This window comes from Nesoenas mayeri (genome assembly GCF_963082525.1).
Source record: "Nesoenas mayeri genome assembly, chromosome: 1".
In the NCBI taxonomy this organism is placed as follows: Eukaryota; Metazoa; Chordata; class Aves; order Columbiformes; family Columbidae; genus Nesoenas; species Nesoenas mayeri.
The window spans coordinates 176879792-177023970 of record NC_137541.1 but is presented as its reverse complement, the minus strand read 5'-3'; the positions used below and the strand labels follow the sequence as shown (position 1 = coordinate 177023970).

The following is a 144179-nucleotide window of genomic DNA, read 5'->3' as shown; positions in this document are numbered from 1 at the left end:
CAATTAAAATAACCTTCACATTGAGGACATTTCTGGTATTAGCTCTGTCCCTTATTATCCTACTTCTGTTTAAGCCTCTTAGATGTGAAATTGAAATGGTGAGTTGTACATGGTAAAACAAGGAAAATCTATTTCCATTTCCAAAAGATGAAACTTTCTGGTGCATTGGCTGGGACTAAACTCAAGGGCGGTAAATTTTCAATATGGTATGTAGGGAGTTAGCTACACGACTCATTAACATTAATTCCCATCTGTAAATAATTTTGAAATACTTTAACTAGCAGGGGAGCTATTTTATCTTTTATAGCTAGCTGATTGTAAAAATGTATGCTGAAACCATCTGGCCTTAGTGTTTTGTTGGACTTCAGACTTTTAATAGCCAGTCTGATTTCCTGCACTGAATTGGGGTTTTCTAATCCCTGGCTCAATTCTCCTTCCAAACTAGGTAATATTGTGTTGCTATTTGCTTGTCAATCAATCCCTATCTCACCAATTGAGATGAATAACAGAGTTGCTATAAAAACTTAGGAAGGCTTTGGGCCTAATTCTCATTCATGCTAAAGTTACTTTACACTACTCCGGTTGCTCATTTACTGGGTGTAAATGCAATTTACTGCCTGAGCAATATAAAGCGACTCTAACATAAATGAGAATCAGATCCCCTATGTTCAGAGCAGCTAACAACTTCAAATTGCTGAGCACTATTTTCCCACAGGAGCTACTGCGCTAGGATTTCAATGCATATAAAGAATGCAACAAGCCAATTAAAACTGAAGATATTAAACGAGAAATTGAATGGTTATTTCTAAGGTCTTTTTAGAGCTGATTTTTCTAAACAATGGGACTGATTAAGCCTGGCTGTTGCTAACATGCCGACTTCATCTAAAGATCAGCCCTGCATGAAGCTTGGATATTTGCCACAGTATATGCAGTGAACTCTCCATATTACTTGGAGAAGAAGGCCTATGCTTCAGAGGTTCACGCAGGACTCCCTGACTCACCTGATGGTGATTCCCACCCAGGGACTGTCACTGAGATTCAACAGTTATTAAGCAGCGATGCACAATGGTGTATTTTGATAATGGGTGAGTTGGCGGGATGATGGCAAATGTAACTTGAAAATGTAGTTACCACAAATGCCAAAGTATTCTTCATTGTCTTAAAGACTTAAAGCCATTTTTCATTTTAATGCCCTGTAATAACTGTGAAGCTCTAAGCTGGTGTTGTTCAATACTAAGGAAGACATTTGATGGCAAGAAGGTTGTGGAGTCAGCTATTCTAGTTCAGACAGAGGTCAGTCATGCCCATGTTCTTCTTACATCTCTGTTACATCAGCATGAATATGGACTTCAATGTGAAGTCCACATTTCTGCCACCCTCCTGCTTTTCTTTCAGTCTGCTGAAGACACTTCAACAACCCACATGCTAATATAGAATTGTTCTATTGTGGAAACCACAGATACATGAAGACTGATTTGCTAATACATGAATCCTTATATGGCACAAGTAAATTGTCCTCTGTACTCTGCTCACTACTTCAGACCTATAGATCTTGTGCCTAGTCTTCTCTCATCAGCTGCTGGTCAGTTGATTTCAATCCTACCTTCACCTTGCTGAAGAACATAGGGAACGCAGTGCACATATCATCTTATACAAAGATAATAGCCTTCCACAGTTGCTAAATATCAGCCTGGTTATCTAACCCAGAGCTCTGTTAAGGTGTGCATGTCGTAGTCTAGATCCCTCATCTGCTATAGCAGCATTCTTAGACAGCGTGGTGGTTTTGTGGTGCTCCTCATGCTAACTTAGCTCTTGAAGCTGGATTCTCTAAAGGAAAACCCACACAGTTCCTCTCCTGAAGGAGAAGGCATGTTCCTGCTGCACGAAAGAAACCTCATCATCAAGCTTTGTGTCCATCTAAAAGTGACTTTTGCACTGTTGTAAGGGAGACCTGTGTCTAAAGTTACTTTGCCGATTTTTAGATGAAAGGTAAAAATACCTCTTCTGCTCCTATGTAAGTAGAAAACAGGCTTTATGGATGCTAATAAACAGAATTCTCTTCTTATTCTTTGGCATTGAACACTGTGATTTACACCAATGTAATTGAGAGTGGAATATTCTCCTACTTCTTACTTCAAATAAATCACTGTAAGTAGTATAATATTTTTGAGATGTTGCTGCTGCTATCGTAACTGTCTGTTTTGCTATGGGAAAAAAACCTATACAAATGTTTTAGAGCAGAGTTGATCATCATATATTAGTCAGGCAGTTATGATTAGTTTTGCATATGTTAAAACACTACAACATTATTTAATGTTGTGGTGAATGCAGGAATTACTAGTGCCATCTATTGCTGGAAAATGTAGACTTGTAAATGTTAATTTGCACATTCTATGGTAAAGCAGCATTAAAAATTTAATATATTACTGAGGTTTATTGCAAAATGAAAATAGTTTATGTAATTGCAGGTTTGGAATGTTTGTACTTTGCATTCTTTGAAATTTGTCTGTCTTCAGAAAGAATATCCTTGGGTTTTATTTTCATCACAGTCTTGCATCTGAAACCAAACTCTGTTTTAGTTTTGGACCCTGAAAAAAAGCTTGTAGTGATTTACTGTACAATAGGAAAGAAAACAAATTTTCGCTTTCTGAACATAGTTAATTTTGAGTTGAAGAAGCTTCAAAAATATGCAGCAATTTAAGCCATATTCCAATGCAGTGCTCTGATGCAGAAGTCTCTGTTTCACTGACTGAGAAACTTAGGGCCAGATTTAGACTTAGAGCAGAGTGATGTGAGGCATCAGAGATCTGCACTGCCAATACAGGGAGGAGGTGTGTGGCTCCAAATAGACCTCAGAAGACCTAAATGTGGTTCCTACCCTTCGCCACTGGTACAAAAGGAAACTTCTGATGGGTGGGCTGATAAAGCAGAAGTACAGAGATGCAGATTTTCTCAGTCTCAGCATGCTTGGGAGCTGTTGCCTGGGGAGTGGCAGTGGTACAGTTTTTCCTGAGGGAAAGTTGAGACCTGTTCCTCTGCTGCCAGGGAAAGCACAGAAATATTGCTACAGCATAACCAGATCTCTGTGGTCTCTGGATGCCAAACCAGGTGACATTTGTCATGGTGACATTTGAATGATGAAGTGTCAGTATTATTTTCCTGTATCACAACTGTTTGCTCTGGCTGCTGCATCACCACTTTCCATAGTCTTTGTCAAACGATGGGTCAGTTGTACTCCAGGAGTGTTAATCTTGTCTCATCAACACTTCTAAGCCACATAGTTCATCACCTGGGGCTTTGGGGGCACTCTCGCTGTTTGGCTGCTGTTATTGTACGACAGGTCATAAAAAGGATTGTAACTAAGGGAAGAGGGCACTGGCTGCCTGTATCGACAGATATATATGAAGGATGAGGACACGATCAGAAGGAGTGTAGTCTAGCTAACTCCTTTTTAAAATCAGGCTAAAACTCAGCTACATCCCCTACAGCAATTCCCTCCGTCTTGGTCTAATCCTTCAGGCACATAAATTCGGTGGTTGTGAGTTCCTGGCCGTCACTTCATGCTCCATTGCAATCCCCATATAGGCAGGCATTCCTTTGACTCAAACCAAATCCCCTAAATATACTCTGATTTTCAGACACAGTCAAGTCAGGACCAATGCACCATTGTATAGCTAGGCTTACAAGGATCATGTGGAAGAACAGACCAGCAAAGCCTAAATAAAAGTTTGAGGGTAGGGCAATCACCCAAGAGAGAACAGATCTCTGATTTCCAGACCACACATCTCAAACATGTGTACGTTACATTAGACCTTCTTTGACTAAAAATACCAGCAACCTTGAGAGCAAGCACCACTACCGCTCATCTTCTAGCAAAGTGCCCTGCACATTTCATGCTTCATCATTAGGGGCTCAGGCAGTCTGTGTCTTCTCTTTCTTAACATGTTCCACTTGATAAGAAGGGAATTGTAAATTTTGAAAAGTTATTCTATTCTTTTACCTCTGACAGGAGTAATTTTAACAATTAAAAATCATGTAAGAAAAATAAGTATATCATAGGATAATCTCAATAATACTAAATGAAAAATATTTCATTTCTGCATGGCAAAATGGCTTCCTTACGACAAATCAGTGTTGCTATTTTGCCTAGGTTAAATCACTCCATAAGAAAAATATCATGTTTAAGTATAGAACAATTTATTTTTCAGTTAAAAACTGTATATTTTGGCTTTAAATAAAATGTGAAATAATCCTTCACTTCCTCACAAACGTCTGATTTTCCTTCACTTTATAACATATAAACTATTACATTTGGAAATGACTTTTTTTTTCTTACACGTCTATAATAAGAAGAACAGCAAGACACAACTTGTTACAGGTATATCTTGAGAAGTTAAGCAGTTTGAGACTTTTCAGATTGCTTTATTTTCCTCTGAAATTGATTTTGCAATCAGGTATGTCTTTGCAGTAATCTTGTTTATTTTAGAAAAATGTACATTAAATCCTGTTTTCCTGAATACAGTGGAAAATAAGAAACAGGAGACACATCTTTCACCTGGTAACATTTTACACAGAGTTTTCTAGTTTGGATTGCTCTCTGATGTATACAATTATTTCTCTTGCTGTTTCCTGTGTTTTTTCTTCTGGTATACACGCATGCATGCATAGCAATTTCAACTCAGGTCATGTATTACCACTTAATCTAAACTTCAAACAAAATCCCTATGTGGTGCAACCAAGGACATTGGGGTTTGCCTAGTTTGGAGAAGAGGTGGCTGAGGGACCCTTGTTGCTCTCTACAGCTTCCGGAGGAAGGGAAGTGGAGGGGGAGGTGCTGATCTCTTCTCCCTGGTATCCAGTGATAGGATGTGTGGGAATGGTTCAAAGCTGTGGCAGAGAATTAGACTGGACTTTAGGAAGCATTTCTTCACTGAGAGGGTGCTCAAACACCTGAACAGGCTTCCTAGAGAGGTGGTTGATGCCCCAAGCCTGTCAGTGTTTGAGGCATTCGGACAATGTCCTTAGCAATATGCTTAATTTGGTCAGCCCTGAGTTGGTCAGGCAGTTGGAGTAGATTATAGTCATAGGTCCCTTCCACCTGAAATATTCTATTCTAAATTTCCGTCACTCTCTGACATTATTAAAACAATCATAAATTTAACTGTTTCCTTATTTGACTTGAATAAAATAGCTGGCCTTACTAACTACAACAGCTTTTGAAAATCTGTGATCCTATATCAGTTAAAGACCAAAGTGTTATAAACCATTGAGCTTCCTGCATAATAGCTGAATTATGAACAAAATATTTAATGTAGGGTTTTCAGCGGGCATATTTACCTCCTCTATGTTTTTATGGTAGTTGAGGCAATGGAAAATTTAGAGACTTGAGTGTGTACAATGCTGATTAATAATAATATCATAGTTATGTCATGCCAAGTTTCAGAAAGAAAAGATTCTCACATGCAAAAATTAATTCTTAAACCTGAAATATAAAGACATGGGAAGTACTCTAATCCAAAAATCAGAAGCTTTTTGAAGAACCTCAACTACAAACTGTAACTTCATTTTTATCATCATGTTGAACTTTTTGTCTTTGGTTGACATCAATAGATGAGCCACTATTATAAATACAGTAGAACTGTTTTTCAAAAAAATTCTTATAAAGAGCCACAGGCAATTTCAAAAGTATAAAATGCAACTGTTTTAATAGAAACATCTTGGCAGATTTTCAATTGCCAAATTTGTTTAATGCTATTCTGAAATTGGATCGAAGTTTGATGGAGCTGGTTCTTTACTCAAGATAAAATTAAAAATCCATTATGCTGCTTTATAGTTCTAATAGCTGAAATAATTAGCTGTCACTAGGCAAAACACAGGTCACACATAAGGTCAGTTAGGAATCTGAGTTTTATGGATCAAATCTGTTCATAAGCACTTTGTGGGCAATGCACTTGACTGAACACTGCATGTGTCTCAGATCTGTTAGAATCGCTTCTAGATACTGTAAATATTTTTGGAAGGTTTAAAGATACTTATGCTAGATGTTGTTGAAATGTCTAATACCAGTTCAGGTATTTCTTGTGCTGTCATATAGTGATATAATTTATACTAGCTCCGAGGTTCAACCATATTATCTTCAACATATTAATTCCTGAATCTAAGACCACTGTTTAAATTTATCACTATGTGATGTCTCGAACTGTCAGAATGCCAGGTGAAATCGTGTATGTAATCATGCTCAACTGGAGAACATAATGGCAGAGAGGCTGAGTGGCAGAAAGCTGCAGGAAGATACAGAAGACTGCCTTGGCTCTGCTTGGCAAGCGTGAAGGTCCAGCAATGTTTCAGGGACTCACGGACAAGATATTAATGTGACTGTGGTTATGTATTCACATCTTGATAAACGCTGCCTTATGCATACACCTTATGGACTGAACATGTACAAAGAGTAAGAACTACTCTTCAAAAGTTATTTAGGCTAATGGGATTCACTTCCACCCCAGCCCTGTAATGAAATGAGAAATGAGGAAAACTACTGAGGATAATCTTTAAGAAATAAAAACATTCTAAGGCTTATAGATGTGTATTTTGCTGGTGTGTCCAGTTTTACCCACAAAAAGGCAAGTGAAATTTTTCATGGGCTTAGCTGGGGAACACAAAGTTGCATGCATATACCTTTAATAGTTTTGACTTTTTGAATGGACTCATTTGATAGAGGTTAAACTAAGGAAGATACAGACATGATGCACTGGTATGGTCAGTACAATGTGGGTGATGTGATGATTGGAGGCCATCTTAGGAACAGCAATCGTGAAATCGAATTTTTGATTCTTGTGGAAGTAAGGAGGGTGGATCAGCAGAACTTCTACTTTGGAGTTCTGAAGGGCAGACTGTGGCCTGTTTTGAAGCCTGGTTGACAGAGTCCCTTGGGAGACAGTACTGAAGGGCAAAAGTGCCCAGGAAGGCTGGACATTTCTCAAGGAGGAAATCGTAATGGCATAGGAACAGGTTGTCCCCATGTGCTGAAAGATGGGCCAGCAGGGAAGAAGACTGGCCTGGCTGAACAGAGAGCTTTGACTGGAACTCAGGAAAAAATGAGAGTTTATGACCTTTGGAACCATGGCCAGGCGACTCAGGAGGACTACAAAGATGTCATGAGGTTATACAGGGAGAAAATTAGAAGGGCCAAAGCCCACCTAGAACTTAATCTGGCTACTGCTGTATAAGACAATAAAAAGTATTTCTATAAATATGTGAGCAACAAAAGGAGGGCTAAGGAGAATCTCCACGCTTTATTGGATACGAGGGGCAATATAGTGACAAAGGCTAAGGGAAAGTGTGAGGTGCTTAATACCTTCTTTGCCTCAGTCTTTAATAGTAAGTCCAGTTATTCTCTGGGTACCTAGCCCCCTGAGCTGGAAAACAGTAATGGGGAGCGGAATGAAGCCCCATAATCCAAGAGGAAATAGTGACCTGTTACACCACTTAGACACACACAAATCTATGGGGCCAGATGGGATCCATTCAAGGGTCCTGAGGTAGCTGGTGGAGGTGATCACCAAGCCACTTTCAGTCATTTATCAGCTGTCCTGGCTAACTGGGGAGGTCCCAATTGACTGGAATTTGGCAAATATGATGCCCATCTACAAGAAGGGCTAGAAGGAGGATCTGAGGAACTACAGGCATGTCAGTCTGACCTCAGTGCTGTGGAAGGTTGTGGAGCAGATCATCTTAAATGCAGTGTCAGGTTTATGGTTGGACTTGATGATCTTAAAGATCTTTTCCAACCTAAATGATTTTATAATTCTCACAGTAAAAATCCTACTCAGCTGCTCTCTCATTGCCCCTCCTTAGTGGGACAGGAGGAAAAAATAGAATGAAAAATGTCAGGGGTCAAGATGAGGACAAGGAGATTGCTTTCCAATAACTTTCATGGGTAAACTAGACTTGACATTAGAGAAAATTAACTAATATTGACAATTTATATATAGTAAGATGATAAGAAAAAAGACAAAAATTAAAACACCTTACCCCCACCCTCACACCATGTCTTCCCAAGCTCTATATCATTCCTTCATTCCCAGCTCCTCTACCTCCTGCATGGTGCAGGAAGAATGGAGGTTGTGGTCAGTAAATAATAACAGCTCCTCTCTGCTGCTCCTTCCTCCTCACACTTTCCACATGCACCAGCATGGGTCCTTCCACGGGATGCAGTTCTTCAGGGTAAACCTGCTTCTGCATGGGCTCTCCAGGGGCTGCAGTTCCTGTCAGGAGCTTGCTCCACCATTGTGTGCTTCAGGGGCTGCAGAGCAATCTCTGCTTCTGCACCTGAAGCACCTCCACTCACTCTCTCTTCTCTCACCTTGGTGTCTGCAGGGCTATTTCTCTGTTTTGTAGCCTCCTTCTCTGCCTGTCTGGCATTTTCTGGCCTTTCTTAAATATGTTTTCATGGACATGAGGCAACCCCTGTGTTTCCTGGCTACTAAAACCTTGACATATGCACACAGTACCATCTGGTCCATGTGGGTTACCCTTCCATGCAGATGCCTGTAAGCCCAGTAATTAAACACCTGGACTCTGCAGGGAATAGGATCTCAGGTTAATACTTCTGCAAGAGTTTGGAGAGGGAAACTCTCATGTGACATTTTATATGAGTGAAGCTACAAGATGATAGTGCCATTTTGTGGCCATTTGTGTTGTTCTAGTTGTCAAAAAGGTTGTAAACTAATGAGGGTGGGGGGATTTGAAGACATGGACTCACTGGTAGCTGGCACTTCTTATACTATGGTCCTATGCTTTTGTTCAGATACATGAGGTTTGTTTTTGTTTGGTTGGTTGGTTTGGTGTTTTTTTGGTATGTTTTGTTTTGTTTTGTTTTAAATAATAAATGAAGACAGAAATTACAGACAATGAGCAAGTGTCTACTTCTAGTCTTGAATGGACAAGTAACATGGATAAGTACTACGGAAACCTGGGAGGAAAGACACCTCAGCCTGTAAGAAAAAAAAAGATGAAGATGTTAGAAATGGCCAAAGTCATAGATTTGAAAGTGCGTGTTGTTTGTTGGACGAGGATGTTTCTGCCAGATCAGCAAAGGTCACTTGTTCAATGTGAGATGGTTGTGGTTACGCTCTTATTTTGCGTATTGATATAAACCAAAATCAGTTTGGAAAATTATTTTACCCAGAAATGTGGTGGTGCATATGTGCTTAAGAGTCAGTCAGAATCAGACTGATGTTTCCTTACCTGCCAGAAGAGATTGTCTTTGTTGCTTGGCCATTAATTTCTTTTCATAAGTGATAGTGCCTCATAAAATCCATGCAATCGTCCTCACAGAATTATCACTATTATCCTCATTTTTCTGTGTTTCAGAGTATGCAGCGATAATGTTGCCCTCACTGAGCCTGTGGCAATGGTTATCTGCTATAGTTACGTTCTACAGAACAGAAGATAAGATGATTTTAAATTTGTAAGCTATCTGCCAGGTTGTAGAATTTAATTTGCAAGACCAAACTTCCTCAATATTGTGTTTATATTGCAGTGTCATTTACTGTTTAATAGAAACATTCACAATGCCCTAGTTCCATCTGTTATAAATAGTGAAAGCTGATAAACACTATGCAAACACAAGATGCAGCTTTCTGGCAAATTATGTTTAGCACAGCCCCCAAACATAAAGAAAGATTTATAACATTTGCATTTCTCTCTCTTTTTTTTTTCTTTTACTCCACAGTAATTACTCTAGAGCTTTGAGTAGATATATAAATAACACTCGAAGTTTGACATTAAATTATTGTTTGAGAAGACAGGGACAAGTATATGCACACACACACATACATGTTTCACACCTTCAGTTGTACTGCAGTTACAAATCTTGTTATGGCTGCGGAATTTTTGATATAAGTACTTTAAAATACATTTTTTACCAGACAAAAACTGTTGAAAGGCAAGCCCACACACTATTAAGCATTGTATGAACAAAACTCTCAGTTTTCAATCAAGAAAATGGAGAGGAACAAGAAGAGCAGCAAGAGACTTGCAAAGAGCTCTCTGATGAATAACCAAAGATGAAACTACTGCTGTTCCCTGCTCTCAGGAGAAAGGAAGAAATTGTGCCTTGATAGGGTGAGCGAGTCACTGAACAAGGCTGTTACTTAGCAGGTGTGGGTGAGGTGTGGTAGGTGCTGGTAATGGTGTTTGGGCGTCTTCGCTTTATCATCTGCCCAGACTGAGAAACAAATTATTCTACACCGTTAAAGAAAAACAAACTTGCAATCTGAAACACCTGAGACAGTATACAGAAACACTGAAAAAGGCAGTTTAAGTAAGTTTATGTCTTCTTTTGCTCAATCTGGATGCCTGCAGGTGAGCCATGCATCCAGTCAAAAAGTGGAAGAAAGATTTTGTTGTTTGTTTTATTTTTGAAGCAGACGTATTTTTAAGGAATTTACTTGACAAACCTCATGGTAGTCACTGTTGACAGTCTTTAAGGTTAGTGGATATTTCTTTCTGTGAATTTTTCTTTTTCCAGTTGAATTGCCTGACTTTCACTTAACTGTACCTTTTCCAGGATGTATCCACACCATTTAAATCTTTCTGGTTGTGCAAGCAGATCATGTTATTTATAGCTTGGACTTTTGGAAAGCTAGGTTAAAACAGTTGCTGTTGGAAAGAGAGGGTGTAAAAAGCTCTGAGATGAGTTTTGCACTTTGCACTTTCACTTCTCTCATGTCCACAGCCTTAGCAGAGTAACCCACAGTGCTCATAGACCTTCATGGTTTCATCTTCTGTTTTCCTTAATTGAAGCAGTGACTTCTGAAGTCTTTTCCTCCTTTCAATATAAGAACATGCCTTTGATGTGAGCCTCAAACTGGAGAGGAAAATGGGGAGGAAGATATGTATATTTAGAACACACTGGCCAATGCAACCGTAGCTTAATCCATTTCTGACTTTTGATGCAATATGGTCTGTTTTGTTTCTCTGCAACAAAAGCACAGTATTTTACGTATATCAAGTCAGAACATGTAATCAGAACGTGACCTTAATCTGGAATACTGTAAAGTGTCAAGTATAAAGATCTCTGTCAGAAAGACGGATATTTACAGAAAATACAGGTCCCTTATCCATCTGGCCATTATTTCTCTATATTCTGGAATTTTTGAATGTGCACTCTTCCCATTCTTTGTTTGTGACCTTTCTTGTAAGGACAGGCATTTTCTTATCTTTTCCTTCCTGGAGTCAAGTTAATTTAATTTACTGATCATATCAAAGGCCTAATTCTTATGTATGTGTATTTCACTGGATTAGCTTAACTGGCTGTAAAAGAATGTTAAGTAAAGATAATAGGATGATTCGTTTGAACACAACAGGTACAAATTAAGTTGTTAACCGTATTATATACATTGCATTGCTTATCATGTCTGCTAAGCAAGCTCAATACCATTTAGCTTTGGCACATCTTGTAGTTGCTTCAAAACCACAACTTTTTGTACCAATTTTTAGTGGCAAGAAAAGCAAAAAAGAAGGCTTCTGATTCAGAAATTGTTTTTGCCCATGCTTCCTTTTCCTCTCAACCATCTGCCCTCCAGTTGCTGTGGAGAGAAGTCAGAGTTTTATGCAGCAGCTTCTACTACATTGCTGGATATTACAGCATCGTTCAGTATGAGGAAGTAAAGCTGGTCTATTGCAAATAATTGTAATTGATGCCAGTTTACCATACCAGGTTGTGCTGCAAAGTGAAGTAGTTTAGTTCATACAGGAGAGACAGGGAGGTCCAAGAGAAGTATGATGGATGGGGGAGATGGACATTCAGCTTTTGTCCGCCCTTTTGTTTGTATGAATCATCACCCTGATAAAACCTCTTTTCCTGCTATCAGGTATCATGCAAGGCCTGCATCACTTCAGTTCCACCACTGAATAAGGCCAGCAGAGCTAACTAAGTAGTCATACAGTCAGAGTCATTAGGATTAGAAGGAACTTCTCTCTGGAAGGAACGTAATGCAATCCACCATTCAGAGTAGGTCTGGCGGGTTGCTCGAGTCATCCAGACGATTTTTGAGTATTTCTAAGGGTGGAGATTTCTCAGCCTCCCTGGGCTCAATAGGAGTAATTTTTTTCTCTTAATATTTTATTAGAATTTCCTTTGTAGCAATTTGTGCTCACTCCATCTCATGCTTTCACTGCACACCATCAAGGAGAGTCCTGCTTCATCTTCCCTACACCCCATAATAGGCATTGGTAGAGAACAACTCCCTCCAGCCTTCTCAAGGCTAAACCATCTCTGTTCTTTTAAGCTTCTCCTCGTAAGTCATGTATTTCAGGTCCTAATCACTCAGAGTAGATAAACACTTTATCTAAACTTGCACATTAAACACCTTGTAGTGTTCAGCTCTTGGAATTCAAGTCCTAGACACACAGCAAACTTATCTTAATTTTCAGAAGACAGAGGAACAAAAACAAATTACAAGATTTATCCTAGATGCATGTAAATTGTCAGGATAACTTAATATCTAGTATCTGAATTAATTGTTGTGATAAATTAACAAGAAAACTGAAAGGTGTATTTGTATGCTTATACATGGTATTAGTTCAGAAAGGAGTAAGAAATAGTGCTATTTTCTGCCATCTAGCCTTTAAAAACATACAGCAAATACTTGTAGATTTCTTCTAAATCTTTTTTAATTTATGAAGTTTGGAAATCATGCCTCAAATCAAGGAGATAAATTAATGATTTTCATTTAATAAGTTTAGCCAACGGGAAACTTATTTAATCATAGTCTTTCAGTATTGTACACTGGGATGAGACTTGTGTCAGAGAACGGTGGAGTCAGTAAGACAACATATAAAAGTTCCGTAGTTGGAAGACACATATCAAGTCAACGTAAAATAATGTACATCATTTTGTCATGATGGCAATTTACAATCAAAACAAATTACTTTGGGAATTAATGAATTTATCACTATGTGAAGCTTTTAAGTTATGATTGTGTGTCTTTCTAAGAGATGTCCTCCAAAACAGCAAGAAATTATAGGTCAGGAATTACTGGGGGAGGTATTGTGACCTCTACTATGCAAAAGCTCAGAGTAAATTGTCTACATAGTTATTTCAGTTTTTAACTCTGTGGATCTATAAATTAGAATTAGACTGATGTGCTACATGGTTAATCCTCAATGGCTCCCTGGAATGGAAGAAATATCTTACTTCTCTGTCAGATACTACCACGCTCTCCCTTTTACAGATTTCTAATCACCTGTGTTCATTTTTACAACAGAGGTTCTCCTCCCCCTCCTCCTCCTGCCATGGTGAGACCATATCTGGAATATTGTGTCCAGTTCTGGGCCCCTCAGTTCAAGAAGGACAGGGAACTGCTGGAAAGGGTCCAGTGTAGGGCAACAAAGATGATTAAGGGAGGGGAGCATCTCCCTTATGAGGAAAGGCTAAGGGAGATGGATCTCTTTAGCTTGGAGGAGACTGAGGGGTGACCTCACTAATGTTTATAAATATATAAAGGCTGAGTGTTACAAGGATGGAGCCAGGCTCTTCTCGGTGGCAAACAATGATAAGGTAAGGGGCAATGGGTACAAACTGGAACACAGGAGGTTACACTTAAGTATGAGAAGAAACTTCTCAGTGAGTGTGACAGAGCACTGGAACAGGCTGCCCAGGGAGGCTGAGGAGTCTCCTTCTCTGGACACATTCGAAAACTGCCTGGACACATTCCTGTGTAACGTCATCTAGGTGTTCCTGCTCTGACAGTGGGATTGGACTAGATGATCTTTTGAGGTCCATTCCAATTCCTAAGGAAAGGATGGTTTTTTGTTTTTTTTTTTTTGGACATAAGTTAGACTGTCTTCTTTTGATAGTTAAAGTAACTCAGGTTGTATAACATAACTCTGCTTGTATCTCCTGTTGCAAATAGCTAGATTTTAAAGGCAGTTTTTGACCTCTGAGTATAATGAAAATGAAACCTATTAAATAATCCAGGTGGATTAAAAACCCTAATAACATTTCACTTTCAGATCATTTGAATTTACATTTAATTTCTTGAATCTACTGCATAAGAAATTCTACAAAACAAACAAACCAAACCAAACCAAAACATGATGCATTTAACTTCAGAAGAGAACAGAGAATAGCATTATAAACCAAGGAAATAATTTGTCTCCTTTTGGCTACATGGGGAAGCAAAGGAACATTTAAATCACCCAAGGAAAGCTGTTAAGGTAATTATGAGCTAAAATCTCTGCACTTCATCTTTCTGTGATGTTCCTCGTCAGAAAAGCATTAGGCTTCAATATTCTGTGATTTCCTCTAGAAAGCCCTATCTTCTTCACTGGGACTCCTTCTGCTTTGCAGTACTGGGCTCTTCATCCCTGGAGCTATTCCATCACTTCTGTGGCAGCACACCATGCACATCCGTCAGCCTGCTTACACAATAGATTGCAGTAAATCTTCAATTTAATATCCTAAAACCTTTTTTTATGAGGCATAGAAATAAGCTTCCCTTCAGTATGTGACACTTGCTCAGCTTTCCAAAAGCACAATCTAACTTGAGAAATCTCAAATAAATTGTATGTGTGTTCTATAGAAATCCTCTAAACAAATAAAACGGAGACATTTTATAGCAGTAATAATTTGTTACTTGCAAGTGTTTTAAAAGACTCCCACAGCAGCAGGTGTTAAGGAAATATCCATCTGTTCTTGTTTCTCTGCACAATGGAATATTGAATAGATAGAGTTTCTAAATGTTCAGGGTTGTCATTAAAATGGGGTAGCTGTGATCGTCACTTAAGGCATTCCTGATATTGAAATTAAAATGAAGACTATCTCTGGTTCTGTTGCAATTTGAGAATGAGATCAGTGGTTCCCTGGAGAAACATCCTGTCAACTGAGTACTTTTAAAATTATCTTCTGAAAACTGCTTCAGTATTCCTGTGACTGAACTGGAAATGCTGTATCAGCAGCATTACTGTTCTCTGAAAATATGGATCAAAACCCAGCTGTTGCAGATATGTTAATTGGTGAACAAGGTTAAGAGATCCAAAGCCTTTATGCTACACTTGAAACTTATATTTCTATTTAAATATTGAAGGCTTTTCAGCTTCTCCTCCATTGGGAAGTTCTTTGAGTTACTTGTAAGGAAGGCTCCAGAGTCTCTGACTTGAGTACTACAGTATGAAGACTGGAAGACTGGAGCTTCATCCATGCAGCAGTGGAACTGGAATGAGAAAGGAGAGATGCACACCAGCTGAGAAACACAATGCACCAGTGTTTGCAGAGGTGAAAGAGAAAATGTAGGGGGCAATCCTGTGAATGAATCTATGAAACATCTATGAAACTTCCACACACTCCAGGGTGTCTTTGTACCTTCAGTATTTATATTTGAGTTACTACATTGTTGTATGTTCAGATCAGAAAATGCACCTTGGAAAATAGTGTGAAAGTGTTAAGAATCAAAGTTCCATCTTTGCTGTTTAGGATTGTACCCCACTAAACAGGAGGAAACAAAAAAGGGGTTTTGTATGTAGCACATATAACAATTATAACAACTTTAGAATTAAAGCTAAAATTATACCAGCTGTGGTATTAAGGCTTTGTATTAGTTTGTGATTTGCAACGGCTGGTAGCTTCCGTTCAAAAAACTGCTAGCAGTACTTTACTTAAAGGCCAAAGTTTGATCTGTCCATTACATTTTCACTTTTATTTCTGTATTCCTCTGATTCATTGTCCTCTCATACAGGCGTGTTTCTTTAAGTTCTATGGAACATTTTTCAATCTGTGTGTGAATGACTTGTTCTGGATACCTGGTAGCCAAATATTTTCATTCCATGATGGAGTAATTCTGCCATTGTCAACCGTAACTTTTTACAGCTGAATGTGTAAGGCTTCAGGAACTTACCTTTGAAACCATTAGTTAAAAAATAACAATATGGAGCTTTTACAGAGCTTTACATCTTCCAAAGAATCCTCTCAAAAAAGTAACAGCTGGCCAGACTCCAGCTGATATGGAGGTATGGGATTTCCCAGATTTAAAATCCAGCCTTAAATGCAGTTATAACTTTTATGGAAGGCTTTTTTTGTTGTTGATGTTGTTATTATAACTAAGATTTTTAGATCTACGAAAATGTGACTGGAAGAAACTGTTGGTTTTTTTTTTTTCTTTTTTTTTTTTTTTTTAGCAATTTTGCAGCTGATAGGTGGTTAAAAAAACAAGCACAGCATTTTTACCCAGAAAAAAAGGCTAAATGAAACAAAAAAGGAGACAACCAAAAAAAAAACCCTTCCATCCTACCATGACCTGGACAAGAGAGCATACAATATCCTAATTTGTTTGATGGAAAAGTATAGACAGTGTGCTAGGATTGTTTCGGTACTAGGCATTGTGCTAAGCCACCTGCCAGGTTAAGCCACTCTAATCACGTAACCATGGTAATACTGTTGGCGTCAGCGTGAAAGACTGATTTGTGCAGGCAGTAGGGATTGGGCACCTTAATGCATTAACTGGAGCTGTTAGGAAATGTTTGGAAATAGATATGTAAAATAGGTATAAAAGGTTCTTTTAGATTGTTCAGTGTTTTGCTTCAGGCAATATTTGTTAACAGCAGGCCACCCTTTTTATAAGGCTAAGCGAACGTGGTTGTGAGCACTGAAATAGATAACAAATTGCTGGTAGATTCTGCTCTGCTGCTTTGCTTTTTTGTGCTTTGATGGAAAACAACCATTTCATTTTTAGCAGTAAAAGTGTGTTAGTCCATGCCTGTATATCTGCTGATGTAAACCTGAGTCTTACAGCAGTAATTGCAGAAAATCTGAAAACAAGACAAACCCAGCAAAACTTGAAAGTTTTAATTAGGTTCTATAAAAAATGGTCAGTGAGCTGGCCAAGGTGTTGCTACCACGTATTACCCCTCTTCTCTCCATCCATCTGTTGTTTTCCACACGCATTTTCTGTCCCTTTCACATTTGCCTTTCATATGCCCCTCAGTTGTGTGTTCTCCTCACACCTCTAATTTGCAGCTACACTGCTCTGCAAATAATGGGTTTTTTTTTTTCCAGAGAGGCAATGATCTGATGATATATTGTCTCCAGCATCAGTGCTGACTTAATTAATTTCTACATCTATGTCAACACAAATGGTGCAGGACTGTAAGATGAATCAGACCAGAAAAGAGATCTACTTTAAAGTAAAAGCCTTGCCCCCTTTCCTCTCCAGCTTGCCTTTTTTCAGTCAGGTGCCTGGTCCATGCGATAGCCCCACAAGCATAACCATATGTAATCATAGTTAAAGGAATGCCCCAGTGAATTTTACAGAGGGTGGAAGAGAGTAATATCTCTGGAAGAGAGTAATTATCTCTGATTTTGTGGCCAGAAAGGGGAAAAAAAAATTAAACTTATAAAATCTGTATTCACCCTTCATGCCAAAAGGCAATTTGTATGAGAAGAAAAATAGGAGTCCTTAACAACCTCTATGTATATTCATATGTTGTATTTACTTTGCTTTGCTTGCTAGCAGCATTACTTGATGCATTATTGTTTCATGACAAGAAATTATTTTCATTCATTGCATCTTATTTTACTGGTCTGAATTCCAGTTGACACAGGTAGCCCAAATTGTTGCTCTATGGTGTGGCCCAGTTGTTGCCAGCTTTTCTTTATTGTCTCAATTTTTTCCATTGTCTTCCTCTAGAACTTTTTCTTCAGATCTCTCATTTCTCTTTTTTTCCCCATTTTGCTAATTTTTTGTGATGAGTGCCAGTTCTCAATGGTTCACTAATTTGCCATAGAGCTCTGTGCTTTCTGGACAGTCTTTGTGTCCCTCAAGCCATCAACTGTTGGATTCTGCGTAGAGCAGTTCCTGAATTAGTGTGTATATTTGCTTCTGAACCAAATCAGGAGTTTTTATGGGCTATGGAGAAAGTGAGCTTACACTTTTGTACTGAATTAAAGGAATTACAGCTTTTTAAACAATTGTGGCAATGGGAGCCCACTTGTGGATTAGGGGAAATGCAGCTTTTTTGGTCTCTGAAGCTCTTCCCTTTGCTTTTACGCCATGTTGTTGTAGGGACTATATTTGAAATATCTTGGGCACTCAGGATAAATATCCAAGCCAGGGAAGTTCAAAGTGTGTATTTGCAAGTACTGAGAAGTTGCTTAGGGCTCTATATTTCTGTTTCTTCTCATTCTTCATCTTTGAGAACAGCAGAATTTAACCTAAAAGTTAGCTGGAACACATAGTTGGAAGAATAATATTTTGCTTTTAATAACTTAAAATATGCAAGGCTGCTTTAAGGATGATTCTATAATTCTGTAATTCCCATCATAATTCTGCAGCTACTCAGAATATGGGGCCTAATTCTCTACTGAAAGAAGACTAAAAACCTACTATGAAGATCTGACAATTCTTTCACATTCTTTTGGTTTCTTGTATTTTGCTAACAGGCAGGAAACAAGGAGTACTAAGGACAGAATAACAACTAAAATCAACAGAGACTGAAAAGATACATATATAAAACCAGGAGAGAAAGGAATTGAATAATTTGTAAGTGAAGATCAGCAAATAGTATGTCCAGTTATTGCATTTGATTGTTTCAAGTGTTGGTTTAGCTGCTTCTTGAAAGTTCTTAAGAAATTTAGCCAGTTTTCCAACCTGCACTGGTTTGGGCCTGCAGACTACAGGGGAAAAGCAGTGGTAGGCAAAAGCTTCCACATCTGAATAGGAAAGAAGCAGGACAGAGTATATTTTCACTGCCAGGAAATAACACAAACACATACTTGCCTGCTTAGTGTGCATTCAATCATGGATAGAAAGTTAACTGCTTAGCTAGAGCCTGCCATAGATTTCCAATAATTTGCTTTTCCTCAAGCACAAACATACGACAACACTTGTGGAAAACCACAGAGTGCATCTTTTATGATCCGAAAATAATCTTTGTAGATTTCCATGAGAAAACAATATTCATTTATTCAGTCTTTTTCCCTGACCTTGCAATCAAGTCAAGTGCTTGCACAGATTGCTGGATTATTTATGCCCCAAACTGTTCATATAGAGATGACATCTTCTGGTATTGTGGATATACAAAATTAAAACTTTATGGCTGTTAATAGTAATAATAACAAAACCAATACACAGATTTACTACAAAGCCATGTATATTGCTGCATAATAGGTAGACACTGTTTTGTTGCACAGCTGTGCTATCGAATATAATCTATTTTTATAGTTAAGGTCATATTCTGTTCGTGTAATATACAGGATGATGATGTCTATGTCTGAGTTGCTCTGTTGGGTTGATCTATGGACTTCCATGAGTGGCAATGTTTGGGGTGTTGCTGCCCTATCATGGAGGAACAGGCTTAGCTTTAACACGGGGGACTTTAACATCAGTGGGACTAGACAGGCAACTCTAAGGTGTTCTATACATGCCCACACTGCAGACATTTAATTTCACCCTGAGAGCTACCTGACACTGTCTGAGGCACCTATTTGCACAACACCTATCCTGCAAGGCCTTTAGCACATCTTGGAAGACTCTCCAAGTACTTTCCTACCTCAACTACTCCACATATATGCCATGATTTCATCATGCAGCCCTTCACAAGTAGTTCTGCCCAGCAGTGTCAATTAGTATCGACCTTAATTTCACTGAGACAAACTATGCCGAGTTCAATTTGAAAGGCAGGGGAAGCGTGAGGGAAGCAGAAATCTCCAGAGAGGACCAGACATTCCTTACCTGCTCTCCTTCTATTTGAAGATACTGTTGCTGTCTTGTACATCGAGTGACTGTATGGATAGCAGCTGGCCTTCAGCAGCGTCTCCATTGTTATTGAGTTTTGTTCAGTTACATCATGTATATCGATTTTAGACATGAACAGACTGCCAATGGGACACTAATTTCTCAATGTAATAGACCACATTCATAGCTCTGGGGTAGGAGCTCTCAGGAAGCAGCAAGCACAGGCTGCCCCACCAGGACTGCCTCAGCCAGGAGCTGAGGGTGACAGTAAGGCAGGTAAGGCAATGATCCTACCCAAGTGGACACAATCCCTGAGTACCTGAGCAGGTATGATGCTGGTGGGCAGGGTCAGCCCAATATTCAAGATTACTTGACATGTCTGCAGAGATGAAACAGGTGCAAGGTCAAGCCAGCTAGTCAAATCAGTGGTTCAGGATCAGCAAGGCACATGGCCAGGCACAGGCATCCCTCGGGCAAGTCTCAGGGATGGAAGCCTGAGCTTCAACACAGTTCCCAAACAAAGGGCAGGAGGGCCCCATGAGGTTTTCCATAGCTCATTCTCACACAGCACTTTCCTCAACAGCCTGATCCAGGGCTACAGCTGCACCACATCAGAGCTGGACTGGGGCACAGGCAGCCAAACTGCAAGGGGGGAGGCAGAGGCTGCAAAGCCCCTTGATGCTCTCACAGCCCTGACAGCAGCATGCTTATTTGAAGATTTCCATCCAGTCCAGAAAACATCAGTATCTTAAAAGTAATCTTGTTAGAGATGAGGCACAGCTGTCCAGGGCTGGGATGTTTACTGCAGCTTGGTGGCAGTCTGAAAAGCCATATGTCATTTGATCCTCTGCTCCCTGGCTATTTACTAATTCAGTGTCCAGAGGAACAGTAGGTAAAGCTGTTCCAGAATCACTGAAAAACATAAGCCCTTCTGCTGGCCCTTGAGGAAACACACCAGCATCATAAATATGTGAGATTACATTTGTAGAATCATAGAATCATTTTGATTAGAAAAAACCTTTAAGATCATCGACTCCAACTGTTAACCTAGCACTGCCAAGTCCACCACTAAACCATATCCCTAGCCACCACATCTAAACAACTTTTAAACACCTCCAGGAATGGTGACTCAACCACTTCCCTGGGCAGCCTTTTCCAATGCCTCACAACCTTTTCCATGAAGAAATGTTTCTTAATATGCAATCTAAACCTCCTCTGGCACAAGTTGAGGCCATTTCCTCTTGTCCTATCACTTGCTACTCAGAAGAAGAGACCAAGCCCCTCCATGCTACAACCTCCTTTCTGGTAGTTGTAGACAGCAATAAGATCTCCCCTCTGTCTCCTTTTCTCCAGGCTAAACAGCCCCAGTTTCCTCAGCTGTCCTTAATAAGATTTGTGCTCCAGTCCTTTCACCAGCTTTGTTGCCCTTCTCTGAACTCTCTCCAGCACCTCAAAGTCATTCTTGCTGTGAAGGACCCAAAACTGAACATAGTATTCAAGGTGCAGACTCATTGGTGCTGAGTACAGTGGCACAATCACTTCTCTAGTTCTGCTGGTCACACTATTCCTGATAAAAGCCAGGATGCTGTTGGCCTTCTTGGCCAGCTGGGCACACTGCTGGGTCATGTTCAGCCAGCTGATATCCAATACCTCCAGATCCTTTTCCCACAGGCAGCTTTCCAGCCACTCTTCCTCAAGCCTGTAATGCTACATGGGGTTGTTGTGACGCAATGCAGGACCCAGCACTTGGCCTTACTGAACCTCATACAATTGGCTTCAACTCATCGATCCAGCCAGTCCAGATCCTTCTGTAGAACCTTCCTACCTTCCAGCAGATCAACACTCCCACCCAACTTGGTGTTGTCTGCAAACTCACTGTGGGTGCACCAATGTGCTCAAAATGGCCTCAAACCACTACATCTCCCACAAGTCCTTCTGTGTTCACAAATACAGGTCCAGTAGGGTGCTCTGCCTAGTTGGTTCACAGACCAGCTGTGTCAGGAAGTTGTCATCCACACACTCCATGAACCTCCTGGACTGTTTCCTCTCTGCTGTGTTTTATTTCCAGCAGCCACCTACTAAGTTGAAGCTGTCCACAAGAACAAGGTCTAGCAATTGTGACGCTTCACCCAGCTGCTTATAGAACATTTCATCTGTGTCTTAATCATGGTTGGGTGATCTATAACAAGATTCCGGCCTGTGGAATAATTACTGAGGGGACAAATTACTGAAACTAATTATCAAAGATACATTTATTGAGAAGAGAACAAAGTTATATACACATCTTCAGCATATAAGGCAGCTGTGCAGCAGGGAAGGAATCTGTTTTGTATTGTTTCACCTCCCTCCACCTAGACTGCATTCTTGGATGGTCATGCATAAGGGAAGCCCAGTGTGGTGGCAGCTAAGAAATATGAGGGAGTGGAGTGCTGTGAAGACACCGTGGTCAAGCCCTGCGTAAAAAGGCAGGTACAGGAATCAAATGGCATAGCTGTTGTCAATTGAAAAAGATAAGGTATAGCTGCTGTCAATTTAAAAGGTTAAATGTTTAATTCCATTCAAAATAGTAGTTACTGAGCCAGAAGTTTGTCTGGTGCATGAACTTTGTTCACGATAATCTCATTATAATACCAAAACACACCTCCATTTCAAAAGGATACCCGCCTCCCACACACCCACTATTCACTTTCAAGCATTCTCAGTTAAGTTTTTACCTTAAAAATAGAAGTGAGAGTTTCTACACCAATCAACAACAAAGGTGTGTATGACTAGAGTTGCTCAATCTCCATCTAAACACAGAAAATAGTATAAAAAACCCTAAAAACCTAACAATAGGGGAAAGCTGGGGAAGACACCATCACTGAGAAGTCAAGGGAACAGCATAATAGACTTCTGGGACCAGCTGACAGGCTGAGTCTATCTTCTCCACCCAAAGGGATTCTTTTGGGCAAGATTTACACACTTGGTTAAACCAAGTATTTCCCCAGGCCACTTAGACTTCAAGCTTGTATTTGTAATCACATTAGTAGCGCTATATAGTCATCTTAGAATTTATATATATTTGGTACCAATACTTATTTCTTGCAACTAATGTGTGTTTTTGCAACTAAAGTGTATTTTGCAACTAAAGTATGTTTTTGCAGACAGTGTATTTCATCAACGGCAATCTAAAAGTACTTGCACCTCTTGCTTTAATAAACTTCATTATTCATGGATCTAGTTTTGAGAATTTCTCATTAAATGTGCTCAGACTTACAGTAAACACTATACTATTTGGGAACCTGTGCCAGCCCATAAATTCAATGGTCATGACTGCCCTGTACTATCAGCAAATCCATAAATCGTGCAAATTCAATGTTACGCTGGACCGGCTGTTGAGGGCAACTGGACTTATAGTGGTGACTTGAGGTTATTTGATGTAATTGTGCATCACTCAGGGTTTCAGCCCAGCTGCACCTCGCCCCCAGTGCACACACTGAGGACAAGCTAGAACTAGAGGGGGCTTAACTTCTGCTAAATTAACCCTCTTAACACAATGCCACCATGATATCTGCCTTGCTAGCCTTCCCCCCGATTCTTATTCATACACACTCAACCCTGTTGTCACCATCATTAAGCTCTAGACATTCAAAACTTTCCCTGACACACAGGGCTGCCGCACCACCTCTCCTTCCTTGCCTGTCCCTTCTGAAGAGTTTATAGCCATCCATTCCAGCACTCCAGTTGAGTGAGTCACCTCACCATGTTTCCGTGATTGCAACTATATCATATTTTTTCTGCTGTACAAGGCTTCCAGCTCCTCCTGTTTGTTGTCCATGCTGTATGCATTGGTGTAGATGCAATTCAGCTGGGCTGCTGATCTCACCACCTTTTTGGGGAGAAGAAGCCCTAATTTTCCTATGTGACCATTCTCAGGCGCTTCCGTGGTTTCTAACACATCAATAACTCATGCATCTTTGCTGCTGCATGGATGTCCATCCTCTGCCTCCTTTAAGTTTCAGCTCCCCAGGTCTGTGAGCCCACTGCTGAACCAAGATGATTGGGGCTAGAGTTGGAGGGAGATCAGGTCAACAAGGATGAATCAAGACACAGGTTGGAACCTGTAGGCCTGCTAGAAAAATCGGCCTTTGCTATCTTGTCCTGTGCACTAGTTCTGTTTGTTCTCTGCTTCACCAGTGCCCTAATGGAGGTGCTCAAGTAAACCAAACATTTTAGGTACTTGCAGTTACAGAGCATTGTGTAAATAACCTCTTTGCTGTAGATTCAGTTGTCCCAGGACCCACAGGCAACAGTCAAGAACTGCATTTTAGGCACATATTTATGTGGCTGTCATCACCTGGTACTCCATGGGAGGGGCTACTTCACTCAATAACTGGATGACACAGTGTACAGGTTGTGGATTTTGTGAAGACATCACAGGATCTAGTTATGCTTTCCTAAAATAAACAACAGGAGCTACTTGCTGCCCCTAAATTCAATTTCTGCTCTTAGCCTCTTGCATTTTGAATGAATAAAGCAGATAAATACAAGAGATATAAGCAAAGTGATAGTCACAGAGCATTAAGTAGTAATACTTTAAATTTTGTTGGTTAATAATCTGAATGTAATAGAAAAACTAGTTGTACCGCATAGCACAGATGAGGGGTCCTTACTTCTTATCTTGGTCTTTAGCTATATTATTTGACATAGTTTCATACTTGCAGTTAGCATGCTTAAGATGACATATTAAGCAATCTTTCTCCATTTACCCCCTCTACCTTTTTAAATAGCCATGCCATACCTTGAACATATATAATACCTAAAATATAAATTTAATAGAACTAAAACTTAATGAAACAATCATATCGATTTAGGAACATCTTTTTAAAATGCAAATAGTTTCACGCATAGCACCTGGAAGATATAAAGTACTAGATAAATTTTATTTCTTTGAAGGAGAAGATCAATACAGATAATTCTCCAGTTTTCCTTAAAAGCTGAAATCCCTTGTACAAGATGTACCAGAGCAAGCTGTTAAACCTCATGCCCTGATTTTGGATGATTCAGAGACCTGTTTCTGCTTAAAACACTGAGAAACCCATCTTCAGAGACAAATTGTGAATAAATGAGTATGTTGCTCATCAGATCTGTTCACACATTCATAAACCAGCAGAAGTGTCTTGTTCTCATCCTGCTTCTAGGAGGTCAGGTAGCTATGTCAGTGAGCTTAGCTGGCCAAGTGCACGGTCAGTTTTGTTGTGAAGAAGATAAAAGTGAGGCCCTGCCTCTCCTTTCACACGGAAGCAATATTCAAATAGTGGCCATAGTGCCAGCCCCTGCCTGGGCTACATCACAGCTACGTCTGTGTATGGGCACCTACCTCCTCCATTCTGACCTGGACTCAGACCTGGTTTCCTGGCTGTGCTCAGACCTGTCTTGTCCCAGGGGCTGTGCTGAGTGGTCACCGGGTTGTGTTTGACCCTGGCCACTGTCTCTAGCCCCAGTTCTCACCTGAACTTGCCACTCCACATCCTGGCTCCTTGTGGTGAGGTTACTGTTCCTGCCTGCTGTGTTGCTGCACCTCACTTTTGGCTTGCTGTCCCTTGAGATACAGCCAGCCCTTCCTGCTCCATGAGACTTCTCTGTGTCATTTGTAGAATAATTGCTTGAGGCATTTTTTAAAATCTAGCATGGCCAATTTACGCATGTAGAATTTTTAAATAGGACTGTCAACCAATCATGCATGGAGGTGCATCTGTGCAAACCATCGCAATGACTAAGAACTACTCTTTTTTTTTTTTTTTTGGCTGATATTGACATCTTTCAAAGGTGTTACCAAAAGTGATTCTGTATCACAAATTATTCTGAAGCTATATATGAAGCTTAGTAGTATTAGTTGTTCCTCACAGACCTTGTTTTTAACCCCACACTTTTCCATGGCTAGCACTTTGAAACAGATGCTTGGGAAGAGAAATTAGAATGAGGCTTTCAACTTCAGTGAAGTATATCAAACTAGACTATGGTTTGGACAGGAGTCCATGTGAATTCTGTAAGCAGTGATGTACTGATTCATCTTGAGTAACACGCATTTTTCAGAAGAAGTTATGGAGGAACAGAGCCCCTTATAGGTGTGCTGGAGTCTAACCCCAGGTACTCTGATGCTCATTACATTCAGCAATGTCATTTATTCTAAAGGTGATGGATATGGAGATGTGCTCTAAGAATGCTTTACTGTGAACAGTTGGCACAGAGGGTCCTATCCCTCTAATTTGTAGTTTTCTTCTGCCTGGCAGGCATTGTATCACCTTCTGTTTCACGGTGGTGCTAATTATTTACCTCACCGCAGCACAGCTAACAGCAACTAGAAAGAGCAAAGATCAGACAGAGCCATCCGCGAGTAGATAAACAAGTACTAATGGGGACTTCTCATGTACAAAAGGATGTGTATGTGTGTGTATATATATATATCAGGTTGCACATAATGAATTTGTTAGAACAGATGCTTACAGACCTTTAAGAAGGATAGCGCTGGATACTACATTTTCTTTATAGATGGTGTTTTGTGCCAAGAGGTGAAACAGCTAGTCATATCCTGATGTAAATTGTTGGTATAATTGCCTGGTGATTTCAATTAAGATTTAAGTGAGCAAAAAGCTCTAGTCTTAAACTAACATGAGGTAATGCATAAAGTCCATAATTCTCATTATCTTCTCCTAGGTCATATTCTATTCCTTACTAATTGGCTCTACGGGTACCTCTTTTTGAGTTACAATAACGTTTACAACCTTTTATTGATAATCTAATGTGCAACCAGGCCAGACTGCTAGTGCAAAGTGCTTTTATGCCCATTTCTTTTGTATAAGTGTCTGAACTGGCACTTCCACCTATCTGCTGGTGCTTTTCTACGTCAGCAGTTGCTACGGTTGTTCATTGTGTAACAAGGGTGTGACTCGGCCACTAACATTTCAGCGTGGCTCTTCTGCTTTACTTCAGGGTCTTCCTCAGCAGTAACTTAAGAGCTTCTTTGATACAGACATACAGTAGATCTCTTCCAGGGCTCTTAGCTTAGTTCTCCTTGACATTATTCCTTTGGGAGCTCATATATATCTGGAGTCTTGTGATGATATGGGATTGTACAACCTCTGAAAGCCCAAACAAGTGATATGGTTTTTCAGTCTATGAACTATATGGCTGGCTGGGCTGGCTCAGTTTTCTGAACTCCATGTAGATGACTCTGGCAATTGCTCTCTATGAGCTTGCATAAAAAATGTGGGTTTGCACTTTCCCAGTTAATAATGCTCCCTCTGCTATTATTTTTAATTGACCAGCACAAGGATTAAAACTTCCCTGAGCATGATACTTGTTTTTGGATTTTGCTAGCAGAGATCACACATATCAGTTTTCTATTTTAAGTGGAAATTTATTATTTTAGAGCTAGAGTATATTATTTCTGTTAAGACTCCAGATCAGAAAAGCTTCAAAGGTTATTATATGTGTAACACACAAGATTGCTCAGATTAATCTAAACAATATAGGTTTTGTTTCCTTTTTCTATACCAAACATTTTATAATTACCAATTTAAAACAAGATGTGTAACTTGTTGAAAAACAGCAGCCACGCATGACACCATATGCGCTGGTGACAAAACCTTTGTCCTAGAATATATAGAACATATGATATGAAAGAGAATGCAATAAATGAACAGGAAAAGAAAAAAAATAAAGGTGAATACTGCCAGCCAGCACAGCAGAAGTCACAGGTTGTTGTGTGTAAAACTTTCGAGCAATTTCCACTCAGTATAGCAAAGAGAGGTGTCCAGGTGGATCAAAACACAAAAAACCATAAACCAACAAGAAGATGTTTTGAAGATGCTGCATGAAAACTGAAACATCCCAATGATGACAATGACCCATGAAGAAAAGTGCATCTTTAATAGACAAATGTAGTGGGTAGCTAGGTTTTGAAAGCTCGGTGCAGTAAAAGAGAATTAACATTTGGCACCAATGGATTACAGAAGTAGCCAGACCTGACAAATGTGAACTGTCAGTGTTTTCTGGAAGGCAGCTGCCCTTACCTGCAGGCAGAAAACCAAAGCACCAAGGCTCAGGTAAGCATTTACTAAACTCCTGACCCGCTCATGTTACACTTCTGGCAGTTTCTCTGCCTGCAGCAGCACGGATGAAGCAGGAGGACAGCACTCCAGATAGCACTCCCGCTGTCCATGACTGACACCTGAGGTAACCAGGCACCTACAACAGCAATAACAAAACAGTGCCACTCCTAATTCCTACTTAAAAGGCAGATCACAAACCCCAATATTCATGTCAGTGCTCAGCATTTTAGAGAAAAGCATTAAAAAAAAAAAAAAATAATAAAGATGCTAAAGAAACACAGGAACAGCCTTTTACGTCTTGTCACTCTAATTGTTAAAAGCCCCCTTTCTCATCCACAATAGGTGTTTTGAGGGCACAGAGGAGACTTTTTCCTACATGATATTGTTACCCCAGCATCATTTGTTGATCAAATGCATTTCAAATCATAGAATGTCCCAAGTTGGAAGGGACCCACAAGGATCATCAAGTCTAACTCCCTTCCCTGCATATGACAGCCCCACAGTTCACACCGTGTGTCTGAGGGTGTTGTCCAGTCTCTTCTTGAACACTCAGGCTTGAGGCTGTGACACCTCCCTGGGGAGCCTGTTCCAGTGCTCCACCACCCTCTGGGTGAAGAACCTTTTCCTGATGTCCAACCTGAACCTCCCCTGGCACATCTTCCTGCCATTCCCTCGGCTTGTGTCATTGGTCGCTAAAAGAGAAGAGGTGGGCGCCTGCCGCTCCTCCTTATCTCTTCACGCTGCTACAAAGAGGCAGAGACCCCCTAGAGCGCCGTGTGAGACCCTCTGCGGCGGGGCCGGCCTGGGGGAGCCCGGGGCCCGCAAGCAGCCGGCAAAGCGGTGCCCGCGCTCCGCCACCTCCCAGCCCCGCGGCGCCTCCTCCTTTGCCCTCACTCCTTCCCTTCTCCGCCATGGCGGCAGCAGCTTCCAGTCAGGCGGCGGGACGCCCTCCCCCACCGCCTCCCTCATCCCCGTAGCAGCTGGTCGCGGGCTTTGTTCGTCTCTCCCTGCGCCGCCTCCGCCCCTTCCTTCCCTCGGCTTAGTTCCTCTCCCCTCCCCTCCCTCCCCCGCCGGAGTGCTGGCCGGGCTGTGCGCCCGGAGAGGGCCGAGGGGCGGGGGAACGAGCGGGCCTCGCGTCCCTCCTCCGAGCGCCGGAGCTCCCCGCAGCGCCCGGCCGCCCCGCCCCGGTGGCCCCAGGTTCTGTGGGTGAGCGGCGGCAGGAGGCGCCATGGCCGACAGGACGAGGGCGGCGCTCTCCGAGTCGGGCTGGTAAGTGGGGGCGTCCTCGGCTGCACCGTGGCCTGTCCCGCCGCCGGGGTTGGGCCGCCAGGCCTCTCCGGAGGCTGCCCGCCACCCCTGGGGGAGCGGGCCGGGGGCAAGTGCATCTGGCGGGTAGCCCCGAGCAGCGGTGTGGGGTTTAGGGGGTTCTCCCGTTTTTGAAGCTCTTAATTAGCGCTGAGGGGACACCCCTGCCCGAGCTCCGTCTTGGAGCCCGTCGCGGTGCCCGCGGGAAGGGGGTGCCGCCCCCCCCTGTGCGTTTGGGGCCTGTCGCTGGAGCGGCTTGTGCTCGTCGCGGGGGACCAGCTCTCGGCCCCCCTTGGTGGCCCTGCCGAGAGGGGCGCTCCCCGGGCTGTGCAGCCCGGGGCAGAGCGGCTGCCGCCCGGGCCGTGAGCCTCCCCGGGGCCGGCGAGGCTGAGGTGCGGCCTGCCCGCTGCTCCTGGCTGCCTTTTCCCGAGGCCTGTCTCGGCTGAGTGTCAGCGATAGCAAATGCCAGGTGGCCTGGAGCTTGCCGATAGTTTTATTGTTCTTCGTTACACTGCACAGCCTTTCAGCAAGGAAGATAAGAGGCAAAAAGTGGAGTTAAAGTAGAGTAAATACTCATGTGAGTCTTGAACCCGGGTATTTGTGTTTTCTAGTCGGTCCTAGTCGTTGGGCACACCACATCTGTTTTGGAACAATGTCTTTCAATGAGTTATGCAAACTCTGCATCTCACTTGGTAGCCTAGAGGTGTTTAGACTAGAAGTTGATTTTTGTTGTTGTTTGCGTTTTTTAGTCTTTTTTTTCTTAACTACTTACCAGTCTTTCAGCAAAACAAAAGTTCAGTACTAACTAGCAAAACACAAAGCAACTGATTTTGGTTGGAATTGAGAAAAATTGCTCAAATTGCAAGAAGCATAGTTATTTCCAGTGGCATTTTAGGGATATTTCTGTTCAGCTGGCTATCTTAGTCCTTCTTCTGGATTGTTATTTTATGTATGGCTAAGTCATAAAATATTAAAATGGATGTCATGTCGTTTAGAACAGAATAGGTTATTTCAGCTGGAAGGAACCTACAACTATAATCTACTCCAACTGCCTGACCAACTCAGGGCTGACCAAGTTAAGCATATTGCTAAGGACATTGTCTGAATGCCTCTTAAACACTGACAGACTTAGGGCATCAGCCGCGTCTCTATGAAGCCTGTTCAGGTGTTTGACTGCCCTCTTTGTAAATAAATGCTTCCTAATGTCCAGTGTAAACCCCCTCAACACAGCTTTGAACCATTCCCATGTATCCGATCACTGGATACCAGGGAGAAGAGATCAGCACCTCCCCCTCCTCAGGAAGCTGTAGAGAGCAATGAGGGTCCCGCAGCAACTTCTTCTCCAAACTAGGCAAACCCAAAGTTCTGGGTTGCTCCTCATAGGACATTCCTGCTAGCCCTTTCACCAGCTTTGTTGCCTTCCTTCTCTGGGTACATTCAAGGACCTTCACATCCTTCTTAATTGTGGGGCCCAGAACTGCACACAGTATCCAAAATGAGGCCTCACCAAAACTAAATGCAACGGTATAGTCACCTGTTTTTGACCAGCTGCTTATACTTTGTTAACATAGCTTTTGCAGTGTTACTTTTTGGTAATACTAACTAAATTGAGAAAATTAGTGTCTTTAGGCCTGCTTCTTTGGTAAATGTACTGTATCTTTCAAAAATACTGTTCTAAGTGGTTCTGGATCTCAGAATCCTGTGATTCTGCCTGTTAGTGAACTGAATCATGACTATTTATGCTACTTCTCATAACATTAGTTTATTTAAAAGGATGTTTTGACTGTAACTTGAAACTCATCCCCCCCCTCCGTCTATAATTATTCCCCTTTGTAAAGGAGAATACTTTTATTGAAAGCTATTTTTGTTTTCATGGTTTTCTTTTCTTGCTTTCTATTGCTTGTTAAAAGTTTTATCACACAGTTTTCAATTCTTAGTTATTTTACTACTTAGTTAAATGATTGCCATTGGTAAATGGCTTTCAGGTTTTGGCGGTACAAATAGGAGGTGCCTCTGAAAAAAATCTGTCATTGCGCAGTGTTTGTCTCTCTCCTTGGGGGCAAATACTCTCAAATGGCTAAAAACACTTGCTATTTTTGCAGTATTGCAGGGTGTGAGCCAAAGACAGAGACTGAAAGATGCTTGGGCAAATAGTGGGCTCATTATCAGGTGCATTGGAATTGTGCCTTGACCTAGTTGCATTGGGAAGGTGGTATGAAAAATGACAAAATGAATGCATATACTTTTGAGGAGCATGAGGTGGAGTGGAAAAATAAATAATGAATCAGAAATCTTGTTTAGCTAAGTGTTCATGCACTTAAAAAAAAAAAACCAACCTAGGTGTCCATGCTTTTAGCCATTTTGCTGTTGCTCTTATGCTTATGACTTTTCTCATATTAATAGTAGATTTTTAAAGTTATTTAACACATGTATGAGTAAGCCTTCAGTGGTATTTAATGTAATATGTTTCTGGCTGTGCTTTACTACGCTGGTGATTAAATCATGTTCTGTACCAAATTAATTACCACTGTTGCTGTCATTTTTTAGTACAAAAATGAAGCTGAGTTTTTATGTTAAAATCTGTCTCCACTTAAACTGCAGAAGTGTTGGTGCTTCAAACCAATTAAGAAACCATTGTTCTTCCATAGTTGCAAATCTGCTAGTTTGTAAGATACTACCTGTGCTGATTGAGTTTTACTGTAAGTTTTGTAAATCTATAAAGGTAAGAATGGTTAGTGTAGACACTTGTTTATGTGAATTTCTGCAATTTTTATTTTTTATAATTCTGGATACAAAGTGAAGTTATTTTTCAAGTAAAGCAGGAATGTGATGTGGTTAATATGCTATAGTAATAATATATATTTTTTTCCAAATAGGTGTTGTAAGAAAGTAATCCATTGTAAAAATGCATGGAAATTTTAAGTTACCCTACCTACTAAATGGAACAGTGGTAGCTAATTGCTGAGATGTGGTGTTTGTTTTCTTTTCTTTTTTTTTTTTGATGGTGACATTTTGTGAAAATGGTTAAAAGACCTCTGGAGTTTGTGTGCAGAATTGTAGTTTTTCTGAAGACATGCCCTTGCAGCTGTCTTCAAAGTATACATTTTTTGAGGATGGTTCTTTTCATTACACACTACACTGTGCCTCGGAATCGGATATTGGCTCTGACTTGGAGATAAGGTGTGACAGTATTATGTTGCAGTGAAAAAATAATCTGTCTTGGAACAAAAGTTCTGTGTTAACTTTAAATTTAATTACCAGACACTTATGAGGAGGAAGGCAGAGGGGCAGGGAGAATTACCTTTTTAATTGTTATAGCTACATTCATGAATTTTGGAACCAGTTTGCCAGTGCTCCAATTAAAATATAGACCTTAATGGAACCTGAGTTATTGAATCCACTTTTCTTACTGAAAGTGCAGTCCAGAAGGACAGCAGAATACATCCTTCTTATGTAAACAGTGATTTGTGGAATAGTTTGTGTTGGAAGGGACTTTCGAAGGTCATCTAGTCCAACCCCCCTGCAATGAGCAGGAACATCTTCAACTAGATCAGGTTGCTCAGAGCTCCATCCAGCCTGTCCTTGGATGTCTCCAGGGATGAGGCATCTACCACCTCTCTGGGTGACCTGTGCCAGTGTTTCACTATCCTCATTGTAAATGAAAAATTCTTCCTCATGTCGAGCCTGAATCTCTCCTCTTTTAGTTTACAGAACACCTCTCACTGAGGCACAACACAATTTTTTGTTTGTTTTGGAAGTCTCCCAGGTGGTATTTCACAAGACAATATAAAAAGCCAGGACCTCTTCAGTGTCCTAGATCTTTGCAGAACTTGGGAATTAATTGCATGGAAATGCCTATAGGAAGTCTGTGGAAAAAATATATAGTCTAAAACTTTACATATTTTCAAGATTATGTAGACAATGTTCCAACTGTGAAAATTTCCAGAGATTAAGAGGAATTGGAATTGTACTAGTTGTTTGGAAACAAAAGAATGGTATTACGCAATCCATGAGAAAACCTGTATATTGATGTAATTCTGGTTTTATATACTTCATAAGTGAAGTATATAGTTGATGTATACTGGACTATTTTAAACTGAATTTTAGGTGTTTCAGGAAGTAATGCATTGCATACTGGATAACTTTAGATTTAAAATTGGTCTGTTCAAGCTTGTTCTTTTTATGGCTGGTCATGTGATGTGAACCAATCTAAAGCAAAAGCAGGTACATGCCTGGAAACACAGGGAGGTGCTCACAGGGAGGAATCTAACACAGCTTTTGAAAAGTGTAGCAGGAATTTGGCAAAGTAGTTCTTGAGACTGCTTTTGTGATGAATGTTATTTGGGGAGATGAGTTGGTACCATGAAATCTCAAAGTGTCAGTACAAAGCAAAAAGATGCATGGCTGCATTTTTTGCTTCCTCAGTTGTATGCCTAACTGGCTGATCTGATCCCTTTGTATTCTTGCTGGATCATGAATGATGAGTAGTTAGAACCTGCAATTCTTTGTCATTTTCACTCTAGAGGAGCAGAAAAGGTCCAGTGTTTTACCTTCTGTTAAGGGAAACAATCTCAGGAAAGTAATACAGGTACTATTTTTTTTAAAGAAAGTGCTAGATGGTAAGAAATTAGTGGAATCAGATGGCATCATCCTAACTTTTACAAGAAACTGATTTAGGGCTATAATTAATAGTTTAAAGGGTGCAAAGAAGGATAGCTAAAATAAGGAGATAGAAGGACGTAGGGGATTAATATGTCTGAAAGGAAAAAAAGCTTAGTCTACTTGCAGCATGTCTAAAGCTGAAGCATTAAAACCTTTAAATTGTTACAGACCTTTTTTTAACACCCAGCTTTTCAGTGGCCTGACTTTTCTTGTTATATTGTGTCTCAGTTTGATTCTCTCCAATCAATGAGTTTTGTAGGAGTGTGTAGTCTTTCCATAGCTAGTCTCTTTTTTGGAGTCCTTGGAGATTTTGAATGTACTGAGTCTTGTTTCAGAATGTATTTGCTTATAATTCATAGGCTTTGGCGCCTTTTTGAGATGCAAGTACTTCATTAGGACAAGTGTCGCTTAATGTGTTTGACTCAGCGATGCAGTAGATTCCTCCTTTGTGCCTCTTTTTGTCACCAGGCTATTTGACTGACCCGATATTGAACAGTGCACATTATCTCTGAGATGAGAGAGGTCTGCTGAGTTTCATATTTTCTGAGTTTGTCTGTTGTTCATGTGATGATATCAGTTAGTTTACCATGTTGAATGGGTGGAGCTTGTTACACAATCGCGATTGACCACTTTGGGCTAATTTTCCAGTTCCATCTCACAAATTTTTCTTCTAAGTGTACTTTAAGAAGAACATGTAAAAATGTGATTTTGGTAGATATTTGAGAGAAACACTTGGGCAGGATGGAATAGCAGCATGCTTGGTTATTATTTGCCTTTTCCAATGAAGCCAAATGGACTACCCAAAGGAAGAGTGAGATACTATTGTCACTGATACTGGTAACAAACTGATATATTCAGTGGGTTTTGACATGTGCATATTTTACTTAAATGTTACTGTTAGATAAAATACAGCTTAATGTAAGTGATACATGTAGGAATATGTAGAAGTATGAAGCTATCTTGAAGCTTTAATTAGATAGCTAAAACCCAATGTTTCTAAGAGTAATTCTATCTAATGCATTGGTTCTTTTTTTTTTTTTAATAGGTTGCTTAGTCTGTGATGGTCATGAGAATATAATTAAAATAAATTTAAGACTGATTCTCCAAACTGTGCATATTGTTCATAGTTTCAGGACTAGTGCATTTTCTACTTTTTTAGAGCAAAAGGAAGATATTTAATTCCAATAACAATAATTCTAATACAGCTGACAGAAAAAAGGAAAGGTTTTCTGAGGGATGAATCACATATACATGTTTCTAATCACATTTTATGTACTTAATTTAACACATAATTGTGAGGTGTGAGAATTTAAGAAGACTGGAGAGCTCTAGGACTGATGTACAACCTTTGAGAGAGCTACTTTGCACATTTGAGGAAAAAGAAAATTACTGTTTTAAATAACGTTTGTAGCAGTGGTATTTAAAGCATGATGGGTGTTCTTGCGTTGGCATCCTTTTGAGCTCTTCACTTTGAAAAATGTAGGTATTAGAAATGGGAGTGATGGCATTGACTGACAGCAAGTGAAGACTTTGAGTTAGAGAACAGACTGCTGAAATTGCTTCTTTGTCAGAGAGTGCTGTCTGGGGAGCGTGGTCAAGGCTGGCTTTTTCTTTACTGTCATTTGTCTCATAGTGCTCCAGGAATGGCTAGGAGCTACTTGTGCTGTGTCTTGTCTGAAACAGAACTGTTGAGGAAAGCCAGAGGAAGAAAAGCCATGTGTGTTCAGACAGCTTCAAGATACTCTAAGTGACGTGGCAGCTGTGTGTTTGGCATGGCCCCAGCCTTAGAGTATTTGTGTTCACTTAAACGGTTTAGGGTGGCTGCCAATCTTTTCTTGGGGAAATGTTGGGTGAGAAACAGTATTCACAACTTGTATATGAGCAGAAAAAAAAAGAATTTCATGAGGTAAGGAAAGAAAACCCTCATTGTTGTCGCTGTTGTATGTTGAATTGTTGTGGCCTGTTATGAAGTGTGGAGTAACAAATCTTCTCGAGGAGCAAAGAATGCAAGAGCTGTTGTCCAGTGCTTTTTGACTGCAAGGGCTGTTTCTAGCATCTGCTGTATTACAGCAGTGCCACTTGCTACAAGCTTATCTTATCAAAGTTGGGAGTTAGTGAGGTTATCTTTGGCACATCTCTGTGCATTACCTGGAAAAGCTTGACATTTTTGCATCTCAGCTGTTACTGCAGGATAACAGTGTGTGTACTTATCACTAAATCTTTTCTATTAAGTAGTTGTAGAGACTCATGTTAACATTTTTTTTTTTTTTCAATCTGCTGAAGTTTCACTCTGTTATATTATTTTCCTGTTGTAAGATACAGTGTGCTGTTATTGCAGTATTTAAATACTTACAGAGATGTAAATCGGAATATACCATATAAAACATGGGCTAAAAGTGTATGTTATCCAGGACCTTTACCAAGTGCATTAATAACTTTGTTTTCCAATTCTATGAAGATAGGAAATAATTTACTTAGCTCTGATATTGATGGTGGTATATTGAATGGGGAAAATACAATTTTCAACAGCTAGATCATCTTGTTATGTAGTATTCCTTAATAAAACAATAAAAACAGAAATTACCATTTATTATGGAAGAACATTCCAGTTTCTTTCTTTTGGTTGATGTTACCATAATTACTGTTAGGGTCATTGTACAGTGGGAGTGGGGAGCATCAGGGCAGTTAAGTTTACTAGGAGGTTCCAAGTATGTACATTTTATTTGTTAAACTGTGATGCTGTATCTAAGACAATTTTAAATACAAAACAGACATGTTGAATTCTGAATTACTTTTAGAATGGTAACACTAATAAAGCTTTGTATTTTTAACTTCTTAGAACACTTTCTGTGTTATAATTAAAAGTACTTGCAAGTGCTAAGGTTTTCATTTAACTGCTATTTGGAGGAGAGTTGGGCTGGGGAAAAGTCAATGAAGGAGATATAGAGAAGGCGGCTGATTTTTAGGGGTCTGATTCTGACTGCAGAATAGTGTTTTCTGAATGAAGCACATTTTGTGTTGAAGTATTGAGCTGCTCAGGAGTGCTGAGAGGACACATGTAAAAAAAGTATGATCCATCAAGCTGCTTTTGTTTCAAAAGAAAGGTTGAATGAGCACAGTCATGAGTCTTGGTTTTAAAAACTTATTCAGGGTTATATTAATTCAGATGTAACATACGTATACATCTGTGTAATAAACATAATTATTGATAGAATTGAAAGTTGCTATTGAGCTCGTCTAAGAAACATCTTGGAGTTCTGCCTTCTGGCAAGTACTTGCCAAATTCTTCTGCAACTTTTCACTCAAGTGCTATCTGCAATGCTTTACCTGTTTTTGATACAAAATAATATCAAATTTGTTTGTTAATTACTATGATTTTCATAGTTAGAAGGTTTTAAGCTAAACCAGTTTGCATTTGTTTATATTCTACATCTTCAGAAACAATTTTAACTTTTAATGATTTCAAACCGTCTTTGTGTCATTAAATAAAGTATATAACAATTGTTAGTTTATTATTTTGTAATGGCTGATGATTTCTCTCACTATCAAATTGGTCTGAAACTTTTCTTGCATCTGTTACAGTGTTTCCTTTTGAAGGTGTGCTGGTTTTGGCTGGGGTAGATTTAATTTTCTTTGTAGTAGCTAGTATTGGGCTATGTTTTGGATGTTTGGTGAAAATAGTGTTGATGATACAGGAATGTTTTATTGATTGCTGAGCAGGGCTTACACACAGTCAAGATCTTTTCTGCTTCTCGTACCACCCCATCAGCAAGTAGGCGGGGGGTGTCTGCAAGAAATTGGGAGAAAACACAGCCAGGACAGCTGACCCCAGGTGACAAAAGGGATATTCCATGCTGTATGACATTATGCTCAGCACAGAAAGCTGGGAGAAGGAGGAAAGGGGGAATGTTTGGTTTTATGGCATTTTGTCTTCCCAAGTAACCATTGCATGTGATGGAGCCCTGATGTCCTAGAGATGGCTGAACTCTGACCTGCCAATGGGAAGCAGTGAATAAATTCCTTATTTTGTTTTGCTTGTGCGTGCAGCTTTTGCTTTACTGATTAAACTGTCTTTATCTCAACCCATGAATTTTTACACTCTTAAAGTTCTGTCCCCCATCCCACTGGGAGATGAGTGAGTGGCTGCATGATGCTTAGCTGCAGACTGAGGTTAAACCACAACAGAAAGATTGGCTAAACTGGAGGAAATCCCCTATCACAGAAATACATGATTGATGCTCATTATGATCTTGGACACCTAGCAAAAAGATTCTCTTGCATGGTTTTTAAGATGGAAACAAATTTCCTTGGACAATGTTGCTAAGGTTTTACCAGGGTGTGGCTTTCTCTAAGTATGGAAATGGAGGAGAGAATGGAAGAGGAAATATCTTTCTAATAATTTCATTACTCACTGTCTTTTCTGTTTTCTTAGTTTACATTTCAGTTCTGAACCTAACAATGTTGCTGTAATAGAGGTGTGTGTATTTTAAGCATTGATGACCACAGCTGTAAAAGCTTGGCATTTTCAGTTATAACATATACTACTTTGTTTCAGTAATGAGTACTCATCTCTCATCCTTGTCTTCTGAGCAGGTTGTAACTTATTTTTTTGTTTGTTTTTGGTGGATTTGAATATGTAGGAGGGAGGAATATGCATGGAGTGTCTTCAAAAGTTTTTTAGTTAGAACACTAGAACCAATTCTCAAAGAACAGTACCCACTACAGCAGATATTCTTGGGGACTTTGTGTTGGTGATAAAATTCTGGTTTCAATATTTCAAATAAAATTGAAAGCATTTGCTTAGCAACTTGCTTTGTGAGTCAGCAGACACTGGGGATGTTAAGCTTCTATTATTTCTGAAATTAATATGAAGTGTCTTGAAGTAGAAGTAGTCCAGGTCTTTGACGCTGATATGGAAGATATGCTTTAATAACAAAATACCAATTAATATTGTTTCCAAGTTTCATTTTGTAGTGTTGTGATTCAGTGTCATTTCTGTGTGGTAATAAAGCTGGAGTTGAGAAATATTAATAGTCTCCTTCATGAGTGCAGTTGATAAGCTAAATTATGTGATGAAAATTGATCAAAATTGGTCTACTAGAAATATAGCCTTTTGATACTTATGTATGAATATTGTATGTTTTGTATTCCAGTCTCAATAGGCCAATTTTTAAGTATCCTTGCTGGAAAAATGCACAAAATGTTCCTTTGAGAAAGTATTTTTTTTTGTATTTATGTGTTACAAAGAAGCCAGGTTTTGCTTTGAGATACTCAAAATAACATAAAAAAAAAAAAAAAAATAGCTTGGATAACCTCTGGATAGGTGATCCTAGTCCCATCCCTTGCTCAAAACAGGGCTAACTCCAAAGAGGAATAATCATGTCTCTTGATTTGCTGGCTACAGTCTTGCTAATGCAGCCCAGTGTGTTGTTAGTTTTTACCACTGTATGGACACACTCATTTGAGTTCAAGTTGTTCTCCACCATGAACCCCCAGAGCTGCTTTCTGTCCAGCCATCTCCCAGCCTCAGTGGTTGCAAGGGGAACGGCTCAGCACTTACCTTTGAGCTCTGTGATGCTCCTTTCGGCCAAGGAACTGCTATGGTGGTGCTTCTTACATGGTTCAGTTTTCACTAGTGTGTCATCCCCTGCATTCTAAAAGAAAAAAAACCAAAAATCAGTTCCATTATGTTTTTCTTGATGGAAAGTTTTGTGGCTCTTTTAAACTATGAAGTCATTACGTTGATATAATTTTGACTTGCTTGTGCTAGCATAAGCTATGCTGATGGTGGGAAAAACTAATGTGCTACTTGATTATAGAAAATGTGATAGATATATATATATAAAAGTAACTACCTAATATGAACCGTTACTAATATGCCTTTTTTTGGTCTGACTGCTATTTTAACTAATTATTTCTCAAATTTTATGAACTGGAGTCTAACATGGAAGGTAAAAGATCTCTTCATTTTATATGGAAGTGGTATTTTGAGTTAACTTTGATATAGATCCGAGAGTCCTAGATCATTCAATTCGCCATGCACATCTTTCCTTGCTCGGTCTCTACAGTGGATGATCTTGCACTGTCCTTTGCTGTGTCAATCAAAGTTTCTGTCCCAGTACGGTGTCTCTAATCAAGTTCAATAACTGATGCCTGCAAAGAAGCCTGAGAGCGTGACAAATATGCAGAGATGATGTCTCAGCATGTTTCCCTGGCTTTTATATTGTGGGTTTTTTGTTTTTCTTTTTTTTTTTTTTCCCAGCAATTTCCTTAGCTGGACCTTTTCTTTCTATTATATTAAATAGACTTCTGGTGAATTTCTTCTGCATGTATCCGTGCAGTTGTTTTCTGAACCCCCAAAAAATAGTGACTAGCAACTTCATATAATGTATGAAGCAACCTGTTCTTATGTTCGGTGAATTTCCCGGTTGCTAATTGAGAGGCAGGGAATAACCAATCCATTTTTATCTCTTCAACATCACTTGCAATGATAGATATGTTAAATCTGTCAGTCGTTTTCATGGTGAAGAAGCCTGTTCTGTGTAGCTGATCTTCGAAAGACAGGTGTTCTGTATGTTTGATCTGCTTTCATGCTGTCAGGTAAAGAAGGGCAGACAGAAGATGCAGGATCCTGAAGGGAAGTGATCTGGTGAGGACAAGGAGCAAAAGGAAGATGAAGTGAGATGCCTTGTAGATAATGTATCATTCAGTCTCTGTCATCGTAAAGGAAAGTACCAAATGACTGGGAAAATCTGACATGATGCAGATATGGTATTATTCAACTCTCTCCCTCCCTTCTCAAAAAGTTAATTAACAGCTTATTAAGCTAAATATAATGCATGATAAATTACATTCAAGTTTTGATATTGGACATATGTGGCCTTTGAGTGGTGCCTTTTAGCCCCTCACGTACTTGTGAGTTAGAGTAGAAGAGTGAGCATAAGAGTGTGAACAGTCATTTGCAGCTACAAGAGGTCGGGCTTGACTTGCACAGGCTTCTCTTGAGACTTGGTGGCTGGATGTGGGTGTGTTCCTATGTCATTAAATGTGCAGAATGAAGAGGTTTAGTTTTATCATGCCATCTCTCTCTGTGAAGACAGTATGCCTGTTTTACTACTTGGCGGATGAAGTGTGTCATCAGTTACTGCTTCTCAGTTGAGATATGATTATTTCTTGAGGTGTCTTATCTCAGCTGGTTCTTGCTTGTCTGCCTGCATCCATTGGAGTCCTGACCCTATTGTGTGCTGTGAATTAGACTTTTCTATGGAATGCAGAAGTATATTTCACTTTGTACTGTTTAGCTTAATATTACTTCCTAAATGTTGTGACACACACTTGATTTCACTGTTTTTTAACTGGAATATTAGGGCATAAACTTTAACTTGCATTAAAAAAATAAGTAGTCTGGTTTTGAGCTGTAGCATTGTGTGATTACTTGGCTCTGTTGAGGAAATGAAAAAGAAGCTGAAAACAAGCTTTTGAGAGCTATGGAAATCTGAAAAGTGTGGTTGTCTTAAGGCTTGTGCCCTCCACTCCTAAAACTAAACTCAGCATTGTAAACTTTCCCCTTGGGCTCTGGTGACCGTCTGCTGCAGCGTCCTTGGTGCTCTCTCACACTTCTGTACTCTCATGCCTCCTTTTCCTTCTCGGGATCTGTCTTACCCTGAAATACATTTGGGTTCCTCTCATGTCCCTCTCCGTTTGGCAAGCACCAGCGTGTGTTATGGCTGATTTGGAGCTGGGTGAGTGCTTCAATTGACCAGTTGATTGCTGCAGCTCGGAATGGATGAGAGCCAAGTTCTGTTTCCCTTTTCCACAATGGAACTGCTAATTTGTATGTCTTGCTTCTACCCGGCAGCTGATTTCTGTGAAACTTGAGGGAATTCAGTGTCTCTGAGACCTGTTTTCTCTGTCAAATTTGGCTAAAATTTGTCTTCATGATTAGAATTCATCGGTGTGACCGAGCTGCTGAACAGACTGCATAATAGAGAACTATTGTTTTCCAAGGGTAGTTGAATTCAACTGCATTTTAAAACTTTTTTGATTTATTTGTTAAAAGAAAAATGAAGAAACTAGACTTCATGTGAAATGGTTTATCTATTCAATCTGTGAAGTGTTTGCTATTTGCAAGTATTGAATACAAAAGCAGGAAGGAGAAATTTGGCAAGTGCCTGTCTCTTCCTGGTGCTGGTTAGTTCAGCAGCCAGAGTGTTTCAGTATAAGTGAAATGGATACCAGCTGAGGTCCTGGACATTTCAACTATGTATTCTGCTTCTTGAAGGAGAGTGCTTTATCTATGAGTCCTTAATATACACTGTGATGAAACAGTCTTTCTTCTTTGATGCCATTCCACCTTTTATGAATAATCAAACTTCCTTTAGAGTTGCCTCAGTGTCTCAGGCAAATTATCCATTAGCATTAGGCTTAGTGAGACAATCTGTGGTGTGTGTTTTTTTTTCCCTTTTTATCTCTGTGTATTTTAACATTTGCAGAAACTTTTAACAGCTAACAAAGACTCAGATACTTAACACTGAAACTGTGGAGAGATGCTAATATTCATGCAGTGCTATGATTTGAATTCTAATTTTTGCACACAATGGTATTTGTTGTATGATTATCCACTGCAGTTATTCTTTGGTTGGAAATGTGCAGCCATGGTAAAGTGTTTTTAATCCTTTCATGTTTTCAGAAGCAGAAACTAAGCTCATCATTCAAGACAGGTTGGAAGGGACCATTTCCTGAAAGACTTGAGGCTGATAAAATTTCGACAGGTGCAGAAAAGATTTTATCAGAAGTTGTCCGGAATAAAAAAAGACTAAGAGTGATGACTTTTACATTTTAGTTTATAGAGCATATACAGTTATTGGCATATAATTATCCTGAAAAGCGTAAGAGAATAATTTTTGAAGGAGGTTCTCTTCATAGAAATCAGATGTTTTAGTGTGTCTTGCCCTGATTTGGGCCAATGTCTTCAAAATAAGGAAGACAGTGGTCCTAAGCATGGCTTTGCAAATTTTACTTTTTTCCCCCTCTATGATGAGGCACCATGACTTGTCCTAACTCTGAGTTAGTTGTGTTGGTCTCTTCTCCATGAGAATCAGAAAGCAAAAGTTGTGAGTTTAGCTTCTCTATTTATCCTAACACAGGAATTTTGCTCGCTACCATCTCCTGCCTTACTTGGCAGAGATTAAAGAATAGGTGTGTACTAAGGTGTTAAACTTCTAATACTTCAGATGGAAGTGGACTGGAATTTAACTGAAAACAGAAAAGGAAACAAAAACAAAAAGACAAACAGAACCTGAAGTAGCTGGGGGGGAGGGAGGACGGTGCTAATTAAGGATGACAGAATTGCAGGTAATACTATGTTTTGATTAATCTGCAATACGCTGAATAGATAACAGGAACATGGCTCTCTTGTTACTGTGTTTCCACATTTGCTAACATACTAACTCCAGTCCAATAACAAAAGGAAGAAGAGAGAGGATAAAAGAATGAACAAACAAAACAACAAAACAAAAAACCCCAATAATTTATGGCTGCCATACTAGTTACCTGTTTATGACATTAAAGACGGACTTCATGTTGCTCTGTTCTTTCTGGATATGCTTTGTGAATACTGCTGAAAGAACATCAGACTGTGTGAAACTGAGTTGTCTCACTTGTAATGATATTAGAAAAAACAGCAGAGGCAAGTTTACTTATTTTGTCATTTTTCCTAGCTTTGTTCTTCATCCTTATATTTTGTCGTCCTTTTTGTCTGGGTCCTTTGCATTGCTTGCAGTTTTCAGTCATTTGAGCAGTTTAAAGAAATTGGTTTTTTGGTCAGTGTGTAAGTGCTGCTGATGACTGGAACTGAACACCTCAAGTCTTAATCCCTGTACATCCCCCCTCTACATCCCATGGCTTGCTCACTGATTATCCTGTCTCACCTCACTGATAAACATAGGTGGAGCTATGAATACACTTGTATGTAATGTTATATAAGTTTTGGTGATATACTGTCATGTTGCCTCCAGAAAATGGAGCTGGAGTTCAGTTAATTCAGACCCATTAAAATTTTCAGACTTAACAACAGAATGTGTCAACTAATTAATCTGAAGGATACTTTGTAATATGCAGGTTACTGCACAGGTTATTGTGAGGTGATGGCAGTTGTTAGCACGGAGATGATGAATTATATCTACTCATCAATTGAACTTCAAAGGAGATACAGGTGTCTGACGCGTGTGAAGTTAGGCAGAATGCATAGTAAAGGGTTTGCACAGGCTGTAGAAGACTGAAAGATGCCTGGTTCAGGAAAGAGTCTGTGAATAAAATGGGAGTTCTTGACCAAATTTGTATGGACAAAGCAACTTGATGAGATCAGCACTGTGAGTTATATGGCTGTTTGACCATTCTTCCTGAAAGCCAAATTTTCTGTTGTCAAGACATTAACTTCTCTTAACTTCTCAGTAGTAAATGGCATAATAGTCTTGCCAATTGCAGGCAGTGACTCCTTATCTTTCTAAGGGTTGTCAGTAGCGTCAAAGAGATGAGGGCAGTCATGTTTGTGAAGAAGGATGTGAAAGTGGTCTCATGAAGAACATTTTTTTTTTTTTTTAAATTTTATTTTTAGGCAGACATTGGTTAAATCCTTAAATCTGTAAAGACAAAATAAATAGTTGGCCGTAAAGGGTAAGCATAGTCTGAGTGTACAGCAAGACAGAAGCCCTCACTAAGTTGTTTAGGTAGGCATTTACAGCTTGTCAGTGGCATCTAGAGAGAGGAAAAAGGAAATAAATGACTTTTGTTTAACCTCTTAGTTGATTATATCAAAAATACTTTCCTGTGTGAATTAAAGAGGTTTAGTATATAAAAAATATTTCTGAACCTTCAAGGTCATGAGGAAATTTTGTAGTATGTATATCTGAAGTCATGATATTAATAGAATACACACTACCAAAGTAGAAAAATGGCAAGCCAGATGCCAAGTTGCTTTATCTGAGTACACTTAGCAAAGTACTCTTTACCTACCTCTCTGTAGGTGTTATTAAGTCTCTTTGTAACACTTTCCTGATGATCTGCTTGTATTTGGACAGTGTCTGGGAGAAGACTGCTTTTCATCAGCTACAGAAGGCAGAGAAGTGAAAGGGTGGGAATATTCACACTAGAGATGAAAGCAGAGCCATGAGGAAAGCTGGAGTTGGGATTTTTGAAATTGCCGACCTTCTGACTATCGTACGTTTAGTGTGTGCCTCTAAATTCGCATGAAAATGGTAGCTGCTCAGACAGAAAAGTATAGTTGTTTCAAGCAGGGCATTTAAAGTTAATGCTGGTCTTTGTGATGCTTTTAACTAAAATCTAACTGCAATTAATTCCATGTTGTGTAAGAAAGGTAAAGTCATCTTACCCTACAGAAGCCCTTGAAGGTAGGTTTAATTACTTCATATTGTTCATTTGGGTTCTCTGATGACCGTATCCTAGCAACTATAACAACAGAAAAAAAAAACATAATGGTGGAATGATATTATATTTGGTGTGAACTGCAAATGGTAGCTATTGAAAATAAGAATGACTACGTATTATGTTTTTGCCTGTACCTGAAGTGGTGCATGTAAATACACATAAGAAGACTGCTTTTGAAACCCCAGTTTGACCTTTAATGGTTGTATTTTCTCCCTTTTTATTGTTTTTGAAACCTTAATGTGTCTTTAATATAACTTTTGTATAGTAATACCTAGGTTTTGAAAGCAATCTGTAGATTTTCGATATATCCCATTTGATAGGTTATTGAGAACTTTATTTTTCTATTCCTGAATTTTCTATCCACATGTGAAAGTATGGTTACAAAATCAGTTTGAGAAAGTTGTGGAAAGAAGTGCAAGGTGAAAGAGGTTTTGGTTTGTTTTTTGTGGTGGTCATAGCATCAAGCAGAGTAGAGACTGTAAGATTTTGCATTATTGCTACTGTTAACGGGCTACATACCACCTGTGGCAAATTTGATTTACACGAAGTAGAAATTTTAGGCTGGTGTCTCTTCAGTGAAAAAATAATAGCATTTTTTTTCTGAAAACAGGCATGTAGCAGCAGATGCTCAGAGGTATTACATTTACGTGCGTTATTTGATTGTCATGAGTTTCTTTGGTGTCTTTTACTTTCTGGTGGTAAAGTATTCCTGGAATGGACTGTGCTGGCAGTTTACGGCTATACCTGTGGGAGCTGGGGTGCTGTGTGTGCTGGGAGGTGACTGTTTCTAGAAGGGATGTCGTTCAGCTGTCCTGACTTAACACTGTCTCCCTTATGCACGCTTCTGCAATCTATTGAGCACCCATTGGTGCTGTAGGTGTAAAAGTAACAGTGTTTGAAGTAGCAGTTCCTGTGAAATCAGCTGGATCAATCTATATCGTTTTTGTGAGCCAACAAGTTCAGTCATCGGTGGAGGATGGTAAAATGATTCATTAACTTCTTGGGCAAGTCCTCTACAAGACTTGATCTGTAGTAGCTGTTTCTGTATTCCTGTTAGAGAAGAGAGTAGGAAGCACAACTGTAGTTTCTCCAATGAAGGACTTTTTTGTTGATATTTGGGAAACTAGGGACTTTATTTTGATTCTCAGGAGATTTTGATTATGTTATGTTGTTTTCTAACATATTTTTGTTATTTCTGAGGAGGGAATTTTTCCTAGTGTTATGATTCTGTCTATTTTCTAGAAAAAAGCTTTATATTGTTTTCTGGCATACTGAAAAGCTATTCTGCAGTTGCAGTCAAATATTGGGTAAATCTTAGCCTATGCTTTGGAAAATATAGCTTCTGTCTTGATGCCTATTGTCATGAATGTGTAGTCCAGGAGTTATGCTCCAGCAGTAGACACAAGTTTAATTCTCTGTCCAAATTTACTTGTCTAAAATGTAGATGCTTGTGTTGAGCTAGCTACTCTTAAGTCTCCATTAAACTTACAGAAATAATTACTTCCAGAAGGCTATTCATCTTTTTCTAACCTAGATGTTCAAGATAAGAAAGATAAATTGCTGTGGTGATTACAAATGGAGCAGAGAATGACTCCTTCAGATTCAAATATCTAGCTTACCCTCTACAGCGAGGGTCACTGCATCTCATCACAACTGTCGTGGATTGCTTCTTTCTGATTCTAGCTATGGATATTTATTTGTTTACTTATTTATTTGTGAAGCAGCCCTTGCTGTCTGCCTTTGAGGCTCTGGATGTTTGGATGAGTTACTGCTGTTTGCTTCACCTTTTGGTTCTGTAGGCCCAGTTCAGAGGGTCAGTGGTCGTTCAGGAAATGTTCCTTTTCACCTGAGCCATTTTTAAAGGAGTATTTGTTTTCTACGTTGTTTAGGCATGGTTAAGATGGATGTATAATACACTCCAATGATTTTTATTTATTTATTTTTTTTTTAACCATGGTAGACAATATTAATTGGTTTTTGCTTTTTAATTGTGTCTTTAATTGTAGCAACAGATGTAATAGATCACTGTATGTAAATTAAACATGCTTTTTCTTGTGCCTTCTCTGTGTAGGAAGATAACAGAGGAAGGAATGTATTTGTGTGTGTGATCTTTGCAGTAGCTCTAAACAAGAGGTATAATAACCACATTGTGTCCTATGTTTAGTTGTTAGTTAAAAAGACTCCAAATATTCTTGTAAAAAACCAACCAAACAAAAATAATAATTAAAAAAAAAAAAAAATCCACTTTTTGTCTCTGAGTGCTTCCTACCTCAAATTCAGTTTTCTCTTCAGTGCTTTTGTGAGGTCGAAAAATGTTGTAATGGCTCTTTTACGGCTGGCTGCCGTGGCAGCAGCTTTGCTGTAGTTGCAGGCACAGAGCACAGCTGCCCTGGGAGCTGAGCACCAAGTCCTGTGGGGGCTCCGGGACGTTACCTGGATGGGCAAGTGTCTGATGCTGGTTGAGACTTAGGGCTGGCAGGTGTGACACACGACTTACAGGAGCCTGGTATGGCATCTGAGTTGGGAGCTGGTGCTCTCTCAGATAGGTACTTTAATAGAGAGCCTTTTAAATTGACTACATAAGGATTTCAAGATCACTGTTACTGGAATATTTCAATTTTTTGGCATATTCTTGTAGCATTTGAATCCTCCAGCTTCCTGGGGGAAGTAAAATCTACAGTCTGAACTGAAATTTTTGCATTATTTCATTACTATTAGCTAGTGAATTAATTTAGAGTGGGAAAGTTCTAGAACAAAAGCTATTTATACAGAAAGGTAACATAACTTTTTTTTTTTTTTTCAAACATAGGTTTTTCTCATGTCTAAAACCTATGCAACATACCCTTTTAAAATTCTTGAGTGTTTTCACTTAAAGTATGATAACTTGGTGCCAAATTTTTTGTAGTTCGCTGTGCTGTGAGTTGTCTTGAGTGATGTTACACTGTTAAAATAGTAGCGGATGTGTAGGAATAGTAAACTGTAATTTAAATATTCGTGTTAGTGTATTGCAGTTCATTTTCACTGCTTAGGTCTTTTTGTTTGTTTGTTTGTTTTTTCTTCTTTTTTTTTTGGTTTAATTTTTTTCTCTCCTGTAGTTATAGAAGACAATGTAAGGCTAAAGTAAGTGTGAAAGTTTCACTTATAATTAAGCAGGCGCAGTTGCACTGGTAAATCTTTGGGATGTATTTACGCTGTCAAAGTTTGTAGAGGAAAGGTTTGCTGTGGTTGTGACTATTTCAGAAAATGCTAATGATGCTAGGAATGATGCTACAAAACCTTAAACTCATAAATTCCGAGAAATCATAAGTCATTTGTGTTACATTGGTCCAAATACTTGGACAGTGTAGTTCCTATTTTCACCTCTGTATAGAGAGACATAAAACAGCAATTCCAGAACTCGGGGTTATTACCTGCATTGGGATTGTGACAGGTGGAAGCAAGGTCACAACAATGAGCTTTTTTTTTTTTTTTTGTCAATTTGTGATAGTTTTCGACTAATACTCTGAATTCTCAGCTGTAATTGTGTTAAAATGAATTTGATTTCATATTGAATACTGGTTATGAAGATGGAAGTTATAATTAGCAGTGTTAAAATACCAGAGAAGCATTAGAATCTGAAAAATGTAGTTATTTGAGGTTTTTTGAAACCTGCTCTGGTGCTGGGACATCCATTTGTGTCTCTTACCCATACTGCAGAATATTTTCAGGGAAACTTGAGTAAAGATAAGAGTTGACTTTAATTAAATTTCAAAAAATGTTTTGTTTTCTTGCTAGGAAATATCGAAGATTTTACAGTCTCTGCATTTTCAGGCGTCAAGTTTACTGTACATCCCTTCCTAAAGAGGGGACTATTCTTATGTACTGTCACCGAAAGCTCTTCTTCCTGGCTGTCAGGAACAGTAAGGGTCTTTTGCTGTTTAATTGTTTCTCCTGGTACTGGATCCATCCCCGTGAAAGTTCTGAGTAGAATGGACCGCTGTGTTTTTTCCTTTATCCTGTATATTTTTTTTCTTTTTTAATGCTCTAAAACCTTCTATTTTGTTATCATCCATATATGTGTGTATATATATATATTCCACTTTGCTTTTTTTAATCTGTATTAATGGTAGCCATTGTAGATGTGTTTTCTCATCAGGAGGAATGAACTGTAGAAAAAAATGGAAGTGTCTTCAGCAGCAGTTACAGTACCCTGCAGATGGTAGGAAGGGATCAGCTGTTTGTAGTGTTGGCTTCCAATTGAGAGATCAGCATGTTACTGTCATTTTTGCAAACTATGAAGGAACTTACCACATGCTTAATTTAATTGTTCATTGTGACTTAATTTATTTGCAGTATCCATTAATGATTGTTTCGTTGGTCACTTGTAGTCTGCAGCTAGTGTACGTGAAACAATGTTATAGCAGGATTTAAGGTAAGATACATTTAAAAGTACTGTGAGAATGTTTTTTGGAAACAGGTGGTCCGTGTAAAAACAAATGTTACAATGTATGCATCACTGTCAAGTGGACTTTTTTGAAAGCAATTCTTTTGTTGTCTCTACATTAGTAGTGTTACTGTAGCTATGATGGGCCAAGGATAAAGCAAAGCAAGCTTTATAGGAAGAAACAGTTTGGAGAGAATGAACAAGCTTTTGGGCTTGGAATCCTTTCAGTTTTTAACAGTGAGCAAACTGTAATGTAAACGCAGATTAACGTAGATACAGTTTTTCTGGATCAGCAGCTAAGCTTGTATACTTCAGGTCTCTTTGAGTGGGGAAAAAAAGGAATTTAGCACCCAGTTGACAACAGGAGGAAAAGGGGGGAACAGGGGCACCCTGTCCTTGAGCATTGTGCCTGAGATGTTGAGGTGCATTATTTGATCTGTGAAAAAGGTTTTTCTTGGTTATTGATTGCTTGAATTCTTTTTGTGGCGCAGTTAGCTTAGTTTTGTCTGAGAAGTTTTTCTCTGTATGTCGAGCCTCTCAAATGTGAATACTCCTATGCTTAGGGTGTCTCGGCCTTAGGAATCTGATAAATCTTCATGAATGATGCATCTGTATGTAAAATTGGGAAATTGTGTTCTGAAATGTTTTGCCGTGGCATGATTTTATCTTGTACTTACCAGAAGGAGATAAACATCAGTGTACAGGTGCGTATCTCCAGCAGTGCAAAGCTGTTGCAGTATGCTGAAAATTAACTTGCTTTTAATTTATTCCCTTCCTGGTTTAGTAGAGTGAGAATAGGGACAGCCCTTTGCTCTAATACAGCTTGGGCTAACAAGTGAGTATTTGTCTTCATGGGCTGTAAGAGGGCAGGTTAGAACAAGCATTCATACATCTTGATAAAAAGCTTGACAAATTTACTTTAAGAAGGTTGTGAAGCCCTGTACTTCTAGTAAAAAACAGTAAGCTCCTGGGAGTTTGCAGAAACTGGCATTGGGGAAATGTGCTGAATTGCCTAACAAGTTTACAAAAGTGTTTTTACATGATAAGATATTTTATAGCACAAATGCACTGATTTGTTAAGTGAAGGAAGGGAATAGGTTTACCTTTTGTAGCTGAATGTGTTTGTAGCTGCTTGAACTACCTACAAGATGCTCTTTTGATGGCAAAGCTTACCATGTCTCCATCAAAATGATTGGGACTGCCACTGAGAGGTTCGAGATAATCTTTGTCCCAAATTTCACTACTACAGCTAGGCATAATGTCATTCTTCTCTATTGTACTGGTGCAGCCACACGAATTTGTCACAACGCGAATTTTTCTGTAAGATGCTGCCAGCAACTACTTCGCTGCCATCCTGCAGCAAGAAAGCAAGAATAGTATGTATCCAAGTTCTGATGGCAAATCATATGTAGGTTAACCTTTATAACCCATCTCAAATCAATGCACGTTTTATCTGGGGAACAAATCTGGCATATTTATAGGAATACTCTACCTGGATTAGCGTGCATGCAAACTATGCAATTAATGCCTCTAGCAGTTGTTGCTGAGAAGCTTCCCTGCTGTGAGGCAATGTCTGTGAGAAACTACTCTTGTAGAAAGTAAATCCTTTTTTCACCTTAAGATTCCACATGAGTGACTCATTGAATATGGAAGTATCAGTATGGTTTCTGTCACTGAAATAGTGTCATGTGCAGGAACAAGTTACAGTTCATGTCTTGTTCGCTTTCATCTGGCATATGACATGAGTGATAACTGGCAACATTTAAGTGAAAGATGTTGTGACTTGTGATCTGGGATGTCATGCGAAGATTGTAAACACCACAAGGCATACTGTAAGCTGGCATCAGTCAAATTTCAGATGCCATGCTTGAATGATCACACTTAACATAGTGTAATGGTCCAGCCACTAGCAATTAGCACAGAGGGAAAGTTTAAATGACCAGGTGTTCTCCAAAATTTGAACAGTAGGACACACCTTTTGAGAGAAAAGTTGGTAAATATTTTGTGGCTCTTTTTAATTCCTTCTATCCTTCCATCCTTCCTCTAAATTCGCTATCACAAGGAACAGGTTAAGGTAAGGATCTTATTGTATGAAGTACTCGTCCTTTCTAATGTTATGTGTTTGAGCTGTTCATCTGGATGGTCTCCATCCAGGATAATGTTAAAATTTTTGGCCTATAGCTGGGTAACATGGTTACCTCCAAAAAACCTGCTTTTGCTATATGTAAAATTGAATGGTTCACACTTGTGTAAATGTAGCAGCAGCAGAAGACTCGTAGAAAATATTCACAGGCTTTAGCCATTGTTACTGCTGCTTTAGATTTTATTTCCTGTAAAAACGAGAATCTCAAAACACTTTGGCTAATAATTTTTCAGTGTTTTTATAAACAAACGTAATAGTATGGCAGGCAACCACAAACAGAAATTTAAGAAACAAGGCATGACAAGTTTTGACAAGGAAAAAGCAGTACTTCTATCTTTAATGAAGCTTTTTTTTTTTTTTTTTTTTGGTACTTAAGAGAAAAAGTAGTTTATATACAGCAGACACAGTTGCCTGTAGGATGGGAGATTACTTATAGTACAAGACAATATCTGACCTGAAGGGTTGCAAGCACTTCAGTGGCAAGTCTTTAGAATTTAAAATGAACTTTGAAAAGGATGCGGAATGGAAGGGAAACAAAGGCAATGTATTTCAATAAGTTTAATGCAGATTGTTTTGTGGGTGTAGGTAGGATTAGTCACCTGCATATCATAAGGATTCATATGAAGCAGTTCTGCAGAAAAATATTTTGAGAATTTTCTATACTTTGTAATACACCATATAGAGTAGGATGTAGTATCATTCTGCTGAATGGGGGCATAGAAAGTAACTGTTATGGTTTTTAGTTAAGTATGGTGTTTATAAGATACCTGAAAATGTTCTTTCACCTCGGTCAGTGCTATAAGGCATTAGCTGGAGTTGGTGTCCAGTTTGGGTGTAGCACCATATGGAAGGTGTGTGGGTGGGAAGAGAGAGAAAAAAATCTTAAGTAGAGAACTAGAGAACAATATGACCTTTTAATGAAAGGCCAAAAGAGTTGGGGCAGTTTAGTTTAAAAAGAGAAGCCTAGGAAATCCAAGACTTTAAAAAAAAAACTATGCTCTCCCCTCATACCTCGTTTCCTCAAAAATAACTCCTAAACCAAAAACAAGCCCTAGCATGATTTTTCAGTATTTTTGAGGATGCTGAAATATAAGCCCTACTCCAAAAATAAGCCCTAGTTACAGTTCATAAAAAATTCCATTTAAATAGTGTCTAAGCAGCTGTACATGTAAAAAAGTAAGCATCTTTTGGAGTAAAAATTGTATAAGACCCTGGGAAACAGGGTAGCTGTTGATAATGCTTTAAGAGCAGTAATGATCAAGGTGTGGTCAAGGAAGGTATGCCTGACTTCTACACTTCTGCGTATTTGGGTAAATTTATTTTGCTTGTAGGATTAATGTGTGACCAATATGGAAAATAAAAATAGTCTTGAGTAGATAAATTACTATATGATTTATAAGGTAACACAAATCCCATATATGTGAGTGTAATAATACAGCAGTAACACAGAGAAGGTTGTACTGTCAAGGAAATGTATTTATGTTGTGGATCTTCTCTGAGAGTATTGTGAACTGCCTATTTGAAAGCTGTCTTGTCATATCGGTCATAAAGCTAATATCTTGCATGCCTTCTTGCATATTGTTACATGAAATCAGCTTACTTTTTTCTGCAGTCCTTCACTTTGAGAGTAAGAAGTGTTTAGATCCATGGGGAAGAAGAAGATTAGGGAAGGGAAATAAATAGAAATGAACCCTTCTCCTATTAAAAGTGCTATTTATGCTTATCTTACAGCCTCAGTTATTTTAGATAAATGAGGAAACACATCATCCTTGTGGGTTAATTGAAAATGTCGACAAATAATGGATATACTTATCATGTCACTATTTGAAGACAAAATGAGCAAAACAAAGAGGAGCAGTCTAGAAAGCAGAGCATTTAGAGACATCCTTGCCTTTGTAGCTGTCATTGGTAAGGTGAAATCTCAAACCATTATATTTTGTGGAAGTTTTTTACCCAGTGTTGATGATAAATTCATTTACTTTCCCTGTATTAGCTTTGAGGTTCAGAAGATTGAAATTAAAACATTGATTTTGATGATTGGGAAGTATTTCTAGAAACAATTAATGGACTTCAATAACAAATACTTTAATGATTATTTTATGAGGGAAAAGATTGGTGATTAACTCATATTTGTGTTTATGTTGGAGCTGCTTTTTCTTTGTCTGAATTTTGGTATGATTAATGGAATTCACTTTTTGCTGCCATGCTTTTTGTTTTTATGTTTCCTTTTGTTTTGGCAGAGAACTAGTTGTTTTCTGATTGTAGACTTGGCTTTTCTATGCAGTGGAATGCCAGCCGTCACAGCCTCACTTTCTACCTTGCAATAATAAATTAGCATAAACACTGTAATTGCTGTATTTACCTTCATTTTATAAGCTGGGAAAACATCGTTATAAATTACATGAATTTAGAAGGCAGTAACATCAGTTTGAGTGCAGGAGGAAGAGAGAAACAGTACTAAATTGAATAAAAAAAATGAAATAACCAAGGTCGTTCTGGAACTACATATTGACAAATATTAATATATGCTTATGAAGATGCATCTCAAAATTTGACAGCAAGATAATGACTTAAAATTCATGATATTTTATGCCAAATCAAGTCTTTTTTATGTCATTTTTATGTCATTGGGTTACTGTTGGTAATACTTATTGACTTGATAGCCTTACTATCACCCTTCTCCATATCCTCATTCTAATCCTGCCTGCCTTTTGTATCTGTCTGAAAAAGAGAATGGTTTCTGTGGGTGAAGGGCTTGTGTCTGGTCAAGTTTTTCAGTGCTGACATCCAATTAGAGCCATCAAAGATGGTGATTTTAGGGGTGCTCTGTGTCACCAAACTGCAGGCCTCTATCATTTAGTCAGCTAAGGAGTGGTGGTGATATCTTAACTTTGGATGGCTGAGGGTGTTGGTAGACTGGAATGAATTGCTGTGTTCCTCCCAGGTATTGAGCGAAGCAACCTTAAAAATCCAGCCAAATAAAATATCTAAATATCAATTGCAAAATTACATTCCAAATCTTAAAAGTGGTTATAGAACACTTAGAACTTGTAATTGTGACTGATTCTGGAGTGGGGGAAAGGGGAACGATCAATATTGGTAACAGAAAGACTCAATTGCTTACATTTATCTATGCGATAGTTTCTTCCAGATCTGTTTCAGTATTGGAGGCATTATTGATTCTCAACTCCTTCCCAAGTCATTAGTTGATGAAAATATGTACTAAGTTCCTGTACAGTAAATTACCACTTCATTAGTTGTGTTGTACTTGCTCAGAGCTGGTCTTGGTTAATTCTTGTCTGGCTTTTTATGGAAAGCTGAGCTTTATCATCTGTCATGTAATCAGCTTGGTTACACAGAGGCCACATACCTATCAACTGTTTGCTATATGTCTTGTAAATATTAGTAAATTAGGACATTAAATTATGAAAGTATTGTAACATTTGAAGGTATATGCCTTGAACCTTTGCTCAGGCAGCAGTACAAACTACAACACTTGATGCTTTCAGAAAGATGAAAAATGTACCACATAGAGTATTAGATGTGTTCTGAACTGGGATTTGGTATCTTTATCTCTCTTTACCAGTATTAACAACTGACTTTAAATTTCTCCTGTACTTAAATGTAATATGTATATGTTATTTGCCAAAGGATTACCAAATCAATTTATAGAAGCTAAATAGTGCTTACTTCGATGTACAGAAGAAAACAAACCAACCGAACACTGACCTGAAGGGCTCACAACATCATCTGTGAAATTGTGGCATAATTCCAGTTGAATTTAAAAACACGGAAATAGAAGTAAATATATTTATGTGTGTATGTTTATATATGTATATATATATATAAACCCAACATGGAAACATGAATAAAATGCAGTGATAGAAGTCAGCATAACTTTAGATTATATTTTATTATGCAAACATATAGGCTGAGTTTTAAATAATATTCAGGTACAGTTGCAAATTGCATTGAGTTCTTGAAATAACAGAAAGGTTGATTGAAAGACATACCTGAAAGTTATCTGAATTAAAACTTTGCTCCAAGAAGAACTGTAGATCAGGTCAACTGTAGCTTTGCTGAGCTGTATCTTGAAGATGTTCAAGGCTGGAGGTTCAGCAACTACTCTGAGGAACCTGTTTCTCTGCTGCACTGCATCACCTGTGGTGGAAATCTGTGTTAAAAATTAAACAACTTGGAATTTTCAGCTTTCATAGCTGAAAGTTATGTACAGAATCACTGTTGCGTGGTAATTCTGATGGGATTTTTTTTTTTTTTTAAATAATGTCTTGCTTTGAAAACAGATCCTAGTATTCTTTCTGTGTTTTGCACTGCTGTCAAGCTATGGGTTAATGTTCAGAAAATAACCACGACTGCATATTTTTTTTTAATGCATGATAACTAAATTAGAGCTCAGGACTCTGCGTGTTGTATTACACATTTTTTCTTCTCCTTATGCAGTACTTTGTCTTTATTAATGTTGAAATTCACCTGATGTCTTATCCTGTGGTCACAGAGGTCAGTGAGCTTTAGATTTTGGTGTCATCTAGAACTATGTATTATCACCAGTTGCAACCTTGCTATTTAGTCCTTTGTCTTAATGTTTGGGTACACAGTGCAGATCAGTGAAATACATCCACTGTTAACTAATCCTCTAGGAGAGGGACTGTTGTGTTCATACCCGTCTTTTCCCATGTTTTAGTATATGAGAAAGTATTTCTCGTTTTTCTTGTACCTTAACAATTCAGTTTCTTTACGAACCTTTGGTGTAGGGTCTTAATCAAAGATACTTCAACAAGTCTTTCTACCCCCTCCTCCCTCTGCTCATTTCCTCATCTTTCAGGGAAGTCTAAATCTGCCAGAAGTATCGCCTTCACCTAAAACCTCACAGGCTTCTCACGAGCCTACAAATTCTGATCTCTGTTATAGCTTATGAGTGTGCTCGTAAGGGTCTATATAACTACTAGGATTTCATGTGATTGCTCCTTTTAAAAATACTGTGTGATGTTTTACCATTTTCCATTGTTCTCGTAGAGGTGTTGATTTAAAGCATGTCAGCAGTTTTGTATTTTGGCTCTTGTAGAGCTCTTGGGTGAATACTCACTGGTGCCAGTAGGTTTTGTTGTCATTGCTGTATTTATTCTAAGACCTTTTATCTTGTAATATCAGATTGAGAAACTTGCTTAAATACTTATTTCAACAATAATTTAAGTTTGGAAAGCTTCCAAATGTGTTTTGTAGAGATTTTAGAAGTAAATGGCGAAAAAAAAGAAAAGAAAAAAAAGCTTGCATATTACAGCTTGTTTTCTTTATCAGTCCTTTTGCTTCTCAGTCATTTATCAGCCTTGTCATCTGTCAGATTTCTTGCATCTACTTTGAAATGTCTTATTATCTTCTGGAGTATTTTTGGTCAGTCCTTCTTTTGAAGTTGTTGGTTGGTATAATTAACCTCTCTTTTTTTCTTTGAAGCCTGTCTATTAATTTGGGGATTTTAAATATAAAATTCACTACTCCTTTGTTTTGCTTAGGCCATCACTAATAATGGCTGTGGAATAGTTTCCTGGGAAATCACAGAAACATGAAATGTGTTTTGTTTGTGTTTTTTTTTTTTTTTTTTTTAAATCTTTTTATCATGAAATAGTAATTCCTCACAGTTTAAAAATATTTTAATAGTATCTTAAGTAACTATTTTTTGCTGAGCTTTTGTCTGTTTTCTGGAACTTGATAGCGGCTCATTCTCTCTGTATAAGATTCTGTATCTAACTATCTGCACAGTTAAGCAAGAGCTTTATACATTTTTAATCTTCATAATCAAAAGACATTATGCAGCCACAAAAGCAGGATGAAGTTCTCAGTTTGACTCAGACACTCCCAGTCTTATCTATACATGGTGGTGAAATAAGTGATTCCTGGGTCTGCGTTTTGATGTGATTTATATTTACCTCTGGGTTATGGAACTTAGTTGATTGCTTCCAGTAGAGACAGTTACACTCTGAGTCTCCTGTGTTCACGAAGGACTGAAGTGGAAATACGGTCATGGGTGAGATGGGCAGAAGTTCCTTCTAGATTGATGCTAAGCAGCTGGCAATTGCAATCATGTCTTGGGGGAAAATTCTGTTACTTTTCATCCATTCAATCCACTTAATTCTCTACTTTCTAACAAGTCCTTCAGATTTTGACATATTAAATATGAAATATTTATACTTTGTTAGATAATTTTGTAATGTAAACCACCTGTTAATATACCTATCAGTACAGCTTTTGCATTTGCTTTAAAGTTGAAAATAAAATGGCTATTTACTTGTGTAAACCTTGAGGGTACTTACCTTGCATATACTCACAGTGCTGCTAATACAATTTAAAAGTATATCACGGATAATACCCTAAAAATACAGGTGTGCGATTTATTGAAACCTACCACATGCAGATCTCACAACTTTACTTGTAGCTTTTATCCTGTCCTTCAGTGGTTTCTTACTCTGTTCACAGTTGCAAATGAAAAGAGATGAGTGTTACAGCATTCAGTGAAGGCTGTTTAATTTGAGCTTTGTTTGAAAGCAAAAAGAAGTAAAATCAGCAGCTGTGCAGCTCTTTCAAAGGCTTCACTCCCTAGACGTTCCTCGTTGGTTCAAGTGGGGCTTCTCCACATGCATTCCTCCCTTTCTCAGTTGCTTGCTTGGAGAGGAACGGAGGGTGTCCCAAAACCATCCTCTTGTAGAACTGTGTAATGAAACATTCTCTAATTTCTAGGATTCCTGACTCTTGTTCAGGGCTTATTGGAGATAGGTAATGTGGCTGTAAAGGTGTTAAAAGTTTTATATTTGGTTCAAGCACAAAGTTTTTCTTAATTTTTTCAGTTGTGAAATGCTTGTGGAAGATATGCTGCCTGCCTCATAATATAGTTTTAAATCTTTTTGTGTTTGTTTATTATATTTTTTGTAATAAAATTGCATTTCCAGCAGTAGGAATTTTATGGAAGAAAACAGACTTGCAAAAAGCATGTGTCACACTGTGTCTCACACTGTGGGATGTGCTACTATAAACACCTCACTAACACAAGTGTTGAAATGGCTTAAAATGCATGTTCTCTGTGGAAGAATTTGATGAAGAATATGCCGAAAACTTGCTTTTGATAGTTAATTCTTGGAACAGAATAATTTCAGGGAGGCTGGAGAGAGAAAAAAAAAAAACAATACATATGCCAGTAATTAAAAAGAAAAGTGGTGTGTGGGTCTAGGGAGGTGTGTGAGAGAATGATGGACTGTCAGGCTAACCTAATAATAGACTAATACTTCTGTTTGCATGTCAAATTTACTAAAGAATTATTCTAGAACTGTCATTGGTTACTCAAGCTTTTGTATAAAAATAGTCCTTGTCTTTTGGAAATGGATGAGAAGCTGAGTTAGAAAAGGTGACTGAAAAATCATGACACAAATAGAGACTTTGAAGCACTTAAGTATTGAAGGTAGTGCTGGGTTGCCCCCTCTGCCTTTGGTAGCCCCTAGCAGAAACCTTCTTGCCACCAGGTCCTGCCCCAGGACCTACTGAACAAGGTATAAGGCAAGCGTCTTCTTCTAGCTGGTGGTGTTGCAGGAGGAGGGAGAAACGCTGCTCATGAGGGAAAGCAGTTACACCCAGACCCTTCACCTTTGTGGTGTTGGTAGGAGGGGAAGGAACCGGCTCTGCAGCAAGATCAGAGGGGCTGGGTGGGGAGCAGGAGGTTCCTGAAGGAGCAGCTTGGTGGGTACCACCTTGGGCTTCACTGTCAGATGCTGGACTAATACTATTTATTACAATGAAAAAATTTTTGTGGTGTTAGGTGTTGCATATATTTAGAACCGTAATGTTCTTAAATTGTTGGTCGTTGTCCCATTCCTCCTTTATGTTTCAGGTAGAAATAGCCTAAGAAGAAGATAATGCATTTATGCGTTTGCCTTATTTAAAACACTGTTGTGTTGTGTTTTTTTTTTTTTTTTTTTCTTTTTGTCTCTCTTCCCCACCTTCCCCCCAACCCCCCCGCTTTGCTCTGTGTGTTTGCTGTGTTTTCCTTAGGTCATGATTTCACTGACAAAACAGATTTTACTGCTAGATAATTAACTTATGTTTGCTTCCCATATTTGAAAAAAGGAGGGGACAGTAATGACAGACATTCTGCTTTTAATATGTAATGCAAAAAAAAAAAAATCCCTTTTTTGCTTGCTTTGTTCTAAAAATACATTTGCTTTATTAGCTGGTGTTTTTATTGAAAGTCAAGTGTCATGGACATCTGAGAGAGGTTTAGGCCTTAAATTCTGTCAGCTAAACGTGTGAGAACTTGAGCTTGGGAATGTATATTTTATGAATTCCTTTCTGGGGTTTCAGCCTGACCTGGGTTGGAGACAGCACTTAAGGAAGTGGTATATTCCCAGGAGGGAAAAGTTTGGTAGCTGTGATGAAAGCTTAACTGCCTGGGCAACAGAGGTGCTGTAGTGGCAGTCTGCCAGTTTTAGGAACGTCAGTAATATGTTTAAAGGTAGGCATAAGTACCTCAGTGTTTGTTCATCTAAATGCTTACCTAGTTGGCACCAGAATTCTGTAGTTCTCAGTGTGTTTTCTGGATAGTACAAATAGGTTTTTACTAGTATAATTCCACTTAAACCTTGGTGAGTTTTCAGTAGTGATATAATACAGTACATTGTGTTATTTCAGCAACTTCGTTTTGCATTTTTAAGGAGTGAAATAAGGAAGCAATTTAGATTAAGTTCCTGTAAAGCAACTGTAAAACTGGTTTAACTGTACCAGGAGGAATGGTTACAAATGGTTCACTGTCAAAACCAGAGGCTGCATGAAGGCATCTTCTAGATCAAGTTTTATTTAATACTGTCATTAAACACCTGGATGATGGAGCATGAAGTGTGAAGCTTAAACACAAGATAAAGCTCCTTAGGAATGCAAAGCTGTGAGTGCTCGGGGTGAGAGTTCAAAGTGATGTTAACAAATTGGAGAACTGATAGGAGAGCGAAAATATACTTGGATAGCAATAATCATCAGTATAAGTAGAAGACATAGAGGAGGATATCCAGATGCACAAAATACAGAGCAAGATGTACAAGTTGTAGGAAGTAAGTCTTCAGATGTGATAGCAAAAAGGGGAGGTACAGTCTATTCTCCACAGATGTGGAGAAAACAAGAGTCCAGAGAAGGCAATGCAGCGAGGTTAGACATTAGGGAAGACTTTGCTTTTCTGAATGTGAGAATATTAATAGTAAAATTGCCAAGAATGCCACTCACTCTCCATTTGTCATTCCTTACAGACGTTTGCCTTGTGGATAAAGGAACATTTGGTCCTGATTTTGGCAGTTTTTTTCAGTCTTTCTAAAATCTTCTCTGTTCTTTTTCACCGCAAGTTCCATTGTATTTTGTCTGGTAGTTTGTACAATATTACATTTTTCTTTAAGTGAAATAAGTTGAAGGAAAGAACAGTGTGAGATGCCTTCCCAGTATTGTTATGTGGGTTATAGGATATGAAGAAACCTTTAAAAGTTGATTTTTTTTTTATTTAGGATGATAATGTTTTAAAGTATGTGAGGTTTTTTTGTGTTGGTGTTTGGTTTTTTTTCTTTAACACTTCTAATGATAGCCCCTCAATAAAATTTGTAACATTGCAGTGTAATTCCTTGAGACAATTGAAATTCGGGAGAACATTTTGAAACCCTGTTAAGAGTACTCCAAGTTTCAAAATAGCTAATACAGGAGATACGGTTCTTCTGTTATGGAACAATACTGGCACCCAGTGGTGGTCTTGTACTAGTGCATGCTTTGAAGTTGCACTTTGTTTATTGGTTAAAATTGCTCTCTCTTCTTTTGTGGTGTTATCAAGTAAGAGAAATTTGAAAGCTATTTTCAATTTATTTTTACTTTTAAAACCTTATTAGTATGGCATAATTGTTTAAATCTACTTTCTTGATGAAGTAGTGGAAGAAACATTCTGTTTTCTGTGTACATATATTGAAAATAGCTGTAGAAAATTTCCTATAAAACTTCAGCATTGTTTCATGTGGCTTGCACTGAATTACAAGAAGTACTGTTAACACGGTTTGTGTTCTGTGCTAGTATCATAGTGACTCTGTGAAGAGTTGTGAATCTGAAATACATACATTTTATAGAGCATGTTTTTTAATATTGATTTCACTTATTTACTGATTTCCTTGAAGAAAGCTTCTGCTTAATAAAATGTTAATTGTAGAGGTGATAGGAAAAAATGTCAGAGGTTTTCTAGAGAAATGTAATGCAGGATAGAAAAAAGATGGAAGGCTGAAGATTCGTGTGTGTGGATGAACTGTTAATTAAAAACAGAGAAAACATGCTTTTCAGGAAAGCTGCTTATGAAAAATATATTATGAGGAAATAAGTTTACCCAGTAGATTTAATTCTAGAATCAGGCTCTTATTTTAAACCTTTTAAATTGTGTGTTTCTGAACACATGCATGTTTATCTGCAGATTGAGTATTTGGTCCAGCAATATAGAGCAGACAAACAAAAATGCATCTTCCTTTGATACCGCCTGTTTCTTCAGTGTCTCAGACATAGGTGGTAATAGTGTAGCAGTACAGAAATCTGTCTATTTAGGCATGTCAGGCGTAATCTGTTCTTGATGAAGTAAAGCAGAAGATAAAATAAGTAGAGGCGCAGGTGAGATTGGTACTACAGAGATACAGCCCTTAGCAATGGGAAGCGCCAAAAAGGAGAATGTGCCCCCCATAATGTGCGAAAGAGGGTTATTAAATCGATACCATACTTGATATGAAGAAGCAGTGGGGAAACAGCTCTGCCTGTCACTGATGTAATATATTTTTCTTTGTATTACAAAAGAACGATTACTGAAATCCATTTTTCATAGAAGCTTATTGTGAACATTGTGACAGAAAAATTGCATATTTGGATTTATATGTGAATGGTTCCTGTAGAAAATGCTGATTCATTACTAATGGCTTTGCTTCAATGTTTTGTTTGAAGGTAGGTTAAGAATCTGGGTACTTTCTAGGGGATGTTCTGACAAAAGCTGTTGCTAAGAGGACTGTACTGCTACGTGTCTCAGATGAGTGAAGCTGGGAGTGGGACGGAGGAATAGATGAGATATCCCTCAGGTTTCAGCAAGCATAATGTGGAAGAATTGCAGTAGAAGCATTTATTTTCCTCTCTTCTGGTCTTCTCTCTCTTGAGAATGGTCCACAAATAACCATTCCAACCATTTGCAGCAGTTTTGTGCCCATTTGGCTGTAAACTGATTTTTTTTTTTTTTTTTAAATTTGTATTAATGTTCCAAGGCCACAAAATCCCTATGTGACTCTTGCAGCATTACTTGGTGTAATTCATTTGAAATCAATTGAATTGTCTGCATTGCTTCAATTTATAACTTTTGAGAGTGACTTAAAACATGTGCAAGAAAGAAGTCTAGTGAGTACTGTTTTTACTTGGAAATTAAAGATAATTGCAATGTACATTATTGTAGTTACCAATTCTCACAAAGTTCATTGTGCTTTTGTGTGTGTGTTGGAGTTTTTCTGAGGTGGTGTTAAACTTTTTTTTTTAATTTCCTCAAAAATATAATAATCTCTTTGGGATACTTTAAGATTTTGGAGGATAAAGCCAAAAATTAAGCTGCCAGTTGGAACATAGTTGCCTCCTTCTAAGTCTTTCAGGCCCATCTTCTGGAGTAGTATTATATATAAAGGAAATACAATAATTTGTCTCATTGCTGTCAGTTTAAGATGTCAGTGGTCAGCTACTGGCAAGCCTTTGAGTTCTTAGAGAGCTTTGTGGAGCTTGGCTGCCTCTCTATGCTTATCACCCATTTATTTTACCATTTATTTATTTATTCCTTAAGCAAAGGTGCATAATTCTGAAATGTTTATTTACTGGAAGGACAAAGGGAAATCTGTTAGCAGCAGCATTTCTGTGTCAGGTTATTCCTCATCCCACCTTGCCTTCTAAAGAAATGGTGGGAACAGCTTGGGATGGAGGGATGAAGAGCAAGAATTGCCAAGGACGCTGGTTGTACAGTGCTGCCAGGTCCCTTTTGGGAACTGGGAGCTTGTGAGCTGCTTGCAGCAGTGTGGTCTGGTTCATGGGTGGTTTAGGATTGCTTCCTGCCCCTTGTGTGGGATTAATGTAATAGGATCACACTGTAGTTCACCTTTTGTTATCGAAGGTTGTGATAGGTCATAATATTTTGCAAAATGAGCAGAATGGGTAATGTAGATGTTGGGAGGCACTGGAATGAATATAATAAAGACACAGAGCTGCAGAGCTGTTCTATTTGACTCTAGAGGAGATTTTTTGCTGTCTTTGGTGCTCAGGGTCAGATTTTTTTCTCTCATTTAATACAGAGAACAAAAAGATAGAGTGGCCCTATGCTGTAAAGGTCCTACTGCCAGCAAATCACCTCAAACACTGTGTTCAGTTTTAGGCCCCTCATTACAAGAAGGACATCAAGGTGCTGGAAAATGTTTGGAGAAGGGCAACAAAGCTGGAGAAGGGTCTGGAGCGTAAGTCTGAGGAGGAGCAGCTGAAGAAACTGTGGTTGTTTATCCTGGAGAAAAGGAAGGCTGAGGGGAGACCTTATGGCTATCTGCAACTACCTGAAAGGAGGTTTGTAGCATGGAGGGTGTTGGTCTACAGAATAGCAAGTGATAGGATGAGAAGAAACAGCTGCAAGTTGTGCCAGAGGAGGTTTAGATTGGATATTAGGAAAAATTTCTTCACAGAAAGGGATATCAGGCATTGGAACAGGCTGCCTGGAGAAGTGGTTGAGTCACCATCCCTGGAGGTGTTCAAAAGATGTTTAGATGTGATGGCTAGGGACATGGTTTAGTGGTGCACTTGGCAATGCTGGGTTAGTGGTTGGACTCAATCTTAAAGGTCTTTTCCAACCAAAACGATTCTGTGATTCTATGATTCTTACTAAGAGCAGATAGAAAAGGGGACTCTGTTACCTTCAGAGTGTGGAAAAAAGAATTTCAGATTTAATAATCTGTATATTGTGGAGGAGGGATTATACAATCTGGAAAGTTAATTTTGCCAATTGTAACTCCCTTTTCATACTTGAGAGGTATAGGTCTATATTTTTCTGTATAAATTTGTTTTAAAACAAAGATTTCCTGAAAATATTGTGGTGGGTTTTTTGTTCTCTTTTTCTTAAATAATTTGTGAACCTGTAGCAGGAAATATTCAAAACTAAAACTTAAGTAGTTCTTTTGGGAGACTATACAGACAATGAGGAGAAGATAAAATAGTTTATTTTAAACAAGAACTTTCAGTAAGGTTGTAAAGAAAATCTGAACATATATTTGGAATACTCATTGCTGCATAAAGTATTTGGTAAAAGAGAGCTATTAGGGCAAAATGGACAAGACTGACTTGATATACTCTAGTTCCAAGCTTCTATTAAAGAAGGAGAAATCTGTGCTTTGGCTAATTCTGGTGCAATGTGTTTCCTGGTTGTGATTTGTTCCCTGCCCAATTTCTGAACATTTCTGATGAAATCTGCGGTTTTATGTCCCGTTCCACACAAGTAACACCTGATGCTTTACTGGAAAGCTCCGCTGATTTTGTTGCTTTCTCTGTTTAAATTCTTCAGCATAATTTTGCTGACATACTTGTTGATTTAAATCCTTTTTCTTGAAAGTAATTTTGATCCTGATTTTACACATTTAAGGGATTTAAACTTTCATGTAATATCTGTAAAAACCAAACCAAGCAACCCCAAACTATAAAATATCCCCCCTCACTTTGATGTTCACAGATTTTGCTTTTTTGAAGATTCTTTTAATAACTGTGTTAATCAGTCTTTTGCTGAAAAGGTTTAGTGTTTGCTTAAATCAAACTAACAGGTGTCCCCAATGGCATTTCGTGGCTGGTGCCTTTATGTTGGCAGAGATTTCAGTCAGGTGGGCTATGTTTTCTGCTGAGTGCTGTTGCTCAAATTAGCACAAATCAAAAATGAGTCTTTTTCAATGAGTTTCTCTTTATCCTCGTGTCTCAGAAAACCTCCAAAATAATGAGACAAACTCAACTGAAAATTTATATATAAATTTATATATTAAAAAGTTATAAACTGAAAATTTTGACTAAAGCAGAGGGGTATTTTGGCAGCTGTGATTCAGTCTTCACTTTGAAGTGAAAAAGTAAAACATGACTCAGTGAATTTTCTGATAGCAGAATTAATCTCATCTTATACAGGGAAAAATTAATTCTAGGTCAGATTCCTGTTTATTTGTTCTTTGAAAACATTATCTTCTTGCTGGAAAACAGTAGTGCTTCCATCTATTACATAGTAGGCTAAGCAACTAAGACCTGCAGTCTTGCTAGCTTCAGTTGAATTGAAGAGTGACTTAATGTACGTTAGAAGCAGAAGATCAGCAATCTTTGCAAGACTTGCACTCCCCATAACCCATGTTGTTGAACTTATGTTCAATTTTACGCTGAAGATAACAGGAGGTAAACTTCTAGAGTTTATGATACTGCTCTTTCTAGGAAGTCTGTTGGTATAATTAAACCTCAGTTGAAGCCTGGAAAGTAGGGTAGTGCCTGTAGGATGTATCTGTTCTAGTTTCCTCTGTCACGGAGTGGGAATGCTGTTCCACTTTACCTTCTGACACCAGCTAATGAGATCTGCTAATTCACAGTGCTTACCTGAATCTTCACAGGTCCCAGTACTTGAGCTCAGAGTCGCTCAGCTGTGAAATCCTGCATTCCTGTGCAAGCCACCAGATATTGCCACCATATTCTTCTTAAGCATCTGTCTTTTATATAAAAAATAGGGTTGTTTCTTCCTATGTTTTTATATATGCTATTTTTTTCCATTCAGTGTATCCATGTGTTTGGCATTTGTGTGTGGTGTGGTTTGTTTTTTGCTTGTGCTTTTTAAAAAAAAAAAAAATAAACAATTTTTTTTTTTTTCTGGTGATGGTGGTCTAGTCCCTCAGGATTTGCTAGATATCAGTGTCTGACCTCAACAGTTGGATCCTGTCAAATGTCTGGGTGAGAGCACAGCTGGGATCATTAATTAGTCTGGGAACACTGGCAAGGCTGGAGAGGGTGATGTTAATGTTACCTGGGCTAGAATCAAAAAGACCTGTCAAGTGTACTTGCCTTCAAATGTTTTGCCTTGTTGATATTTTACACCATGGATGTAATTTTCTTGAAAAACAAGTATTTCTTATTTTCAGTATTTCTTAATGTATGTTAAACTTGCTTTCTTAAATCATTCTTTTATTCCTTGGGGAATGGTGGATTCTGGGTAGTCAGCTATTTAAATGTTATTTTTCAAGTACTGTTTCAGGCTGAGTATCTAGCAAATATCAATTATTTAATGATTGCTGTGATGTATTTAAATAAAATGAAGAGCTGTGCAGAGAAGGCAGGGTGCCAGCTATGTAAAAATTAAAGCTGGGCCTTCAAATAGGAAATAGTAGGGAAAATGAATAACAAATGTCACAACTTCTGACCACTCAAGTGTTGTTTTTTTTTTAAAAAAAGTGTTTCTAGGGATTAGAATACATCAGTCCTTTTGAATTCATTAGCTGAATCAGTTTAAAACTTACTTAGTTTCCAGATGAACAAATGCATGGTATGTGCTCAGAATTTTTGCAGAAAGATACTCATCTTGGACTGTCACCATGAAGGTCACAAATGCCATTTCTAAATGTGATTGTGGAGATTTTCTATTTTTTTAAAAAACTTTTCCACCCTATTTGACTATTGATACACTGTAATGTGCTTACAACTTTATCAATGTCTGTGTAGCCTGGACAAGCAAGAATCCATTTTACAGGATGGCAGTGTGTTATGTGCCCCAGCCCTCAAAGGCTTAACTGTGTGGTCTCGCTCTTCAGAAACAAATGTGGTTGCATTTTGTGTTGTGTGTGGGATGCAGGGTTTTGTTGGTTTGGTTTGGTTTCTTTTTTTCATTGCAAGTTCATTTCATTTTGAAATTAAGTTCTTATAATTTGGGGAGGCAGGAACTTAGTGTTGCACTGTTCCACATAATCATCTGTTGTTACTTTGTAAGTAGAGTGCACTTTTTTCCTTTATTTAGAATTATGAAGGAAGAAACCTCTCACTCAATCTCAGCGTAAGGAAATCGATTACATGTCATGTCAATTGATTCATATCATTTACAGAAGCTGAGAGAATGTCCTGGGTTGGAAGGGACCCACAAGGGTCATCGAGTCCAGCTTCTGTCAATTACATGAAGTTATTTTCCAAATACTTTTAAATCTATGCTTCAGCAGTGCAAAAGATAGAAAGTAAAGACAATAATCTTATATACAGAAAAAAATATTTGCCTAATAAATCATGTGATATTCTAACATCATTTTTTTCTTTAACAGGTATCTTTCAGATGAAGGAATTGAGGCTTGCATAAGTTCCTCTGAAAAAGTTAATACAAATGACATTATCCTTGTTGCTCTTAATGTAAGTTATGATTGTGAAAACTTTTTTTCTAATGTATTATATTAAAAATGATATATCTAATGGTTCAAGTACAGGTTTGTGTGGCTAATTAAGTGTACCATTGTCTGCGTGATTTACATAAAGGGCAGAGTACCTGTCTCTCTCCTTGTGTGTTTGAGTTGTGAATTTTATTTGGAAATAAAACCTGTTCCAAACTGTGAAACGTGAAGGAGAAAAATGAACATAGTTTGAAGTAGGAAAGTATTTTTATGTTTATGAAATGTAAATCTAAAATCGAAGTACAAGCAGTAATAAAATAGGAAGTGTTGTGTACTGACAAGGCAATGAAATTGTAGCAGAAAATACTAGTTTGTTGGAATGAATAAAACACCTGTACGTAGTTTGACTTTTGGACATGGTACTCCTTAAAGCATATTTAAATGAATGGTGAATTTTCCTGTGACATGTACGTGTTTATATAACTACAAACATGTTTTTTTGATTTACTGTAGAAATTGGAATTAGTAGTCATTAGAGCCACAAAGATGATTAAGGAAATAGAGCATCTCCCTTATGAGGAAAGGCTGAGGGAGCTGGGTCTCTTTAGCTTGGAGGAGACTGAGGGGTGACCTTATTCATGTTCACAAATATGCAAAGAGTGAGTGTCACAAGGATGGAGCCAGGCTCTTCTCAGTGACAGCCAGTGGTAGGACAAGGGGCAGTGGGTACAAACTGGAACACAGGATGTTACACTTAAGTATGAGAAGAAACTTCTTTTCAGTGAGGGTGACAGAACACTGGAACAGGCTGCCCAGGGAGGTTGTGGAGTATCCTACTCTGGAGACATTCAAAACCCGCATGGACATGTTGCTGTGCGACCTCACCTAGACGTTCCTGCTCCGGCAGGGGGATTGGACTAAATGATCTTTCGAGGTCCCTTCCAATCCCTAACATTCTGTGATTATTCCTGACAACAAATAAATATAAAAATATACCTGATAAAGAAACAACTTGCAAGCAATAAAGCTTAATACTTGTAAGGACTCAAAGGTGTGCATGTGAATTCCTATTTTTCAGAATCCTAGTATATACATTGTTGGTAAAAATTAGTAAATCTGATCCTTTTCAGTAACAAACAAACAGAAAACAGCTACTTAATCCATGTATTTGTTACTTATTTTTAATATATTCTGTGAACATCAGGAGGTAGAGTTTTGTCAATTTTACCTTTTACTTGTTTAAAACTTAGTCATCCACACTCAGAAGTTTTAAAGCTTGTACGTGCTGTGTATAGATTTATGTAAAATCTGTCCTTTGTAATAACTATGTGTACTTCCAAGGGGAAAAAATGTACTTGAAAGTATTCTTTCTTGATGAAATTGTAAATGAGAATTGTTAGGAATTATTTTGCCCATCTTTGAGATTCAACCTCTACTGATTTAAGATGATATGCTGACAAGAGTATCCCTTCCACTCCTTGCATTTATTCTTTGAAGCATGTGTTCAATCACTCTTATGTATGAATGCACCAGTTCATGTAATTAATTTGGAAAGGAAATAAAGCAAAATTATGATGCAAAAATGCAAAGAATATACAACAATACATGCAGAGAATAAGCATTAGGTTTCTGGGTTGTAGTAGCATGCACAAATTCTTTAATTGACTGTTAGAGACATGTTTCAGGCAGAAGAAACCAAGAAGTCAACCAAGTTTTTTAAATTTGTTTTTTGTATGTGTGAATTGCTTAAATAAGTATGAAATAGATATAAATGTAGCTTCATTCCTTCAGATGCTTTTATTTTGTATAACATCTTGCAAAGAGTTTGTAAAAGTTGTCCACTTCCTGCTGCTGTGATTGCAAAGCGTCTTACTGGAGACTTGTCAATTATCTGGATATGGAACATGCTGGAACAATTTATAGGAGCCTGTGTGCTATTCAGAGATAAATAACTGACTGATGACAGATCACTTCCCTCAGGTGGGCTCAGTTTGAAAACTGAATGTACCTTCTTATCACTTTCTGTGGATCTCTTGTGCAATAGAAAGTGGGTTGAGCGTTTATCCACTAAATAGATACTCAGAGTAAATACACTAAAAACATCAGTACAAGTAGTTTTCTATTTGTAGGGTACCAATGTTTGTCACTGAAAAAACAGAATAAAACACTTGTTTACAGTGTTTTAGATACTAAAATATCGTGTTGCTCAGTTCTAGATTAGGATGCTGGAACAATAATCCATTGACGTATATTAATGGCAAGTTAGTGTACAAGTTCCAGGAGTAATTACTTTTAACCCTTCTTTTGTAAGTGCTTATGATCATAATAAATACAGAAAGCTTTTAGGTTCACTACAGTAATCTGCACCAGCATGTTCTATTTAAAACAACAGGTTTATTTCAAGCAAATGAGTTTAGAAAGCATAGGTTTTTAAGATGCACTGCTGTGCTTTATTTTCCTTACAAATGTAAATGGACTAAAAACCTTTACACATTGTAAAGTCTAATTAGTTTTTACTCCATTTCCTAATTTCATGTGCTGCACCTTTTAGCCATCCAGTGCATCCTTTTGTCACATGTCACCCTGATTGCTATGCTTGTCCAAACAACCTTAGGTGGGATAAGTGCTTTTGTGGAGATTTGTTCCTTTGATCATAGGAATTCTTCAGTTCAATGTTGTCAGTTGCCATGCTACACAGTTGCTGAATAATGTTATTTAGGTGTCTGCCTCAGTTCTAAAAGAAGTAATCAGACATTTGAGTTAAGAAGCATTTAATGGAAGTATGATGTAACCTTTTACTCCAGGTATAATTACAAAAATCATCCCAAACTTTTATGAAGGATTTGTGCATGTAAAAACACACAAAGTAAAAATGCTTTTCTCTAAGTGCCAGATGGAGAGCAAAGAAATTAATTTACCTATATTAAACCTCAGAGTTGTGTCAAATAAACATTATTTTGTCATTTTATCTACTAAAGGCATTTTAATAATCTTTGAAAATGTGCTTAAAACAAGAATATCTTTTAAAAGGCAAAAGAATTTCTTTTGTAAACTCCTTTAGTTGATTTTTTTTTTTTTCATCATATGCATTCATAAGGACGGGGGTTTTTTATAGTCTGTAAATAGTTGCCGTTGTAGAAGAAATACCCTTTTTAATTTTTTATTATGATTTTTTTTTTTTAAACAGGAGATGTTAGGTTAATATTTTCTTGTCTTCTGTATTAATTTCAGACAGATTTAAGAACGATTGGCAAGAAGTTCCTCCCCAGTGACATCAATGGTGGAAAAGTGGAAAAGGTAGACAATATTTTTACCTCACTTTTTCTATGTTCTGTGATTTCTGTGTGATAACAGCTTTCTATGCTGCACTGGTCTGGTTTTGTCATTATTTCACATACAAAAGGACCCAATATTTGAGTATATTATAGGATAAATATATTAACATATTATTTTGTCCACTAGGCTTCCTACAGAGAGAACTCTTCTATTTCTCAACTTTGTACTGCTTAAATAGAGTGAACAATCTTAGTAACTTAAGTTACCACTCAAAAATAATTTAACCTATTTGATCATGACATGGTATCAGAAGTTACTCTTTTCTCCTCCTTTATTTTTGGGAGGGCAATCAAAGCAGGTTATGAATAAAGCAAAGCAGCTGTATGATTTTGATACATGTTGATGCTGTGTTACTTTGCTTACTGATCTACAGTATTACAGCTATAGACTTAATGTAATTTTCCTGTGACTATGTATCCTATAAATTATGTGGATAAACCATGTTAGATGGTTCTGGAGAAACTTTTCACTACCATTGAAATTCCAATAGTGATAAATCATGGGGTGTTTTTTTAAGACAGTAAGATTGATAAGAAAGGCTGTTAAGAACTGTTAGGATTTTTTTTTCTGGTGACGCTATTGTCTAAATGGAACAGTGAGTGCTGCAGACACTTTCTTCTACAAGAACAACAGCAGGAATGTTGTTGTCAGATGCGAAAAGCCCACTTGAGAGATAGTGTATTGCAGGATCATAGCTTCTGGCCAGGCAGTATTCTATGCATGCAACACATTGCTTAATAAATTAACTTTCTGGGAAAAGTTTTATTAACGTGGAGCTATGTTTTTTGCAGGTATTAGTTAAAAAAAAAAATCTGGTTGTTTACCTGTTTAGGTTTCTGAATAACATGCTCTTCAAGATATTTCAGTGCTTAAAAATTTTTGTACCACCTACAAAAAATTGATTTAGCTGTTCTTTATATCTATGATTTTAATATTTTTCTTCCTCTTCAGTATCGTGTTTCTGAAATACAGAAAACAAGCAAAATAATTGCTTTTTATGCCATGTTTTTATGCTGTTTTTTTCTCAGTTGCTTAATTGGAGTCTTACTCAATTTTTCATTTCAGATCATGTAATATTCACGATGTCCAAATTTATTTGGTTAAATGCAATCCTTCAGAGTATGAAGGTCTTATGTGTGGTAATGCTTGCTTTATTTAGTTACGCTGTTGAAACATTATTTCAGTTCAAAATGGCTGTAATTGTAGTGTGTTATCAGAGTTTTGCTGTATAATGGTAAAATTTCTTTAGAGGGAGTTGTTCAGTTTTTATTAATCACTTGAGAATATACCTAGTAACTTGTCTATTTTCTTTAGAGAGAATGTTTTCTAGATTTCTGTTATTATGTAGTTCGCGTGGTCAATTAAAGGTAAAAGTGTCATTAATATCCTAAAAGCTTTGATGGACGCTATATATGAGAAGCTACTTACATGCTTCAAAATGTTTGCTTCTAGTTTAACTGCTCAGGTCATCACTTGGGTTTTTCAGGTGTCTCCGCTCAAACAAGTGAAGGTGCAATTGTGCTGTTTGTTTCCACAAAATATAAAACCTCTGCAGAAAAATGAGAGATGTGTGCTTGAAAACTGGTGGTTAGTGCTTTGAAATACCTGTGAGATAACAGCTACCCTTTCATGGGAAAAAACTTCTGCACTTGTACACACACAAATACTTCTGTATTTTGTAAAACTGAACATTTCAGAAAATGAAAAAGCTGGAAAGGTGGGGAAAAAAAATCCAATTCTAGTTAATTTTCAAGGATCCCTATTAAACTTGCTGCTCTCCCCTCAGGGTATGTTCTGCTTTTTTTGCTGTGTGTCCTTTTGAGGGTCCTTGTTTGTGGTACTGGCAATACAAAACAGTATATATGTAGGATCCTAAATAAAAAGACAAAAATGAACTGTTACTGAATAGGATTTCATAAATTTCTGCATGGGATTATCTCACAGTTGATGGAGATAGAAGACTGGATAATGGGACTGAATGCTGCAGGAATCCAGTCCTATCCAAACTTTCCTTTTGAAACTTAGTGTGAATCAAGGTATTTCTGTTTCCCAGATTGTCTGAAGGTTGAGAGAGATTAGTGCTTACAGACTCCTTCCATTTTTAGTGGTTAAAGAGTGAAAATACAGAGCAAAAGGGTTTTGTTTGTTCTCTCTTATGTAATGACTCCTGACAACAGTAGCAGGAATTGCAAGAAGCTGGAGGAAGCAAGCCAGGACAGAAGGAAAACATGCCCCCTAGTGGTCTTGGTTAACATCAGTTGTTTGTTCAACAAATAGCATTTCTTAAATCATAGGGACTTACATATCAGTATTATCAAGTAGCCAAGATTTTTTTACATGTGAACATCAAGTAAAATTTAGTTGCATCTGACTTTAATCAACTGTCTTTATTTGGATCATACATTGTAGAAAGTTATTCTAAAAAAGACCCCAACAAACACCTGCAAACCATTTGCTGCAGGATAGTAATTCTCCAAGTTTTGAAAAGAAGTAATGACTGCACAGAAAAAGTCCATGTTTGAGAAAGATTCTTACTTATAGTTTTTAGCCCAGACTTTTAGATAGTATATTAAATCTTTGCTTTCTTAACCGTAGTGTTTCCTTTTTTTTTTTGAGTAACATAAACAAAATCTGGCTGCTTAATAACTGCTGGTATTTAGCTTGGAATATATACGGATATTTTATATTACAGAAACTATGTGTTTATAAAGGAGAGTATTTGCTTTATATAAGTAAAGAATATGGTTGGGATAGGAGTGACTCCTTAATGTGATCTCTCAGAAAGCAGTCACTTGTGGTTCAGAAATGCTTCAGGAAACAATAGAAATTATATATTACTATTGTTCCTCTCATCCAAGACTAGAATCGATTTTATTTATGTCTTGAGAACACATGATATATTTCCATCTTGCATAGAAAATAACTTTTATTTTGTAGTGTTAGTGTAATAGGCAAATATTTGCATAAAAGCTGGCTTAGGGTCCTGGTGTAAAACAACATGGGTTTTTGACCGTTATAGGTAGTTATCAACTTCAATCATTAATACACAGAAATGTTTTATTCACTCATTTGTATCTGTGTTTTGTATGGATTAAAAAAAAAATAATATTACCAGCCTTAACCACAAGATGGCCACATTTGCATAGTATTTGAAAAAGCTGAACCCACGTATTTCCATCTAGATGACTATATGCCATAAATATAGGTTAAGTATTTTAATGGAATAAAAATGCAAAGAAGACTATATAGTTATAATGTATAATTTAGTAATGATGTTATGTTCAAGGCATAACTTGTTTTCTCTTGCGTATTTGCATTCCATTACAATAGAAGCATTCATTCCACGAGCATTCAGAAAGAATTTCATTTCTGAGCTCTGAGAGTTGCTTTTTGAGTACCGGCAGATTGATGGCAAGCAGTTAAAACATAAGTTGCCAGGGATTCTAATTCTTGTTCAGGGTTACTCATATGCTTCCCAACTTCCATCTAATTACTGCAACTAACTGTGCTTTGCTGCCTTTAAATGCCACTTCGTTTGCAGATTTTTGGTTTCCTACAGGATTTTTTTTTTTTTCCTTAGAAAAGAAAGGTGGTGGGGGTGGGAATGATCAGATATGCTGTTCCAGTTACAACTGATCTGCATTTACCAAAATTACTCTAGTCTTGAGGTGCTCATCTTCACCTTCAAGTGAGAGTGATTGCTACATCATATCTCCTGATGTAACTGCATTTGAAACTGCCTGTGTCAAAAAAATATCCTACATAATTTTAGCCACTTGCTTATTTTTTTCCAATTGAGATGATTTTGACAAGACTATGAGTGCAGTAATACTGACAGATCAAACTGAGGCATAGTCTTTTTAGAAACAGCTGTTTGGCAGCTTTACGTAACCTGTGGGCCTTGAGCTCTTCACCTTGATCAGTGTTTTGATTGTGTTCTTAGCTCCTAATGCCTATTTCAGGAGCTCTTAAAAAGGCATGATTACTTCTGTGTTTTTGACAAAAAAGCATGTAATGTTAGATATAATCTACATTTTTGTGAGGGGCTGACTGGTTTTTGGTTTCGGACCAGTTTAAGTGTGTGAAAGCCTCTAGGAAGACAGTGCCATAGTAGTCTTGAAAAGAGTAGAATATTGTCTAGTTGCTATACTGCAAAACTTGTTGAAAATTATTAGATAGGAATTGGACATGGTTTAAAATTTTATCTCTGTAGGGATCTGAAGAGATTGGTTTATTAGAATATGGAGTACTTTGGTGAGCTCTGGGGCCTACAACATAAGAGGGACATGGACCTGTTGAGGCAGGTCCAGATGAGGGCCATGGTGATGGTCAGAGGGCTGGAGCACTTAGTCCCTTCCAGTCAGTGTGTGTAGATAATGTTTCAGGGTTGTGGGTTTTTTTTTTGTTTTGGTTTTGTTTTGTTTGTTTGTTTGTTTTTTTGAACATGATGTAATATAAGTATTTAGATTAGTTTCTTCATATTGGAGAAGCCTATGGGCTAGCTACACATGAACAAATGATAGGAATGTTGTTTCAATTAATTTAAACTATGTCCAGAAAGACGTGAATAAATCATATCACATAATACTGTGGATTTTTGTTTATTTTGGGTTTTTGTTTGTTTGTTTGTTGTGTTGTTTTTTTTTCTTTTTTTCCTCAGAGTAATGTGTGTTCTTGAATTAGTGCTGATAGCCTTTATGGATAAAGAGGAAAGAGTGGAATGTGGTATGTCTCAATGACTTTTTATTAAACTTCCATTTCCAGTCATTCCTCTTATGCCTTTTTCTGCTCTTTCAGTTTTCAGATTCTGAGTTATCCAGTGGTTTGCCCATACGTTAATGTAATACCTACACTGTGAATATTATAATGAAATTATATAGTATAAGATATTATTATTATATTTTTCACCTTGAAAAAGTAGGCAGAGCATTAATTATGGGGTTAATGATGGATAAAGCTAATCTTCATTCCTCAGCTCATTTAACCTATGTTCTGTACTCTTATTTTAATCCTTTAGATCAGGAGTGTCCTACTTATTTTCACTGGGGACCACATCGGCCTCGCGGTTGCCTTCAAAGGGCCGAATGTAATTTTAGGACTGTTACATTTATACAGTCCTAAAATTACATTCGGCCCTTTGAAGGCAACCGCGAGGCCGATGTGGCCCCCAGTGAAAATGAGTCAGACACCCCTGCTATGGATTCTAAGCACTGAAAGCTGTTTATACTGCTACTCTGGCACATAAAATGCAATTTCTTTGTTTTTCTACTTGTTTCTCCTGTTTTAGTTTTTTGTTTGTTTTTTTTTTTTTAAATTAAATTCATTTGAATTGCTTTTCATAGCATTCTAGCCTTAATATGTGTGCAATTGTTTGCCCAGTTTGTAAATAACTCCTGGAGAGAACAAGCTACAGCTGTACTGTGTGAAACTTCAGGGTGAAGGCATTACCTAAATAATAATATGGGAATGTATACAACAAAACAGTTACAAGATCACAGAGTGGGTGAGGATAAAAGGGATGATCATCTGGTCCAACATCCCTGCTTAAACAGGATCACCCAGGGCTGGGTGCCCAGGACCACGTCCAGATGGCTTTCCAGTGTCTTCTGAGATGGAGACTCTGCAGCCTCCCTAGGCAGCCTGTTCTAGTGCTCAATTTCAAATAAAAATAATCCTTTAGCTTCTGAGAAATCCTTCATCCCAGATACTGCATTTTCCTTGGTTTGATTTGAAGCCATAAATGATGCAGATGCCTTCAAATTTAAAGTTTATTTGAAGGTGTCAAGAATAGGAAAATTACATAGAAAATTTCATTTATGTTATTTGCTATTGCCTTAAGGTCACAAAACCATTTAAGATGTGAACTCTATAGAGTGCTAATTTTATTCCTGTTAGTGACAGTTTTCTTCCTCCTCTTAGTATGATTTCATGCTTTAATAGTATTCCAAAGTATTTTCCTTTCTCTTCTGTTCTCATCCTAGATAAAGTTCATGTTTCCTCATCTTCTAATTTATTTAGTTTCACTGCTTCTATTCTTTTCTTTATTTATCTCACTCTTCTTTTTGTATATCCATCTCCTGGTTAGTTGCTCTGATTTTATGTTCTTCTGGGCTAACTAGGTCTGTTTCTCAAAGGGAAGAAGTTGATGAAGTTGTCACTTTTTCATCTTGTCTGCTGTCTTAGATGCTAGAGGTCAGCTGAGCAGCTGATTTTATTTCTCAGAGGGTTCAGAATGACTGTGTACTCAGCTATGACATAAATGTGATGAAGTGTGTTTGTGGGGCAGGTTTTGTTTGTTTTTTTGTGTTTGCACCTGTTTGAAGACGCTGTGTTACTAGTTAGTTTTTATAAAGCAATTTTACTTTAATTGTAGTCGTTGTAATAATTGTAAATGAGACCCTGCAGTACAGCACGTGAAATCTTATCTGCACTCCATAGTATGTTTGAAGTGACAATAGTTGTGATTTTGCTTGTTTGCTCCCCTCACCTCTTTTCTTTCAGTTCTTTTCCATAATCATTGCAGAGATGTATGAAGCATCACAACAGTTTCCCTGAAAAAGCCATTTTTATCATACTTTTGAATGTACAGTACATGAACGACAGAAATTGAACATGACTGCCTGATCAAATTGAACTTTCCTTTGCCTGGGACCATCTGTTAGCATGTCTAGATAGTACAGTGTGTTTGCTTCATAGTGTTAACAGTTTTGTCTTTTCTGTTTTGCGTATGTAGCTGGAAGGGCCATGTGTTCTGCAAATACAGAAAATACGCAATGTTGCTGCACCAAAGGATAATGAAGAATCTCAGGCTGCTCCCAGAATGTTACGTTTACAGATGACCGATGGACACACAAGCTGCACAGCTATAGAATACAGTAGCATGTCAAAAATAAGGTGAACAACTTTATTTTCAAAGTTTTGCTCTGATACTTAAATATCCTTAAAATAATGGAAGTATCCTTAGTAATAAATGGAAGAATTGCATGACAGAACAGGTTTTTTCCTTCTCAAATTTTATATATAAAGGAGAACCTTAAATTCAGCATGCAAAGGTGTATATGAATGTAATTTACAATACTATTTATGCTGAAGTACACAATGGAAGAAGGTGGATTTTTGCAGTCATCTGATGAGTTGGAGTTTACATCACAGACAGCGTTTGGGGTGTGTGCAAACTTGAGCCAAATTCCCTATTGTTGGTAGCAGCAGATCTTATGTCTGACGCTGGAGTATCACAGGCCTGACACACCTAACTTAATGCAACTAGTGCTGCTTCACCATGGGCAAGACTTTAACTTGAACTGAATTAGCAAGTATTTCTTCGGTTAAAAACAAAGGATAAGAGAGCTAATTACTGTTGAATGTGAGGATTTTTTGTGTGTTTGATTATGAAGATGCTGAAAATTATTTCTAGTGTTTAGTCTCTGGAGTCATCGTGTGCTTTGCTCTTCACCCTAGTATAGCTGACTTTGATTTTAAAGAAATCTCCTCTCTGCTAGCTGCAACAGTTAGATATAGATATATACCACATTTTTAAATGTCATCTTGTACTGTTAAACTGCTCCTTAGCAGGAGCCAGCTTGCAGTTTCGAGTGATGCTGTCTTAAAAAGTTGAACACAATCATATTTTAATTTTAGCTTAAACCAGCAGAACTTAGAATGTCATATTCCAACATGAATTTAAAGAGAGGAGAAAAGGAAGGGAAAAAGGCTCCTGTGTAAGTAGATTCTAAATCACAGAATACTTTAATTGGAACACTCAGTGGAAGACTTAATTTGAAAGCTTTTAGATAAAAGCTCAAAAATGTCAGAGAACTCATCACTCTGTACTGATGATGTGAGCTCTTGATTTCAAGTAATACAGTATGAAAAATTAATTTGTGTTGTATGTGGTTGTTTCACGTTTGAGGTTAGATCATTAACCTGGAATAATATGCTGTTTCAGTACATAGTGTTTCTTTGAAATAAATAAAAATCAGAGTTTTATTTTAAATTAGAATTTCTTCATTATTAGGGTTTTCATTTACTCCCCTTTGCATAATTTTCATTTTTTTGCTGTATTTATTTCTTGCCTGTTTTTTATGATCTCATTTTTTTTACTTTTATCAGAACAATACCTAAAATCCATTCATATTGCTAAGGTTAATGCCACTAGGTCTGAAATTGGCTGATTCCACTGTAAATGTTCCTTACCTTCCTTACCGTGTGGTATGGTCCTGTGATTGTAACAATAGCTTTAGCATATTTTAAAGAGGTTATTGCTGCTCACTCTGACTGTATCTTGTTTCTCACAAGAAAAAACATAGTTTCCAGATTGTTGTTCTTATCATATCTTTTAATTAGGGGTCGAAGATGCGTGATCTTTTATACATCTGCTGTTATTTTTCATAGGGTAGATATGTTCTTGTGGGAGTTGACCCCAAAGAGCGTCCTTATGTTTTTAAATGATGCATGTTTTTTACATTTATTCTGGTACAGTCCTGACTGTTTGTAATATATAGAAAGCTTTTTTTCTAACAGCTCTTCATTTTTTCCCAAGTTAAATGTCTAAAATAAATGAGATGATTAACCATCTGGAGTTCCTCTATTTATTAACTATAAATGCATCCTAGGATGAGGAACTTAGACAACTGACTTGGAGACATCTTCTGTTAGTCTAAACAAATCACATCCTTAGTTTCGTATTGTTAAATTGGATTTTAACCAAACAGACAATTTGCAAACATTCATCTCTGTTAGAATCTAATTTGCAATATGGCATTTTTGTGTAATGAGTTGGAAGTGTTCCAAAAAAGCTATTGAAAAGTGCTGTGCATAGTGAAGGAATTATTGCAAAGATTTTTTTATGTGACAATAGTGGAAGTATAACAAGAGTAGAATTTTATGGTTTTGGTGACGGAATATTAATAAATGTATTTGAAGTATTTGACTTTGTTTCTAATTCTAGCCTGAACACTCCACCTGGAACGAAAATTAAACTTTCAGGAATTGTTGAAGTGAGAAATGGATTCTTGCTGTTGGATGACGGTAACACAACAGTTCTTGGAGGTGAAGTGGAGCATCTTATAGAAAAGTGGGAATTACAAAGGGTGAGGTAACACCACTGGAAATACTTGTCTTACAGGATGCATATTACATTTAATGACATCAAGCTTAATGTGTTGATTGTAAGCCTTCATATGATAAGCTTTTAGAACTTGGGGATGCAGCCAAATACATGTAAATAGGTCCTATGTATAATGTTGCAAAAGAAAAAAAAATGTATTTAGAATCATAGAAATATTTCTGTTGGAAGCGATCTCCAGGATCATCAAGCCCAACCATAATAACGATAACCTAACCTAGCTCTAGCACTAAACCATGTCCCTAAAACCTTGTTTAAACACCTTTTAAACACCTCCAGGGATGGTGACTCAACCACTTCCCTGCGCAGCCTGTTCCAATGCCTGACAACCCTTTCCATGAAGAAATGTTTGTTAATATTCGATCTAAACCTCCCCTGGCACAAGTTGAAGCTATTTCCTCTTGTCCTATCACTTGCTACTTGGGAGAAGAGACCGGCACCCTCCATGCTACAACCTCCTTTCAGGTAGTTGTAGAGAGCACTAAGGTCTTCTCTCAGCCTCCTTTTCTCCAGTCTGAACAGCCCCAGTTCCCTCAGCTGCTCCTCATCAGACTTGTGCTCCAGGCCCCTCACCAGCTTTGTCACCCTCCCCTGCACTCTCTCTAGTACCTCAGTGTCCTTCTTATGCTGAGGGGCCCAAAACTGAACACAGTTCGGTATTCAAGGTGCGACCTCACCAGTGCTGAGTACAGTGGCACACAATATAAGTGATCTTTGCATGGGTCAAACACATGAAATTTACTTCAGTGCAACCTTGGGTAGTTGCTTTCCTAAACAGTGTGTTTGGTACCAAAATATTATAGAATGATGCCTCTTAAAACTGCCATCTGCAGACTATATTTTTGAGACAAAAAAACCCAGTAATTGTATGCAAAGCGTTGAAGTTGGTAACATTAAATATGAATTCTGTATTGCAGATTTCATCAGTGCTTTAGTTAAATTTGTGATTAGAAAGATGAATTGGAGAGTTTAAAAATCTTTCAACAAGCCATAAGTGCTTGTAAACCCGTTTACTCCATTTTAGCCTTGTTCCTGTCCCAAGCGACCAAAAGTTGGAAGACTTTTTCATACATTTCCTCACAAATAAGTGTAAGTTCCTAGGGCAGGAAGTTGTGACCCTGCTACAAACATTCCCAAATGCTTACCAGATCAGCTGTCACTACTACTGCACACATACATTTCTACATCTTTACATCCACATCTCTGAAACAGAGTAGCTGCTTATGAAAACCATGCTTATGAAACGTCATTTCTGTTTAAAGTACTTGTTTTATTGTTGCTGATGTGAAGTTTGGCACGGCCATTATTGTTACGAGTAGCCTTTTTCAGTGTTATTTGCATTTTTATGTATTTGAGAAACTGAGCCAAAATTTATTTGAAATGTGGTTTATGCAGTGTCCACTCTAGCTTCTGTTTGGCATCATTTCTGTGCTTTTATAGTTGAAAATAGGTTTTTAAAAACATTTCTAGTTTTAAAGGGAGCTGCCTGTTTGATTAAAAAGAAGGCTCTGAGGCCAACAGCAGAATCATCCCATTCTGTTGGGTTTATTCATATTTAGTATGAAGTCTTGTGAGTTTTCTCTGCAGTTAAAAAACACTTAAATTTTAAGATTGTTCAAGGTGGAAAAGAGACAAGTAGAAGTAACACGTTGTTAAGAGTGCTGTCTAATTGGTAAGAGAAGGGTCAATAGAATTAATTAGCTTTACTGGTGATAATTTGGACAGTCTATTTTCATGTTTCTTCTGTCTGGGCTTCAACAAATAAATGTTGCTTTATGAAAATTTGTTTTTGAGGTCACTGTCAAGAAATATCTTGGAACGTGTTCTGTTTACAAGAAAGCAAACCATTTAATAACTATGATCATGCTGCAGACTACAAGTTTTAGCACTTCTTTTTAGTCACTTCTGTTGGCTTTATGTGATATGTTTAAAAGAGAGGTAACTAAGTTTTCACTGATTCACTCTGGTAAGATAAAATATAAGAAGTTAACTATTGCCTTTTGCTGTCCCCTCAATCCTCTGGTTCCATCCTGCGATTTGCTAAGGTATCGTTTTCTTTTTCTCATTGACCAGCTCACAGCGCACAGTCAGGTTCCCAGCATAAATGTGGCCATGTCAGAAAAGCTGTGGGTGACAACAAATCAGTTTGGACAGGTGAACCAAGACCACAGGAAATTGTAGTTCCAGTTCTATATCTGGACTGACAGCTAGACATAGAGCGCTCAAGCAAGTCTATAGAAGCCAGATGCTACTTTCATAGTAGTGTCCTCATGAACTCAGTGTTTCTGTCCTGTTCAGAAAGCTTTACAGAAGAGAACAGTTGACAGCTAACCAAGATTGTCAACTCTCAAAGAAACTTAAGTGAGGACATTGCCATTCCTTATCTAATCTTGCCAGTGAAGCTTAAGTAAAATGCTGAACTGTGTTTGCGTAAAAAGACAGAAAAACTTGTTATTTGTGCGACTACGTCAAATTACTTGTTTTTGAAGCCTTTTTATTTCTTTCCAATACAATATCCGAGAACTGTTAATTTGGCTTCTTGTGTAGATGAAAAACTAAGGATTTTTTTTTTTATAGTTATTAAAACAGCTAGTGCTATTAAGTCAAATAATACTACAAAATTTTAATTCTGAAGTTATTGTTCCTGTCTTAAATTATTGCCCTTGCACGTATCTCTCAGCTTCTAGTTGCATAGTTGTGTTACTATTTTGTTCCATTTGGAATGATGTTTGACATTACTTTTGGGAGGAACTGAGTTTTAGTAATGGAAAATTCACACTAGTAGTGTAGTGTATGTGGAATTAATGCAGTATTTTCACACTACAAATGTAGTTCATGTGGAATAAATATATTCTTTGTACCATTCAATTTTATTATAAGGTAATTCTTGCATAGAAATTTCTGGGTTTTTTTAAGTGTTACTGTTTAAGCGATGGTAAATAAATAAGGAAGGAGTAAATGGGATTGTTACTGTGTGGTCGTTTGAAAATATAAGTTAGTGTGTCATGGACTTCTTTAGGTGAGAGTACTGTTAGAAATAATTATTGCTTCATAGTGTTCCCAGTGTCCTGGTGATGACTGGTATTTCAATCAGTGAGGATCAGTATCTGCAAGATAATTGCCGGTACCCTTTTTATGAAGGAAGAGTACTTTTTGTTGCTGTTAATCAAAACATGGGACCGTCTGTAAGTGAAGGCTGAAGGAAATTTTGCTGAGATGATTGGTGAGACTGTTTGGTAGGCCCTTATATTTTTAAAATGCAGAATCTGTCAAATTATGAATCTCAAAGTAAAGTTCTTAAGTATACTTAGTGATTCTTTTTTGATGAAGGTGAGGCTAAGCATTGAGGTTACCTGATGGGGAAATTGAAGTAGTTTTATGTATACTTCCAAATTCACATTAGAAATAAATGTGAGGGGATAAGAGTATATGCTATCTAGGAGTTCAGTGTCATATTGTAAACCTTTGTTTCTTAAGCGATTTCCTAAGGAAATATTTTTTAATGTCACATTCCAAATACAGCATAAAGGGTGAAAGCTGCATACTGAATGTATTAACAAAAGAGCTTATTGTAAATGATAGTTACTGCTCTGCTACAAGCAAATTTAATCGTAAGTTAGAAATATTGTTCTTGTTGCCACTTTGCTTTTTATTCAGTGCAAAGTGGAATTTAATTTCCAAAGCAGTTGTTCTCACTTCTCAGCAGACAGTGCTACTTGAAAAGAAAGCATCAAGGCTATTATTTACCATTAGGCAGGGTTCTTTCATTCTGGATAACGATTTTATGCAATAAATTGTTATGATTCAGAACTCATATGGCTAAATGTTAGTAAATATGCAGTCAATTTTTAAGTGCTTTTTCGACATTTGCTAAATTACATGTTTGAGCAAGTTTGCAACAGTCTTTTGCTTGTATGTATTTCCTTGAGTTGGTTTTGGGAAAGAAAACACCCCAAACCCAAGTGAGACATGAAACTTAAGCATGTTATTTCTGAGTATAGGACATGAGGAGTTAAGTTTTACCAAATGTTAGAGTTCTTAGGCCATCATATCAATATTTTTTTTATAATTTGAGTGCTGGAGTTCATTTCAGAATTGCCTACATTTCTCTGCATCCAAAGAAACAACAGAAGTGGAGGATTTGTATCTAAAGCACCTGCCCTGGGGAGGCGAAGTGGCTTGGCCGTGAGATGCTCTTTGTTCTCTGCTGCTCCAGTTAACAGACACAGGAAGGTGTGAGGGTACTACAGGGATCAGCCTCTTGGTTTTAAGGCAGCACTTGAAGTGAACTAATTGAAACTAAACCAGAAGAAATTTGATTTCTGTTCTTCGAAGTGCTGCCTTAGAATTGCCCATGTAAATTATGTATGTAATTATGAGTGACTGTCCCAGTAGAACAAAAAGGGACAATAAGAAATGAAGTTGATAAAACAGATGAATTATAGAAAATACAGTTTTGAAGCATTTTAACAGCATTAAGGACCTATTCTTCCTTTTTCCATGTCTGAAGCCATATATTTCTTTGTAATGTGAAATACTTAACACATAACCAAATGGTGATTCCAAAGAATCACATTTTCTTGCAGATTGTTGCTGTTGTCACAATTTGTAAAGAAAGAGGTGTATAAACTGTGAACAGATACTTTAATGCAATGTTTTACAAATCCATCTTTTTACTGTTCTTGGCCACTAGTAACTTGTATCATTTGTGTGCTTTGTTTTCGAGCCTAGGTCACTGATTGCTTGATAGTGGCTGAGAGTTTAGAGCACTTCTATAGATATTACATATCGGTAGTTGTTATGCTTTTTATGCTCTTTCTGATCCAAAGATCTCCTGATCAATTTAGCATATGTACTGTACTTTTCATGAGACCACAGAGGAAATTTCCTAGAGGCACAGTGTTTTGTTTCCAAAAGTGGCAAAAGGAGATAGTTTTTAGGGAGAGCATGCAGCCTGAGCTCTTATACAGCCTTGGCATCCAGAATTGCTGTATTATGTTTTATCAGGGGATACAGTCTGGACTAATCCCTTCAATATTTGCTTATGCATGGGTTTATGAATTTCACAAAATAGTTGAGGTTGGAGTGGACGTCTGGATGTCATCTGGTCCAGCCGTCCTCCTCTGCTTAAGCAGGGCCACTGAGAGCCACTTACTCAGGACAATGTCCAGACAGCTTTGGAATATCTCCAAGGATGGAGACTCCACAGCCTCCCTGAGCAGTATGTGCCAGTGCTAAATCACCCTCATGGTAAAAAGAATGTTTTCTGATGTTCAGAGGGAACCTCCTGTGTTCCCGTTTGTGCCTGCTGTCTCTTGTACTGTCACTGGCCACCACTGAAAAGAGCCTGGCTCCATCTTTTTTACAGCCTTTCTTCAGGTATTTGTGTAGATTGATAGCATGCCCCCTGACCCTTGCCCTCTCTAGGCTGAATTGGTACAATCCCTTTTTACACATGCTGAAGCTGTTTGCCTTTACAGCCTCTAGCGGCTGCCAGTTCACTAGGCGCTATGGGAAGAAACATCTGCTGCCTCTTTGTGTGCTGCTTTGTTCTACTAGTGTCGATTTTGCTATACAACTGATTTTTCTGCATTTGCTGTATGTTTTGCCTTCATGATTTTGCAAATTTTCATAGTTTTCTGTGTCTCCCTGCCCCTCACCCAATCTTCACCTTAAGTACTTTGAGATTTTAAGTATATAATTAAATATGTTATATTAAGTATATAATTTCTGTTTTTTAGATTAAAATGTTGATCTTGCAAGTTTCATGTATTTTCTGCAATAGAGACATGTATCATATAATTTCTTTTCTCTTTGCAATTTATTAATCAACACTTTTCTTTTACAGAGTTTAGCAAAGCACAATAGGAGTAATATTGGAACGGAAGGTGGGCCTCCCCCTTTTGTACCTTTTGGGCAGGTATAGTGCACTTCTCTTTGTCATTTCATAAAAAAAAAATAAAAAATGATTATCTACTGGAACTTGTTCCAGTTAGGTAAAGGCCATCAAAATACTTTAGATCATGATGAGTCGGATCTATAAAATGTGCCTGTTTTTAAAAATATGCATTGATCCTGTCACTTTGTTGTGCCAATTTATATTTAACATTTTTCCTTTCAATTTCAAACTTAACATTTTATTTGGTATGTGGAGCCTTTGATTCTTCTGGATAGATCTTGTAAGTGCTAACGTGGTTCCTTCTTGAATACAAGAGGTATTTACAATAATTATATTACCTACATCATGAGCTAAGCTTAAGATGTAGAAGTCCTTATTTTTGACATTTTTAGAGGACAAGAGGAGTGTGCTTTCAGCAGAGACATCTAGATGTCATAGGTGTAGATTTTTACAATTGTATTATTTATCTAAAGTTGTTCTACTTTAATGGAATAAGACTGATTTTTTTTCAGATGAGAATAGGTAGAAAAGTGAATTAAAGTTTTCCTTTGGCTTTTCAGAAATGTGCATCTCACGTGCAAGTGGACAGCAGAGAGCTTGATCGCAGAAAGACTTTGCAGATGACAAATACTGTAAAAACTGTTGTGGAGAATGATGAGTTTGAAAAGCAGAGAACAGCTGCTATTGCCGAAGTAACAAAGAGCAAGGAGGTTAGAATGCACGTTGCAACATTTTACTTACTGTGATTATCTTGTTATTTTATGTATTTCTCTCTTAAATGATAAATGCTTTCTGATGTTTGTCTGCTTATAATTCTAGTCATGTATCTATAAAAAGATGAATCAAATATAGAGTCCTTCTGGATTGATGAGTATGTTCTCATTTTAAAGCAATAAACGTATCATAATATTTTATTGTAGATGTGATTTTGATTTGATACTGCTATGAAAAAATTTGGCTTTTACAGTTTAGCTAATGAGATTTAAGTAATAAATGCCTGTCATCAGTTTTCATCAGCTTTTTTCTCTTCTGAAAAACCCATGTTTCCCTGCATTCAGTCTGGAGGAATAGCTAGGATATTTAGTTCCATCATGTCAGATTTTTATGTCCTCCCTTGGTTTTCCTTTAAGCTTATTTTTCAAATTTGCTTGGTAAGTCATACAAACTAGAATTATATACCCTTTTTACAACATCATTAGGGCATAGGGGAAAGATACCTATCTAATAAATTAATCTTTTTTTCTGTGTGTACATTAGTGCTTTATTTCTTGATTTATTTCTTCTATTATAATCATAAAAAATACATCTGCATCAAATTTACTGCACTCTTTCTACTAGCTAAATATTAAGGCTTACTTTCATAAGTTCTGTTTACTGAAATGTTATTTTTGTGCTTATCTAAAGACCAAGACATTTGGAGGAGGTGGTGGTAGTAGCAGAAGTAATCTCAGTGTGAGTGCTGGAGGGAATCGAAACAGGGAACTGTTCCAGAAAGAGAAGATGATAACAAAACCTGAGGGAAAGAATGAAGGTGTCTACCGAGAACTGGTAAGGTGGAAGACTTAAATGGAACCTTAAACCTGTACTATTAAAAAAACCAAAACAAAACAAGCAACTCAAAAGCAATGTAACAAAAATAAACCAGAAGACCCTGACTTTAAAAAAAAAAAAATACCCTTCTACCCAAACACCCCCACAAACAACAGTAACAACAAAAAGCAAACAAATAAAAACCCTCAACAAAATAAAACAAACCGCAACAACAACAAAAAAAAGAAAACAAAACATCACCAGAAAAACACCACACAATTTTAATTGGGTAATTGTTTCAAGTATTGTGTTTTCTGTTTTTCTTGTGGGCTGTGAGAAATGTGCATTACATTGCACTGTAAAATGGCAGTACTTCCAATTTATCAAAACTTAGTATTATCACACAGAATCACAGAATGTTAGGGATTGGAAGGGACCTCGAAAGATCATCTAGTCCAGGCCCCCTGCTGGAGCAGGAACACCCAGATGAGGTTACACAGGAAGGCGTCCAGGTGGATTTTGAATGTCTCCAGAGTAGGAGACTCCACAGCCCCCCTGGACAGCCTGTTCCAGTGCTCTGTTACCCTCACTGAGAAGAAGTTTCTTCTCAAATTTAAGTGGAACCTCTTGTGTTCCAGTTTGAACCCATTGTCCCTTGTCCTACTGTTGGTTGTCACTGAGAAGAGCCTGGCTCCATCCTCGTGACACTCACCCTTTATATATTTGTAAACATTAATAAGGTCACCCCTCAGTCTCCTCTTCTCCAAGCTAAAGAGACCCTCAGCCTTTCTTCATAAGGAAGATGCTCCACTCTCTTAATCATCTTTGTTGCCCTGCACTTATGTCATTTAGCATATGTAGGTGCTGTTCAGAAGAAGCAAATATGAACCCACTAAGCCTATATAGAAAGCCTTCTTCAGTTAGAAGGAATGGATAACAAATTTGTTTTGTCTTTTTAGAACTGTGACATCAAGTAGGTTTGATTGTTGTTCATGTATGTTGTTGGCTTGTGTGTATATTTAGACACGGTTAAAAGTTTTTAGTCCATCTGGTGTGTTACCTTCTGAGAAACCCAAAATGTTGTGTCTTTACCTACAAAGTAAGAAACAAAGCAGCGATTTTTTTCCTGTTTATTTGTAGACAGTAGATTGTGGAGGTCAGTCATTGTCCTCTATTAATAGTCCTTACAGGCTATGTCCTACAGTTTTCTTTGTCTTTCCAGTTTTGTGTAGGAAAAGCAAGATTTTTGCTGCATAAATGAAGTTGGAGGGAGAGGTTTTGACATCTGAAGATACTTAGGATACTACCTGCTTTCTCAAACAGTCTTTTGTCTGGGAAATTGCCATTCCCTTGGGTCTCAAATCCTGACTTAGCCAAGATATTTTTCTTTTTCTTTTTTTTTTTTTTAAATCCAGAGCTGGCTGTAGAGGTATATATGAGTATTCATTTCTTACTGGTCTTCGAACATAGCTGTTGTGCACAGAATTTCCACTGCCATAAGGAGATGACATAGCAGTAAGGGCTAGAAGTTCTGTTCTCATTAAAACCAACTACTTACCTACAAAGGGGAGAAGAGTGAAATAGATTTGCTGAGGAAGTTCTTTTCTCTGTTGGACCCTTGTTACCATTCTAAGAGAACGCCCCAGAGGAGGAGCTATTAAATTCTGTCATTAAAAATAAGACATTATTTAGCCAACTGGAAGTCAAACTCAATTGAGATGATGATTCCCTGTAGACACTGAGGTCATGTTTCTGCCCCATTGATCTTTTAAATTGCTATTCCTTTACTTAGTCAGTTTGGACAGTTAAATTAAGAATATTGTTGAGCTGAGGAATGAAGAATGCTGGATGATAGCATTGGAGTTAACTTTGCTGAGTATGTGGGAGTTGTCGCCAAGCACTGCAAAGTCATGTCTTGCCCATTACACCGTAAGACTGGAAAACAGAGGAGAGGAAGGGTTAAATGTTATTTGTCATACAACTCTCATACAGTTGTAATTGAAATCATTCTAGCAATAAAAGTTCTTTTAAGCAGTGGGACAGAAAGGGGCTTCTGTATCATAGAGGTTAGGTTCCATTGGGTCTGGATGGTTTGTTTTTTTTTTTCTTGGGGGGGGTGTCACAATATGGCTATTTTGGAACCTGTAGGTAAAATGTTATGTTCATGAGACTCTAGAATGTATTTGGTTACAGCTACTGCAGTAGGTGGGTAACTGGCATCATTTTGGTTGCATATGGGATGGGGAAGGACAGATGGCCCAGTCCCATTTCATGTTCAGTGCATGTAGGTCTGTATGCACTGGAAGAGACAGTTCTCACTTGACTGTGTTGAAGCACTGTGCAGATGTAAGGTTATTTTCTGTACTTAATGTTCTGTGATTCCTGCTTTGCCCTTTTGTTTTCATGTTCTATACAGTTTAGAATAAGAAAGCATGTATTTCTGTGCAAGTGTATTTCTTTCCTTTCTTCTACAGAACCTTTACTGATTATATTTTCTCCATTTTTAAGAAGTGTATAACTGGGTTTTGTATTGTCTGTAAAAGTTGTGGAAGGGTGTCTTTATCTATAAATAGCAACAATGGCTCGTTTTTATGCGAGTATTATTCTGAGAGATTTGTTTCAGTTTTCATCTTAGAGAAAGTATATTACAGTCTGTCATACTGTTCCAGTGTACAGCAAAGAAAGAGGTAGACTAGGGCAATTTGTGCTTGAAACCACATAATATTAGAACTGAAAACTTATTAATTAAAAATCATAATAATAATATTAAAAAAACCCCATACTAGCTAATTGTTTGTACCTAAGAAAGATAATATGTAAAGATTTTATATAAAACTGATATCATCAATGAAATACGAAATGGTGTTTCAATTAAAAATTAATGAGAAATTAAAGTCAAATCTGGTGTTTTTATGGAATCTCTCTTGCATTTTATTATTAGGTCTGTGAATATCTTTCATTTCAGGTTGATGAAAAGGCTCTAAAACACATAACAGAGATGGGTTTCAGCAAAGAAGCAGCAAGACAGGCACTTATGGATAACAATAACAGTCTAGAGGCGGCTTTAAATTTTCTTCTGAACAGCAGTAAACAGAAAACCATTCAGGGACCACCACCTAGAGGTAAAACTTGCAAAGAAATTCTTTGAACTGGCATTTATGAGTGAAGGAATTTGTGTGTGATGGATTGCTAATGTAGTTATAGAAGGGCATATCTGCATGTTTTTTCTCCTGCAAGTTAGAATGCATTGCAAACTTGAAAGCAAATACTTAGAAAAGGCCTCTATGTATTGTATTCTTGTCAAAATTTTTGAATTTGAAGTAACAGATTTGAGTATCCTTAAATGAAAAATAGCTGTATCTATTTTGTCCGTGGTAAAATGTTTTAAAGATAGAAAATACAAACATTTTATAAGTGAAATTTAAAAGTGCATACACTCTTATTTATTCCTCACTCACAAATGACTTGATGTTTACAGGTAAAGGGAAGGGCCGAGGCCGAGTACGGCCTGAAGATGAAGAAGAGCTTGGAAACTCCAGACCATCTGCACCAAGCACATTGTTTGATTTTCTGGAATCCAAAATGGGTACTCTAACAGTAGAGGGTAAGTTATTGAATTTAATGTTTCTGGAACCAAGATTGGACAGTGTTGGTGGAATTGTTTTTCCTAACTTGTCATCTAAAGGTGGTTCCTAGAACTTCTTCCACAGTCAGCTGTAAAAACAAGGAGCGCTAGAGAGCTCTTCCTCTCCTTTGAAGAAACATCGAACAAATCACACCGTGGTGCTTTGTACTTCTGTCTTGATTGTAGAATAGCTTAGGGTGTTTGTTTCAGGCTTAGATGTCTAAAAGTCAGTAATTCTGAAATAAGGTGGCATAAATCCCAGTTTGTTAGTTTGATTTGATAAATGATCTTCCGACTTCAATGAACTTACATATTGTTCAGAAGTAAAGAAAGAGAAAGGCCTCACAGTCCTCATTCCTCAGTTTATAAACAGCATGTTTTTGTGTGCTGCCCAATTAAGAGTTTAGTAATTGTGGTGACCTTAATTATTTTTGTATTCACTCTCTCTGGAGGGGAAAATAATATATTTGGGAGTGCTGTAGAATATTGAACAACTGTTTTCTCCAGGTTTTCCTGTTTAATAACTGCAAGGACTGAGGGAAAAGTTAAGATTTTTAGAAAGAGGGAAGTCAGTCCCTCAGAATAAATGTGAAAAATGTGGGATTTTTCTTCAAGTTATCTCCTAGTTAATTTCTTAGGAAGCCATACAAGAATGTAGTCTGTGCACCAGGGTGTCTCTTTAGGTCTAAATCATTCAGTAATTTAACAGACAGATGCATTAGAAGAAACTCCGTAAATCCTAAGGTCTCTAGAGGCTGCTGTAATATTGAGGTAAAACCCACTGTAAGCTGAGTAATAAATTGAGATAATTTTCTCTTTTGGCTGTGGCCTTGGGGGTGTTCCAGTGACCAACATGAAATGAAAATATTTGCTTCCATTATTTTAACGTTAAGGTTTTGTGATGGACTTGCAATGTTTTTATCCCTATAAAAAGACACTTTTCATAAAGGCTGAAATAAGGTCATACTAATTTATGTGAACTGTTCGATATTTTGGAATTTTCTAAGGAATGGCTACATTTGCGTGTAATTATTTTTATAACTTCAGTTCCAAAATAGTCTTTGACTCCTAATAGTGGACTCTTGCTTTGTGGAAAAAGAAAGGAGTATGGAAAAGTGGAAAATAAGCTTGTAGTAAATGGAAGTGAACAGGTTACCCTGCTGGGAAAGGTACAAACAGCTGTAATGTCAATAGGCACCTGCATCTGAAATCAAGTAGAACATCCCTATAACTCTGGTTAGTTGAGTGAGACATCTTTTTTTGGATGTATTATTTTTGTTTGTAGCTAATTTGTATTAAAAATGTGTAAATATTTTCCTCTTTTTTGCTATAGCAGTGAATTTAAGGTTAGTTGGGTTTGAGAGTCATTATTGAATTAGCAGTGAAAACACAAAGCCGTATAGACTCTCTCCGTGCATCAAAACCTCAGTCTTCTGTGAGAATTATTAGAATTATCTGCTTTCCATTAAATGCATGGTGTTTTTTTCAAGACTTATTTTTGTTAGATCTTTTGGAGCTTTGTAGCTGTACATTTACAGTTGCTACTTGCATAAGCAGTATAGAATTTTGCATTAATATGTTTGCACATTTTTTGCAGCTGGTAGCAACATGATCAGGTGAAAGACAACACAGCAGTCGAGAAATTCAGTTTTTGGAGCTGTGTAGTGGGTGCCTTTATCCAAAAAGAGGAGAGGGCAGCAAAGAAAAAAAGACACATTTTGTCCTAGAATACTTGCCTCTACATATGGGCTCAGGAGTTAATGAACCTGCTGGCAACCCCAGGATTCTTTTGCTGCTGCTGGTAGAGTTAGATGCACTGTGAGCCATTTTAGAGTTCACTAAACATTTTTGTGCCGTGCTAAAGTTTAACCATGAACAGAAAGGCATTTGCTTATTAATGTGATAACTTACAGTTCTTTGGATAGCAAATGCTATATTGTTGCTGTACCTAGGCTGAGTTTCATTGCAACAGTGTCTTTTTTGGCCTGCAACATAAGTGATTTTTAAATAGCTACATATTGTTTTTTATTTTAATTGGGTCTAGGTCTTACTGAAACAGTTTGCAGGAAGTGAACAAAAAAGTTATAGTAGAGTTTCTTATGTGTGTTGTTCATAGTTTGTTTATGGTGAGTAGCCACAATCTTTATGAAATGCAGCTAGTTGTAGATTGAGTATTTATACCATGAGTCTCCACTGCATTTGTAAGAAATTTAAAAGAATATATCTTTCAAATATGTAAGCATTCTGCATTAGCTGATATAATTTTGTAAATTGTTCAGGTAATCAATCTAATCACATTTTCAAAAGCACATGTAGGGAATTATGCTTGAGATGGAACTTTTGGCAAATCATTTTGCTTACCAAAAATGAGTTAGATTTTTACAATGAACAGAAATGAAAACAGTCGTAATGTTTTTGTTTTACATTATGAACATTGTGGGGGTTTTTGAGTAAGTTTTGTACTTACATTGAGAGATTAGGGAAGACATTTAAAGGAAAAATAATAGAAGTTATCTCTGTGGGACATATTCCTTTCTTATTGTCGGTAATTTTATAGTAAGTATATAGTAAGTAAGTAATAGTAATTTACCAAAAATTGTGAAATTAACAAATTGATTCTTTTAAAATAATATTGCTGAGTAGTAGTGTTTGCTTAGGGTAAATTCTGTGATCCTTTGAGTTTAGTACATGTACATAGCCAACATACTGTCGTGTAATAAAGCGTAGTGCTCTGTGAGCAAAATAAATTGTTAATTAGGATGTAATATATATATTGAGAGAGAGAGAATTTATAATCTTCAATATTGTGTATTAAAGATAAATACATTTTTTATATATTTTTCCCTTTTAAATAAATGTCATAAGAAGAAAAACATAATTCAATGAAAGCTTTGTAAAGGCTTTGTACTCCTTCAGTTGCGAAAAGTTCTGGTGTATTTCCTAATATGACACTCAGGGTTTCTGGTTTTGTGTGTTTTTATACTGTTGGTTATTTTAGCATTCTCTGGATGATCGATATGCAATGTGATGTGCTATTTCTGAGTTGTGCTTTTCTGAAAGAAAAATTGCTAGCATTTTTGAAGAGTTTGGAAAGTATTCTGATTTTTCTTTTTGAAGAGATTTTTTAGCGTGTCTTTTTATTTTTTTCCTTCTAAAGAAATAATAATGAGCGTTCTTGTACTTTCTGTTATTCAGAAGTCAGTGGGCTTTACAGCAGTTGCTCAGTTGAGTTTTCTTAGTTTTTAATTTTCCTAACTGAATGTGTGTTGCCCGTAGGACTGTGCCTCTGTTTCTATGACAGGTTTTATTTTTATCTTGCAGAGTCTACTTCAAATGGATTTCTCAAGAAATACATAGGCATACACTGAATTACAGGCTTTTTGTCTCTTTAAAGTGCGTTTTTTTTCTTTGACAAGTCTCAGAGAACCTGTGCAGTCTGACAAATTCAAACACATCTTAAAAATCATTTATTGAAAGTGTTATTTTTCTGGCGTTTTTATGCCTCTGTGGTTGAAAATAATCTCATTTAAATTCGTAATGACTAGTTGTCTTATTTTTCTGGCATTTTTATGCCTCTATGGCTGAAAATAATCTCATTTAAATTTGTAATGATTAGTTGTCTTAAGTTCTATGCAAACTGAAGTGATGTGTTAACAGTGTTAGCAGAGTGATGTCTGCAGTGATTACCACTTGTGAACTCTTTTGCCATGAAGTCTTCCTCCAAGTGTTTGCAGAATGCAGTGTGTATGTGTATATATATTACTAGCACCTTTTTCATTTCATTTGGTCTTGTCAGTTGTTACTGGTAGAGACATGTAGTTCTCTTAGTATTGAAAAAGTAGTGATCAGAAATGAAAGACATATCAGGGAAACAGCTAGAAACAACTAAAATATGTAATGTTACATAGCCGAGAATAAGGTCCCTTCATTGATTTTTCTGTGTAGTAACTAAGGAGGGCTTAGACGGGCAGGTTTTTCTGCATTTATATGTAGTGTAGTACAGCCTCCATTCAATATAGAAGATTGATTGTTCTGCAGTATTTCTGGCCTCTTGCTGTCCCATATAGTCTATAAAATGCCAGTTTGTTTTTCACATATTCAGAGAGATAACCTTTGTATAGGGATAGTGGTTTGGAATAAATAAGGACACCCCTGCTCTTACACTGATGCACATGAACAGGAGCATATGATTACCTGGAATGGCCGTATTTATCATTATCGCAAGCATTAGGCTTCTGCGCCCTTCAGACACATTGTGATTTCTTCTAAATGACTGAGGGTCCATGTAGAAGCAAAATAATAAGCCACATTTACTGAACTGAGATAAATATTTTTTAGTTCTGTGCTATGCCATATTTTCTTCAAAAACTGCTTATGTGATTTGGGGAGTGGCTGACAAGATGATGTATTTCTTTTCAAGCACACAGAGGATTTATTTGCTTTTCTCTGTGCATCCCTCCTAGTTTTTCTTATCTAGTGTTTCTAATTGCCCCTGAAACCTCAGTACTGTTGAGAATTTTTAAATTCAGTTCTGGGTTTGCAGTAACCAGGCTAGGTGGGTCCATCAGTGAACAGGAACTGCAGAATAGTTGTTTAAGTTATCTTTGATTTTTGTACCTTTTCATAGTTGGATTTAGACCAAGTAGAAAAATATTTATGAATCAAAATACCTTCCTATTTTGTTTAGGAGATACTTCTATTCCCTTCTAGAGATAAGACAGTACATTAAGCTTTTTGTTGGTTTTTTTTTTTTTTTTTAATTTGATTTTTTAAGAAGTATAAATTAGCTGTAAGAAAGTAAAATGTTAGTCTTCGCCCTGTCAGTGGTGTCTTGTGAGGTTTCTTGTGTTATCTCTTTTTTCAGAATTAATGAAAAATTATTTTAAGTACGTACAGCGGTCAAAAGTATTAAATAGCTGACTCTGTGGCCTGATAGTTCTTTAATTATAACACGTAGCATATAGTAAATATAATTTAAATGAATTGCAAAGAATTGAAACAAACCTGTAGCTTTACACTGCAGAATTATTTATTTAATTTTAACTGTGAATGGTTGGTGACACCTGTGAAAGGTATTCTTGTGTTAAAATTAAGTAGTTTGAGTTCTGGTTGTAGAGTGAAACCTGCTGACTCTGAGAGATAACAAAAATAGTAGTGCTGTCAACTAGCTGCTCTTGCTTGCACTTGGATTATTTCTGCTACTGAACACAAAAGACATTTTCCATTACTCTTTTTTTCATTATTATTATGAAAAACAATACATCTATCTTTGCCAGCTTAAATAAGTAAGCACAAGGATTATCAGGGAGAGCAAAACAGTGCCAAGAGCTCTGAGTATAGAATTAAAAAATAATGGACAAAAATGACGAGAACCGGGCATATTCCAGATACTTTCTTTCTGTTCAGTTCTTAGGGACTGAGAACAGGCTGGTGCTTCCATCTGCTCAGCATCTAAAGTCAAAGACATATCTGTGTCTTTTAAAGACTCAAGCAAATATCAACTTCTTAATTATTTGTTTATTTATAGTTAAAAAAAGTAGGTGGTAGGAGACATAGCAAAGATTTTGCTTACAGTATTGACCCAGGACATAGAATGTCAGAACCTTTTGAGTTTCAGATAGTGCAGAATTACCTCTTCAACCCTTCCAAGAGACAGGCAGTACTTGAGGTGGACATTTCATGTTCTTTCTGTTAAAATGAACCTTGTGTGCAACAAACTGGTGGAAGAGCGGGTATTGAACTCTTCTCTTTAGTGACCAAGGACAGAACCCGAGGGAATGTCAGGAAAATGTGCCAGGAGAGGTTTAGGTTGGACATGAGGAAAAGGTTCTTCACCCAGAGGATGGTGGAGCACTGGAACAGGCTCCCCAGGGAGGTGTCACAGCCCCAAGAGTGTTGGTATTCAAGAAGAGATTGGACAACACTGTCAGACGCATGGTGTGAACTGTGGGGTTGTCATATGCAGGGACAGGGGTTGGCCTCGATGATCTTTGTGGGTTCCTTCCAACTCAGTATATTCTATGATTCTATGATTAATGGGATCACAGAAAAAGCAAGTGGGAGGTAGCACGGTTGTGTAGCCTGTTAATAGGGCCACTTCAGGAGAAGGGAGAAAGTCAAGGGCTGTAGTCTCTGCTTCTTGCTCCAGAAGTTAGGCTTTGACTGAAATAAATATTTAGATATGCAGTTTTGTTTTAGACGTGGTGAATTATTCCTACTCCAAGGGTAATTCTTTCAGGAATTAAAGATCATCATTCTAAAAAACCCACAATTTTTCATCTCTAACCTGAATTTTCTATACTCAGCTTCTAACTGCCGTATAATATTATGCCTTTCTTGCCGTGCAGAGAGCTATAAAAATTTGTTTACTAGTAGCTATTTGTAAGACATAATGGACCTGTATTTCATCCATCAGCTGTTACCTGTGTGGATTGAGCTTTTCTAGCTTCCAATCAGGGACTTTTGACCAGAGTGCTTTCTCTGTTTTCTCAACAAACTCGTTTATGAGTTATCTTCTTCATATGCATCCCATAAATACAGACCGTACTCTTGTGGTGATTTGAATGATGCCGTATAACATCAGTATCACATCGACTCTTGCCTTTGCTCACTCTACATCTTGAGCATCCCACCTAATTTAGCCACAGTTACCATTCTATTCTCTGTATCAGTGTTGTCTGCAGGACTTAAGTAACAGAACAGGTGCTGGCTCTTGTAGGAGGGTTTGCAAACAATTGCCTTGCGCAGAGGTTTTCTTACTGTCTCATGTGAACTCTTCACCCAAATGTCCCTCAGAAGAAATAGGACTTCAGTGGAGACTAACCGTTTATCACGAGCAGGACACACACCCAAACTCGTAGGGACCCAGCCGCAGAGATAAAGGAACAGGGCATTTCTGTGCTTTCAGATTTTAGTATCTGTTTTTCCTCCCACTTTATTGTTTGTGCTTAAGGTAAACCAGAATTTTAGCAGTCTTTTTCTTCTTTTACTCCATTATCATATATACTCTCAAAATAAGTTACAGGTTCAAAATAAGTTGATAATGCAATATAATATAATTTTTAAAAAAATATTTGTTTAATTTCTTGTTCAGAGAATTTTTTAAAATATCTGGGGGTCAGGGAACTTGGGAGGAAAGAAAGAATCTGACCTTTTGGAGTTAAAGGGAATCTGTAACATTTGGAATTTACCATTTAGTAGCCATGTTTTCAACAAACACAATGCACTGAATTCAGATCTGAATTGAGAAATAGTCATGTTTATTATGCAGCTTTACTTCTAAAATTGAATTTCAGTCACTGTAAATTGTGAATATCACGAAAATGAAACTTATTTTTGTTGTTGTATTATGTTAGCATTGGTGACATATTAGGACACTTGGGTTTTTTTGTTAATAGCATCTCTTTAAATAAGAGAGAAGAATAATAGTAGATCTCATGCATTTAGAAAATAATAAAAAAATAGCTATTTTTGTTTCAGTCCTTTAATCCTGTAAATTTGGAGTGAAAGCAATAGCAGAATGTTTGGGGTTTTTTTGCCACTTCTTTGTTAATATTTTAATCCTCCTCAGCTTGTATTTATTTTGTTTCAACAGAAACGTGAGCTCATGTTCTAGTTCCTCAGTGCTGCTACGTTTTAGAAAGAATTCTATTGATACTTATATAACTTGACAAAGCTCTTGAGTAATTGGAAATTCACTCCATGACATGAAGTGTGTGCAAATGTATTACTAATGTCCTACTAATTTTTTAATCTGTTGGCCAATACAAGACTGAACATGCTCTGGGGGTAGCTGTTTCAAAGACATGCTTCCATAAAGTCAAACAAAAATGTAGTTCAAGTTGGAAAAAGAAACCCAAATCATTGCCACCAAATTGGGAAGGTCTGCTGTCTTTGAGTTTAACCACAATATTAAACATGATAAAATCCATTGGAGAGCTATAGGAAACAGCATGACTTAAATACTATTGTGCATGGAACAGTGCTTTTCAGATTGTCTTGGCTGGGATTTTGAATTGCAGCAGGTCCTGCCAGTTTCTTGAGCAAGAGAATGCAGCTGGTTCTGCAGAGTCGTCTTGGGTCATCACATACAAAAACTAAAAGGAATAAAATAACTGAGTGGTAGTTTCAAACTGAGAAATGCTAGTCGTCATCTTAAAACGACCCAGCAGATGACAGAAGCCTTGTCATTAATTTTGAAATGGATTTTTTGCAGACCATGTTCCCAAACACCTGGTTACAATGATGATGACTGGGTTAATGCATCTTGCTGTTTAACAGAGTAGTGCAACAAATCTCCCTCTTAAATGCCAAATTAATACTTTGTTACTACCCTGTAGGAACTATTAGTTTTCTGGGAACATTAGCTAATGGTTTGTTGGAGGTGAGGCAAGAAGTAGAAGCAAGGAACAGCAGCTTCAATAGATAATCTATGAACAACATCCCTCATGGCTTAATTTCTTTGATTAAAGAAGCTTTAGATTCCTTTCAGTTTTTTAAAGATCAGGCCAGACCACAGAAATTCATCTCCAGGTTTTCTTCATTCACTCCTATTGACAAAGTAACATTTGCTGTTATTTGGGCGTTTCTATTTGTGAAAGGGTTGTGCTTGAATGTTAAACAATTGATTAACAAGTCCTGCGCATTCAAGACTTTTGCATATGATACAGTCCCCTGGGAAGGTTTTAGCAGAGTAACTGCGTCTTCATAACAGACATGAGTTCACTAGATTTTACATGTCTAAAGGTTAGAGGAGAAAAGTGTCAGGTGTTTTGTGATCAGCTTTTGCATATCACTATAAATAGACCTAGAAAAAAGATGCTTATTGTTTACTCTTCTGAAATTCTCTAGTCTTTTTCTGTGCTATCATTTCATATTATTTTAGTTTCACCATACTATTTTAAAAAAGTCCTGTAACTGAAAGTTCTGACACACTTTAAAGTCAGTCACGTAAGTATCATGATCACATTATGTCGAGTAGAAATAATTTATTTGAACATTCAATATTCCTACTTTTGCAATTGATACATTAGAAAGTTGTTGTTAAATGGATCTGCAAAAGATGGCCTTTTCTATTAACATACTACTAAAATTTCTGTTTGAAAAAAAGAAAAAAAGAGATGTTCTTCCTAACTACTTTATTCTTGCTAGAACAGTTCAAACCAGTGTTTAAATATGTTGATGTTTTTTCTTAGCAGTTTACTCTGTTTTAGCTCTGCTGCTTTGTGGAACAGTGGGGTATAACTCTAAATGAAACTTCTCAAAGTCCTGTTTTTTTACAGATAATTCTTGTTAGGTAGGTGAATAGCATTTGAGTTCTGAATTATTTCTTTGTAGATTTTGAAGATTAATATTGCATTTCTAAAGAGAGAAAATATTGTCTCACGTGAGAATGCTTGTAACTTTTTGTTGGAAAGTAGGTCAAAGAGGTGAAAGAACGGTAGAAAGAGAAGGTCTCTGCAGCTGTGTCACAGAAGTAGGTTGTTCAGAGTTCTATTATATCCAAATTTTTTGATTTCTAGTAAAACTAGCTATTTTCATTAAGGAACATAGACATTAGCTAAAATTGCGTATTAAATGCTATGAAATTGAGTAGAAATTTCAGTATTTTTTTTCCAATTATAGAAGAACATGTACATATTTCAGTTTTTCCTCAAGGCTTTAACAAAAGTATTGTAACTGCTCTGCATGCTTTGGGGATAAGTCTTGCAGTTATACAGGGTCCTTGTATGTACCAGGCGCTGTCTGAGTTGACTGCCCATCTCAGCTCAGAAAATGTTTCTTCATTTAGGAAAAGGTCAAAGGACAACCCTTGAGAGGAAACACTTACATTATAGGTCAAACCTAAAATCCTGCTAATTAGCAAAATATTAACACGCCCAATCTAGTCTTTAGCCCATTTCTACTTTTACCATTGGAACAGCTTTCCCCTGTGCAAGTGACTGTTTAATTTCATGTTACAAAATATTAAAGAGATTATTTATAAGGAAGTATTTTAGAATTTTATACGCATTTTTAAGAGGTGTGTACAAGGCAGTAAACATTCAGAGGTCATCAAACAGTTCAATCATTTCATGTGTCTTTAATGTCAGGAAAAGACGTAAGAGTTTAGTTTGGAAATAGGAAGAGTGGAAGCCAAGGGATTTTGCTACCAGAGAAGAGATATGAAATAAGAATGTAATGAAGAAAGATCATTAGTTAATTAGGAAAATAAACCTTTCTAGATGATAGGAAATCTAGAAGATTGGTATATATTATACAGAAATGGGAAAGTGGAATGAAGATACTTAGAGGAAAGTTACAGATATAAAATGCAGAAAAACTTTTTTTCATGTTCCATTTGTGAAAGAGAGATAAAGAGGTACTTTTAAACATAAAGGATTTAATCTAAAAATATTTTTAAATATTGCAAGATTAAGTCATGTTTTCATTTTTTAAAAGAAAATGAATATTTATGAAACTCTTGATACTTTCTGAGCAATATATATTTACATATGCATGCATTAAACATTATTGGTTTCAAGTCATAAATTTTGTAGTAAGATTTTTTTAATCAAGATTATGATCATGCCGACCCTTGTGTGCTATGTCACTTAAAAAAACCCCACCAAGTCATTTTAGTCAAACCTTTTTACTTCTAAAAGTTTGAGTAAATCAAGGGTATATAAAGATAGAATTAGATTCTTATTAGCAAGTTTAGTTAATTAAATTGATAAAAATTCTGTGAACTATTAATAATTATGTGTTTTTGTTGTGTTTTTTAAAAAAGCTGAAGTTTACATGTTAATTTTAACTCTTGCCATATAGCAAATCATTATGAAAACTGATAAATTCGTTGTCAGGTGTCAGCATTTGTTGTTTCTAGCAGTAACATGTAAACTGAAGTTCTTAGTTTTCCCTCTCCATAGGAGTGCACTCAGGGCCAAGCCGCAGAGAGCCTGAGTGGATCATCCACCAGGCCTCTGCTCGCACTGCAGACTCATGCACACAAATACATACATGGCCAGCTGCCGTGGATGGACACAGGCAAGAGGGTGACACCTTTGCAGGCATCCACACGACACAAAATTGGTCATATAAACATAAATCACTCAAATGGGTTTACACTTTCTGTTTCAATCAGGTTCAAAATCTAGTAGCAGATGTCATACCCAGCTGGCCACATGCTCACATGGGTTCTACTGGCCCCTAGAACCTTGACCTCTAATACCCACCTTAGACACCTTTTGTCCAACTTGCTTGACACAGAATCATAGAATGTCCTGAGTTGGAAGGGACTCACAGGGATCATTGAGTCCAACTCCTGTCCCTGCATATGACAGCCCCACAGTTCACACCATGTGTCTGAGGACGTTGTCCAGTCTCTTCTTGAATACTGTCAAGCTTGGGGCTGTGACACTTCCCTGGGGAGCCTGTTCCAGTGCTCCACCACCCTCTGGGTGAAGAACCTTTTCCTGATGTCCAACCTGAACCTCCCCTGGCACATCTTCCTGCCATTCCCTCGGGTTCTGTCCTTGGTCACTAAAGAGAAGAGTTCAGCACCTACTGTTCCTCCTCCACTTTTGAGGCAGCTGTAGACAGTGATAAGGTCTCCCCTCAGTCTCCTCCAGGCTGAACAAACCAAGTGACTTTATCTGCTCCTCATACGGCTTCCTCTCCAAACCTGAAGTTTGCAGAAGGGTTACATGAGTGTACTTAGATAAGTCTGACCAGCATCTGAGCCCAGGCTTGTGGTCTGATAGATGGCCTTCTTACCCATGGTCTCTTGAGTATTCAGCTGCCAGGTCTTTCTTGTCCCACTTACGAGCTTATACGAGCTTATCCTGTCTCAAGTTTGCCAGGAGGTTTAAAAACTTTTCCCCTCACGCACATAATAGAAAACTTGATGATATGGAAGAGTTTTAGAAATGGAATTGAATGAGGACATGAGACAGTCTGTAGTGATCACATGCAGGAGTTGGCCTGGCAAGTGTATTGATCAGGAGCCTGCTTACTTTCAGCTGTCCCATTTAATCTCATTCCTTCTTTATTTTCTGATGCTTATTCTTCCTGGATTCATCTTGACCTTTCCACTTCTTTGGCTTTTCATCTAAACATCCTGTTAAAAATTCCATGTTTGCCTAAAAAAAATTGATTTCATAGAAAGTTTCACAGATCACTACGATTCCCCTCCTCCTTAGCATCCCATAGCAAATTTACCCTTTCTTATGAGATCCATGATAATCTCGTTTTTCTCCTCATCAGTTGAAGTTCTGGTTGAGTCTTTTGAAGGTAATGCTTGAGAGGTTCCTGTTATGGCTCACTGATCAGGGTCTCCAGAGTTTTGGGCTTTGTTACTATGCCTGTTATCTATGGTTTGTCATTTTATGACTTCTATTTCTTGCCTTTTTTCTGCTGAATAGCTGTTCAGTTATTTTTACAGAAAGTTTCAATTCAGATTGAAAGTTTCAGTTCCTTATTTTCCTCTCTCTTGTTGGAATTCTGTTTTTCTCTCTTATATGGTTGTTATTCAAGTAAGTTACTGATGTCTATAGGGAGAAATGAGTAACCTGGAAATTTATGCCTGGTTTTTCTCATACTGGTAGGTGGTTTGGTTCCAAGTACATCCCAGAGGATTGTATGTTTTCCAATAACTAGAAATTACCGTTCAAATGTCTCTGCTAATTTTTCTGTGTACCTTTCGATTTCTACATCTCAGAGGTAAATACTGCATGCTTTTCTAAATAATACTGTTGCTTTGTCAGTGAAGGTCTGAGATGCTATTTCTAAAAGACATTTGTGTGAGAGATGTTAATAATTGAAACAATTTTTTTCTTTGTAGAACCAAAATTGCAATTTCAGCCACCGCATCAGGTACAGCACAAAGTTACGAATATGGAACAGAATGGCATCAAAGAGAATCATTCAAGACACATGTCTCGCAATGACATGAGGCAACCAAGGAATGAAAAGCCCCCTCGTTTTCAAAGGGATATTCAAAATGCAAGGCAGGCTTTGGAAAGTGGTGGACTACCAAGAAACAGAGGTCCTGAGAGGCACAGCTCTGTAGAACACTGGACAGATGAAAAAAATAAAAGTGACAGACATTATCCTAGAAATGATAGGCCAAAGGATTTGGGTTATCCCGTAGCCACTCACCAGAGTGATATTACTTTCAAAAAAAGGGATAACAATATGCAAAACAGAGTAGGAAAAGGAGTGTCTTTCACAGAATTCAAGGAGAACTCTGCTGCTCAAGATACTACAGACAACAACAACCAGAAACGTGGGAAAAGGGAAAACCAAATACACAGTTCTGAAAATTTCTGTGATAGAAAGGCACGAACAATAAGTAGTGAAGCCTTTCTGGTAAAAAGTGAGCAACATTTTGCTGTCAATAATGATTACCAAAATCCTGGTAGAACTGATAATTTTAATGCTGTACCAAATGGAGATACTGAGCATCATCAGAAAGGAAGACGAGTAGGACCTATCAAATCATCAGGACCTGCTACAATCCCATCTTTTGATGATAAAATGTTGTATTACAACACCGGTCCCAAAAGGAGGTCTGGGCCGATCAAACCAGAGAAAATATTAGAACCATCGATTCACATGGAGTATGCAAAAAGCTGGAGACCAGGGGACGAATGTTTTGCTCTTTATTGGGAAGACAACAAGGTATGCCTTTGCCAAATGAGAACTACTTCAAATTGTACCTTTAATCTTTTCTCACATACATGTGGGAGATTCAGCTTACTAGCACAGAGATGCGGGGCTTTGTTTGTAGGTATTTAGTGTGCTTCTTGGATATGTTCTTATTCTATTTTTTAAAAATTTATGAGATGTGTTGCTTGTATTCATTGTCTGAAGCTTTAAGTGCTTAAATTAAGTAATCTTGAAGGTAATTTTTTTTCTCATTTAGGTGGAGTTTAGCATGAATAAACTCCTAATTGAAGCATTTGACTTAAGTGCCGAAAATTTTATGGGATAAATAGGGATCTAGGTGCCCATTTTCTTTTCCAAGGAACAAGAAGCAGGATGCTGTGCTATCTGGAATTGTCTATAATACCTTTTTCTAGAATAAGTTAGCATGCAACCTTTGCCAGCACAAGGGAGGACCAGAGTCTAGACAAACAGGCTGTTTAAAAAACTTTTATTTCAGTCGTTAGAGAAAGAAAACAGCAAAAGGCTTGTTTTATTATTATAACTAGTAGACTGTTAGCTAAAGAATTTGTGGAACAAATTAGTTATGCTGCGTGATAGTTTTGGTTTACTGAGGTTTTTAAAAAAGTTTAAATACTTCCTCTTCAGCTGTTTGTCCTATTAGTAAGATTTCTCTTGCAGCAAGACACTTGGCTTTCATCTTTGCTAAAAAAAAAATTCAGGCTGTTTTCTTTGATTTGTCATTATCTGTTCAGGTCTCTGTAACTCTTCTTGGGTAGTTTCTGATAATCTGAGAAATACCTTAAATATTATTGTTCTTTGAATAGGTTTTATTCTCACCATTTTCTGTTTTTTATTATTGTTTGTTATGTATTGAAGTGTGGGAGGGTTTTTTTTGGTCCTTTTTACAGGAAGTAGATAATGTTAGCTCAGCAGCATAGCTTTGTTTTTCTCTCTTTTGTTTGTATGTCTAAAACATAGGGCATGTAAAACTTTTCATAGTGGCAAAATATAGTAAGCTGACTCTCTGATAATAAGGATATGTAGTTTGGGTGGTGGATTAGTATGCAATATAATGGCATATTATGGAATTGCTTCCTGTTTTGAGACACATATTCGCATTACTGTGAGGTGAGTTTTTGAAATTCTGGAAAGTATGAAACTTGCTAAATAAGTAGATCTGAGGTAATTCCAGACTTTTATCTGAAAAGCATTCATCACATTAGAAGGTTGTTTTGGCTTAGTGTTATTGTGGTTTTGAATGCTGCTTCTCACATCTGGGGCAGTTTTGAAATGTGATGATAAAATACAGTGCTGAGCTTAACCATGTTGGGAGGTAGTGATGTCTTTGTTCAGTAACATAAAAGTGGTTGAATACCTTCAAGAAAGCTGACCTGTGTTTACGTAAATGTGAAAAAATCAAGTTTCGTGTTTAGAAAAAGGACTTTTTGGAGGGACAGTTTTATAATATTTTACCATATTTTATTATGTTTTAAAATAGGCATATATTAGTATGTACAGTATATATGGCTCATAGGCACTGGTGTGTATTTTAAGAAAACATTTTACACTAACATTTTTCTGTATATAACAGCATTTGTATTAGTGAAGAATTTGTTCTGCCTTCAGAAAAATTAAAACGAGCCTTTTAAATGTGCAGTCTAATTTAATAAGCTGCATATGTTCTCCATGAGTATTCTAAATGCATTTTGGTGTGTCCTTGCAGTCTACCATGTGGAAGTTTGATACCTCTGGTTTAATATCTGGTATAAAGCTTTTACAAAATATAATACTGACTAAGGCTAAATATGTATATATATATACACATATATATGAAAAGGTAGTTGTTGTTCGCAGTATTTCAGGTAGTGTTTTATGACCTTTGAAAATTTCTCTTTTAAGTTCTACCGTGCAGAAATTGAAGCTCTCCATTCTTCTGGGACAACTGCAGTTGTTAAATTCTGTGATTATGGAAATTATGAAGAGGTGCTTCTCAGCAACATCAGGCCTGTTCATGCAGACACATGGGTATGTGATAACAAATTGTATTAAAAAGTATAAACTACATAGTCTGTACAAAATATGTGATCCTTCAGATATTAATGCCTACTCATGCAAAGGTTGCTAATTGCATGTGTAGCAGCAAACAGTGAAGCGAATACAGGAGTAAAATCTGGTCTTTTAGTTGCCCATAGGAAACTTCATGAAGGTGTATTATCATGTGATATTCTTCCTGTATAATAAAATTGAATTGTATTGTTTGAAAATGAATAATTGACCTGTCAGCCAGTTTTATGCATATTTTTCTCTCTAAAGCTTGTTGCATACTCTATTAAACACAGTTTTCTGTTTCATTTTATATACATTGTATGTTGTTTTGTAACGGTTAGGAAACAGTCTTTTAAAATATATAGACTAAAAGTTTTACTACATGTGTATGTATGGCTGAAAATAGACATCTGTATCACTTTATTTTGTATCTCGATTTTATTCTTGTTTCAATGATTTCTTCTTTGCCAAATATTGTGGTGGAGTTGTATGCCTTGAAATCTGTTTTATGAGGTTTAGAATGTAATAGCCTTATGGAAGCTGGAAATTTCAGAAGGCTTTATTTCTGAATGTCATGGAAATAGAGGTAAATTTTGATTTTGTTTGTTTGTTTTTAACATATCAGGAGTGCACAGTTCTTTGCTGTTTGCTTTTACTAAAGAAGTTGCACACAAAAAAATTCATGTTTGTCTGTTGATTCCATAATTATTAGTTGACTGTGCTTATTTTAATTTCTTACCTTGGGGTTATTTAGCCGTATTACTCCTGCTGCAGAGGCTGAGCAGATAACTACTGTTCCCTGCCAGTGGCCTTTTGATATGTGTTCTTGCTGTAGCTCTCAGATGCCCTTATGACTTCTGAGGTGACCTTTCTGTACTGAAAAAGATATCTGAAGATCTTCCCAGCTGATGCAATACTGTTTCTATGAAAATGTACCCCTTTTTTTTTTCCTCCCTGTTCTTTTTATTTCAATAGCTAAGCTGGAAGGTGCTAATTTCTTACCATATGATTGTAATCAAGTGTGAAGAAAAGGCTGATTATTAACTCAGAAAAAGGGTCAAAATAAGTACAATCTTCAGGAGTGTCTTTTATTTGACTGTAGCCCTCTAAAAGTTAGTTCTTGCAGCCTAAGAACTTGAGCTGATGTTAAGACTAAGCTGATCTAGCAGTGAGGTGCCAAAATGAAGCATTGTCTCTGAGCACACGTTCCTTCTGTTTCTTCTCCTCCCACATTGGATCATTAGTCATGTAGCCACAGGATGAGGTGGACCACGTTTCCCCTCCAGTTTCATTTGTTTTATGTCAGAGTTAGTTTGTTAAACCTGACAGAAGATGGTGGGACAGTGTATGGAGAGAGGATTCTGTCGCTGAAATAGCATAGTCCTAACATCATGCTGCACCCTGATGAAGTCATTGAGACTTCCTCTGTTGTTACTGGGGAGAATTAAGGATTTTCCAAGGACCTTTCAGTCTCTTCAGAAATGAGAGATACCTTTCTCAAGGTTCTTTTGTCTTTCAAGGGACCTAGATGAATAGTGTAAATTCAAACAACTGAATTTAGATCGCTATAGTTATATAAGATGAATGCCAAGCAACATCTTCACAGTAAACAAAGTTTTTATGGTTTCTTTCTGACGTTTTACTGTTTTGTTGGTAAAAGGCCCTTGCAGCTCTGGGATTTTTGCAGGAGAAACTTGATAAGCATGTTGCTTTCACTTTTTTGTGTTTGGGTGCCAACTTTAGTCCTCATTGTGCACTTGCAGTTCTTAGTCACCCACTGGAGTCATGCTCTCATCCCTGGGTTTGTCTTTTAAGCTGAACACTGTTGGTCATGTTTCTTTGTCTCAGTGTTCATATTAACATACCAGTCTAGACAGCACACACAAATGCAACTTGAAGTTTTCATGCTGCTTAATACTTAATTCTTTGTCATAAGATTTAAGTATCTTTGTGATATTTCCTCTTCACAAGAGAACAAAACATTTTAAACTGACTTTAATAATTACTTTTCTTTCATTGATCAATGTTATCAGCAACAGTGAACTTATTTTATTAGAAGTTTTATGCTGAGTTTTATTTCAGTCCTTCCAAGTATCTTCCGGATAGCTGAGTCTTTCCTAGCTGTCTTCTAATGTAGAAATATACCGTATGTGAGCTCTGATGTCCTAATATTGGCAGTTTTTCAGACTCCTTTTTGAAAGAGTTGTTTATATTAAGAAAAGATTTAGTGAATTGGCTTGAAGGCATAAATTTAGTCTGTGTGTTAGAACTTATTATTCTTTGCTGTTTTCTCCAGCACACTTTATGGTAACTCGTGTGTTGAATTTAGTATTTTTCCAACTGTTATAAACTTGTGAAAGTATACCACTGGGGGGAGGAGAAAAAAAAAAAAGGCAAAACAATAAGGTGTTCAACTAGTCACTTGAAAAAACAGCCAAGATATCACAGTGACCTTAATTTGATGACATGACCTATTGTTTAAACACCTGAGCTTCTAGTCAATTTCTAGCAAACTTTATAATGATAAAAAATAGTTAATTAATGAAAATTCTTAACCTTGTTAGTAGGTTTAATATAATTTCATTTTCTCTTCCCCCCCTGCTGGTTAACATTCTGCTCTCTGTTCCTGCTGACTCTCTTATACTGAACCACACTGCATTGCTTCAGCATGTGTGGGTTTGGTGTTTTTCATTTGCTGTGTGTTTTTTTGTTTTGTTTTTGTTTTTTGTTTTCATTGACTGTAGATCAAATCTGCCTGATGTTCTCAATATATACTGTGCTTTCCGCTGTAATGGAAGAAGTGTTACTAGATGATCTTAGAGTCGTTGATAATTGATTGTATACTGTCCATCACCCAGTTGGCCCTGAGTCCTAAGTTTTCAGTCCCTCTTGACACCCAACATGCTGCTATTTATCTTTCTGATGGCTAGAAGTATAGAAAATAAAGATGTGTCTTACATAAGGTAAATAAAAAAGCTACTGGGGATTTTTTTTTTTTTAACAATCAGATACAATACACATAGACATATGTAAGAACACTAAAACTGTCTTTTTTCTTAGTGCTTTCAAAATATGTCTTAGGTATGCAATCCATAAGTATTTTTAATAATGACATTACGTTTGGATTCCACTGGTTTAGAGTTCTTCTAAGTATCTTGTATGTAACACTGCAATACTGTATCCTTCTATGTCCTGCAATGTAGCAGGGATCATTTAGTGAAAATATTATAATCTCAATGAAAAAACTTACTGAAAAGCCATTGTAGAAATAAGAACTGCTTGCTTTTTCATGTAAAATATTTGAGATTATAATAACTGAAAAGCATGGAACGTTAAGGGCCTTTCTGACTCAGTAGTTTGTTCTGTGGTAAAAAAATAAATAAATAAAGTCAAGATAATACTCTAAAATTTAAGTCTTAATTTTATTCTCTAACTTGTAGGGTTTTCTTTCCTTAATAAATTATGAAAATGCATAGCCAAATGCTCATCTTGCGACATTTTTCCTGAAAGCCAAGTCCTTGCTTTCTCTTTTCTGTTCTACATTTCTTTAGTCACGTGCTAGGCCTTGTTCCACCATTTACACTATTATTACCCTGTGTTTGTTTGTTTGTTTTCTATTATTACATGAAGGAAATAAAGACTGTAGTTTCCCCAACTGCATATGTTGTGACCTCATTCTGATTGCTCTCAAAACTAGCTAGAATTCACACAAACTTATTGCTTACAGTAATTCACTTTAAAATACTAATTATGAAGTGAAGCTTGTAGTGTAGCTCTTCCTGTATTGCACTGTATTTCTGCCTAGAGATGTAAGAAGGCAAAAATTATTATTAAGGTTTCTATAATCTTAGTTTTTCTGTAAACTCTTGTGTTCTGTGGGGGCTGAAAATCCAGTGGCAGCTTTCCTCAACTCGTTCCTGCAGTAAAGAATGGAATGAAACAATGAGGAAAGAAAATAGCAAAGGGTCTTGGATTAAAATTAATTCATGCCAGCAGACATTTGAGAGCTCAAATTTGGTGATATTGTGGCTCATACCTCGCAGAGCTCTAAGAGCTTCTGCAGGTGTTGAATTATCTTGAATCAAACTATAATTCAGGGCTTTCTTATACCTGCCCCCTGTTTAAGGTAAGTAAAGAAGGAAACTCCTGTGAGTTTTCTGAAGGTGTTCAAACCTCTCTCCAACATCGTGAAGAGCAACATTGAAAACCACTAAATGGAAAAGGCTTGTGGCTGACTTTTTAAACTAGAGAAGACTTTTGCCTCTCTGTTTTATGGAGGTTTTGAACCCATTCCACTGTCTTGATTCAAGACAGGCAGATATTACTTGAAGGATTGGATGCCATTTTTTTATGGCTCTACAGCCTAGACTGCCTTGGCATCACACTATGGTCTTTTTGTGTTGTGTGTCAAGTGAGAAATCTTTCCTATTAAACAGTTAAGTAAGTGCAGTAGATAAACCTGTCTTGGTTGGATCTCTTATCTAGTTCTGTCCTCACTGACTATAGTGAAAACAGTGCTGTTTAGAGAGAATTGTGCGGTCTACCTAACCAGTTCCAAGATAACTCTAGGAAAAAATGTCCCTAAATAGTTGCATCAGACAAGAATTTGATATATTTCATTCATTGGCTTCTGTACAGTTGCAAAAACCCCTAGAATAATTTTACAGTTCATAATTATTCATTGGCTAAATGAAGTGAATGAAGGCTGAGTATTTTGGACTACCCTTCTTCCTGAGTGGTGGCACATATTTACTAATTAATTTAAATATTAAAAGTTGCTAATGTGGATTTAGTTTCCACAAAAGGCTATCTTTCTGCCTTATTAAAACACTTTAGATTTAAGAAGTTATTTTATTGGTATGTGACTCATTTTCCATCTCACCAATGTGTGGTGATTTCAGTTGCTTCTGTCCTGCCAGGCTGAAAGGTTATTTTTCATAGTCTATCCTAAACCTTTATTTTTATTTTATTTATTTATTTTTTTTTCTTACCAGAGACTTTTCTATTTACTGGAAAGGTTACCTTAAATTCCGTCTCGTCTCTTGCAGAGTGTCGTCAAACATGCCTTTACACAAAATTAACCTTCAGGTTCTGTCAGGATAATTCTTTATGTAATTTATTTATTTCCCACACCACCTTTTAAGAGGCGGTATTTAGAGACAACTGTTGTGGAAAGCATTTATCCTGGTAAACTACTGCCAAGTACTTTTCTTCAGCACCTCTGTTCTCTGAGAACCTACATAGGTTTTCAGGTGTTAGGTTGGTGTATCTGTGTTTGAATATAGACAGATGATCACAGCTTGAGTTAACTATTCCTCTGAAACTTACTGGCCCTTAGCTGAAATGTAATAACTGACATTTAAAGGTGGTTAAGGAACTGCATTTTACATTTTAATAAACCAAAAGCAGGCAAATTTCAGTTGAGAGGAGGTAATTTAGACTGAGTGGGCATAAAACAATGGCTTTTGATTTTTTTGTCTGTATCATTAGGCATTGCACAATATGTTTTGAGTCTTCCACTTGAGCATTTCATGTTCATCAGACTATGAAGTATCATTGCAAATTATTGCCAGCTGTACAAATCAGATTAAAGACACATTCTTCTTGGAGTTTTTGTAGTTATTGGAAAAAGTTGTGGCAGTTAAAGCAGGATACTTGGAGCATTACACTGTTTGTCTCTTCCTTCCCCCTCCTCACCACCACCCCTCATCCCTGCCCCTTGTTATTAAATGTAATTGCATATGATGATTATTAATTATTTGGAGACTGTGTATCAGCTCCTTAGTTTGTTTATTTTGAGATAAACTGTTCCTCAGTAAACACCTTCCTCTACCTACAGTGCCTTACAATTTTATTTTGAGATGGCATAGTGCATAGGTATAGATTTTAATCTTGTTGTCTTACGAAGTTCTTAAGATTCTGGTTTTGAGACTTCCAAAGGATTTAATGCTCAGATTTCTCTGTATTGTCTGTGTTGAGGCTGAACATGTAGAAGAAGTTAGATGTGTAAAAAATGTCTAGACTATTCACACAATCGCTATTGTCACCATGCCTGGAGGTGTTTAAAAGGAGAATAGACAAGATTCTTAGGAACATGGTTTAGTCCTGGAGTTAGGTTATGTTTAGACTCAATGATCTTGAGGGTCTCTTCCAACCAAAATGGTTATATGATTTCTCTTCCAATTTCCCTGTCTCTTTCCTGTTTCAGTGTTCTGAGTTTGTTCACATTTAATAGATTAATTCAAAGGATTTCAATTAAAAAGGAAACTGGGGGAATTGGTGTAGTATTCTGACTGGTTGCTTTCTAGGGAAGAGACACATGACACTGTTGGCTTGGTATTGCAGATAAATGATTCCAGATCTTACTCCCTCTTACTGTATACAGTACATGTTGAATAGACATGTTATTTAATGTACTCCATATCAAAGAGGGAAAGGAACTACTGTGAACATGAGTAAATTGGTGTATGGAGGGTTATTATGTAGTGCTTTGATTTTCTTACACACGGGAAAGCTTTTTGTTTTTATTTTTTAATTTAGTCCTAATATATTGACTAATTATGTGTAGACATAAAAATTTATTGAAGATTAGGTTTTAGAGCTCTGTTGTATCGTGTAGCAGTTAAAAAAGTTCCTATGTTTATAAGTGTTTTTTGCCCATCATAACATTTTGATCTTGTAGAACTTGCAGCATAACATGGTCTGTTTACTTTTCTAAAGTAGATAATAATTGTAAAGGTTAATAATTTTAAAATAGGTGCAATTCAGCATATTTTCTTTCAAAATGTAAGCATACAGCATATGTTTTGCAAAGGTCTTGACTTCCGAGTTAAGATACTCTCTTTTTATGGGACTATTCCAAGTAACTTCATGGGCAGTTTCACTTTTAAGACTTTCTTAAATTGTGTCCCTGCATCACCTATAAGCAGTTTTCATTTGTTTTTTCTTTAATTAAGAGTTGGATTTTATTTGTTGGTTTAAAATTTTTCTGTATATTTACTGCAATACATTTTGCCATGTTTTACTTTCAAATTTTTTTTGTGTGCAGTTGGTCATTCAAAAGTAAACTCATATAGACGTTTGTTTACTGGATAGACATGTGTGTTTGATTTTGGGGATTTGTGTGCCAAGTCTTGTAATGGGTGTGTGCACACGGCATTCTGTTTCAACTAAAATGTCACCAAAACTCACTGCTTCCTTGTTTAGGTTTTGATAATATTTTCATGCCCTAACAGGAAAGCATTAGATAATTTCTCATACTATCACTTAGGTGTTTTCTTTCTAATTTTTTTTTTTTGTGGGCACATCTGTGTGGATGTTTCTTTTGGCCATGTGTTTAGGACTGTGTCTGTATTACCTATGTAAAACAAAGCCCTGTATATGGGGGAGCGATGGAGATGGACCCTTAAGGGGGAGGGATGGAGACGGACCCATAATTAGATGCTGTTTTCCAAAACGTAGCACAATTACTCCTTAGAGTAACATTACTCCTTATGGCACATAACTCCTTCTAGTGGTTACTTTTACAGGTTTCATGTTGTTAAGTTGGTGTTTTGTTGAACACATTCCTACTTCCAGTTTGTAGCTTCTTTTCTTTTGCGGAATTGAGAAAGCTCAATACGTGCTGGTTGCATGTTATTTATATAGCAGATCTCACTTCAGTGTATCCACTTTTCTCTTAGAAATTATTAAAAATAAACATTTAAATATATATAGTTTGATATTGCTGCTACTCTGTGAAGAAGCTTTTACAAATAGAAGTTGGTATTTCTATTTTATTGGGGGGATACAGTGCGAATGGCTTAAATATGTATTAATAAGGAAGTTTTAAAATTCATTGTTTTTTCTGTATTAAGAACATGGTGACAACATGCAGGAGGGAATGTTTTTTTCAAGCACAAACCTCAGAAGGAGAGTTGCACATTTATTTTAATATGTGTCATGGGGAGTGGCTGCAAGTATGAATAACTTGTGCAATATCCGTAAGGGGAAGAGATAAACTTGCAAATGTCTGTGGGATAATCATGCCCCAGGTTTACATTATCCTGGTTTTATGGAAATGGAATGTAGTCTATGTAGAAAATAAGTGAGTGCTTTGTTTTCAGAATTGACGACAAGCAATGAAGTACAGAGATATGTCTGATTCCAGGTTAACTGTTACGGTGCTTTTAGCAGTCTCAGATTTAAGTATGGAATTATTTTCCTTGTCTATCACTTTATTTTCTATTTTTTTATTTTATTTCTGAAGAATCTACTTTTTCTCTCATTTGTTATCTAATATTTATTGATACACTCAAAACTCAAGACGTATATTGTAGTAACAGAATAATTTAAAAATTAGCTGTGTTTAAAGTTCAGCTGTTTTTGTCACAGCTTATATTTTTTGGCAAAGGAAAAATGAGTTAAATTAATGTTAACAGTGTATATCAGTTTTTTTCAGGATTTCTGAAACATTATAAATTTAGTGTCTTTAATGTGTATCAAGGTTTTAGTTAATAAGCTGCTGGCCCTGAAGACTGCTTTGTAGAATTTTACAAAAACTGGCCAAGAAATGTAAAATTATTTGATATCCGATGTTTGGTTAGTGAAAGTCAACAGAAAAGATTTACTGTTGTTATTTTATTTCTGATGCTAAAGAAAAGACTGCTCAGGGAAGAGTCACCTTGAAATTTTTAGTTCGAAAATGAAAAAGCAACAGCTTTTATGATGTTGCTACATGCCACCTAGTTTTATGTACCATAGTTAGGAACATATTTACTTGTGGCCAATGTGTGTTCAGTGAAGACAAAAACCTACCCTCATAAGGATCAATTCCTTTTTCTAAGTGTATATTTTTGTTTGTTTTTAAAATGGCAATACAGCAAGTTTATTTTAGTGATCTATCAGTAACGTTTGAAGTTAAGTACCCCTGCATTAGGGAAACAATTAACTTAAATTCTCTGCATAGAAGGCTTGAATGTAGAATGTAGTGTTTTATTCATATAGTATATCAAAATCTCATACAATTTGAGAAACAGTAGAAGAGAGAAAGATGGCTCTAGTATAGTAGGTTAAAACATTATCTAAATCAATAGGAATTACTCTGGCTGTGTGTAGAATGGCAACAAATAGTAATTGTGTAGTTGCAGTTCAAACTCTCGGGGGTGGGGGTTTAGTAAATCATACAGTACTGTATAGCAAGTCACTTGTATCCTTTTAAAGACAATTTAAGTGATGTTAAGATTTTTGCAGAAAATCAGTAATTTCCGTAATATTGCTATTTCTGTTCACGACTGTCTTATATCTTATGATACTTTACTATAGTGAAGCTGAAGCTAAAAACTTCAGCAAAGCTGTGGATGGTTTTGATGCAAAAGTCTAGTAAGTGTTACACATGGAGTATGACACGTGTAGTGTATACATGTTCATATACATGTGTCATCTGTACTAATTATTTAATGCTTGTAATATCCCATATGTAGCTTGATGCTTATGAGGTCGTGACTTTCAAATGAGAGAAGAATGTATATACTCTATAAATCCTGTACAGTTGTTTATCCTGTATATCCTTACAGACAGAAAATAATGCCAATGTATCAATGCAGTCACCAAGAAATATCTTTGAAGTCCCCTATTGGTGATGGAGATGAGCTTCCCTATTGGAAATGACCCAAGTCAAATTTCCTCAGGCATTGTACTATTAGAATAAATTTAAAATTAGCTTGAATTAAAAGTTCTTGATAAGATTTACCTTAAAATTAAAATATTTTCTTTTTGAGCAAACCATACATGTTTTTACTAATTCAGGATAAAAGTCTATTGTTTTCAAAAACTTCCATTTAAACAATAAGGCCAAACATTTCCAGTGTGTGTGATCCTTTCATTTTCTTCCTGTCTTGTTTGTTGTTTTAGGACAACACAACTGTATTTGTTCACGTTTAATAGATTAATTCAAAGGATTTCAATTAAAAAGGAAACTGGGTTAATTGGTGTAGTATTCTGACTGATTGCTTTCTAGGGAAGAGACACATGACACTGTTGGCTTGGTATTGCAGATAAATGATTCCAGATCTTACTCCCTCTTACTGTATACAGTACATGTTGAATAGACTTGTTATTTAATGTACTCCATATCAAAGAGGGAAAGGAACTACTGTGAACATGAGTAAATTGGTGTATGGAGGGTTATTATGTATTACAATAGATCCTGGTTAGTCTATTGATTAAGTATCCTGTAGTTCACAACTTGGTTGTATCCAAGAGTCAACACTAAAGCAGTACTTTCTCAATGAGTGAGAGAAAAATTTGAAAAAAGCACATGTAAATGTTTTATTTGTATCTTTGGATTTTTTGTTATGCATTTATTTGAATAATTTAAAGATGTAGTCTTGTTGTTCAATAGGTTTTCTGTACTCTTCTCTGGAGATAGGATAAATATCAAAAAGTTTCTCATCCAATACACAAGATAAAGTGCTTATTTTAGCTCGCTCTTTGTCCCCTCAGTAAAATATATCAGGATACCTACAAATATGTATAAGGAGAAAAACAGAGATAGAGACAGTGGGGATGTATGAAAGAAAAAATGTACCTTTTTCTGGTTTTGTGAGTTAGAAAAAGGTGTATGGCCTTTCATAGGTCTTGTGAATTTTTTTGTTTTCATTTGTGATTCAACAGTGAAGAAATATCTGGCTCTTGATTTTTTTTAATTGTCTTAGCCTTTCTCTTACTTTATATTCACAACTTCCATGTAAAGTTACCAGTTGCATTAGAAGTTAATGGTTTTGGTCTTTAGGATAATATAAAGTTAGTTCGAAGTCTGGCCAATCTATTTTAAGCTCTAAATTTGCTTACAATCCATCGCAATTATTTTAAATTTAAAAACTCTCATACTGTTTAAGTTTTAAAAAATCGGAGCAGGTTATGTAAACCATAAAACAGAACCAATGACCTTTGTAGTGTAGAAATGATTCTGCATTTGAAGGACGTGGATGATAGTGGGGGTTAACATAACAATGGAAAAGTGACTTTGGAACCATTCTCTCTGACAAGTGTGAACAGAAGCACACACTCTGCTAAGAAAGGTTTAAGTTCCACTTCAGCTCATAAGTCATTATCCTCCTCAGAGGTACTTTTAATTGCTCTTAATTAAGTACTTAAAATGTCAAGATCTGTTTCACACACCCATGACATTTGAATAAGAGTGGTCTAATTGCCCATTCCGTAAGATTCTTTTAATGGGCAAAGAATTTCTGATGAGTGACTGGAAGTGTGATTTCATGGACTGAGGTGATGAGCAGGGGTCAGTTCTGAGGGAGAGATGCAGTTCGTCCTCCCTAATCCTGACCATCCTGCCCTTAGAACCTGCATTAGATACACGTTTACAACCGTGTACACTGGAGCAAGAAAGGAAAAGTGGAAAGGTGCGAGAGAAGAGAAGTGAGAAGAGTTTGAACAGCAGCCAGACATTACTGTGATGCAATTCTCCATGTCACTACAGCCATGTCAGATTTAGGCTGTAAATTTAAGGAAGTCACATAGTTGATTACTTTACTTAGTTATTTCGCTTATAAAATATTTTGCTGTAATGTGGTGACACACTTCAAAATATCCAGGCAAGAGCTAAGTAACAATAATAATTGTGGGTCTTATTGTTAACATTCTAAACCGGTATATTATAAAATTAAGTTATTAATTATTAATTTAAAAAACTTTAACGTGCAATTGCTACATTATAACTTTTTTTATAAAATAACATTTTTTAATTTAAACACAGCCATATCCCTACGATTAGTTATGTACAATTTCAGTCATCAGTCATACATTACTGCAATGTCTTACATGACATGTGTGAGCATACTGAAAGTACATCTTTCTAAACAAGTATAATGCTACTCTGATTCTTTAAAGTCACATTATTAGGGCTAAGAGTTCATATTAATTATCTGACAGCAGTGAGGAGTCAGCTCTATGCAGGACTAGCAGTATAACCTCGAATCTCACTTGCTGTTCTCACTTATAATTTAACTCAAATTTGTATGGCCATAGGCCCAATCTAATATGGATGTGTTGTGTACTGTGAAAAAAATGTATCTGCAGGGTCACAGAGATTACTTTGTGAGAGGAACTGATATTTTAAGTAACAAGCATAACTTGCAAAGAAAATTGATCAAGAGCAAATATGTTGAATTATTCTATAATAGGCACTTCAGAAGTGTTCTTCTCACAAAGTCAGTGCTTGGTGAGGATACTTAAAAAATCTATATTAGTGGTAATTTCTCTTTTACTTGAATTTTCATACCTGATTTGATAGGAATTTTTGAAATTATGCCCCAAAGCTGGTCTAAGATAGTATAACTTAAAACTTATTCTTTTATTGAATGAAAAAACCCTATTTTTTCCGTTTTCATCCTTAGTTATCATGAAGTTCTAAGAATCCACTATTCAGATAAAGTAGAATCCTAGAATGTCCTGAGTTGAAAAGGACCCACAAGGATCATTAAGTCCAGCTCCTGTCCCTGCATATGACAACCCCACAGTTCACACCGTGTGTCTGAAGGTGTTGTCCAGTCTCTTCTTGAACACTGTCAGTCTTGAGGCTGTGATGCCTCCCTGGGGAGCCTGTTCCAGTGCTCTACTCCCCTCTGGGTGAAGAACCTTTTCCTAATGTCCAACCAGAACCTCCCCTGGCACATCTTCCTGCCATTCCCTCAGTTTCTGTTGTTGGTCACTAAAGAGAAGAGTTTGGCGACTACCCCCCCTCCTCCCCTTGTGAGGCAGCTGTAGACCATGATGTGTCTCTCCTCAGTCTTCTCTTCTCCAGGCTGAACATACCAAGTGACTTTAGCCACTCCTCATACGGGTTCCTTTCCAAATCCTTTACCAACTTTGTGACCTTCTTCTGGACACTCTCCAGTAGCTTTATATCCTTTTTATCCTGTGGTGCCCAGAACTGCACACAGTACTCCAGGACAATCACCTCCCTCACCCAGCTGGCAATGCTGTGCTTGATGCCCCCCAGGACACGGTTGGCCCTCTTGGCTGCCAGGGCACAGTGCGGGCTCATGTTCAACTTGCCGTTTACCAGAACCCATAGATCCCTCTCCACAGAGCTGCTTTCCAGCATCTTGTCCCCTGGTCTGTATGTACAGCCAGGGTTGTCACCTCGAGAGTGTTGACAGCTCATCCCGCTTTTGTGTTGTCAACAAACGTACTATGCAATCCCTGAAGCCCTGAGTCTAAGTCATTTATAAAGATGTCAGAGAGTGCTGGGTTAAGGGAATACTGTAGACACTTTAGCGAATAATTTTTTTCTTTATGAATACATCATGTGTTATGTATTGCAGTTTAACCATTTCAGTTCAGCTTTTTCTAGGAAGTTTGTGATTTTTTTATTAAATCTGGCCGTAGTGTAGTTGGATTTTCTGTTTGGTTTTTTTGTTGTGTCTTTGCTACGTCTGGAAAATCTTACAGTATATATTCAATTGATACAGGCAGGGGTAAGAAGAAACTGCAAAAATCTAAGATTAAAGTACTGAAGGAGGTCAGCACTGGATGATTAAGCAAAAGAAGCAAGTTTTAAGAAAGGAATTTAAGCAGCAAAATGAGATCACTTGGTGTGCTAACAGCAGGAGACAGCTGTTGTGAGCATAGTAGGCACTGCAAGAGGCATTAAATCTGGACTGGGAAATGGGAGTTGAAATGCACATGAAAGAAAAGTTCATTTTACAAGGAAGCATGCACTTTCTTTGTACTGAGTCCAAAAAGTTTTCCATGCCTTAAGTATGCGGGTTAAGTTAAAACTACAGCTTAAACTGAAACAGTGGTTTGACATGCCTGAAATGGAAAATGTCTTCTCTTTTTTTTTGCCCCTCTCTCTTCTTTATCCTATGGCTCCTGGCCCCATGCTGCTCCTTCGTGCCTCCTTGTGCAGGCTTTGCTGCTTATCCCTTGGTAGCGCACAGGGAGCTTTAATTGAAAAATCTCAGCAGAAGGGCCCAGTGAACAGAGCAGAATTTTCTGTTCGTAAGCAGGAGTAGACAGTAGGGGGCAAACTGTTGGAGCTGCTCGGCTGTGCCTTGCAACTGCATCCTAAATATATGCGAGCAGAACATTTGGCAAAGCTATTGTGTAATGCATAACTTCTGTCCTGCTCTTTACTGTCAGCCACCTGTTCGTTGTTCTCGGAAGTTATACAGGAAGGATTCACTTTAAAGACTGTATTAAAACAAACAAACAAAAGCAACAACAAAAAAACACCACCACCACCAACAAAACCAAACCAAACAAAAAAACCCCCCACAAAAACAGTTTGCAGACTTATTTTGAATGCGTTGAAAGCAGTCTTGCAATTGAAACTCAATGAGAAAGCTTTTGATGAAATATAAATTTACTCTGCTCTAATATTGTTAATTTTAAGAGTAAATTGGTTATTAAAATATTTTAAATGCTGGATTTATAACATTATTCTTCAGCTATAGAATCTGTAGTTTTTTATGTAAAAGCATGCTGGTAGCAACTTGCCTGGGCCAAAGTTATGGATTCACTAAGCTCAGCTGGTAAAGTATGGTGGCAGTACAAGCTTTTTGGAACATGTGGGGTCAAAATAAAACCACTTAGTGTGCATATATTCCCATTTCACACTTTTTTTAGTTCTTGTCCATCTTATGGAACAAAAGTATCAAACTTAATACCAGATTTTTATGGTGAAATTTTGAACAGAAGCTGAAATTCTCAGTGAATTATTCTTCCTTGTTCACCTTCTTGTTTTAAGTACCTGAAGAACATTGGCATCTTCCATCTTCTTTCCCACATCGTTCTCACCTGTTACTGCAGTAATTTCTTTGTGCATTCCATTGTTTGCATTTTAAACCTTCCCTTGGTTTTTCCTATGGATCTGCCAGTTTTTGCCATCTTTGGCATGTGTGCTCAGTGGTATCATTTAATCTCAGGGTACATAGCTCTAGGTATGCATTGTGCAAGTACTACAAAACTCAGTCTTGGATCCTGGAATATTAGGTAAATAATAAATGATAAGCTGAAGGATGGAGATAATAAAATATATGTTTTTTGGAGTACTGTACTAACATGAAACCTCTGCTAGTAATAGAAGGAGAATGAAAATGCTTTACGAGAGATTTGTGACCACCTTTGCTTTATGAAATGTAATCTGGATCTGACATGGATAAGGGAGTAGAAAATGGAATAATTTAGAATTAATCACAAGCAACTGATAAATTGAAAGCAAGCAGCAAGAAAGACTGGAAAAATAGATTTGGTGGCCAGATGTGTGACTTAATTGACTGCGGAGTTGTAACAGAAGAAATATAGACAGCTGAAGTTTTCAGAAGAGGGAAAAAAAAACAAGTGAAGATCGGAGATAGTAAATTTTGCTTGCAAAGGATGGATACTGTTCCAGAAGAGGGGTGGCAATTTTTGACCGTTTAGTGGAGAGATTTTAAAGTAAATTAGGATAAAGATGAACCCAGAAAAATATCTTTTAAGATCAAAATAAAATAAAATGACACTACAAAAAGGATGAAAGATCAGCTCTGGTGAATTGAGGGTCAGTGATCAAGAACTGGTGGAAGAAAATAAATGCAATTACTTGCAAAACAAGAAATAATGTGGTATTAATAAAGATATGGCTTGACAAATTTGTTATTTTGGCGAATGTTAGATCCAGTTAGGATCAAGTGTGACTAGGTAAGACCCAAGAAACAACATGTCATTTGACATGAAGATGGCAGAATTCAACAAGATGATTGATAACTCTGTGTTGGGAGTCACTGTGCATAGAGAGCAATAAGGGAACAGTTAAAAAGTGTTCTGTTCCTCATTTGCTCTTATTGTCATTTACTGCATTTACTCACTTGCATTCAGAGCCTCAAGAAAGTGAATGTGATTTCACGTTTCACTTTTGCCTGTTGTAATAAAAACATGCATCTGAAATTTTTCCTTTTATGTATAACTACACCAAACGGAAATATGTAAGACTCATTCTAGTTTTAATTTGATTTTACTGGATTAAAAGGATCAAAAACATTAACCTTGAGATTTGATGAAGATTTGCTGCTCTAAAAATTTGCTGTGGTATACTTCTTGTCAGAAGGAGGTTGGCTGTTTCAGATGAGATGCAATGCACTAAACTATTTCATTTCTGTTCTTTTTGGGCAAAGACTGACAAGGTTACAAAGAAAAGATTCATGTCTAATTTGCTACAGTCTCTTGAAAACACCAGTATGCATTGCAAAATTTTCAGTCGTGCATATATGCCATTTATTTTTCCAGTTTTGGAGAAATCCAGATATCAAGCATATGGAAGTTCACCAATTAGTTCTTGAAGAGCAAACTCTCTTGTGTTAGACTGAAGCTTTGGCAAAGAATTTTAAGAAAACTTGCAATTGCATCTTTCTTTCATCTTTTGGCACATAATATGAAACTCTTTTCCGCTCTTCAGGTTTCTTGGAGTGTGCTGAAAGCGCTAAAGGTATTTAGACCACTTCAGGTATCTAGGTTACCTTTTCACATTTTGATGATAGTACAGCTTGTGTTGTCAGTGGTGGGAGGTTACATCCTGTACTAAGTTGAGGCTTTGTACTAGGGCTAACAGTATTGCAAACTGTGTGGATTTTTTGGTTAGACATCTGCTTTTCTATTTTTTTCTTTCTTATCATCAGTTTCTCTGAACCTCTTTATATGAGGGAATTGATAGTGCTATAAGCAGTTAAAAAGATAGACAAAGAAAAGTAAGTTTTATGGCAGAATTCTGTGGCTAGTTTGAAACTAAAATACATAAATCAATTGACCTGTGTTCAGTTGTGCTGAAAATCTGTTTTCTTCTGCAGTTATTGCACACTCTCTGTACTAGGCCTTAATCTGTTTTTCTGGAAATACAGCTATGACTACAGATGTGCCCTGTAAATAGGAGACCTTACCATGAGGAATGTGGTTGTCTGTAACTTACTTTTAAAAAGTGTATTTGTTATTCAGTCTGATTCAGAAAGAAGTGTTTGAGTAAGATCTGACTTTTCACAGCAGAAACAAACTTTGGCTGTAGATTTTCCTTTCTGTCTCTTGTAGTGAAATATTTTAATGCTGTGGCGTGCTTTTTGTTATACGTGTGCTGCACTCTAAAACATCTCCTGGGTGTTGGAATTGTTGACAAAGTTTTAATGACTCATTCAGTGTTCTTGGGTTTTGTTCCTGTATGTTCCTGTGCTGTGAATGAAAGGGAATTACGAGTTATCTACTCAGTACTTTTTCCCAAGTGTTTTTTTGGTTTGTTTTGTTTTTTCACAGCATGTTCCCTCTGGATCTGGTGTCTTCGACAGTGTAGCGTTAGGATATTAAAGAAACAAAATTATACCTCTTTCCCTGAGGCACCATTTCACAATCATATTCAGCCTATAATTTTTTTGTCTATTTCTTTGTTATCAACTCTAATGCTCTTAAAATTCTTCACTGTCTTTAATGTGTACCACCTTCAAATATTCCATCAGAATAATGTTTTTCCTTTCAGTATTTCTTGATCAAAGTAAATATGTGGCTATTTTAATCTTCCTTTGTAAATTATTCTCTAGTCTCTTGACTTTTTTTCTCTGAATTCTGTCTAATTTGTCAACATCTTTCTGGTATTGAGATGCTTATGAGTGAATGCAATATTGCAAATGTGTAATTACCTCTCTTCTCACTATTCAGAGCTTATGTTTATTAATGCTGCACATAGAAGATTCGTATCTAAATTACTATCCACTGTAATTGTAGGGTTTTGTCATTACTACTGCATCACAGATTTTATCTACTGTTTCAGATTTGTTTTTCTAATATGCATGTTGCCAGATACTGTTTCTTGCATTTCTATTTTATAATGCTTTTATTTCATTCCATACACATTTCTAAACTCCCAAAATCTAGTATTTCTCTTACTCAGGCAGGTTATTCAGGTAATTTTACTTCTTGAGTTTCTTGCCTGCATGACTCTTGGAAAATAATTTTGCTTTAATACATACGCTTTTTTTCTGCAAATATTTAATAACTTCTAGTGCTGCCCTGGGCATTCAGTTTTGAGATTCTCCATCTTATATTTGTTAGCTTTCCTAGGTTTGAAAAACTCACTGCCTTGATCTCCCTTATTTTATTAAGTGGTTACCAGTGCAGAGGCAGCAGTTCCTGTATGTGCATGAATTCATTCATACATGTGTGGGGGGTTTGTATGTACGTATGTATGCGTATACCTACTCATGTATAATGCGTTTATCTACTCTTCCATTTAAAACAATGCTGTCTACCTGCAGGAGGAGGAAGAAGAAACATATGAACAAACTCTAGAATTCCGCAGAGGAGGGGATGGTCAGCCAAGACGATCCACGCGGCCTACTCAACAATTTTATCAACCCCCAAGAGCTAGAAACTGATTAATAAGAAATAAAAGGTAAATACATGATATTGATGGGTTTTAATGGCTTTAGATTTCAATAAAAGTTTATCTGGATTGTTCTGTGCTTCAGTGTTCTTCAGTCTCTGTGAAGTTCATGAAGGAACTTCCTTGAACTTTACTGGTATTAGAACCCTCAAAATTGGGTTGCAGATCACGAATATTTTGAACAAATAAATTATTGTAATCACCATTTTACAAGCAAATAGACAACTTGCAATTCCTGGAAAAGACTTGTTTCTCTTTTGGAAAAAAAAAACAAAACCAACAGGACATGTATGACTGAGTGGTTGCTGCATCTATGGGGAACTACGGATATTAAATAATGCCTCATTATTTAAGTGAAACTTTTATGTGCCTTTTTAGTTTAGAAACCACTTGTTGTGATCACCTACATGGCAGATAATGTTTGGCATATTGGTTCTAAATTGTTTTACAGATATTGGTATATTTATGTTAGAAGTCAGAGATATGTGTTTCTCTCGATTTTGTGGCTGTTGGAAGAGCCTTATTATACCTGTGGGAAGAGGTTGGGCAATAAAAACACATTAGCAAGTAGTGCTTTAACTTTGCTTTATGTAAGGACTCATGTGGTCTGAGCAATCTTTTACTTGATACTTCTGATAACAACGGAGTTTTGTTCATGTACGTTGGACCATCTTCTTCTCTGAAATAAGTGGCTGCAGTCCCTGCTGAAGTTAATACTGTCTACACCTGTCCAAAATCCCATATTCTACTTACTATGAACCATTTATTTGGATAAATATTCTTTCTAAGGTTCTTCTTAGCATGGAAAGGAGAATTTGCACACTGAAATCTAAAATCTGTGAGTTCACCGTTGAATGGGGAGGTCCAAGACCTAAGAGTATTTACCATCTATATCTTGAGGATATACTTGCACTTTTTTTTATTAATTAGCAGAAATTAAGGGATTCTCTATCATCTTCAAAAAATACACCTGATCTGCACATTCAGAAATCTAAAATGTCTAGCCAGATCAAAGTTATAATTCTTATACTGAACAAATCAGGTATACGTCACTGCTTTCATTTTACTTGTGGATCTTCTACATCTTTAATTTTCAGATGTTGATTAAAAATCTATCCTGAAAAAAGCAAGCTATTTGGTGTACATCTACAATATGTATTTGTCTTGAATCTGATATTTTTATTTTTCCTAAACTCTTCTTAGTTCCTTCTCTTGTTCCAGTACTTCATCTTCAATTGGCTTAATAGGTGCTACTGATCTCTGCAGCTCTTTCTGACATGCAATAACACTATTTTATTTTTTTTTTTGGTCATATGCTAAAATACCTTTTTCATTTCGGGAAGTACTGGCAATAGAAGACCAAAATTTATTCCTGACTCTTGCCAAGGTGATGATTATTCTATTTTTGCCCATATCATTGGATTTTCTATTTTAAGTAAGTGCATCAATCGCTATCAATAAACATGTAGTGAGATAATTTATGCAGAATGCATTGGCACATGCACCGAGCTGAGTTCTAAACCAGCTCAGTCGGCTCAGAGGAGTGTTAGTGTGATCAGCTGAATGAAATGTGCTCAGTGTTGGTGAAATGAGGTATTTCCTGTGTCCTCTTTTGGTCCAGGACTGTTTACTTCAACATCTGCTCAAGTTAGAAAAGTTGTGCCAATTTGTCATCCGAAACTGAACCTATTAACCCAGAGCAGTGTACAGGCAGTGGCAGCTTAAACCTGGTAAATTTTGGTACGTTTGTAAGTCTGTCTCTTTTGGAATATTATGCACTTTACCTTCTACAATACAAATAGTAAATATCGTAGGAGTTATGCATACCTTAAATAGTAATCACTACAAACAGCAGTTCATTATGAGAAAATACAATTTACTCCTCGATAAGAAGATTCATTCCCTCCAGATCAAAACATTCAATATTATCTTATTTGTCTGCTGTTAACTGAATTGTTAGAAGTTTAAGTGGAGACTGTCTCCAATGGCTAAAATGTAGTCAATGAGAATATTTGTGTATTTTATAATAAAATTATTTGCTGTATCTAGCTATTGTAATTAGCTACTTTATCAGATTTAGGTTTGTATTTGGAAAATTTCCAGTGTTCAGCTCAACTACATTTCAACATAAAATAATGTAACAGCTATTGGATGTTAACACCAAAAAGAAGTTGGCAAGATATGAAATTAAATACTTTGATCTTAGATTCTTGAAATACTAGGATCACACAAGTAGAAAAAGAAAATAGAGAGGCAGGAGATGTCTCCTATATAGAGGCTGAGTGGTGCTGCTTAGGCATAGTTAGCTTCTGTATTAGTTCCAGTCAAAACAATCCTTTATTCTGTCTAGAATTTGCAACTCCCATTTTTATGCTCTGCCACTGTGTTTTAGTGAATATTTGGAAAACTAAACACGGTGTTCCTTTCTTTTCAAGAGTGTGACATTCATGGCCATCTCTGAATAGTGTCAAAAAGTGGAAATGGTTCCTCAGTTTAAGAACACTATTGCCCGTCTTTCTGAGGATAAAAATATTGTAGTGCTGTATCCAGAACCTTCTACTGTGTGGTTCAGAGTAGCTTTCACCTGCTAGATTTGCTTTCTTAAGAACATGTAAAGTCCAGTGTAGCTGCCCTCATTTGCCTTGTTTGGTAGGTAAAGTGAAGTGGTGTTTATTGTGATACTGTGGTGGAAATATTTTTCAGATTTGGCTTATAGCTCCCCATAGTACATCTTGTGCTACCATATAACTTATGTTGCAATTTGAAATGCATTACACGTGACCTTAAGGAGTGGAATCAGAGAGAAACCAGTAAAGATAATCTATTAAGCTTTTAAAAAAATAAGTGGTGGATGTAATCAGTTCTTATCTGATTTTAAATGTAGGCAGAAAATCGAACACAGTCCTTTTCCTTTTTTTTTCCACTTTCGGTTTACCCAGACTTCTGCAGCAGTGTTATTTTAATATCTTGACATGTAAAAGTTCAGGAATATTGAATGTCAGTTTCTAGAAATGGATTTCTATGCATTTTTTCCCGCTTTTTATTTCTTAGAGCTTTTGAGAGTGTGGCATATTGTTCTTATTTCAAGTGTTTGATATCCTGTTAGAAGAAAATACGTTTTATCAGAGGAGGTTTTAAAGGATATAGTGAGATAATTTTACCACAACTTTCCACTGAAGGATGCTTTACCTCTTCACCCGATCTTTGATGATTTGGACCTTTACTTCCTGAGAGGGAGTACCTCTGTATTATGTAAAGTAACTTTTTTTTTCCTGCAAAGATACCTTGTTGGTGATTATTTTATATTATAATCTGGTAAATTCTGAAGAATTTTAATATTGCAGGGGTGTTGGACTATATCATCTTTAAATGTCTCTTCCAATCCAAACCATTATATGATTCTATGATTCTGTGATCCTTCTGAAGAGCCACACTGTTACATGCTTTGAGCATTAGGAACAATTACTACAACCTTGCAGAAAGTCTTGCCATGGTGATTATTATGAAGATAGAGCAATAAAATAGTCATGTTAAGGTGAAGTAACAGAAGTATGGGGTAGTCAGTACCTCACTGTGGTACTAGAAATGGTCATTTATTAATATCCAGCAGTGTGAAGTAGAGAACACTAATTCAGAGTTCTTTCAGAGCATTCTATTGAGAGTCCTTGAACCCACTCTTAAGTTGTTTAAGGTGCATGAGTCAAATACTAGCTTTAACGGGTCTCTAAAATAAGGTGTTCCTCCTAGAGAATCAAGATACAAGAATTAGAATCTATCAATAATAAAAATACATCCTGAGCTTACACTTCCTGTATAGCATGTCATGACAGTATGAAAAAGAAGGGGAAAAAGTAATCAGAAATGAATGTTTTGAAGGATCATAGCTTTTGGGAGAGCTTGAAAAATCCTGTGAGTGAAAACCTATGAGTGCTTGGTCATTATCTGTTTCTTGGGTATTCCTTTGCTCTGTGGCAGAATTAATCTGCACCTTGTCAAACTGGCTATAAAATCTGTATTGAAGTCCTTACTAATGGAGAAACTGCATTTTTATGAGAAGTTACTGACAGAAAGTGTTATTTCATTGTATTATACCAATCATATTTATTGCATTGTAAGTGCAACCTTCTGATTTATTCTTTACAAGACTTATATCTCTGTAAGTACTGAAAAGAAGATATCTACTCTTTTGGAGGAAGAAAATGAAGTAACAGTAAAGTGTATGTTGCACAAAGAGCAGAGACTTTTTTTAATTTTTATCTATTTTTTTTCTTTTTTTCATTTAGAAACTTTCTTGGGGTGGAAGAAAATTCCCTGGCAGCTCCAACTTGCTGAAGAAATTCTTTCTAGAACAAATTCTGGCTTTTCCCAAGCGACAGAATGGAACAGAGAAAGCTCATGTGAGCAGAAGGAATGTAGACATGACACCACAATAGACTTTTTTAAAGTTCTTAATTATACGAAGCTGAATACTTTTTACATATGAAAGAGGCAAATTGTCATTGCTGCCATCAATAAAACCACAGTGCACTATTCTATTCTTTGCCTTGTATTCTTTTTACTGAGCCTTCATTGTTAGTCAACGTAATACTGATGTATCATGATTTTTATTAATTTTGGATTGATTTTGGTTCTAATGTTGTTTCTAGTAAAGTAAAAGATATTTTCTCAGAAGCAGACAGGATTTGGCCTTTAATTTAGATTTCAGGCTAGCAATAGTAAAAGATGTTAAAAATTTTCAGCTAATTATTGTACAGTGAATAGGTTTTGACTGTGTTGTCTGTGTTTATTTTCCAAAGTTGCTGAAGGCCAAATGACAGATTTGCTTGTTCTGTTTTCCATGATCTGTGACTAAAAGATCGAAGAGGGGAAAAAAGAATCAGTTACAATAGGCATTTTCTAAATATTTTAGGTAAATATTTTCTTTTTAGGAATATTTATATTACAAAAATAGAAACATTTCTAGAAGGTACAGTAAAGTAGTTTAAACAAAAAATACCGAAAGGTGCATATGAGTATTTTAAACGTCAATATGTGTATGCATGCACAGATGTGCAAGCTGTTGAATAGTAGGTTCTAACTTTCTTGTAGCTTGAAACTCTGCTTTATTGCTTCTTACTATTAGAATTTTTCAATTATCATTGGCACTTGAAAGAATCTTGTATCAAACTACTTTTAATTCCAAGCTGTATCTTTGAATCTTATGTGATTATGACAAATAGTTGAAATTTCACTAGTTCTTTAGCTGAGAAGCACTCAAGATCTATGTACCATGCAAATCCCTTCTAAGCTTTATTCTGATTGAAATAGCACATACTTTTTGAGGTAATTCTTTAAAGACAGAATTTTACCCAAGATACGTTTTGATGGTATAAATTGTACACTTCTACTGAATTACTCTCTGAGTGCTCATACAAAACTCTGGACAGAATCTGTTTATTTGGATGAAAATGAGTTTTATATTGATGATGTAATTGAATGTATTTGTAGTACATAATGTGGATTACTGTCCAAATGTAGTCATATCTTAGCAAGCGCATAAATATTTTCAGATTAGTAAGGAACAAAATGTTTTTCTGCCTTAATGGATTCTCTGCAGCTCCTTGAGAATTACAATGCAACTCACTAATAATTCCAAAGAAATTTGGAATCTTAAAACTTGAGCTGTATAATGTTGAAGTTCTTCACTACCGACTGGCACACAGCAGATTTTATGAGGTCTGTGAAATTTAAGTTAGAAACCACTTTACAAACACTATGAGTCATTCTGGTTAGTTCTCCTAAATTGTACCAGCAAATAAATAAATTGTAGATCTTAATACATTGGATGTTGGATGCTTTACTTCCAGAATTATTGCTAAGACCACTGATAGCTGTTCTGCTTCATAAAGCTATGCAGCTGTAGCATCGTTTTAAAAAATAGTTTTGATTTTTCTTTACACATAGACTGTGCATTCAATGAAAGCCCTAAAATCAGTGTACCAAAGCATTTTCTGAAATTAAAGGAACTTCTGTGTTCTTTTGAGCTTTCATCCTTGCTGTGAACCAAATCATAGAATTCAGAAAACCGCAGTCTTATTTAGTGAACGGTAAAAAATAAAGCCTACTTGTGAAAATTTGAAGATTATAAAAATAGAATGCAGTGTTCTTCTGTGGCAGTTGTGACATTCTGAAATTATCACGTGTGTGCAGCTGTCTATAGGCAAATGAAATATGTTTGAGAATTTTGGTTTTGTTTGTAAAACAGTAAAGACCACATCCTGGTGCTGAGGAACTGGAAAGCCAGAGTTAGCAAACAGCTGGAGAGTCTTCTTGAAAAGACATGTTGTCTTTGTGTGTTCTGTCATTCTTTCCTGTTTTGTTTTTACTGAAATAAGTTATTTTGAAAGCTCTGCCTGTTCAGGATTTGAAGAACCAGTGACTGAGTAGATAAAAACTATTTCCACCAATCTGTTCTGAAAAGCAAGAATTGAGATATTTATGCTCTTTGATTTCTATATCTGGAAACAACAGTATGATAAACTAGGTATGTATATATAATGTTTTTTTTATTTGCATAATCTGTCAAAACCACTAGTCACAATGTAGTAAAGCTTACATACACATGAACAACATAACTTTTTCTGAACATAAAAGCTCAGTAAATTAATCATGACTAGGTGGGTCTTCAAAACTGATATAAAGGTTAACTTTGTCAAAAGCAACAGCAAATGAAACTCCTAAACTTTGTGGAGCTCCATCTGTGTAGTAAAATGAAAAATGCCAGTAAGGAGCACTGGATCCTGATCATCCACACTATTTATTTACTAGCTTGTTTCTGATTTTTGGAGTGTTCTTGACTAGCTGTTTCTAAGACAAACCTGTGACAAAGAAACTTTGCTCTCTTGTCACTGTTTATTACAGGACAACAATAAACTGGTAGACACTCTCATAGGAGGAAAAGGGAGAGAGACTTACAAGTTGGAAAGTTAAAAATTCTTTACTAATAATACTAATAATAAGGGAGAAAATCCTGCAAAATATACAAAATCAATATTGCATTTCCTGGTATAGCTGATGTCACTCCAGTGGCTGCAGGGCAGGCACCCAGAAGTCCTGGGCTGGACTCCACAGCAGACAGGAACTGGATTTGGGGATGCACAGACCAGGCCTAGGAACCAGGCCTAGGATCGCAGGCAGAACAGGCAGGGTGCTGTTTAGATTCTGGCCATGGATGAAGAGAGTGAGACCCTTGTGATCTCCTGCTTTTATAGGGTGTATGACGTGGATGGCATGGAATACGTAGTTGATCAGTTTTGGTCACCTGTTTTGTATGCCCCTGTCACTTACGGGACATACAAAATTTATCAGCGACCTTGAGTGCCACAGCAATAAGGATAAGCCTGGACCTTTTCTACATACCCTTCCTACCGTTATCAGCTCTGAAGCAAACAGTGTCCAAAAAACATGCAGCCAATTTCAGAAACATGCAGTTACTTAGAGGAACTTAGCTGAAAAGGAAATTCACTAAAAGAGAATTGGTCTTGTTTTAAACAAAACCAGGACACCTTTGCAAACTGGACATGAGCCAATCTGTGCCTTTTGATTTGTGAACCAGTAGGTCCACAGTCCACTGCCCTGCTTTACTAGGGTTATAGAAATAGCTTGTGAGAATTTCTGTCTTGAATTTTAGAAATGCAATTCAAATGAGATGTTTTCCTTGCCGTGGACATGTATATAACATTTTCACCTAAAGGAAATTTTTTGTAGTTAGAATTTCTGGTTAAAACTATTCTAAAAGTTATATGCCAAGTTGGCATATAATTGAATAAAATTTTGTTTTACTTTTTTTCCTCCTTCATATTGTTGAGATACTGAATGATTATAAACAGTGGAAATGTTCTAGTTTTATCTTACATGTTTTTAGAGTTTTGTGACAAAATCTGACTGAAGTCATGTTTTCATTTAAAGTTCTTCCTTGGACTAACATCTTCTGGTAGATATTCATGTGTATTTAATATACATATTAATATAGCTTTTTCTTTTGTCGCTAACAGGTACTTATTAAGTCTTTGGCAGCACCTACACAAAGGATTTTGAGGATCACTTGCAAAGTCACTCTTCCAAGAAACACGTCTGGAATTATCACTGCAGAATCTCTCTGTAATAACTTGAGCCTTATACAGATGAAACTTGTTGGGCGTGTGGCTTTGTAAGGCAGTATTAACAACAACACATATTTCCGTTGGGTGGCAAAAGGTTGATATCACAGGAAGGACAAATGTTACCCATGAGATGCACTTTGTATTAGATGCAGAATGAGTAAAAGCTTAATGGAAGATTATGATTTAGCTTGAAGTAAATCTGAAGAGACATTTTCAAGAGAACTCTCAGATGGCCATACTGACTAATGAAGGTTGGTCTAGTGTTACCCACATAGCTGAAAGAATCCAGCAGTGTAGGGTAAACAGTCCCTTTCTAGCATTATGGTTAGACGAGACTTGATACAGTGAAATATCTATTGCTTTTGTGCATACACAGGAACATATTGTTTGGGATGAATGTCTATAGATGCTTTCTTGAAGGAGAATCCCAGTTTGACTGTCCTTTTATGACATTACTTTTTACTCTGGTGAAATCCTATCATTTTCTTGAGAACTATATAAGCATCAAGAATGGCAAATTATGAAAAGCTTCATGTATTAGTGGTATCCGTCAAATCAATGATAGAGACTCATAATTACTTTTTTTTGTCCTGCTATTAATTTCATATCAATTGCTTATGTTGGTCTGTTCTGGCTATAAACTACAATTTTGTTTTGGGGTTTTGAGAATGGTTCCAAATAATTTAAAAAATAAAGAAAGAAATTACATCAATATTTAATTTTTCCACAAGATTGAGAAACCGTAAAAAGTCAGTTTCCATACAAACATGTGGACTGTTGATGGACATAATTATATTCTGGAAATTATAGTCATATGAATGAAACCAGAATCTAGTATATATTAAAAATAAATCTTACATATATTCAAATAAATAGGAACTGTGGGACAGCAAATGTAGATGTAGAATAGCAACAGAGCACTATAGATGATGTAAAAAAATTCTGCAGCTGCTTCTAAAGAGAATGTTGGCAATGATATTACAGCACCTTGTAATATCTCATGCAACTTGACTATTTCTATGTTAAAATGGATGCAGAGTTAAGTATTGTGCAAAAAATATTCATGTAATTATCAGGCAGTTTAGTATTTCATGGGCTCTTGAATGCTTTGATTTTATACCATACATATCTAAACCATGAAAGTTAAAGAACATAAATAATATTTTATATTTGTTTTGCAGTCAAAATATTCTTAAGTATATTTTGTAAGTCATTAGATAAATGGCTATGCCTCTGCTAAACCAGTGTAATCTTACAAGATGGTGCGTACATTCAAGTCTTAATTAACCATCTATTTTGTGGTGATTATTTTTCTGTAGCTATTTAACAAAGGCAGTTGGTTGGTTTACAACAGTAATAAAAGCAAAGAGCAGGATAAATAAGGGATGCTCTATCATTTTGACATGCCACAAGTGAAACAGTGTTTTGTTTTGTTTTGTTTTTCGTACGGGGGGTGCTAGAATAGCATATACAGTGTTCCATGTGCTATTTGAATGAATAAAATAGCTTTCTTCAAAATTGACCTGTTTTTTTAATGTAAAGGTTTTCTATTTCCCTCCCCTGCTCCCACTTGCTGATTTAAGAAATATTTCATCTGAGTTTAACTGATGGGATAAGGCAGATGATCTACTCTGGCATTTCACTGCCCTTGCCGTATTAGTCTCTGAATATATTAGGATCAAATGCTCCCAATAACATGTAATCTTGATGACCAAGTACTAAGTGTGTGTTTTTACTCCAATTGATTGTGTTAAAATGTATATCAAAACTTGAGATTCAGCATTGTACATGGCAAAGTTCAGATGTGTCATGCTGACATTCATCAGGAATAGGAGCTATAGCTAAGTTTCATTGTGCTGCAGTTATGGAAATGACAGCAGAATTCAGCCTGGTTTGGTCCATTTTACTTGTTTGCTTTAACTTTGAATTCTCTTTTTCAAAAGGAAAAATAAAGAATGAATTCTTATAGCTGTACATAAAACACTGAACATATGATGTAGTAGACATCATCTTCTTGTTTTAATTTCCATCTTCAGAAAAAAACAAAAAGTTGTAAGAGTTTTGAAAGGTGAAGACGTGCCATGCACATAATTTAAGAATCTTTGTGCTCTGTTGCATCTGGCATTTTTTTCTAAAATATTGACGATCTGAATAGTTCTGGTCTAGAATAGTTATATTTGAGAACAACCTTACCCCAGCCCTTCATTCAGCCTTATACCCCATGAAGAACTTGGCTTCGGTTGCCTCTGGCACTCCAGCTTCCTCACAGCACTTTGCAAGAATCCAGACAAGAGCTGGGTGTCTCAGATGAAAGTTAATAAAGAGGTTAAAATAGTGACATCAGTTTACAAGTTCCTCCTAATTAATGTGAGAGGCTGTACTCAAAATACGGAAGGAACTGGGACACTGGTTGAGTAGTTGTTAGGGATGAACACTGTATTTTTAACATGTTACAAGCTGCAGTTGCGCATACTTGCACAGGACGGGTGGAAAAACAACTGGTTAAATGATGACATAGTAACTTAGTTTTGCCAAATAAGGTATGCCATCTGCAAAGTGCTTAGCATCCTGAAATGCAGCCTCTTGTTAGTAGAATTCACAGAATTTACAGAAAGAATCTTAAATTTACGATCCTTTGAATGTGTCATCCATATTGGCACCTCTTGTTTGACTTTTCTGTTTTGCAATAATGTGATTATGTGGATGTTAAGGCCTTTAACTACTGTTTACCTTAGGTGTCGGTGAGGTGCTCTTATTTCCTAGAAGGCAAATAAAAGTATTCAGTCACTAGATTATTTGTTTTCTCTTTTAATTGGTGATTAGAAATTATCATAGATTCATTTCAGTTGGAAGAAACCCTTAAGATCATAGAGTCCAACCATAAACTCTAGCACTAAACCATTTCCCTATGAACCTTGTCTAAACACCTTTTAAAGACCACCAGGAATGGTAGCTCCACCAGTTCCCTGAGCAGCCTGTTCCAGTGCTTCACAACCCTTTCTGTAAATAATTTTTTCTTAATAATCCAATCTGAACCTTCCCTGGCACAACTCGAGGCCACTTCTTGTCCTGTCACTTGCTACTTGGGAGAAGAGACCAACACCCTCCATGATACAACCTCCTTTCAGATATTGTTGTTTCCTTGATAATAATGGAGACCACTCATCTAGGAAGAGCAGGCTGTCTAGCCTCCTGTGGGAGAGTTGTGGGTCACATGCTGAAGCCCAGCCAGTCTGTGTAACTGAATTCATATCCTCATCTGACCAAAACGTTGTTCATTTTTGCACCTCTTACTGTAGATTAACCATTAATGAATGATGAGTCTCACCATTTCTTTGCTATGTACAATTATGTTCTGTTTGAGCAATAAGTGCCCATGGGATGGTCCCTGTATCTCTCAAGAAAATGTGTGTCCTGAGTGTTTGTCTGTTCCACACTGTTCAGTTGGGTCACTTCTGACCTGCAATCTGTAAACTGTTAAGCATTGCGTTAGTAATTTTTGTGACTTTTCCCTAGGCAGCATAACACCTACAATTCAAAGCCAGTGTAGTGCAGAATAATAACAATATTTGTTTTGACTTTGTTATGTTGTTTTTTCCTGGCAAAAAATCTATTGTAAAACAGGGCAAAGTATTCTGATTCGGGATTAACTAGGCAGGAGCAATACTGTTGTGTACTGTTGTCTCAGATCCTTTCATCAAAGACTGCTTATCAGTGCTACTTTATGTTTTAAAATTATGTTTTTAAGGCAAGTTTGACTTTCATCACATAGGCTGTAGACTTTTATCCAAGTATTTTTTCAGCTTAGCTAATAGGAATCTCTTGAGTCCTTTGCATATGAGGGTTTTGTTATTCTTTTTTTTAGACATTGATTAACTTAGGCCTTTGATAAAGCTCCTTAGCTTTCGCAAGCACTTCACTCTGTTATTCCTAATTACTTGTATTACCAGGTTGTTCCAGAATTTAATTCCTCAGAAGGCCAACAGTCTTCTAAATAAAGCCTAAACTTATTCAGTTATACACACTTGTGCTTGTGTCACCATTGACCTTGAGTTTGAAGAGCTCTCATGTAACCCTAGGGGTATTTGTGGGCAGTTCCTACACTGTGTGGAATGAGGGCATGGGAGAAGAACATTCTGCGAATTCTGTTCAATAAGGGTTTGCAGTGTGGTAGTGTGCTATCACAGGAGGTTACATGACTCACATAGTCCTTCATGCTTCTAATTATGCGCAGTAATTTCTGTTCAGTTGCCTATGCCTTGATCAAATTGATAAGTTCTTTCAACTTGTAGTTTCATGTGCTTTTCTTGTAGTGATCAGGGAAAAAGAATGTATAGTATTACAGAACAATGCTGTTAGAAGGGACCTCAGGAAGTGTGTGTCTGTGCCAACCTCATACTCAAAACGGAGTCAGATGTGAGATGATGGCAGGGGAGATTTAGGTTGGACGTTAGGAAAAGGTTCTACATCCAGAGGGTGGTGAAGCACTGCAACAGGCTCCCCAGGGAGGTGTCACAGCCCAAAGCCTGACAGTGTTCAAGAAGAGACTGGACAACAGCCCTCAGACACATGGTGTGAACTGTGGGGTTGTCATATACAGCGACAGGAGTTGGACTCCATGATCCTTGTGCGTCACTTCTAACTCAGGGCATTCTATGAAATAAGATTTCTCAGGGCTTTATCCAGTCAGGTCATTAAAATGTTCAGGGATGCAGATGCATAACCTTTCTGTGCAGCCTGATCTAATGTTTGACTCTATCACCACAGGAAAAAAAGTCTTTCCTCACATACAGCTTGAACCTGTCCTATTTCAATGTGTGCTGCTTGTCTTTTTTTCCTGCCATGCACCGCTGTGAAGAACCTGGCCTCGTGTTGATAGATCTCCCTATGGGAAGGCTGCTGCTAGATCAGAAGCATGCTCATCAGACAGTAATGATTTGTGCTTCAGAAAACAAGTGAAATGTTTACTCAGTAGGAGAGATTTGCAGTGAGGCTATATGACAGGGAGTACCTGTTACTACAGTATACCATGGGATATTTATTGTTCTAATTACAATTTCTATGCATTTTTTCCATCTTAGAATGTCTCATGCCCTTGTAAAAAAAATAGGAAGATCCAAAAGTAGGCTATTTTAAAAATAATTTAAAGAAAGCAAAGATATGGATATAATTGTGATAGAAAGTGTTGTATTGTACAATCTCTAAGCCTGGCTGATCTGTGAATCTGCTCTATTACGTTTCTAAAATATTTTGATTCATACTCCTTGTATGCCAAATGACTGTTGCTCGACAGAACAAAACCATGCTCTGCTAACAGATATTGGAGTTTTGTGTTGACCTGCTGATGTTTCTTGACAAGATGTTAACCTGACTGGTTGTTAAACTTCCTCCTGGATATAAAGACAGGCGAAGAGTTGAGCACACATGACACACAAATTCAGACAGTAGTAACTGAGCCTGAGGATGGAGAGGTTACTTTTTACATTGTTGATATTATTGGTATAAAGCAACTTTTTTATCTTAAATATGCTGTTCGGAATGCTTTGAAGTAGGGCAGGGAGGCCATCTGCTGACAGCAATACATTATGTTATATGGTAGGACCCAGAAGCAAAGTAGTCTAATGCTGTCAAAGTAAAATCCCCGTGCTAGCTACTCGTTTCCTATGTGGAACAGAAGTGAGTGTCTTGGACAGTGTGAGGAGCAGGGCTAGCCTTGGGTGCACGTTTAACAAAGTCTGATGAGCATTGAGTTGGCAACAGAGAAGCTGGATTAATGTGTCTGTTCCCAGCAGCAGGACCTGAGGGACGGGGAGCTCCTGGCATGGTCTCCAAACTGCCTCCAGAGAAACTTGGTACTGTACAAATCACAAGGCTAGGCATATCCTGAAGAGCGCATTTAATGAAAAATAAACGTTATTTTCCTCCAGGACTTGCTCTCAATGGGTATGTTTTATCACCAGCAGTTAGGAGCATGAGCTGCAACATATATCTTTTTATCCCATAAAACTCGGAATAGACTGTGCTGGTCACAGTAATCTGAAAGATTAGAGCATCCTATTTTCTATTAGATTACCACATCACTGTAAGTATGTTTCTTCCTCTATCTTTGCTTGTGGACTGCAGAATTAAGGCATCATGTGAGGATTTATGCAAGACTGGATTATAAGAGTATACATTTATTGAGCTTTTTTTGGTCCAGTTCCTCCAGCTGCTTATTTAAATGTACCAAGTATGAAAGTTGCTAGCATATTTAAAACTTTCCTTTGCATGGAGATTTATACTGTGAGTTCATTTATTATGAGCTATGATATGCTGTAAGATAGATAATCCAAAATATGACATAAAAGTCAACATCTATGTGTGATTAATTGAAGGAGTTATGGAGGGGAGACCTAAGCTGTGCTTGGCAAATTCGAAAAGTACTTCCAATTTATCTAATGCCAAGTAGTAAGTAATGAACAAGATCAAATTATAATGCTATGGTTCATTGAGCGTGGTTGATTAAGATCATTGTTCATTCACCTAAGGCCTGTCATTTAGTATTTGTGTTGTTAGAGAAATTCATGACTTGGAGCCTAGCAGTGCTTCCCTTCTCAAAGAAGAAATATTTATAGAATCATAGAATCGTTTCAGTTGGAAGAGACTCTCAGGATCATTGAGTCCAACCATAACCTAATCTAACTCTAGCACTAAACCATGTCCCTAAGAACCTTGTCTAAATGTCTTTTAAACACCTCTGGGGATGGTGACTACACCACATCCCTGGGCAGCCTGTTCCAATGCCTCACAACCCTTCCTGTCAAGAATTCTTTCCTAATATCGAATCTGAACCTTCCCTGGCACAGCTTGAGGTCAACTTATAGAACATCGTTCATTATATAAAACTTAGCACAGGCAAACCTGGGGCTAGAATACATTGAAATGTGATCTCTATGTAATAACTAGATCATAGAATCATAGAATACTGGGTTGGAAGCGACCACCAGTATCCTCTGCTCCAGCCTTTCTTGGCAAAAATGTAAGGATATAGTTTTTCCTTTCTGAGCTAACTATACTGGTAGAAATTCTCCTATAGCAAAGATTTATGATAATTTAAAGAGTCATTTCCTTTCCCTTATGGAAACAGATTACAGTAGTATGAACACTGTGAGTATACCAGTATAGCCAAAGCAGAATGGTTTGGCTTTTTTTTTTATTCATGCCCTTATGTGTGTACATGTGCTCTGTCATATGAGCACCGTAAAGACCTGCTCTTGAGAGCTTGTTGGGCGATGTTTTGCCATGGGCTGGCTCACCAGCTTCAGGAACTGCTAGAAGATACCTATCCCACATGGCAGGTGTGGCTGCTTCTGCCCTATGGAACAACAAGGGTCTGTGCTACTCCGCAACACACAGACTATGAATGAAAATCATAATCTCTCTCTTTTTTCCTCCTTACTGTGTAAACAAAGTAATCCATGGGAGCTTTTTCCAGTCAAAATTCTGCCCGTGCTTCACCCCGCATATTTTTGGCTATGTGGTAACAACAGTCTAAGAACAGCTGCCATCTTTCTCTCTGTCTTGTCCCACCCACACTGTGTTTCATAGTGTGGATTGTGCTAACCTAGTATGACATATATATATATTTATTTGTTATTTATAATTCTTCTACACAGGCAAACAATCCTGCAGTCAACAGAGCCTATTGTGATCAGTAAGCCTTTTGCCTGGTAATTCTTATGATTTTCCATCGCAATTAGGATCTAACATGGCAACAAGTAGGAGTGAATGCTGACAATATTTCATCAGTTTTCTAATTGAGAAAGAAAACAAACTGCTGCTGCTTTCATTATGGCAGTTAATGGTAAATATAGAGCAGCCAGACTTGAAATATCATTCATCTCCCTGTACTCTGCGTATTCTTGATTTGCTACCCTACTTCTGTACATTACCTTTCCCCACTTCTGTTTTTTTCTCATTTTTCAGGAATCTAGATTGGCATTAATGGGTTTAAGTGCTCTTTTTAAAACTCTGCACAACTGCATTTCTTTTAGCTAGCACTGAGGATTAACTTTTGCACAAGAGAAATGTTTTAACCTCTATAAACAGAACAGAGTTTTGAATACCTAGGAAAATTACTGTATTGGAAGTCTATATAGTCTGATGTAAAAACATACTAAAATGTGAACTGCAAATAAGCATCTGTCTCAAAACCAATTTAAAAACTACAAATATATTGTTGAAATCATCACTTTTTATTCTTATGAGAATAAAAGTTGTTGCTTTCAGAAATAATATTGTTTTGGGTTCTAGCATCAGTTTTAACGTTATTTTTGCTGTGGTTTGATACCCTTGTTTTGAATTCTGACTTCTGTGTTCCTCTGTTATAGTAATTCTGATATTCACTGTGGTTTTTATGATAGTTTTCTAGGGTAAGAGACTTCTCCACATGCTCCAAATTTCACACTTCAATCTGTTAAAAGTAGCACAAATTTAGGTCTGTCCAGGATATACAGAAGCACTAATTAGTTTGGTGGATTTGGTGTGGTTTTTTTTGTTTGTTTGGGGTTTTTTTGGTTTGGTTATTTTTGTTGGGTTTTATTATGTGTGTGTGGTTTTTTTTAATGCTTGTTGTTGTTTTGTTTTTTGTTTTATTTTGGTTATTATTGTTATTATTATTATTAGTCTAGCACTTCATTCTGAAAGGAAATCTTAATGGCTTTTGTAATCTTCATCTTAAGAGAGGTCAACTTGAATTACATGAAGCTCATGAAATTTTTATGTTGAGCTAGATTAGCTCAAAGCTCACATTTCTGTGATGCAGTAACAAGCAGATAACTTGATAAAACAAATAAACAACCTCTCCGAAAAAAAAAATGCAAACCAATTTACTGCATTGTCCTTTTGTGGCTTCTCCTTGCCTTTGTAACTTTTAAAATACATGCTGTAATAAAACATTTGAAATTAGTTTTCTGTTTGTGCTGTGCTCAAAACACAGTTAAAAGGTGTCACTGATTCTGAATGCCGACAGATTCACTAAATAAACTTATAAAATACAGAAATATTTATCTCTAATCTTTTACTTACAAAATAATATTCAAAATGACTGTTAATAAGAGGAGAGAAGCACTTTATGGCAGTTTATTTTTAAATATTTGAGTAGGAAGTGTTTAATCTAAACATAGAATTCCTTTCTCTTTTTTTCCCCTCTGAGATACGTGGGAAATTGAGAAATAGTTTCTCATCCTAGTTCTCAATAACCATTCTCAGTCAGTATGTATTAAAGACTAGAATGATTTTTAAAAGCTAAAAAGGCTAAACATAGTGTCTATGTATGCATTGCCTATTGCCAAAAAGTGTGGTTCCCAGGAGCTGGAAGGGAATCTTGCCTGTTCCTATAAATACTCCTTAAACAGCAGAGTTAAGTGAACTGTGGTGCACTTTACAGGTTGCATGTATTATTTTCCTCACATGGTTAAGGTTTCATTATTTGATAGCTTCTTCGGCAAAGCTCCATTTTTATATGCTTAATCATTCCCTATTACATCGGAAGATTTCATAACCTGAAAAAGTTATTGTAATCCTGGATCCCTTTGAGGGATCCAGACCTAAAATTCATTGTTACAGAGCATTTTAATGCTGCATAATGAATGCCATTGAATCTGCATGTAATGAGAAAAATCCCTTTGCCCTTGACAGCTGAATCATATTAAAATGAGAGTTTAGGGTAGCTCATATTTTCAGGGTAAAAGAAAAGGGTGATTATGTTTATTTGGACAGAAAGCACTTATATTCATGCAAATACATAGGTTTTGCCTCAATCTTCTCAGCACAAAATGTTTCACTTTCCTATCTGTGAGGGACAGGGAATTAATGGACTTTCAGGAGTCAGTAAAAACTAGATCTAAATACTTCAGTGATACAGTAAGAATATCTAAGATTGTGTTTCTGATGTGTGTTCCTCAAAGTGCTTATGTTGTTTGCTTAAATTTTTAGCACCTCTTGACAGAGTTTTGTGATTTTCTGGTAATTACTTTGAGAAGCATCCAGGCAGTCTTTCAAACTGGATCTCTTCAGTTCTAAATCAAAGCTTTTCAGATTGTGTAGAAATTTAAGAATATAACTTGTTCCTTTAGGGATAATTTCAAGCAGACGCTACCCATAACTATGGATAGGAACATGTCTGATAACTGTGATTTCCTTTTTTACGTT

General features: G+C 37.0%; 1 protein-coding gene across 3 annotated transcripts; it reads left to right on the top strand.

Moving 5' to 3' along the window:
* Window positions 1-28843: 28843 nt before the first annotated feature.
* TDRD3 (tudor domain containing 3) lies at window positions 28844-130723 on the top strand. 3 transcript variants are annotated; one of them, XM_080363702.1, is made up of 14 exons: window positions 28844-29095; window positions 68178-68262; window positions 71472-71537; window positions 78310-78470; window positions 80524-80665; window positions 86549-86620; window positions 87160-87309; window positions 88004-88147; window positions 91095-91251; window positions 91608-91733; window positions 104575-105413; window positions 107301-107426; window positions 125720-125856; window positions 130131-130723. In XM_080363702.1, exons 1-13 carry the CDS (start codon window positions 29055-29057, stop codon window positions 125837-125839), a joined length of 2229 nt encoding a protein of 742 aa, XP_080219828.1. In that variant the 5' UTR covers window positions 28844-29054; the 3' UTR covers window positions 125840-125856; window positions 130131-130723. The 3 variants fall into 3 exon arrangements, with proteins under 3 accessions (XP_080219828.1, XP_080219829.1, XP_080219830.1); XM_080363703.1 differs by lacking the exon at window positions 130131-130723 and adding an exon at window positions 127469-127528; XM_080363704.1 differs by having other exon boundaries at window positions 29049-29095; window positions 71476-71537.
* Window positions 130724-144179: the final 13456 nt, after the last annotated feature.

Bases quoted from the DNA above. Each gene is read 5' to 3' on its own strand.
- TDRD3 (XM_080363702.1), top strand. From the start codon at position 29,055: ATGGCCGACAGGACGAGGGCGGCGCTCTCCGAGTCGGGCTG. The intron at 71,538-78,309 runs GTAGACAATATT...TTGCGTATGTAG, and splicing joins ATGGTGGAAAAGTGGAAAAG to CTGGAAGGGCCATGTGTTCT. The intron at 80,666-86,548 runs GTGAGGTAACAC...TTTCTTTTACAG, and splicing joins AAAAGTGGGAATTACAAAGG to AGTTTAGCAAAGCACAATAG.